The 142,794-nt window shown below is 34.3% G+C and overlaps 11 protein-coding genes, 1 long non-coding RNA gene, 2 other non-coding genes and 2 pseudogenes across 25 annotated transcripts; 12 read left to right on the top strand and 4 right to left on the bottom strand.

The window, feature by feature from the left end:
* The first annotated feature begins 15,470 nt into the window (after nucleotides 1–15,470).
* Nucleotides 15,471–17,961, top strand: LOC110660311 (thioredoxin-like protein Clot). Its single transcript, XM_058135709.1, has 2 exons — nucleotides 15,471–16,766; nucleotides 17,549–17,961. The coding sequence occupies exons 1-2, from the start codon at nucleotides 16,618–16,620 to the stop codon at nucleotides 17,823–17,825; spliced, it is 426 nt and encodes a 141-aa protein (XP_057991692.1). The 5' UTR covers nucleotides 15,471–16,617; the 3' UTR covers nucleotides 17,826–17,961.
* Nucleotides 17,962–18,155: 194 nt separating this feature from the next.
* On the bottom strand, nucleotides 18,156–24,039 carry LOC110660310 (sister chromatid cohesion 1 protein 3). Of its 2 annotated transcripts, none has more exons than XM_058135708.1 (13): nucleotides 23,812–24,039; nucleotides 22,640–22,901; nucleotides 22,429–22,525; nucleotides 22,245–22,312; nucleotides 21,574–22,103; nucleotides 21,373–21,484; nucleotides 21,156–21,292; nucleotides 20,424–21,046; nucleotides 20,015–20,051; nucleotides 19,872–19,917; nucleotides 19,640–19,775; nucleotides 19,256–19,402; nucleotides 18,156–18,567 (listed from the first exon to the last, which is right to left on the bottom strand). In XM_058135708.1, the coding sequence occupies exons 1-12, from the start codon at nucleotides 23,933–23,935 to the stop codon at nucleotides 19,304–19,306; spliced, it is 2,271 nt and encodes a 756-aa protein (XP_057991691.1). In that variant the 5' UTR covers nucleotides 23,936–24,039; the 3' UTR covers nucleotides 18,156–18,567; nucleotides 19,256–19,303. The 2 variants fall into 2 exon arrangements, with proteins under 2 accessions (XP_057991691.1, XP_057991690.1); XM_058135707.1 differs by having other exon boundaries at nucleotides 21,574–22,127; nucleotides 23,812–24,038.
* A 1,177-nt stretch (nucleotides 24,040–25,216) lies between these two features.
* LOC110660312 (30S ribosomal protein 2, chloroplastic) lies at nucleotides 25,217–27,947 on the bottom strand. The gene is made up of 4 exons (XM_021818574.2): nucleotides 27,494–27,947; nucleotides 26,421–26,522; nucleotides 25,995–26,294; nucleotides 25,217–25,538 (listed from the first exon to the last, which is right to left on the bottom strand). Exons 1-4 carry the CDS (start codon nucleotides 27,824–27,826, stop codon nucleotides 25,500–25,502), a joined length of 774 nt encoding a protein of 257 aa, XP_021674266.2. The 5' UTR covers nucleotides 27,827–27,947; the 3' UTR covers nucleotides 25,217–25,499.
* A 934-nt stretch (nucleotides 27,948–28,881) lies between these two features.
* Nucleotides 28,882–31,232, top strand: LOC110660298 (FT-interacting protein 3-like; annotated as a pseudogene).
* A 1,469-nt stretch (nucleotides 31,233–32,701) lies between these two features.
* On the top strand, nucleotides 32,702–34,655 carry LOC110660313 (60S ribosomal protein L6). Its single transcript, XM_021818575.2, has 4 exons — nucleotides 32,702–33,132; nucleotides 33,679–33,785; nucleotides 34,069–34,250; nucleotides 34,349–34,655. The coding sequence occupies exons 1-4, from the start codon at nucleotides 32,882–32,884 to the stop codon at nucleotides 34,502–34,504; spliced, it is 696 nt and encodes a 231-aa protein (XP_021674267.1). The 5' UTR covers nucleotides 32,702–32,881; the 3' UTR covers nucleotides 34,505–34,655.
* Nucleotides 34,656–35,017: 362 nt separating this feature from the next.
* Nucleotides 35,018–38,726, bottom strand: LOC110660314 (FT-interacting protein 1-like). Its single transcript, XM_058134831.1, has one exon. It carries the CDS (start codon nucleotides 38,364–38,366, stop codon nucleotides 35,250–35,252), a length of 3,117 nt encoding a protein of 1,038 aa, XP_057990814.1. The 5' UTR covers nucleotides 38,367–38,726; the 3' UTR covers nucleotides 35,018–35,249.
* Nucleotides 38,727–41,352: 2,626 nt separating this feature from the next.
* Nucleotides 41,353–48,893, top strand: LOC110660316 (chaperone protein dnaJ GFA2, mitochondrial). Of its 2 annotated transcripts, XM_021818579.2 has the most exons (18): nucleotides 41,353–41,633; nucleotides 41,726–41,819; nucleotides 42,082–42,156; nucleotides 42,292–42,374; nucleotides 42,594–42,677; nucleotides 42,770–42,808; nucleotides 43,443–43,541; nucleotides 44,114–44,161; nucleotides 44,250–44,337; nucleotides 44,485–44,549; nucleotides 44,641–44,715; nucleotides 45,577–45,649; nucleotides 46,322–46,413; nucleotides 47,012–47,083; nucleotides 47,381–47,437; nucleotides 47,522–47,570; nucleotides 48,133–48,199; nucleotides 48,405–48,893. In XM_021818579.2, the coding sequence occupies exons 1-18, from the start codon at nucleotides 41,547–41,549 to the stop codon at nucleotides 48,496–48,498; spliced, it is 1,341 nt and encodes a 446-aa protein (XP_021674271.2). In that variant the 5' UTR covers nucleotides 41,353–41,546; the 3' UTR covers nucleotides 48,499–48,893. The 2 variants fall into 2 exon arrangements, with proteins under 2 accessions (XP_021674271.2, XP_021674272.2); XM_021818580.2 differs by lacking the exon at nucleotides 48,133–48,199 and having other exon boundaries at nucleotides 41,361–41,633.
* A 2,557-nt stretch (nucleotides 48,894–51,450) lies between these two features.
* Nucleotides 51,451–57,521, top strand: LOC110660318 (uncharacterized). Its single transcript, XR_009143221.1, has 9 exons — nucleotides 51,451–52,684; nucleotides 52,803–52,889; nucleotides 52,980–53,042; nucleotides 53,142–53,214; nucleotides 53,296–55,349; nucleotides 55,523–55,936; nucleotides 56,020–56,749; nucleotides 56,850–56,921; nucleotides 57,007–57,521. It is a non-coding gene; the product is annotated as an uncharacterized LOC110660318 (long non-coding RNA).
* A 220-nt stretch (nucleotides 57,522–57,741) lies between these two features.
* Nucleotides 57,742–63,147, top strand: LOC110660317 (putative disease resistance protein RGA3). Of its 5 annotated transcripts, XM_058134095.1 has the most exons (6): nucleotides 57,742–57,843; nucleotides 57,986–58,113; nucleotides 58,301–58,404; nucleotides 59,800–62,433; nucleotides 62,640–62,706; nucleotides 62,812–63,147. In XM_058134095.1, the coding sequence occupies exons 4-5, from the start codon at nucleotides 59,817–59,819 to the stop codon at nucleotides 62,648–62,650; spliced, it is 2,628 nt and encodes an 875-aa protein (XP_057990078.1). In that variant the 5' UTR covers nucleotides 57,742–57,843; nucleotides 57,986–58,113; nucleotides 58,301–58,404; nucleotides 59,800–59,816; the 3' UTR covers nucleotides 62,651–62,706; nucleotides 62,812–63,147. The 5 variants fall into 5 exon arrangements, with proteins under 5 accessions (XP_057990078.1, XP_057990079.1, XP_057990075.1 ...); XM_058134096.1 differs by lacking the exon at nucleotides 57,742–57,843 and having other exon boundaries at nucleotides 57,953–58,113; XM_058134092.1 differs by lacking the exons at nucleotides 57,742–57,843; nucleotides 57,986–58,113; nucleotides 58,301–58,404 and adding an exon at nucleotides 58,890–59,041.
* A 931-nt stretch (nucleotides 63,148–64,078) lies between these two features.
* On the top strand, nucleotides 64,079–69,329 carry LOC110660319 (uncharacterized). 5 transcript variants are annotated; one of them, XR_009143427.1, is made up of 9 exons: nucleotides 64,079–64,529; nucleotides 65,825–65,998; nucleotides 66,083–66,175; nucleotides 66,261–66,329; nucleotides 67,280–67,486; nucleotides 67,781–67,906; nucleotides 68,303–68,447; nucleotides 68,777–68,840; nucleotides 68,914–69,329. XR_009143427.1 is itself a non-coding variant. In XM_058135130.1 (9 exons), the coding sequence occupies exons 1-8, from the start codon at nucleotides 64,248–64,250 to the stop codon at nucleotides 68,823–68,825; spliced, it is 1,137 nt and encodes a 378-aa protein (XP_057991113.1). In that variant the 5' UTR covers nucleotides 64,079–64,247; the 3' UTR covers nucleotides 68,826–68,840; nucleotides 68,914–69,329. The 5 variants fall into 5 exon arrangements, 4 of the variants coding, with proteins under 4 accessions (XP_057991113.1, XP_057991116.1, XP_057991112.1 ...); XM_058135130.1 differs by having other exon boundaries at nucleotides 68,785–68,840; XM_058135133.1 differs by lacking the exon at nucleotides 68,777–68,840.
* Nucleotides 69,330–72,505: 3,176 nt separating this feature from the next.
* On the bottom strand, nucleotides 72,506–72,612 carry LOC131173691 (small nucleolar RNA R71). The gene has a single exon (XR_009144005.1). It is a non-coding gene; the product is annotated as a small nucleolar RNA R71 (small nucleolar RNA).
* A 19,158-nt stretch (nucleotides 72,613–91,770) lies between these two features.
* Nucleotides 91,771–91,877, top strand: LOC131173654 (small nucleolar RNA R71). Its single transcript, XR_009143967.1, has one exon. It is a non-coding gene; the product is annotated as a small nucleolar RNA R71 (small nucleolar RNA).
* A 9,147-nt stretch (nucleotides 91,878–101,024) lies between these two features.
* LOC110639522 (uncharacterized) lies at nucleotides 101,025–103,833 on the top strand. Of its 2 annotated transcripts, XM_058134899.1 has the most exons (7): nucleotides 101,025–101,664; nucleotides 102,075–102,248; nucleotides 102,333–102,425; nucleotides 102,674–102,742; nucleotides 102,854–103,060; nucleotides 103,210–103,335; nucleotides 103,429–103,833. In XM_058134899.1, the coding sequence occupies exons 1-7, from the start codon at nucleotides 101,383–101,385 to the stop codon at nucleotides 103,582–103,584; spliced, it is 1,107 nt and encodes a 368-aa protein (XP_057990882.1). In that variant the 5' UTR covers nucleotides 101,025–101,382; the 3' UTR covers nucleotides 103,585–103,833. The 2 variants fall into 2 exon arrangements, with proteins under 2 accessions (XP_057990882.1, XP_057990881.1); XM_058134898.1 differs by having other exon boundaries at nucleotides 101,192–101,664; nucleotides 103,210–103,833.
* A 703-nt stretch (nucleotides 103,834–104,536) lies between these two features.
* LOC110639538 (protein LIM1) lies at nucleotides 104,537–105,321 on the top strand. Its single transcript, XM_021790537.2, has 2 exons — nucleotides 104,537–104,894; nucleotides 105,091–105,321. Exons 1-2 carry the CDS (start codon nucleotides 104,582–104,584, stop codon nucleotides 105,108–105,110), a joined length of 333 nt encoding a protein of 110 aa, XP_021646229.2. The 5' UTR covers nucleotides 104,537–104,581; the 3' UTR covers nucleotides 105,111–105,321.
* Nucleotides 105,322–107,291: 1,970 nt separating this feature from the next.
* LOC110639524 (cytochrome P450 705A22-like) lies at nucleotides 107,292–109,039 on the top strand. Its single transcript, XM_021790518.2, has 2 exons — nucleotides 107,292–108,241; nucleotides 108,416–109,039. Exons 1-2 carry the CDS (start codon nucleotides 107,321–107,323, stop codon nucleotides 109,037–109,039), a joined length of 1,545 nt encoding a protein of 514 aa, XP_021646210.2. The 5' UTR covers nucleotides 107,292–107,320.
* Nucleotides 109,040–116,174: 7,135 nt separating this feature from the next.
* On the top strand, nucleotides 116,175–117,078 carry LOC131172499 (cytochrome P450 705A5-like; annotated as a pseudogene).
* Nucleotides 117,079–142,794: the final 25,716 nt, after the last annotated feature.

A 142,794-nucleotide genomic window follows, 5' to 3' on the forward strand; every position in this document is an offset into this window, starting at 1 on the left:
AATTCATAAATTTTTCATTTAAGGATTTTTAGTTTTTTTATTATTTTTTTAATTATAAAAATTTAATAATTATACATCTTAAAATTAATAAAATAATTTAAAATTATACTATAAAAATTATCCTATGGAGTTAAATAATTTGTCATCTCTCTCTTTTTTATATATTTAATAAATTTTAATTTACTTTGATTTTATTTTGTTTTAACACATGTTTAATAAAAACATATTTTTAATAATGTATTGAATGTTATATATATATATATATATATATGCACCTACCTCGAAGTTTTATTTTTTATTAATTAATTATATAATTTTTTAAAATAATGGTTAAATTATTAATTTTTTAATTATGCATATATAAATTATAAATTATTTAATTATTACACTTTAATACTATAATAAATAGCTATTATTATTGTTGTTATTATTATTATTATTATTATAAATACCTAAAATATTCAATTTAATTAGAGAAAGAAAAAAATTAAGAATTAATTAAACTAATATATATATATATGTACACCTACTCCCACTTGAAGTTTTATTTTTTTATTAATTAATTATACAATTTTTTTAAATTATGGTTAAGTTATTAATTTCTTAATCATGCATATATAAGTTATAAATTATTTGATTATTACACTTTAATACTATAATAAATAGTTATTATTATTGTTGTTGTTATTATTATTATTATAAATATCTAAAAAGTTCAATTTAATTAGATAAAGGAAAATTTAAGAATTAATTGAACTAATTTATTAATTTTACCCAATAAAAATATATACTAATTTTATATGTGTTACATTTTTACTTTCTGATAAATAATTTATCTATATTTTTATAAAACAAATTTAAGAGGAGGTAAGATTTTAAATCTATTATATTTATACCAATAAATAATTTTTAATTAAATTTATTGATGACTATTTTACTATATTTCCTAAAAGTTGTAATATACAATTATTATATAATTTAATTTTCTAAATTCAATCATCTTTTATAAATATATATATATATATATATATAAAGTAGGAATGTATTTACAGATAAATGACAAGTAACACTTTCCTTTTAAATATATTTATTATTACTATTATTACCATAATTTTTATGGCTAACTAATTAAAAATAGCAGATATATTTCAAAATTTTATAAATTTATCATTTAAAGATTTTTAATTTTTTTATTATTTCATTTAATTATAAAAATTTAAGAATTATACATCTTAAAAATAATAAAATAATTTAGAATTATACTATAAAAATTATCACATGGAATTAAATATTTTATCCTCCTATCACACAGAGTTAAATAATTTACCATCTCTCTCCTTTTTATATATTTAATAAATTTTAATTTACCTTGATTTTATTTTACTTTAACACATATTTAATAAAAATATATTTTTAAATAATATTTAATGTTATAAATATAAAATAAATTAAAAAAATTGAAATAAAATTTTATTTTTATGGTAATGAAAAATAAGAAATTTATGTTAATATTCAATTTTCATTATTTTTTTATATTTTTTATAGTATAATTAATAAATAACTAATATTAGCATTAATCATATTATATTATTTTATTATTATTTAGAAAAATTATAAATATGCACACCCGCCCTTGCCCCCTTGAAGTTTTATTTTTTATTAATTAATTATATAATTTTTTTAAATTATGATTAAGTTATTATTTTTTTAATTATGTATATATAAGTTATAAATTATTTAATTATTACACTTTAATACTACAATAAATAGCTATTATTATTATTATTGTTGTTGTTATTATTATTATTATTATAAATACCTGAAATGTTAAGAATTAATTGAACTAATTTATTAATTTTACCTAATAAAAATATATACTAATTTTATATATATTGTATTTTCACTTTCTGATAAAGAAGTGATCTGTATTTTTAAAAAATAAATTCAAGAGGATGTAAGATTTTAAATCTATCATATTTATACCTATTGGTAATTTTTAATTAAATTTATTGATGACTATTTTTTAATATTTTTTAAAATTTGTAATATATAATTATTATATAATTTAATTTTCTAAATACAATCTTTATATATATATATATAGTAGAAATGTATTCACTGGAAAATGGCATGTAACACTTACCTTAAAAAATTTACCACGTGTCACTTTCTATAAATATTCTCTTTTATACTAATTACTATTTAATTTTTTATTTATCTTTTAATTATCATTATTATTTAAAATATTATATTAAAATTTATTATTTAAATTTTCATTTTTTTAATTTAATTTTTTAAAAATTAAGACATTTTACAATTAAATACAATATTTATAAATATTTATATTATTCTGTAAATACTAATTATTATTTAAATTTTAATTTTTCTTTTAATTATTATTATTTTTTATAATACTACTTTAACATTTATTAATTAAAATATTATTTTTTAAAAAATCTAATTTTTAAAAAATTAAGACTTTTTATGATTAAATATAATACTTAAAAATTATTTATATTATATTTTTATAAATTTATTTATATAAAATATTATTTATCATATGTTACGTTTAGTGGTAATAATAAGAATAATTTTAATAATAATAATAATAATAAAGTAATTGATGATCATTAATTTAAGGAACATTAACTATTAATTTATGATTTTATAATTAATCATAAATACTCTTATTTATATTAATTATTATTTAATTTTTTTATTTCTCTTTTAATTATCATTATTATTTATAATATTATCTTAGCTTTTGAATTATTCAAATTACTATCTTTTAAAAAATTAAAACATTTAGTAATGAAATGTGATATTTATAAATTATTTATATTATTTTATAAATATTAATTATTATTTTTTTATTTTTCTTATAATTATTATTGTTATTTATAATATTATTTTAATATTTATTATTTAAATTATTATTTTTTGTTTTGATTTTTAAAAATTAAGATATTTTATGATTAAATATAATATTTAAAAATTATATATATTATTTTTTTATAAATTCTTTTTTTGTAAAAACATTATTTACCAAATGTTACCCTCTATTATAATAATAATAATAATAATAATAATAATAATAATAATAATAATAATAATAATAATAATAAATCATTGATGGTCATTAATTTAAAAAAAATAATCATTAATTTGTTATCTAATAATCAACTATCATGTAATTTAATCTTAAATTATTTCATATCTTTAACAAATATTTTTATTGCACTGTTATATTTTTTATTATAAAATCTTTGCTAAAAAATTTGAGAGACAAAAGTGTATACATAAAAAGTTATAAAAATAAAATATAGATATTTAACTTATTTATAATTATAATATATTATTTTTTATGTAAGTAATTTAATATTTTTTTTATTTTATTTTCCTAAAATTAATTAATGCTTATTATTATTATTATTATTATTATTATTATTATTATTATTATTATGGCTAACTTATGGCCATTTAATTGAAATGGCCAAATAAATAAGAAATATTTTACTTTTAAAAAATTGAATTTAAATATTTTTGTTATCATTTTTCAATTCAATAATATTTAGTTATAAATTATTTTTTTCTTTAAATAATTTTCATTCGTTTGTCAATATATAGCATTATATGAGATTTTTAATACACATTAAGCATTATTCTTTCACCAAATATTTTTTATTTAACTTAAATGTGCTCAAATATTTTTTATATTTTATTATTTCTTTCAAAATTATTAGTTATCGTTCTCAAAATTTATTTATTTAAATATATCTAATTAATATTTATTTAATTATTAATTTTTAAAATTTTTTTATTGAATATTTCTTAAACTTTGAATATCTTATCTCATTATAATTATATATCGAATAAAATTATAATTAATATTTTGATTATTTATATTTTATTATAGTTAATTTTCATCAAAATTATTTTTAAATTTTAATTAAATATCTATATCTTAGTGCATAAATTATCTCTTAATTATATTTTTATATAGAATTAGAATTTTAAAGATAAATTATAAATATTAAAATTTTAGCTACAAATAAAAATGATTAAAAACAATTAAAGTTACAATATTATAATCATGAAATCTGTCTTTTGAAAAATAGTATATATTTATAGTATTTATTTTAATAATAGAAAATTATGACATTTTAAAATTATAACTTTTATGAAATGTATTTATTTTATATTACAAATTTATGTAAGGTGATAACTATTTTTATCAAATAATTATTTTATAAAAAAATTGAGATTAATAAAAAAATTTACATTTAGATGTAGTAATTTTAAAAATAATATAATAGAATGTTATTTTTAATTTATAATAATATTATATATTTTCATTATTACTGAAATTAAACAATTCAATTCATCATTGACAATTTGATAATTTTTTATTATATTAATAATAAAAAATATTATATTTATATATTTTTAAAATAATATTATTTTCTCATTAATTTAATGTATTTTCTATAATTTATAAAAAATAAATATCAATTTACATAAATTATGAGATAAAATATAAAAATTTTATGAAATTTAAATTATTTTTTAAATAAAGTACTTTAATTACATTTAAAACAAAATAATCATGAAAATTACTCTTAACAAATGTATAAAAAGAATTAAATAGGTATTTTAATTAATTATAATATAAATTAATTAAAATTTTATTATTATGATAGGTAAAAATTTATTCAAATTAAATTAAATAAGAGAGAAATTTTAATTTAAAATTAATTTAATAATAATAATTTATTTTATTTAAAATATAATTAAAAATTAAATTAAAAAATAAAAATTATAAATTACCCATACATAGCATGGGTATTATGCTAGTTTATTATTACATTTAATTGAATATTGGGTTTTGTATTGAGATTAGAATTGAATAGATTAACATTATAATTCAGAGTAATAGAGAGATATATAACCATTTTTAGGCCTTCTTCTATAAGTTTAAATTTTTAGATTATGTAGTTCTTTATTATGGTATCAAGTCTTCTCAGACTTAAAAATTCGGAGTTGAAATTTTAACTATCTCATTTATTAATTGAATATTTTAAATATTTTAACATAAGGTAAAAGTGAGTATGTACTTACTCCCCTTCAAGCCTAATGGATTTTAAAAACTTTTATATATATATTCTTATAACTCAACTCAATTCAACTCGACTAAGCCTTTATCTCAAAAATTTGGAGTCAACTATATGAATTCTCTTTTTACACTCTAAACAATTTTGAGTTAAGTTATAAAAAATGTGTAATTTATATATATATATACTCTTAAAAAAAAATGAAAAGCTTTTTTGAGATGTTACTAAAGCAGTTTAACTATTATAAAGAATTGGAACTATAACTTTTTATAAACTGATAAAAAGTTCCTTTTTTTTATATTGATCAATTTGATGTCAGTACAAAATGTTGAGCATAATCTATTTTTTTCGATTATCTCTGTTTTGATATTAAAGGAAAAAAAAAATTGAAGAGAATTTTACATAAAACTACATATCCAAGGTCCGTCAGGTGGAGATGCACAGTGAAGAGAATTCATACGCCTTATCTCACTGTCACTGGCAAAGAAGAAACTTCCGGAACTACTCTTTTTAGATTTGATTTTTCCACCATTTGCAAGCTTTGGATACAGGTCATAGATATCAACAATGGTCCTTGAAGAATTACGGTGCTTTAGAACCCTGTTGACTTTAAAATGGGATATGGGCACCTCAGGATCATCCAGCCCCTTCTCTGCTTCTTCAACTACACGAGCTAAGGGCACTTGGCACTTTTCCAGCTCTTCCAAATTAAGAGCATCGTGATGGTGAGAAGGTAATTGAATTCCTACCATTTCAAATTCAAACTGGGAAACTGTTGCTTGAAGATTAATGGTAGAGGGGTTGGGGTTCTTTTGGTTTTCGAGGGCAGTAGAGTTAATAGCTTCAAGAATGCTGCGCCTCACCAATATCTTGAGCTAAAGAAAGAGAGAAAATTTAAAGGGAGATGGTGTTTGAATGATGAGGTTGAAGGTGAGAATCTGCGTATATATAGAGAAGGAAGAGAGATTGAGACTTGGAAATTCACATGGGTACTTGATGTGCAAGGAAATAAATTCCAAGTTTCCAGGATTCTGCCAAGTCTGACCGAGAAAGTCCGCAACACGTTTCTTTTACCCATTCAATCGGTAGCAACGAAACATCAGGGAAATGAGAGAAAGCTGATTAGTCCCTTTCAAGAAGGAAATTAAATAATTTTTAAAACAAATAATATCTTTTTAATTAAAAGCTAATTTTTATGAGCAGTCCCTCAATTTTAGAGCTTATTATATTTTATCCCTCATCTTTATTTTGTTATCATAAAATCTTTTAACTTTAAGCGAAGAAAAATTGTTACATTGAATGAAGAACTATTTCTTGTATAGTTTAGGACTCATATCGTATTATATCTAATAGAGTGAGTTTTTTATTGCGATTAGAATTGATAAAAGGCTAAAAACTAAAATTTTATAAAAATTTAATTTAATTAATTTCTTTTTTTATTAATTTTTATATTAAAAATAAAATAGTTTAATTAATTTAATTTTTAAAAAAACAACAGAGTTTTTACAAGTAGTAAAAGATTTTGTATCTTTTAAATAAAATTAAGTGTTCAATTCTTGAAAATGAAAAAATCTATGCTGAAAGTGTTTTACCTCACAGTGAGCCTTCGGAATGCAAACAAAATTACACTTAACTTAGTGGGCTAGAAAATATACATATAATTTACTAAAAAATAAAATAAAATAAACATGATTGAGTAAAAATTTAAAATTATTTCTTATAAATAATTTACTTTTATTCTAAATAAAGTGTTTATTTTGTTTTTTTACATGAATTTTATGATTCTATAATAATAATAATAATAAAGTGAGTTAGCGTGATTTTAGTACATTTTTATATAAAAATATCTTAAGAAAATAGATCGAATTTAACTCATTCTAAAATTTAAGGAGGAGGGATGCTTAAGGTCATATAAAAGACATATTACTCTATTCTAAATTAATATTGAGTCTTAACATATCTCCTCATATCTAATACCAAATACTTAAAGCATGAGACTCAAATATTAATTTGAGAGACTCTGATATTATCTTAAAAAAATAAATCAAACTTAATTTATTTTTAAAAACTAACTTAAAAAAAAATATATATCTAAGATGATATAAGAGAAACGTTACCCTATCCCAATAAAAGTGGAAACTTAACAAAATAAAATTAATGGTGGGCGGATGATGGGTTTAATGGAGTAATTAGACCCTCGATGACTTACAATTACTCGAGTAAAATGAAATGTCTCCATTCAAGAAGAGTAAGCCCAGTGCTTTAAGTGCTTGGGCTTGTGAGCGTTGAGCCTTTGTGAGCTTTGACCCTGGAGTATTTATTTTCCTGAATTTGCCAGAAAAGATACTTCCTTCTCAGTTAAAAAGAAAAAAAATAGAGGCCAGTGAAGTCTGATGTGCAAAAGGCTCACAATTTTAAGGGATAAACTATTAAAAATAAGCAGTGATTGCGTGGGAATAAAATTTACAGTATCTTAACAAGTCTCATATAAATTCTTGTCATTTTCTATATTCTAGTCAAGCAGTCACAGTAGGTTGAACAAGGCCCCATGAAAAGATAAGGGAAAAAGATCAAGTTCATTGAACGCCACTTGCATTCTTTTTCCTTGTGATAGAGAAAACTTGTTCTAACTTTTTATACCCCACTCTGCTATCTCCAACCTTGAGGGATATATATTCTGTGCTTTCTAATGGACTTGGGTTTTTTATCTTTCTTTTAACAAGTGCAAGGTAAGTGTTAAATACTATTAATAATTTTTCTCAATCATAATCAAGAAAAGAAAAGGTGTTATTCAAATTCTGAAGTATCTTCTTATTTACTGAAGAAAATTAATCAAATAATCATGAATATTCTATCATAAACACAATGAAATCACAAATTGAGAATGGATTTTCATGAGAGAATTATTCTTCATGAATAATATTCGATTTTTCCTTTCCTTCTCCAATCTTCGTGAGGGAATTGTCATGGTAAGTACTCCAAATCTATACTATAACCTTGACATGTATGAGTTCATGGGGAAGTAAGAAACCACAATAGGAGCACTAGATGACTCTGGTTTGCTCTTGGGTTTCTCTACGTTAGGCGCTTTCATGCTGGAGACTTGTACTGAATCATCAGCAACTCGGGAAGACGAAGACGATGATGATGATGATGAAGGAACAAAGCAACTGAAAACAGCTGACAAGTGAACCATTTTCTTGGTTTTGAGGACCTGTGGAGTTAGCTTACAGAGGTAGTTTTTCTTGAGCTGAAGAAACAGAGGAATTTAATGGCAGATGGTTTCTGATTGATGAAGTTGAAGGTGAGAACCTGTGTATATATATACAGAAGGAAGATATATGAGAACTGGAAGTTTCACTTGAGCTAGTACTTGATGTGCAGGGAAAGAAATTCAAAGTTTCCAGGATTCTGCCAGGTCTGACCACATAGAGGTACTGACTGGTGATAGGGATATTCTATCTTTGCCCGGAAAGACACACAACACTTGACATTTACCTGTGCACTCTGCAGCAATGAAACAAGAAGGCAGGAAGAGAGAAGTGGGCCCTTTTCAAGAAGGAAATTAAACAATATTTAAAGCTTTTTATGATTTGCTTAAGTCAACAATTGGTTAAAATGGTAATACGAATGAATTTCACATGGAAGGGCATTTCGGACATTCCACGCGACCAGAGAGTTATCATTGAATGGAAGTTCTCTAGTCTCTTTCCTTCATCTTCTGCAGCAGAGATATTTTCCCTTCCACGAATGCAGCCTTTTGGGAAACTGAGAAAATGCCTCTCAAGTTGCTGGATGCCACCGTATCATCCTTCGACGGTGTGTTTCAGAAGTTCATATAGGAGGCACCGCAAAACAAAGCTAATTTAATCCTTTTTTTTAGCCGATAAATAGCCTATTTAACGTTGAGTTTTAGAATTTAAAATTATTTTTTTAAATAAAAAATTTATTTTAAATATTATTAAAAAAATAATTTAAAAAAATAATTTTATTATTTTAATATTTTTATAATTAAATTTAATTAAATTTAATTTTTAATTATTTTTTAATATTTTTTAATTAATATATTTAAAAAAATAATTTTCTCAAACAATAGTTTCAACAATAATACCAAACAAGTCCAAAGGCTCGTCAACCAATCTCAGTTGGTGGCGCGGCATGTTCTTCCCTTTTTTGAAACAAATTTATCTTTTTTAGTTCATGGTGGATAAAAACGATCGCCCATTATTGTAATTCATCAAAGTTATGTTCTTTAGAAATTTTGTTAAATGGGTTTTGGTTTTGTCCTGGGATTTATTTGTTATACTCCTGCTGAGCTGTGATGTTGTGCGAGTGTGTGTGTGTTTTTTTTTTTGTTATTTAACTCATGGATGGATAAATGGACGTGATAAGCAATCAAGTCCACTTGTGACACATTAATCTGCGATCCTTTTCTTATCCTCCAAGCTTGGATTAATCAGGTTTTGTTGTGGCTGTAGAGCAAGAATAAAAGAATTTACAATTTCAATTAAATTAAAAAAGAAAAGAGTTCCTTCTCAAAAAAAGAACAAAATTCAATTGATTTTGTTATTTTATCCCCTTGATTGCTTTTTATTATTATTTTTTACCTAAATGCTGAAATTTATTTATACATTTATTAAGAATTTAACACCCCTAATTTTTAAATTTATTATTTTGTAAGTAAATATTAATATTTTATTTTATTTAAATTTTAAAAAATTATTTGAAATTTTTCAAATTTTAGAAATCGGGTTCGATTTTTCAAAAATATAAAACTTTGATGATTTTTAAAAATTAATTTAAAGACCACGTGGCAAAACTAAAAATATATTTACACTCTACAAATTTTTCTGAGTTTTTAAAATTTTTTCGGAATTTTTGAGCCTCATTTTCGGTCCCAAGACAGAGTAAAAATATAAAAATTTTATATCTTGAATCAGACCGACCGAATCAAATCCGGTCGGATCGGACCGGTCGAATCGGACCGGCTTTCTTCTCCCTTTTCTTCTCCCCCGCGCGTTCCCGTCGCCCTTTCTCTCTCTCCCGTTTTCTCTCTCCTCCCTCCTCCCCAAGCCACGCCGCCACCACCCAGCCCTCCCCACTTGCCGATGCGCCGCCCCAGTGCCTCCCCACTGCCGACCGACGCTCCAGGAGGCCGGAAAACGAGCACTAAGTTCCCCTTGAGCGCGCCCACTGTTTCGGCTTCCAATCAAAATTCGACCGATCCAGTCACCATTTGGGCCAGGTCTTGTGTCTAAACTTATCTACACCTCGAGAGATTTTCATAGACACCAAGAACACCAAAATCCATTAAGCGGTTTGCCCAATTTTTGTTCGAAAAGTTTTAGCCCATTTTACTTTTGAGTTAAATTTCTCGCAAACCGTAAACCCCACGAGAAAACCGAGAGTACCAGAGCACTCCACTAGTCGAGAGCTTCGCGGCAATATAAATTTCAAAATTTTTTCTACACCGTTTTTTGGTGGGTCACACAAAATTTCGTAGTATTTTTCCGAGCACTAATGAGCTTAGAAAATTCTGTAAAAATTTTGTACTAACCCCCATATTATGAGCTTCGTATAGGTGCCTTCAATTTGTGAAAATTCGACGGTTGCCCAGGTCTGTAAATTTCCGGCCAGACAGATAGGCTACGGAAAAAGTCTTGAAATTGGGTCGAGATTTTGGCTACTCCACCGTTGTCAAATGTCCCGAGCGTGTCCCCTGAGTCGGAATTGGCATAGGTAAATCCGAACCTTACTTTTTCGTAATTTTCTAGTGCTTAAATTGGATTAAAAAATTTATAAAATATTTATGGTAGCTCAGAAAATTATAATTCCTTTTGCATTAGCTTAGTAATGATGCTAAGGATCACGAGGCAAAGTTTTAGAATTTTTAGAACTCATTTGAGTAGTTTTTGCAAAAGGGTTAAATTATGAGGACTAAACTGTAATTTTACATATTGTGATTGATGACTATTTGGATGGGCTCAGGAGGGGCTGTGTGATGTGATTAAGTTGTAGGTGTATGGTTTGTGGATATAGAAGTGCGTTTTAAGCCCTTTTGCAGGTTGAGTAGGTCCTAGGTATAAGCGAGACTCTGCCGGATTTTCGGCACGACTTAGGACATCTTTGATTTTTTTTCTTAGTTTGTATTGAGTCAAATTTATTAAATCATTGTAATAAAATTGTCAGGTGAGATGGGACAACCTTCCTCCTCCGCTCAGCCACCACAGTGACTTTGATTGAGTCTGTGAGTAAAATATTAATTTTAATTATAATTTCGATATTATTATATGTTTTAGCATGCCCATGCATCACTTATATGTATGTATCTATGTAGTTAAACACTAGGCACGTTTTACATTGCATTTATAAATGTTTAAGTGACATGGATGCTGTTTGTGGTGATTTGGAGCAGTGTGTGCGTTGGCGTCCGTGTGGTATAATGTTGGATGTGGACAGGATGGGTAGACACGGCTTGAGATCTTCGCTGGGACCCCGTATTGGTTTATTAAGCAAAAGTCCAGCTTGAGATCTTCGCTGGCAGAGGTTGGATTAAGAGGGCTGCATAGGGGATCAGCTCCCATATATGTATTGTTTGACAGTGTTGGATGTGTGAGTGCTTCAAATTGCCTTTTGAATGTGATTTGTATAAAATTTATGACGATGTTGCATTTCACTCCATAGAGTGCATTAGCTTTAGATAGCTATAGAGATTATGGTTAAAATTGATATTTTACTCTCTGAGTTGAACGCTCACTCATGTTCATTATTTTTCTAGGCTACAGGAGGATTATTGTTGTGGTTAACCTACTTTTCTTCTTCGCAGGTCGTCTATTAATGTCTGTAATATTTATATAATTCTGTTAACTCTTAAAATTTCCGCATGTGTTAGAAATATTTATTTGATTTGGGCTTGTAATATAATTTGCCATGTTGGACTTGTAAACTTGTTATATGCATGTATGTTGGACTGGATGAGGGAGCTGAGCTCCCATTTGAGTTTATGTTATTATGAGTATGTGGAGGGTGAGCTGAGCTCCCCAATTGATTATATATTGTGTTTACAGGTCGGGTGAGTCAAAAACTCCCCGTTAAAAGGTCCATTTTATGGCCGGACTCTGTCTGGTTGAATTCTTAAAATTGGACCCAAATGGGCCTAAGAGTTGGGTTGAGGAATAGTTAGACTTACTATGGGCCTCGGGGGCTTTAGGCTAACCCAGATTTTAGTGGCGGTCCAGCCTATAGGTTGGGTCGTGACAAAGAATATTCAATTTAACACATTTTTAACTTTTTATTCAAACTAACTAACAAATTTCAACTTAAATTCAATTTAATTTCAAAATTAAATTTTTTAGCTAATTTTTTTTAATTTAGACTAAAAATAAAAAATTTAATTTTTTGACAAAATTTCTTAATTTTTTGATTTAGACTAAAAATTAAAAGATTTAATTTTTTATTTTTTGTACTAAATTTTTTGATGGAGCTAAAAAATAAGAAACTCAATTTTTTTTATTAATTTTTGATTTAAATTAAATTTAAATTAAAACTTTTAAATTAATTTAACAGTTGAAATTGAGCATAAACCTTATTATTTTAGTAGTTAGCTTGTAATATTGCCACATAGAAAAGAACTACCATATATAAGTTCACAAGGAACGACCATATATAATCATTTTTAGGGCCCTCTTTTATAAGTTTAAATTTTTAATTTGAGTAATTTTTTTATTATAGTATCAGATTTTTTAGGCTTAAAAGTTTAGAATTCAAATTTTAATCATTTTATTTTTTAATTTAATATTTTAACATAAAATAAAATGGATCTGTACTTACTTCCCTTCAAGCCTAATAGGCTTTAAAAACTTTTATATATATACTCTTAAAGATAAAAATAAAAAATAAAAAGCTTTGAGATGTTACTAAAGCAGTTTAACAATTATAAAGAATTGGAACTATAACCTTTTATAAATTGATAAAAAGTTCTTTTTTTTTTTATATTGATAAATTTGACGTCAGTACAAAATGTTGAGCATAATCTATTTTTTTCGATTACCTCAGTTTTGATATTAAGGAAAAAAAAAATTGAAGAGACTTTTACATAAAACTACATATCCAAGGTCCGTCAGGCGGAGATGCACAGTGAAGAGAATTCATACGCCTTATCTCACTGTCACTGGCGAAGAAGAAACTTCCCGAACTACTCTTTTTAGATTTGATTTTTCCACCATTTGCAAGCTTTGGATACAGGTCATAGATATCAACAATGGTCCTTGAAGAATTACGGTGCTTTAGAACCCTGTTGACTTTAAAATGGGATATGGGCACCTCAGGATCATCCAGCCCCTTCTCTGCTTCTTCAACTGCACGAGCTACGGGCACTTGGCACTTTTCCAGCTCTTCCAAATTAAGAGCATCGTGATGGTGAGAAGGTAATTGAATTCCTACCATTTCAAATTCAAACTGGGAAACTGTTGCTTGAAGATTAATGGTAGAGGGGTTGGGGTTCTTTTGGTTTTCGAGGGCAGTAAAGTTAATAGCTTCAAGAATGCTGCGCCTCACCAATATCTTGAGCTAAAGAAAGAGAGAATTTAAAGGGAGATGGTGTTTGAATGATGAGGTTGAAGGTGAGAATCCGCGTATATATAGAGAAGGAAGAGAGAATAAGACTTGGAAATTCATATGGGTACTTGATGTGCAAGGAAATAAATTCCAGGATTCTGCCAAGTCTGACCAAGAAAGTCGGCAACACTTTCCTTTTACCCATGCAATCGGTAGCAACGAAACATCAGGGCAATGAGAGAAAGCTGATTAGTCCCTTTCAAGAAGGAAATTAAATAATTTTTAAAACAAATAATATCTTTTTAATTAAAGGCTAATTTTTATCATCAATCACTCAATTTTAGAGTTTTTTATATTTTATCTCTCATTTTCATTTTATTATCATAAAATCTTTCAACTTTAAATGAGAAAAAATTGTTAAATTGGATAGATAATTATTTCTTGTATAGTTTAGGACTCATATCGTATCATATCTAATAGAGTGAGTTTTCTATTGAGATTAGAATTGAAAAAAATTATTCCTTGTCTAAAAATTAAAATTTTATAAAAATTTAATTTAATTAATTTCTTTATTATTAATTTTTATATTAGGAATAAAATAGTTTAATTAATTTAATTTTTAAAAAATTATTTAAAAAACAACAGAATTTTTACGAGTAGTAAAAGATTTTATATCTTTTAAACAAAATTAAGTGTTCGATTCTTGAAAATAAAAAAATCTCTGCTGAAAGTGTTTTACCTCATAGTGAGCCTTCCGAATGCAAACAAAATTACACTTAACTTAGTGGGCTAGAAAATATACATATGCTTTACTAAAAAATAAAATAAAATAAACATGATTGAGTAAAAATTTAAAATTTTTTTCTAATAAATAATTTATTTTTATTCTAAATAAAGTGTTTATTTTGTTTTTTGCATGAATTTTATGATTCCATAATAATAATAATAATAATAATAATAATAATAAAGTGAGTTTAACGTAACTTTAGTACATTCTGATATGAAAATATTTTAAGAAAATAAGTCGAATCTAACTCATTCTAAAATGCAAGGAGAAAGAGTGCTTAAGGCCATATAAGGAACACGTTACTCTATTCTAAATTAACATTAGGTCTTAACATACATCCTCATGCCTAACATCGAACACTTAAAGTATGAGACTCAAATATTAATTTGAGAGACTTTGATATTATCTTAAAAAAATAAATCAAGCTTAATTTATCTTTAAAATTAACTAAAAAAAATATATCTAAGATCATATAAGATGTACGTTACCCTATTCCAATAAAAGTGAAAACTTAACAAAATAAAATTAATGGTGGGCGGATGATGGGTTTAATGGAGTAATTAGACCCTCGATGACTTACAATTACTCGAGTAAAATGAAATGTCTCCATTCAAGAAGAGTAAGCCCAGTGCTTTAAGTGCTTGGGCTTGTGAGCGTTGAGCCTCTGTGAGCTTTGACCCTGGAGTATTTATTTCCCTGAATTTGCCAGAAAAGATACTTCCTTCTCAGTTAAAAAGAAAAAAAAAAAAAAAAAAAAGCCAGTGAAGTCTGATGTGCAAAAGGCTCACAATTCTAAAGGATAAACTATTAAAAATAAGCAGTGATTGCGTGGGGATAAAATTTACAGTATCTTAACAAGTCTCATATAAATTCTTGTCATTTTCTATATTCTAGTCAAGCAGTCACCGTAGGCTGAACGAGGCCCGATGAAAAGATAAGGGAAAAAGATCAAGTTCATTGAACGCCACTTGTATTCTTTTTCCTTGTGACAGAGAAAACTTGTTTTAACTTTTTATACCCCACCCTGCTATCTCCAACCTTGAGGGATATATGTTCTGTGCTTTCTAATGGACTTGGGTTTTTTTATCTTTCTTTGAACAAGTGCAAGGTAAGCGTTAAATACTATCTAGAATTTTTCTCAATCATAATCAAGAATAGAAAAGGTGTTATTCAAATTCTGAAGTATCTTCTTATTTACTGAAGAAAATTAATCAAATAATCATGAATATTATATCACAAACACAATGAAATCACAAATTAAGAATGGATTTTCATGAGAGAATTATTCTTCATGAATAATATTCGATTTTTCCTTTCCTTCTCCAATCTTCATGAGGGAATTGTCATGGTAAGTACTCCAAATCTATACTATAACCTTGACATGTACGAGTTCATGGGGAAGTAAGAAACCACAATAGGAGCACTAGATGACTCTGATTTGCTCTTGGGTTTCTCTACGTTAGGCGCTTTCATGCTGGAGACTTGTACTGAATCATCAGCAACTCGGGAAGACGAAGACGATGATGATGATGATGATGATGAAGGAACAAAGCAACTGAAAACAGCTGACAAGTGAACCATTTTCTTGGTTTTGAGGACCTGTGGAGTTAGCTTACAGAGATAGTTTTTCTTGAGCTGAAGAAACAGAGGAATTTAATGGCAGATGGTTTCTGATTGATGAAGTTGAAGGTGAGAACCTGTGTATATATATACAGAAGGAAGATACATGAGAACTGGAAGTTTCACTTGAGCTAGTACTTGATGTGCAAGGAAAGAAATTCAAAGTTTCCAGGATTCTGCCAGGTCTGACCACGTAGAGGTACTGACTGGTGATAGTGATATTCCACCTTTGCCCCGGAAATACACGCAACACTTTCCTTTTACCTGTGCACTCAGTAGCAATGAAACAAGAAGGCAAGGAGAGAGAAGTGGGCCCTTTTCATGAAGGAAATTAAACAATATTTAAAGCTTTTTATGATTTGCTTAAGTCAACAATTAGTTAAAATAGTAATACGAATGAATTTCACATGGAAGGGCATTTCGGACATTCCACGTGACCAGAGAGTTATCATGTGAATGGAAGTTCTCTAGTCTCTTTCCTTCATCTACTGCAGCAGAGATATTTTCCCTCCCACGAATTTAGCCTTTTGAGAAATTGAGAAAATGCCTCTCAAGTTGCTGGATGCCACCGTATCATCCTTCGACGGTGTGTTTCAGAAGTTCATATCGGAGGCACCACTAAACAAAGCTAATTTAATCCTTTTATTGGCTGATAAAGACCCATCAACCAATCTCAGTTGGTGCCCCGGCATGTTCTTCCCTTTTTTCGAAGAAATTTATCTTTTTTAGTTCATGGTGGATAGAAACGATCGGATATTATTATAATTCATCAAAGTTATGTTCTTTAGAAATTTTGTTAAATGGGTTTTGGTTTTGTTCTGGGATTTATTTGTTATACTCCTACTGAGCTGTGATATTGTGTGAGTGTTGTGTTTATTGCGCTATGAAAGGGGGGAAAACCCATGGTAGAGTTCGTCTCTAAATTTTTGAGCTTGGATGATGCCTTTTACCCCTGTTTGGAAACTCAATTCAATTAATTTCATTATCGGTCAATAATTACAAAGAATGCAATTCTTTTAAATTTAAAAAAATATATATATATCATTTTAAAATAAATAAAAATCAAGTATGATTGTCTTTGAAATGATTTATTCCTTTGGCTTAGATGGATCTTTATCTCCAGATTTCAAAACTTCGGACAACACTAAAGTACCTCTGAGTTAAATTACACTTTGGACCCTTAGTGCCTTCCTGGATCTTAGTTTTGATTTGAGAGATGAACAATGGTTTACTTTATGTTTTAGTCATAATCCTGTTAGGTCATAAATTTAGCTCGCTCGTTTTAAAGTTTGTCATAAGTCTACCTTGCTCATGATAAGATCTTATCAATGAATTGCTTTGCATTTTCAAAGAACATCGAAGCAATATGAAATTTCTGAGCCTTGTTATATAAGGTGCTTGGTTTGGAGAACACGACAATATTGAACTCTCGTAAGATGTAAATTATATGTTGTTTTTTTGCATGTCCATCCAGACTGAGAGCTGAACCTGTAATTTACAAGAAGCTGGAAGCATCATCAGATGACATTACACTCCTGCGAGCTGATGTTGGAGATAGACCAACCTGGAGAAATCCTCAGCATCCATGGAGTTTGGACTCAAGGTTCAAGCTCACTGGAGTTCCTACACTGGTCAGCTGGGAGAATGATGCAATCAAAGGTCGCCTTGAGGACTATGAAGCCCACCTCGAGCACAAAATCAATGCACTCGTTTCTAGTAAAATAAGTCATAGATGGTTGGGAATCTTATAGATTGTTGTACTGTAAGCATTTGCTGGTTTCTCAAGCAACGCTTGTTAATAATGTTGAGTTTTAAGCTTTGAGTATCTATGAAACTGATATGTTGTAATGGATTATAGCTAATTGGACTATGAAGATGTTGGTAGTATGTCGATGATTTCAAAGTGAAAAATTAAGATGTTGCTAATTTGTGGCTAAAGCAGCAAAACTATAAATAAGTTCCCCCAGTTTAGGCCAAATTTACATTCTGATGCACCAAATACAATCTGCAATTCACACGAGGACCATCCGCATTATTCATCTCTCGATGATATAGAGAGCTAGGACAGAACCATCGAAACATAACAAAGCGAACAAACTGTTGGATTCTTCCATTTATAAACAGTATTCCTACCAAAAATTGCTCCTAATTCCAGCTTATCAACTCAGTATCAGAACCTACTTGCTAACTTTTTGAGATGCCTATAGCCTCCATTACCAGCAAAAAGATAAATAAAAATGACAAAATATTGGTTCGCTAATTACAATATTTTATGGCCATAACTGAGGAGCTAATTACAATAAATTAGAGCCACCTCATGGTTTATAATGATAGGCATTGTGAATATCTTCTTATAATAGACTAAATCTTATCTGACTATGAACTTGGATGTGGACTAGTAAATGTCACAAAACTTCCACATTCAAATTACTGCAGCTGCATGGTTCCCCTTCTCATATTATTTCCTAATCATCTTTTTGCTTGGCGACCCAACTGCAATGCATAACACAGTACATGTTATATAATGTCCCGTCTTGCATAACACATGCACAAATGTGAAGCACACAAGCAGCAAAACCAGGGTAGCACAAACACAACATGTTTGATGAGAAGTTGCAAATGAGTAGTTACACTATCTCTAGTCTCTTTAGTGTAAAGGTTTGAATAGTTTAAACCACTCTTCAAATAGCATCTTATATTTACCAATGAGTAGATTTAGGTAAGGAAACTACTGCAGCTGCTTTAGGAAGGAAATGACAGTACCATCAGCCTACAAAGGCTGTCCAATTAAAGGTGCTAATATTACTAGCAAACTATAGCACAAATTTACTTTTACAAGACATCAAAATTGATGGTTTTAGTTTTAATTCCTCGTCTAGGGTTTTGCAGGCAAGATTACAGTGAAGTTACATAATTACTGGAATTACAGCCAAGTTCAGCAACTGAATACATGCCAGTATTGCGAATCTTACTTACATATATACTACAGTAACCATACCTTTCATCACCCTCTATATAGAAAGTCATTAAAATAACAGTTGAATACTAAAACCTTTCACTAAATTTCTTTTCTATAAGAGCCCATCATCATAATCAGGCTGGCCATTGACACAGGTCAAACAGCAACAGCAATTATCAATGTATTTAAAAAAAAAAGGATAAAAGCTCTTAGAATCAGTACCTATGTACATAATGACTCCAAAATCCATCAACCAAGTTTATGTGAACCTCATATTTGGACCTTTGAGAATGTAGAAGTCAGCTTCAAACCAATATCACCGAATGGTTGATCCTGTCGTACATCAATAAGTCCATAACTCTTCAAAACCTGCAATGCACCATTAAGAATCACATAACCACAAGCATGACAAAAATAACAAAACATGTAGCATTAACACTTGCAATAATTCAGATAAAAATTGAAATGAAAATCCTAGACACGGTTGTAATGCCTATGCAGTATCATAATGACTTATTTTCCTTGACATGTAAACTTCCATGAAAACACTTAAGTTGATATTAACATGCAAACAGTTCGGACTGTGAAAATAATTTAGGAGCTTACAAGTGTTTCAAAGAACATCCGAGCACATAACTTTCTAGTTTTTCCTTGTAAAATCTTGTTGAGACTCAGATCTCCAGAGTAGTCTTCTGATACTGGAGTGGTTGGGGAAAATCCTTTTAAATATTGAGCCACAGCCCTGCATACCAAAAGTAAACAAATCAACAGGAAGGTTGGAAGGAAAAGAAGAAAAATACTAGGAAGCTTCCTCCAATGAAGAAAAAGAAAACAGTACCTTGTTCTGACAGACAGTGAATATTGGCCTTGAGTGCCTTGAGATCCTGTCATAGACATACATGCCATCCAAATATCATAAACAAACAATTTAACATTTAATATCACTTCAATTTCTTAAATGAATCCGGAAAATCAGTTTACCAGCTGGTGAATTATCAGCTTCAAGAAAATGAAGGTCCTGCATCAATATAATCCGCAATGTTTAGATGCAAGAAGCGCTCACTTGGTTAGCTTGAGCAGAAGATTAGAGTAAGGTGACACAAGGAAAAACCAGGACATGAATTTATGCCTCATGTAATCTAAAACAACTACAAATACGAGAATAAGAGCATATATGAATGTACTGAGAAGTGAACAAGTACATCATCATACACCAAGTTTTGAGGCACAACATCCAAATTTTAGAGCTAATGCACATCAGGACTTGTGTGAGGTATCAAATAGTTGAAAAGAAGAAAAATTACAAAGAATCAAGACAAGAATCCCCTAAAAATATAACCAAAAATCTACATATGCATTAAAAAATAAATAAATAAGAGCAAGATTTTACCTCTGTTTCGGCAGTGTTAAATGACTCAGGAATATCAGAAAGTCCGGTGTGCCCCATATCAAATTGCTCCTCCAAAAATGTCCTAGGTGTTTCCAGCTCAGTAGTGTAAGTGCCAGTGGATGCTGCAACATCTGGTGTAGGCGACGTTTTGGTTCCAGTACTCGTTCCAGCCCAAGGAAATTTTTCTGATTCTAAACTTCTTGCTGAGCTGGGAGTGAAGTCATCTCTTCTAAAAGGAGAAGAAACAAATCTTCCTGGAGAAGTCATATCTCTGGCTTGAGAAGGGAGTAGTTCTGGCAACATAGTATTGGCATCATGGCCTTCATGATGCCGAAGACATTCAATTTCTGGATCAGGTTCAGCTTCTGGTGCAGGAGATTGTGCAACTGTAGACCCTTGAATGTGTTCAGTTGCAGGGGCAGAAGTTGCATTCCAAGGCTCTGGGATCACTTCTGTAGCTGAAGCAGGAGAAGTTGCATCCCTAGATTCTGGAATCACTTCTGTTGGAGGAGCAGGAGAGGTTGCAATCCTAGGATCTGGACTGGCTTCCCTTTCAAGATTCAAGTGAGGTTTTGTAGAAATGAAGTCCTTATTTAAAAGATTGCATATATCAGCAGAAGACCCTGGAAACAAACAAACATCATTACCCTCATAAAATTATCAACCTTGTAGTTCAAGAGCAAGAAATCATCCATCAAAAGCAACTGAAGCAGTTGATGAAGAAAAGAATACCAGTTAATGAAGGCTCGTAAAAGACTTGTTCCTTTCTTAAAGTGTTGTTCAATTTCCAAATGGCCAAAGCAGTGGAAGGGATTTCCCTTCTCTTCCTTGATATATCACTAGAATTTTCTAGTGCCTTCTTCATAAACCTATCAAATTGCCATTCTTATGTCAATGACCAGAACCAAGTGAAACAAGATCCCTAAATGTATCTAATGAGAAACCATACTTATTAGTTAACACCGTGGCCTCATCAAAGAAATGCTTTCTCTTTCTCGGCCTTGGTCTTGGCTGCTGAACAGGTGGAGTTGAACGCAAGGCAAGTTCAGGTGATGTGTTCCCTGAAGCACAAAAAGAATAACCTCATTCAAAGTCTGAAAAAAAAGGCCATTAAATCCTGCTCATATAAAAAATATCGAGTTATGCTCACCAAATGGAATACGAGTATCAAAGACTTCGGGTGCCTCTTGTGAAGCAGCAGAATTGAAGGGCTCTGGACATTGCAGAAATGGTGAAGACCGCCCGCCAGATAGCAATGCATCTTCCTTAAATGGAGAAGGAATTTCCTTCTGATCCAAACCTTGACCTAAAGATTTTTTTGGTTCAGATGCATCATTTTGATAACCTGGAAACATTGCAGGAAGGTTTTCTGAGCTAAAACCAGGATCACGCATAACTTCAATTTCTGGAGGGGAATTGCCATCATTAAGCACTGAATTAAGAACCTCCGTCTGGTTGCTCAAACCACGATCTTGAGTATCCAGAGTGTCAGTCTGTAATTCTGTCTGGTTGCTCGGACCTGGAGCTTGAAAATCCAAAGTTTCAGTCTGTAATTCTGTCTGGTTGCTTAGACCTGGTTGTGGAATATCAACAGTGTCCATCGGCTCTTCTGTATGATTACTTGGACCTGGATCTTGAAGATCAACAGTTTCTGTAGGTACTTGCATCTGATTAATAGGGCTGGCATGTGGAGAACCCATATCACTATCAACCATTGAGGGGGGAAAGACATTGTTATTGTAAAAGAAAGGTTAGATTGATTGATCAACAGAATTATTATTTTTTTTATTGATAGCATTCCAAATGCAATTGGGGACATACTCCTTATCCATTGGCCTGACCCCTGAATCAATATCTTGTTCTGGTGGTAATGTATCCATCATGATATCCTGCACAGCAATGCTTCTGCCAGTGAATAATGGAATTCCCATTCATTTATTGAAAAGATCATACAGGCCAAAGGCATAAAAATTAAAATGTGACTTCTTAAAGAAAAATGGTTGACCTCATCAAAATTTACAACAACATAAGGATCCCTGCCAGTAGGAATTTGATCTTGAAGTGTTATTTCCTCCTGACTCCTAACATGATTATCCGGAGACCTAAGACCAAAATTATTGCGTGTCAAAAAGTTTTAATGAAAAAAGAAAAAAGAAAGTGCAGAAGTCAAGGAAAGAAAAGAAGAAGAAGAAGAAGCCAATTCATTTTAATTTTACCCATCAGGATATATGTCCAAGTCCACATCCAAGGCATCAAGGTCAAATGTTTGTGGCAAAGTAACAGATTCAAATTTTGCTGTTGTGGCATTCTCTGGCAAATTAACTTCTGTGGAAGTGAAGGCCTTACTTAAGCCAATAAGAATGACATTGCAATCATGGTAAAGATAATCAACTTTCTTTGAATATATCCGAACAACACCTAACAGCAGGTGGCCAGACATTCTCAGCGCGATGGGAACTTCTGGGAACATGATGCGATCTAAATATACATCCATGTCAATATAGAAAAATAATCATTAGTCAGTTTTCCACCCCTACTTTTTTCTACATGAGTACTCAAGAATAAACACACTATTTCAGAGGACTACAACGGTCAAACTACATAAAATAACAAGAAAGAAGAATGATGAATGAAAACATAAACACATAGAAAAAGCACCTCTTACTGGAAAGCTTTAGATATAATAATAGAATTGAAAAGTAATTACATACAGTTGGTACATTCCAAATCCACAAAATGTCAAAAACATCATTTTCCACACAATTAAGAAAACAGTACCTGGAAAAATGTAAATTCATCCCCATGCACATCAAAAATTAACTCAAACTTTGCAGAGGCAACGCAGTCTAATAGAAGTAATCTAATTCCAAGCAAAACATAATGTAAAAAAGCACACACCACCCAATTTTGAACATGCATCATTTGCTAAAGAAGCAAATAGACCCTCCAAAATAAAAATAGACATTGGATTTCAATTGAAAAAGTTGAATCATGAAGGTTCGATCTTTGTACAAAACAAAAATGGGAACCCACCAACAGATAATACAAATGAGTTAATTAACAAAAATAACAAAACCTAATATTAAGACATCACCCTCCCCCACACCCCCCACCGCCCCGCGCCCCCCACACCCCCCCCTCTCTCTCTCTCTCTCTCTCGAGATGTATATCAGATAAGAAAACCCCAGCAGACAAAAATGCACAATGCTATTAAATTATCTAAGAAAAGTTTGAATCCAAACACCAATTTCTAGAAAAAAAAATCTTCTTTTTATTATATAAAAAAAACAAATGGGGAAAAAATACCAAATTCAAAGAAAATCAGCGAAGTGCTTTACTTTTAATCATAACCTCATTTTTAGACAAAAAGAAAAGATGAAGAACAGACCAACGGTGGAGGAGATATCGGTGGAAGTATAGTGAGACTTCTTGAGGCGATGCTGTAGGTGAGCAGCACACCACACTGTCCCGAGTGGGCCCTTCTTGGCCAGAAACGTCTGCGAATAAAACATCTTCTACCTCCCTGACCTCCTTCTTCTTCTTCTTCTTCGATCAACATATTTAATTATAGGGATGGAATCAGGGACGGAAAAGGAAGGAAAGTGAATGAAAGGAGAGAGAGAGAGAGAGAGAGAGAGGGCGTTATAAGGGTTAATTAAGGGAAAATTGTAAGGAGTGTGAAATCGCTGGAATTGGCGCGCGAAACTAGAGAGGCGCCATTTTTCTTTTTTCTTTTTTTTGTCAAAGAGGCGCCAAGTTTGGATCATGGGAATTTGTGCTTTATGTTATTGAAAAAGGCCCCTGATTTTCACGTTATTTGCAATTCTGCCAACCCCACAGTATCAATTTCTCTCAATTTTTTTTTTGAAAGATGTTGGAAATTAAATTTAATATAAATTATACTGACCAAATTTGAAATATCCTTTAATTATATAAATCATCCTTTTATTTTAATAAAATATATAAACAAAATTAATATCATCCATTCCCCAAAATTATTTATTAATTCTAAGTAAAATAAATTGAAATGTAAAGTGCATTTTTAATATCATCATAAAAAAATTAAAAAAATATTTTATTAATTAAATGATAAATTATTTTGTAGATAAATTTAAAAAGGTAATTTCACTTTTCAAGTAATTTTTTTTATGTTAAAATTAGTGAGCATTTAACCATGAAAGTTAGTAGTGAGCATTCACTGCTACTACAACTTCCTTTAATAGGATATAATGAAATATAATAAAATCAAATATTATAGGATAAACAATATTTAGTAAAGTTTATAATTTAATTTATATATTTTTAAAATTTACTGTTGATTTTAATCAAAATGCCCTTAACTTTATATATTTTTTATTTTAAACAATTTTAATCCTAAAGTTTTGTATTATAAATAAAATAATTTAAATTAAGGGACTATTTTATTTATAACACAAAACCTCGTAAACTAAATCATTTAGTGAGAAAATATATAGAATTAAAAGCATTTTAGTCATTTTTGTTATAATTAATGGCCAAATAGATAAAAAATTAATTGGAGAGACTAAATTGCTTAATTTTAAAGATTCAGGAATTAAGTTATAAATTTTGTTAAATTTTGAGGACTAAATTATAATTTGTCCAATATCATATTATGCTGTACCAAAACGTAGTGTAGAGGATAGTTTGCGTTGAATCGGACCAGAAAACTGGACTCGATTATATATGAAAGTTAGCTTGTATATATATCAGGCATGTTCATGAAGCTCAATTCAACTAATCAAACCTCACATATCCACACTGACAGGCTCAGCTTAGCTAGACTTTGAATTGTGTAATCCCCATTTTGAAGCAACATCATAAACAGAAGAGCCAGTTCTCAAGCTCGAACTCTAATATCTAAAGCATAAATTTGCTTTCAAGCAGTGAACTCTGACCGAAGACAATTACGAAACTATGACACAAACAGAAAATATGATAACGTCCAGTAGAGAAATGTACATGACTAAAGCAATGATTAGCAAAAGACTGCCCTAAATTTCAATGTGATGGACACAAAGTACTCTAGTCTCCATATCCAGGGTGATATAAACTACACTAGGCCTTGTTTACGCGAATTTGTTGGCCTTCCAATAACTGCAATAAGAATTTAGCATCAGAGAAATGAAATAGCCGGACAATGATCAAAATAGATAACAAGTGAGTAAATATCTGCATGTGTGAATGGCCAGTAGTGGAAACTCTTACAATGCAACTTATTCAGATAAATGCTCCAAGGAAAATGCACATTATGGAAGAAAAACACAAGTGGCAATTTGATAGAAAGCAAAAGACAAAACATATGAGTCAGTGAGATGGATGGACGGGTGGACGGATAGACAGACCAGGGGGTGGTTGACGATATTAGCAAGGTGAAAGTGAGAAGCATGCATGAATCCAGATTCTAGAATACACAGACCAACACAGCAAAAACAAGAAAGCATGACTGTAAGTGTACTACAACAAACTGCATATGAGTGCATGTGTACAGATTTTTGCGCTTCAAGGAATTTAATCGTCCATTTAACATCTGCAGGGACAGCAAAAACTTACAGAATTGTTAAAAGATGAGATGGCAGCTTCTACGTCCTCATCCGAAGAGAATGTAACAAACCCATACCCACTGGATTTTGAGGTCCCAGGAACTCGAGAAACTTTTGCACTAAGAACCTGTCCCTTCTCAGAAAAGAAGTTCTTGAGCATTTCTGTAGTTACTGTTTTAGCAAGATTTCCAACATAAACTTTATGAGGACTGTCAATGAATTGAGATTCCTCAACCTGAAGAAGAGACAAATCGATAGATGGCAAAGGTTTCTCTGTAATGTTCACTTTAATCCCGCGTCCTCCAATTTCCTGCAATTGAAAGCCAAATGAAACTGGTCAGTGGTCAATCTATTGCTGTGCATCAATCTAAAGAAGCAAGTGAACAACAGCAATGACATCATATCTTCTTGAACTTCTAGTATACACAAAGCTTACTGTGCCATTCAGTTTCTCGATTGCAGCATTTGCATCTTCAACAGTTTTCATTGTAACGAATGCAAATCGACGGCTCCTACCGGAGTACTTATCATACATAACCTATAAAGAAAACAAGAGAAGATAATTAATTAATTACCTCAATTTTCATTACTGGCCGACATGGCAAGATTATATATTAAGAGTTGGGATAGACATCCATGTGCTGGCACATTTTCCTCTAACCTCAATCCAAATTGAAACACTGGCTATATTGCAGTTCAACATATCTTGTCATCTACAGATTCAACTAATCCAATATCTAGCTACATCCTCGACTCAACTAATCTATGCCTTGATAAACATCCTAATGTCTAAAAGTTCGTCATACCTTGAACCATACCAAAGAAGATAAAAATGATCATTAATCAATACCACTAAAGCAAGCAGAGAATGTAGTGCAATTGGTACAATTTACTTGACAGAAGAAAAAAGAAAAAGAATGATGACTACTTGACAATAAGATTTAAACTAGAAAGAATAGTATTGAACACCAGTCTCCGCTGAGAACTTGAGATATAATGTAATGGTTACAAGAAAGAGGAGATATAGGTGGAAGGTGAAAATTATTAGGCATTAGCTTATTTCAAGATCATAGTTAAACACTGCTAAAGAATGGCAATAGACACAACTAACAACAAAGGTTCATTACCCTGATAATGTAAGAATAAGCTTAGCTTGTTTAGGTAACTAAGACTGGATTAAACATAACACAACATCAATTTTTTTGATTAATCATAACATAAAATCCTAAATTTTTTTTCCACAGTATAACATATCTATAATATAACAAAAGCCCATCTGATAGCTCAAAATCACAGCTTTTCTTCAAATTCATATTTCAGCAAGTAGAATCAAGAAAGCATAAATAATTAGTAAAGCAATTCGATAGTTTCAGTCCACAATCTTAGCAACATCAAGGCAAAAAATCAAGCTCCAGGATCAAACTCCTAATTTCTTAAACAAAATCCATCAAATTAAGATAATATTACTCATAGAAAAAACAATTAGAATAGCACATTTTCATCAAATACCTCAGCTTTTTCAACAGCTCCATGTTCTTCAACAATCTTTTTAAGCACCTCGTTGTTCACAGTCCTTGGAATGTTACCAATGTACAGCCTCCGGGCGGCCTCTGAAGAAGGGTCAACTGGAGCAACCGATGCTGTTTCTTCTGCTACTGCGAAGAACCTTTTTGGGACTTTGTGTTTCAAAACTATATGCAAATGTGTGAGTTTGGGGAAATTATTTGAAGGGGTTATTGGCTTGAGGATTTGGAAAGTGGGTTTTGATGGGTTTGTTAAAAGAGTCAACTTTGACGTTGTGGGTATTGACGATGTTAGAGATGAAATTGTCGCCATTTTCATCTCTTGATTTTGTGCAGAGAATGGAAAGAAAAAAGAGGAGTTTTACAGGAGACAGAGAGACAGGGAACAAGGATGAGGTTTATCTCATTATCACAATATATTTATTGACAATTTTTTTTCCTGCTTGACATTTTCTTTTGGTGGATTACATAGTTATTTTGTTCAAAATAAAGTAAATTTATTTTATTTTAAAATTTTAAAATTATAAAATTTTTATTTTTATATTTATTAAAGTGATATTTACCACTTTACAAAAAAATAAAGTATATATAAAAAATATTAAAAAATATTATTTTAAATTAATAATAATAAGTAACATTTTTATATTTAATAATTAAATATAAATAATATTTATTTTATTTTATATATTGATTTTTCATAAAATGTTACTATTTTTACACTAATTCAATATTTTTGAATAATTAATTTTTAAAAAATAAAATATTAATATATATAAATTTTACAAAATAAAATTTATAAATTTAAATTTTTAGTAAAACAAAATAATATTATTTTACTTTAAACAAAATAACTGTGAAAGTGAAAATTTCCATTGTAAATTATTAAATATTATAATTAACAAAAACACATTTAATATATTACTATTTTTAATTTTCACCTTCATATTTCTAATTCTAAGCCTAAAATTATATTTGCCTTGAACCTAAAGAAAGCAAAGTATATTTTCGCCTTTTTCTTCTTGCTTACTGTTCTTGATTCTATTGCATCCTCTGTTCATCGAGCATTACTGTTCTTGTATTCTTGCATCAAAACGACACCGCATCAGGTAACAATTACATTTTTTTTTATTTGAGTTTGGTTTATAAAGCTTTATTTGTTTTTTTTTTTTTAAATATAAAGCTTAGGTTATTAAGTGTTTCTCTTGTAATATATAAAATATAGGATTTGAACTAATGCAACCCGCCTTAAAAAAAAAATTAATTTATAATATATTAAATAATTGCATGTTGTTGAGGTCTCTGGAATTTATATGTTAATGCATTTTTTTTATGTTAGATTTTTACTTCGTTTATTGCATTTGTTTTTCTGTTTATAATGCATTCTTGTTCAGCATGTGGCCAAGAATTTTCAGTTTTTATAACACTTGCAGTGTCAAGAACAATGCCATCAATAGAGGACAGTTCTGTGAAGGAGATAAAGCCAAATATTGATGGAGGAATAGCCACATCAAATAACGAGCTCACACTAGTAGAAGAACTAAATTTTTTGTATGAAAGAATTGTGGGATGCAGTAACTTGCCAGGTAACAAGTTGACTGGAACTTGTGATCCTTTTATAGAATTAAAGATTGGAAACTACAAGGGAACAACAAAATGTATTCAGAATACATCAAACCCAGTATGGAATCAAGTGTTTGCTTTCTCAAAAGATCGTCTTCAAGCTCATACATTAGAGATTTTTGTAAGGGATAAGGCATTTGTTAATGATGAGATTATTGGCCTTATTTCCTTTGCTATATCTGATGTTCCTACAAGGCTTCCATGGGATAGCCCCTTGGCACCACAATGGTATAGGTTGGAGGATCAAAATGGATTTATTGTTAGTGGAGACTTGATATTAGCTATTTGGATAGGGAATCAAGCAGATGATGCATTTTCTGTTGCTTGGCATTCTGATGCAGCAAATGTCAGAGTTGAATCTGCAGCAAATACTCGTCCAAAGATATATTACTCTCCTAGACTTTGGTATGTTAGAGTTAAGGTGATTGAAGCACAGGATTTAGTGCCTTCTGATAGGACCAGGAACCCAGAGGTTTATGTGAAGGTTGTGCTGGGGAATGTGGTTTTAAGAACTAAAATATCATCAAATAAAGGTGCAAATCCAAGTTGGAATGAAGAGTTGATGTTTGTTGCAGCTGAGCCATTTGAAGATATTTTGGTCTTGAGTGTGGAAGATAAGCTTGGAGATAATATGGAGGAATGCTTAGGCAAGTGTGTGATTCCTCTGCATAAATTGGATAGGAGACTCCTGCCTCCTCCGGTGGCCGATAAGTGGGTTAATCTTGAGAGAAATGTGGTGGTGGACGAGGAGAGAAAAGAAATGAAATTTGCATGTAAACTTCACTTGAATGCCTTTCTAGATGGTGTGTATAATGTTTTTGATGGACCAGCTCAATATAGCAGTGATCTCAAGGCAGCTTCTCCCAAGTTAAAGCCAGAGGAAATTGGATTACTTGAGTTGGGGATCTTGAAAGCTGAAGGGTTAGTGCCTATGAAGTCCAAGGATGGGTTTGAAACAACTGATGCGTATTGTGTGGCCAAATATGGGCCAAAATGGGCAAGAACAAGCACCATTGCTGATATTTTAGCTCCAAAATGGCATGAACAATACAAATGGGAAGTTTATGATCCATGTACAGTGATTACCATTGGAGTTTTTGATAACTGCAATTTACTAGGAGGTGGAGGTAAAAGAGATTCAATAATTGGGAAGGTAAGGATTCGATTACCTACACTTGAAACTGATCGAATTTATGCTCATTCTTATCCTCTACTAGCCTTGAGACCTGATGGGATGAAGAAAATGGGAGAACTTCAATTGGTTGTGAGATTTAGTTGCATCTCTATGGTCAATTTATTACATACTTACACACAACCTTTACTTCCAAAAACACAGTATGTTAGTCCATTGTCCGTGTATCAGCTGAATACTCTAAGGCGCCAAGCTGTTTACCTTATTTGTTCGAGACTTAGTCGAACCGATCCACCTTTAAGGAAAGAAGTCGTGGAGTATATTCTTGATGCAAGAGCACGAATGTGGAGCATAAGAAAAGGGAAAGCTAATTTGGAGAGAGTGATGAGATGTTTGAGTGTTTTCCCAGCAGTATGGATCTGGTTTGATGGGATACGACAGTGGAAGAATTCAGTGACAACAGTTTCTATTTGGTTCTTGTTCATTCTTCTAATCAATTTCCCTGAAGCAATACTGCCTAATTTTTTCTTCTATCTTGCTTTTGCTGGTGTCAGGAAGGCCTACACATCCTCCTAATATTGATACAAAACTATCCCATGTTGAAGATGCTAGTTCTGATGATTGGGATGAAGAGTTTGATGCGTTTCCATCTTCCAAGCCTGGTGAAATTATCAGGAAGAGGTATGATAGATTAAGAAGCATTGCAGGGAGGTTAACAGAAAAAATAGTTCACCTAGCAGCTCAATTGGAGGGGTTGTATTCTCTGTTAACTTGGAGACATCCAAGAGCTACACCTATGTTTGTGGTGTTCTGTCTTATCACTGGGTTGGTACTTTACCTTGTTCCATTCCGGTGGCTGCTTGCTGCTGCTGGAACTTATGCGATGAGGCCTCCCAGACTGCGTGTTACGCTTCCTCCAATACCACAGAATTTCCTCAGGAGGATGCCTGCAAAAGATGACAGCATGCTGTGAGAGTGCTGCTGCTGTGATTATCTCTCTTTGGGAATTAAGGACTTTTTCTTTCTAGTTTCTTTGACAACTCCTGAGGACAAATTTACAATTTGTTCTTTTGTTCTGATAAATGTTGTTCTTTTTGAGACGACTGTGTACCACTAAGCTAAAACCCATCGGTATAAATATGGCTTTTCTTGTTATGCATAAATCATCAACTGCAATGATCATTATTGGAAATAGGAAGAGCAATAAGCAAGACTTTATGCAACTGTAGATGAAATTCTTGAATTCTCACTCTGTTGTTGAAATCCAAGATCATGTCACTTCCACATTCTGCAGACACAAAACTCATAACACATATGAATTAAGACTGCACATGCATAAACAATACATTAGGGAGAGAAGCATAAAATTGCAGAGTTAGTTCAAAAACTTGGAACTTTTGCATCTCATAATAGAAATGCTATGCAATGAACTGAACACCATCCTGAAAATATGAAATTAAACAGCAACTGTTCCTGGAATGAGGAGAAGTTATAAGCTAATTAGAATGATAATGGTGTACTTTTAACGATTTTAACGGTAAGGGTTGAGATTGATGTTGAAATCATTATTTGCTATTTTAAAGTCTTTTATTAGCATAATTCAATTCCAACAGAAAATTTTGATTAAATATATTTAATTTGGTTTGATTTTTAAATCAGTTTGACATATATTAACCATGTCATAAAAACTTTATTAATTAAAAGTGTTAAATATTAATTTAAAGTTAATTTTGACATGTATTAATCATAAAAACTTCAATATAATTAAACATTTTTTCCAGTTGATTTTTCATTAACATATAATTATTATTTTTTAAAAATATATATTTTTTAATTTTCAATCTTAATCTCATTATATGAAAGTACTGTGTGTCAATTAATGATAATAAGGAGTATGATATGATACCTAAGAAAATCACTATATTAGAATAAAATATAATTAAAAATTTTAATACTCAAATATAATTAAAATTCATCTCAAATTACCATGTACCAAACTCAATTATTATTATTATTTTGAATGCTATTTCAATTATTTAATTTTATATATTTTAATTAATATTTTATATAAAATATTATATGTTAATAATTTATAATCACATAAAATATTTAAATTATATTAATTTAAATATAATATTCACAAAATTATAAATATAAGCATATAAATGTATTTTTATATTTAATCAATTATCTATATAGATAAATTATACATATAAAATATAAATTCAATTTCAATTTAATATGTATATTTAATTCATTACAAACATAAATATATCATTTGAACTCATTTTAATAAAATTTAATTAAATTAAATACTTAAAAATATTCATTTTTTTTCGTACATGAAAATCGTATATTACAAAAAAAGCACAAAATCCGCCATGAACTTAATAAAAAACACAGGCTCATTCCAAAATTAACAAGCTCAATCTACCCACCCGAGCCCACAACCCGGTTAATGATTTAGGGTTTTTAGGGTTCGTCATCATTTCACAACCACTTTCCAGCACAAAAACGCCGCATATATAAATCTACATCTTCCCGTTCAGTAAAGCTTCAGGCTTTGAGTCTCCCACTTTCAGAGAGCTAGAGAAAGAGAGGCAGAATCCTTAATCTTAAGCAATGGCTCCCAAGACTCCGAAGGTGAGCAGAAACCCAAATCTTGTTCGAGGAATTGGCAAGTATTCGAGGTCTCAGATGTACCACAAGAGGGGTTTGTGGGCTATCAAGGCCAAAAATGGTGGTGTTTTCCCCAAGCACGACCCTAAACCCAAGCCAGCTGCTCCCGTTGAGAAGCCCCCGAAATTCTATCCGGCAGATGATGTTAAGAAGCCTCTGCTTAACAAGCGCAAGCCCAAACCTACCAAGCTTAGGTCTTTACTATTAATTCGGATCTGTCTTTGATTTTACATGTGTTTGTTACTGTGGCTATCTCTTACCATTTGATTTCAGCATTCTATTGATTTTTTTTTTTGGTTTCTTCTTGTTTGATTTGAAGTGTATAAATCCGTGCATTTTGGGATAATTTTGGATTTATTTCTGAACTCCTTTCTGGTTGTATAGATTTATTTCTGATTTCCTTTCTGGTTGTATAGATTTGTTGCTTTGATATGAATATCCATTGGGCTTGGTGTCTAACAGAGCTGAATGACGAAAACGATCTATGTAGCCAACTTTGGGATTAAGGCTTAGTTGTTATTGTTGATGTTGTCGTTGAAATGAGTCTCTGGTTTCTGTTATTTGTGATCGAGCGTGTGTTTGGTTATATTAAGAGGATGCTGGTAAAGTTAGAGAAAATGGTTTTGGTTCAATGCCTTTTTTATTTGTTTCAGAGGGTATTGGTTCTCCTTCTCCTCATAAAGTGGATGTAAGCTAATTTAGCGACTGATGTCTAATTGTCTTTGTTGTTTTTCCTGCAGGGCTAGCATTACTCCAGGAACTGTTTTGATAATTCTTGCTGGAAGGTTCAAGGGTAAGAGGGTCGTGTTCCTGAAGCAGCTTTCCTCTGGATTGCTCTTGGTCACTGGTGAGCATGTGTTGCTTTGGTGCTATTGTATAATTTGGGTGATCTTTATAGCAAAACCAAATGATAATTCTATGTTGGAAGAATTTAACCTGCCTCGGGAAACTCAGTTTAGCTAATGACCCAAGCTTTTATGACTTGAAGGCTCGAAGCATTATAGATTTTGGTTTTATTTTACCTGCTTCTCATGGGAGGGCTTGAGCGCGGTATGCCCAAGCTCTACCTGAAAACAGGAAGATTGTTGACATATGCTTCATTAGTTGATATATGTTGCTGCCTGCTTCAGGACCATTTAAGATCAATGGTGTCCCTCTGAGGAGAGTGAACCAATCTTATGTCATTGCAACTTCCACCAAGGTTGATGTCTCTGGAATTAATGTTGATAAGTTTGATGACAAATACTTTGCCAAGCAAGCTGAGAAGAAGAAAAAGAAGGGAGAGGGCGAGTTCTTTGAGTCCGAGAAAGAGGTTGGCTTGCTTATTTATCTCACATTTCCTAAGTGTTTGTTTACCCTATGTGTTTCATTGCACTATCCTGACATTGGTTGTCGTCCTAATCTTTTCAGGAAAAGAATGTACTTCCACAGGAGAAGAAGGATGATCAGAAAACTGTGGATGCACCACTGATTAAATCAATTGAGGGGGTTCCAGACTTGAAGGCGTATTTAGGAGCTAGATTTTCTCTTAAGGCGGGAATGAAGCCTCATGAGCTTGTCTTCTAGAGGAAAAATCGATTTAGGATTGTTCCCCCATGACTTTTTTTTGGATTTTGTTTGAACCTTATTTTAGCTGTTTTATTGTTCCATTTTTGCCAATAGACAGCTATATGAACCTCAAGTATATGGTAATGCATTGTGCAATGGAATTTTTCTATTTTCTATTTCCCATTTCAGTTTGTGTGGTTTGTTAAACTATTCATTAGTCTGGTTTATTAATAGTTTAATATAATGTAAGAATTATTTCTTTCCACATGATCTCTTCCCTGATATGAATGCTTATGCCTGGAAATGTATGCTGTGTTTCAATGATTGTTTGCTGTTCTGATGTTTTGCAAACTATTGTCTTATTTTATGGGCTTTTTTTCTGTTCATTGAAATTGGTTAGTTTTAATTGATTGTTGTGCCTTGTATTCTGTCAATGAATGCTGAAATTACATCAAGCGGCTATAGTCATCGTAAAGGTTTTATAAAACTGGCCTTGGTGTCTCTGTACTGTATTAAATCATGAACAAGAAATCATATTAAATAGGACCCCTATAATCTATTAAGCAAGTGTGATTTCATAGAGATGTTCCAGCCATGAATGCAAGGTTTTTTTGCCTCTGATACAACCTTCTACATCCCTATTGCAAGTTATTGCAGTGATTAATGAGAAAATTTCAAACAGGTCATCTATTTAAAACTCACAAGTCACAATATATAGGTTAGAGAAACAGAAAGCATGGTAAGCAACAAACTAGAAAGTACTTTATAATAAGCTGTCTGTTCTAGCTGGCAATCTCTTGAAGAAATTGCTGGGCACAGAAGGCAGCTTGCTTCGAAACCTAGGATGTCGCAGATGATACAGACCAGCAACCAGAGCGACCGCTCGGAATGGTGTTACATAGAGAACAACAGCTGCACAAAGACAGAACATGATAAAAAGACTGGTTGCTCTGGGGTCCCTCCAGCTGAGAAGGGACCCCAACCTCTCCCCTTGTGTTGCAATGTCACCCACTACTGTTTGTATCCTGCCTGCAACACTTCTAAGCCTGTCATATCTCATTCGAACCATATCATGGGGTTTGGAAGTTGGAAACGTGTCGAATTCCTCATCAAGTTCATCAGGGTGCACTGCTTCTGCCCAAGACAGTTTTGTATCCATGTGAGGTGGATGCCTTGGCCGGAACCTATAGTTCCATAGTCCAATAAGGAACATGTAGAGAAAGAGAGTTGGCAGGATCAACTCTGGATACCATATCAGTATCAGAAACAGAATATGAACTAGAACTGATGTGATTGGATTCTTCCATTGGCAAATACCAGCAAGCCATCTGCTCATGGAGATCATACCAGAGAGAAGTGACATGATTCTGAAGAAGTTTGCTTTGCTTCTTCGCATGCTCCACATGTGGGAATCCACATCTAACATATACTCCACCACTTCTTTTCTCAGGGGCGGTTCAGCTCGACCAAGCCTTGTTGCCACAATACTCATGGCTTGGTATCTTAAATTGTCAACTTGATTCACTGTGAAGGGATGCAGGTAATGCATTTTGGGCAGCAAAGGATGCCCATACACATATATCATGTTAGCAAGAGACAAGGTAGTGAATCGAATTGCGAGCTGCAGTTCACCCATTTTCTTCACTCCATTTGGGTGCAGGACAAGAAGTGGATATGAATGTGTATAAATTCGAAAAGCTTCCAAGGTAGATAGTCGTATTCTCACCTTTCCGATTCGTGCGTCTCTTGCTGCACTAGGAGCATTTGGTTTCTCTCCTCCTCCCAAATGGCAGTTATCGAAAACTCCCAATGTTATAACTGTGCAGGGATCATAGACTTCCCAGGTGTATTGCTCATTCCATTTCGGATTGAAGGTGTCAAGAATGGTTCTAGTCCGAACCCACTTCTGGCCATACTTAGCTACACAATAAGCATCTGTGCTTCCCCTGCCAACCTTCATCTTCATCGGAAGAAGACCTTGTGCACTCAAGATGCCTACTTCCAATATGCCAACAGGTTGTTTCCATAGCTGCCTTGCTGTTGGCCTTTGATCACTGATGTACATTGTTGATTCATCGAGGACATGGTATCCGCCTTCAAGACAAACTCTTAGGTGAATCCTGCTTGCAAATTTAAGTTCTTTTCTCCTGTCAGCTTCCAAGACACCGAAGCCAAATTTCTCCAGATTGAACCATCGAGAATGAACTGGTCTGTGATCAAGCCTTTTCTCAAAAATGTTGAGCGGTAAGCTTATCTTCCCTAACACATCTTCTCTTGTAGGGTGTACTCGATCCTCAACAGTAAGCAGCAGCTGCTCCTCAAAAGGCTCAGCTGCCACAAACACCAAATCTTCATTCCAGAGTGGGTTAGTGGTTCGACTTGGGTTTATCTTGGTCTTCAGAATCTGATTTCCAACCTGAACTTTTACAAATACTTCTGGGATGCGGCTTCTATCATTTGACACAATGTCCTGAGCTTCAATCACATTCACCCTCAGGTACCACAGTTTTGGTGATACATAGACTTTTGATCGTATGCTGAGAACACCCTCTCCATAGACTGAGGAAGCATCGGCGTGCCATGCTTCTGGAAAGGCCTCGTCAGCTTGTGTTCCCATCCAAACTGCAAGCATGATCTCTCCCCTCACTTTCCCTTCTCCACGTCGATCCTCCAGTCTATACCACTGAGGAGCTAGTGGGCTGTCAGGTGGAACTCTAGTTGGAATCTCATTCAAGTCAAAAACCACCCTTCCAAGATAATCATCTCTTCCCACCATTTCTTTATCTTTAACAAAAACTTCTAGCACTGATGACTGAAGTCGGTCTTTTGAGAAAGCAAAGACCTGGTGCCACTCTGGATTCATCTTCTTCTCGAAATGCTTTGTTCTCCCCTTGTAGTTCCCCATCTTTACTTCCACATAAGGATCACAGCTTCCGGTAATTGAGCTAGGAGGAAGATCTCTGGCCTTGACTACTCGAACGTATAGATAGGACATCTGCTCGACAAGGTCATACGTACTTGCATATCTCTCAGCATTCATCCATCCTGTTCCCCCATATGCTCCGCCAGCTGGCCACCTTTCCCCCAGCCGGGGGTTGGTGTCCTTCAAGGTGAAGTCATCTTGTTCACTAGGATGGGCTGGTTGACTGGCTGCATGCATTGTGTGCGAGACACCTTGAGGCCTTTTCTCCCTTGACAGGCTGGGTTGCTGCAGAACTTGGTGCTTATAGATTCTGTCCTTGTTTGGCTCTTTCACAGAAGTAATGCCACCAGATTCAGGAACTGCAACAGAAGTAGAATTTTCTATCACAGCAAGAGTAGAAATTTCTTTTTCAGGTTGTGTTGCTGTAGCATCGGTAGTCTTAACTGAAGCAACTTCAGCTTTAGGAAGAGCAGCTAGTGTTTTGCAGTCAAGATTGGAATTTTCTGCACTATGAGTATTAGCAGAGGTTTTTGGTGGTCTAGAAGGTGGAGGAGGAGATTTTGTTTCGGATTCTGATGAGATATAAATTTTCAGGCCAATGTCACCCTTGACAGATGAGAAAAACCACTTCCTTTCCAATTGGAAAGTTTGGTAAACTTCCTCACCTTTCTTGACAATATTTGAGCAAGGAATTCTAACTCTACCAAGGAAGTTTCGGCCAGGAATCGGTCTCCTCTTGTTGTAAATAGAGACCTCAATGGATTGGTGATATTTGCTTTTGGTTTCGTCTAGATCAAAGACAAGTTTCTGGTTCCAAACAGGGTTGAGGGTTTTAGGAACGGTTTTAGTTTTGCTTAGTTGGTTTTGGAAATCAACTTCTACATATGTACTAGCTGAACCTTCACCATCTTTAGGCATAAGATCATGAGCATCTACCACTTCTACCACTAGCTTCATTCTCCTTTTCTTTTCTGCTGGGAGAAGCTACAAAGAAGCAGCCCCCTACAAGAAATCTGAAACTCAAAGTGGAAGCAAGGAAGTTTTAATCACCAAGGAGAGTATAAAGAGGAATATTTGTTAAGGTTCTCTCTAACTAACAATGTTTTCTTTGAATTTTTGGTTAAGAAAGGAATGATTTGATGGAGAAGCTGCCCCATGAGTTCTGTAGAAACCCAAGCAGAAAATGGAGGGAAAGCATAAACTTTATTTAAAGAGGGAAAGCAAAGCTAGACCATTCCTTTAGCTGGTTACATAATAATGAAAAAAAAAAAGAAATCATAAGCATAATTCTCTACAAATCTGTTTGGTTACCAAGAATTTGAAAGGAAAGTAAAAGGGAAATTTTCTATCATGAAACTGGCATCCAAATGCTTGCTACAGAGGTTTTCCTTATTCCCCGCCTTATTTAATTCAGAAAATTTTCAGCAGCAAACTGATAAACTGACAGACAACTTTTTTTTTCTTGAAAAAATTTTATAATATGATAACTGTAATCTTCTTTACTTTCCTTTGTTTTCATCCTTCAAAGCTTATCGTCTTTGCCAAGAAAGGAGATGTTCAATTTCTGTCATGACTCATGATACAATATATGGTTCAACATTTTCCATCCTAAACAATCTTCTTGGCCTTTTATTCTTCTTCTTCTTCTTCTTCTTCTTCTTCTTCTTCATGTAAATTCTTTATTTCCTTCATTTCACTACTGCCAATTTCTGCAGAAATTATTTCTCATGTTTCCAGTTGAAAAGTTGAAAAAATTTTACTGATAAGGTCTATACATTTTAAGGACAATCCTTTACTTGTGTGGGCAGCAATTCCTACCTGAAGAAAACAAAAGGGAGGAAAAGAAAAGTTAGTGAAAGTAATTGATAGAGCTAAAAGAAAACAAAAGTAAAACCCAAAGCTTGAGTGCTATTGTAAGTCTGTGATCTTGGCCAAAGAAGCTTTTCCCATACTTTATTCTCTTTCTTGCTTTAAACTTTGTCTACTATTTTTTTTCCCTGCCTATCTCTTCTTGTTAGTCCTATCTGAAGAGTGAAGATAATTAATTGTGGTTATGGATGCTTAAGCTCATTGCTAATGAACTTTATTTTCAATGAGGATGTCAAGAAGTAGAATACCCAAAAAATCATCCAACTCAATAATTAATTTTAATATCGGAATAAGTTCTGAACTCATTTCAAATTTTATTGCATACCACTCAAACTCATTCTATTAAGAGTTATATCAAATCGAATACATAAAAATACATGATCCGTTGCTATCCTATTTCTAAGACTATAAAGTTTTAAGTTTAAATTCCATTTGAAAATAAATGAAAAATAAAATCACAAGAAGTCATCAGATAATTTTCTTGCTTTAAGTTCATCAGATTAATATCATCATCAAGTAAAAAAAGGGCTAAATCATCATCAAATATAAGAGGAAAGGTTTCCAGTAAAAAAGGGTTAAATCATCATAAAAAATAATAGCTCATTAAAAGGTTCTGAAAGTTCTAAAAACCTTGTGAGAAACCATAATTATAAAAATAAACTGGAGAAGCCACTAGAGAGCTCCAACTTTTTACCTTGTTGAGCTCTGGAATAAACAAATCTTGCAAGAGCTCTCTTTTGGTCTAAAGATCAAAGGTTCAAAATGATAGCCAATCCTGAATTGCTGGATCATTAACTCCCTTTGTGTTGAAGTGAGGAAAAGAAGAAATAAAGTGTAGCATTTCATGTTTAAAGCAGTGCTTTCTATGCATCCACCAAATTGTTTTCTGCTCCATTTACATGATCATTGGATTTTTAAAAAAAAAAAAAATCAACCAGAAAGCTTTTGTTGCATTATAATATTAGGCACTGTGAGCATAGTGCTTTGGAAAGTTCACATCTTCTATATAAATACTGGGAATGGAAATTATAAAAATCAAGTTCATGAAATGAGATTTTCTTTCAATGGAAAAGAAAAGGATTCATCAACAATTGTCCATAAATATTTTTATTTTCAGAGTTCTTCAAATTGGGAAATAGATTTTTGACACTGGTATTGAAGCTGTTGGTTAGAGAATTTTAAAAATTAAATTTACTATATTTTGATATTCAAAATAATAAAACAAAAATTACATTTTTTCCAACATTAAAAAGATTCTTTTCACAAAAACATATTTTTAATCTAACAACCATAATTTCAAAAAAAAAAAAAAGAGAATATTTGTCTTTAACTTATAAATAGGTCAAATCAACTTATAAACTATAAAAATATATTGACTTATTTATTTATAACAGATTTTATACTCATGAATTGACTTTATAAGTTAAAAAAAATAATAATAATAAGTTGACGACTCAATTTTTTATTTTGATGCTTATAACACTGTGTTTATAAATTAGTTTGATAAAATATTATATTATATTATATTTATTTAATTTTTAAAATTTATCATAAATTTTATTTAATATATTTTTTAGTAATTTTTAATAATAAATAAATTTATAAGTTATTTTTTATGAAATATATTAACTTTTTATAAATTATTTATAAACACTTTAATTAAATATATAATTATTTAAAATTTAAATATTTATAAATTTTAATAGTATTTATAAATTACGCTAAATACTCTCTTGCTCTTGGTTATATTAATTGTTTGTTGATTTTGAATTTGATTTATATAAGCTGATTGTGCATTTGGAATGTTAAGAGGATTTTTAATTTCAGAGAGAATTTCAGCCATTACTTTGCTTTCCTCTTGGCTTGTTTTTCCAGTAGAGGTCAACAGAATCATATACCAATGCAAAGGCATCCCATAGGAATATTCCAGTGAAACCTGTTAGTGTTAGCTTCTTAATTATAACTATAAATTCTTAAAATAAAATAAATTTGAATGAATAATTATTTTATTAACCAATTAAAATTTAAATATTTAACCTAAAAAAATTGATTCTATCTCCATAAATGAAAAAAATAAAACCAAAAATTGCTCCAATAAGGTTGGGCTATTGTCTCTCATCATAACTAGAACCTTCCAATCTCTAACAGAAGTTTGGGGCTTTCTAATTCGAGGGTGCAAACCCCCAAAATTCCTAACTCTCAAGCTCATAATCTACCATATCATTCACTGGGAGTAAAATTCGAAGAAACCCATAAAAAGCCCCCCAAATGGTTCGCTCTTATGGCGTCAAGCTTGTTGCTTGGCTCGCTCGCCGCTCTCCCTCATCCAACCTTTTCGAAGATTCTGCTAATTCTGTACGATTCAAACACTCGATTTCGATTTTTTTTTTCCTGAATTGTGATGTATATGCAGCTTCTTAATTATTGTGTAATTTGGCTAATTGCAGGTATATAAGAGTCTGTTAAATGGGAATTGTAGGGGATTGAGTACTGGGGTTTGCAACCCTGGTTGGGTTATTGGCAAGTACACTCCTAAAAATGGTACTTTTGTTCTCTCTCTTTCTCTAACTATCGTGTTTGGCTATTGAGAAAGCTGAGGAATGCAATAGAACGACAGTTTGGAAATTTTTGCTTGTTTCGGTGAAGTGCTTTGAGGAAACAAATTAAAATTATCCGTTAATTATTAAGCTAGAAAAGACTTGATTGTGCTCACGTTTTTCTAGTTTATTTATTTCATTTTCTTAGCGTCCAAAAGTAGCATTGTGGTTGGTTTCTACTGAGTTTCATGTTTGGAAATGTGCAGTTAACCACAAAAACTGGTTGTTATTGGGATCTTTGAATGCCAATATTTGCACAACGAGGTCAATTCATGGCTCTGGTATTTCACATGTTGCTTCTGTTATTTTTTAGTTTTATTTTGATTTCAAACCCCCACTTTATGTGTTTTATGAGAAATGTCTGATGGAACTATACTGTAAGTAGCAACACATTTTTATGTTGTTTTCTGGTTCAGCTTATATGTCAGGAGATTATTATGATGTACTTGGAGTTAGCAAGAATGCAACTTCATCTGAAATAAAGAAAGCTTATTATGCGGTAGGTTTCTCAATTATTTTTCCTTTTCCTAATTTGTGTATTTTCACTTTTTCAGTTCTATTTGTGCATCTCTATGCTCTTCCTCTATCTCTGATTTGGGATTGTGTGTGCATTACTGTTATTGGCGTTTGAATTTGTAGGATTTCAGCTTCTACTTCCTGAGGTAGACTGTACTTTTTATTTCATGTATTCTGATTTTAATTCCATGCTATTCTGCAGCTGGCAAAGAAACTCCATCCTGATACAAATAAAGATGATCCTGAAGCTGAAAAGAAGTTTCAAGAAGTTTCGAAGGCTTATGAGGTAGTTTTTACTGATTGGATATCTTGTCTCTTTACCTATCCATCTTGCAGATTGTACTAAATGAGGCAACTCTGTTTGTCCTGTTCTTGTAGGTTTTGAAAGATGACGAAAAGCGTGCACAATATGATGAGGTTTCAAATTTAATTATTTTATGTTTTTACACTATTTGTTAAAGGTCAAACAGATGCTTTTGCTGAATTATTTGTCTTTAAATTGATTTTTGGGAGTGAGTCATTGTCAACCATATTCTTTCCAAGGAAGTCCCTTATTTATATCTCTGGGAAGAATGGCTTATTATTATTATTATTATTATTATTATTATTATTATTATTATTATTATTCATTGTCAACCATATTCTTTCCAAGGAAGTCCCTTATTTATATCTCTGGGAAGAATGGCCTATTATTATTATTATTATTATTATTATTATTATTATTATTATTATTATTATTATTATTATTATTATTATTTCATGGTGAATTAGTGCATCAAGATATATGATGAGGCCAATTATCACATGCATGCATCTTCCATATACATTTTGTATGTTTCATGTGGTTGTTCATGTATAGATCTCTGTCTCCTCCCCTTTTCTTTTTCAAAGTTTCCAACTTTCTATGCATTGGATGCCAACGATGGGGAAGGTTATTTTAATATTTTATGTGCATGTATTTGACAATTTGTAGCATTTTTGTTTTGATATAGTGATGCTCTCTTTGGTTAGTGTCTGTCTACTGATGTTTGCTGTATATTCAATCTTGTAGGTTGGCCATGATGCATATGAACGTAATCTCAATGGAGATTTTCATCCTGGTGGACCAGGATTCGATAATCCATTTGATAGCTTCTTCAGAATGGATGACGTAATAACTTTTTCATTAATCTTCTCTCTCTTCATTTTGATTCTTGGAACTTATACGTTCTCTTGTATGATTAGTTATAGGTTCATGCATATTGCAATCTGAAACTTACAACTTAATGAGGCCTGCCTATTCTCTCTCTCTCTCTCTCTCTCTCTCTCTCTCTCTCTCTCTCTGGGTTTGGCTGGGTTAGTGCGTGTGTGGAAGATCACATTTTAGGGAGCTGCAAACTCTTGGGTTAGAATTCTTGAGGGTTTGAATTGTCAATTTTTATGAGAAATTATGTTATTAATACAGTTAAAACTGGCTCTAGTATGTAATTTGGACATATGATGAAATATACAGGAATCTCTGGAGAAATGTATTGTAGAACAATGAAAATTGAAATGTGGTTAAAGTCACCTAGTGGTTGCAGGAAGAAAAGGAGATGTCTTACTTATATATGTAATGCTAGAATATGCCTTCTTTTCCATTGGGTTTTATGTTGTTTCTCTCAATTTTTTTTTTCACCTTTGACAAATTTCAACATGCTGTTCTTTTGTGAACAATAATGCACTTTCTATGATGGAGATCAGATATTCGGCAACATATTTAAGCAGAAGCTTGGCGGCCAAGATGTCAAGGTTTTTATCACTTATTATCTATATCATTGATCTCTTTGTGATTTGGAATTAATTTTTGTATAATTTCCCTGTTTCTCTTCTTGCATAGGTTGCTGTTGAGCTATCCTTCATGGAAGCTGTTCAGGGATGCACCAAAACTATCACATTTCAAGCTGATACAGTTTGTGAAGCTTGTTGTATGTTTATTCTCTGCACTTGCTATTATTTGCTAACTTGCTAATTGGAAATTTGCCACTTCTGCAGAATTTGTTAGTTCTCTTGTTGCTAGAATTAAGATGCAATTTTAAGAAGGTATAAACTTTTGCTTACCCTTAATTTTGCAGATGGAGAAGGTATTCCTCCTGGGGTAAAACCTGAAATGTGTAAGCGCTGTAAAGGCACTGGCATGGTTAGTTTTTGCAGAAGGCAGATATGATGGACAGTACTTGTGCAGCAAAAGATGGCTTTCCTTAGCTGACATATTTTTACTACACATGCAGGTGTTTACCCAAAAAGGATTCTTTAGTATTCAACATACTTGTAATCAGTGTGGTGGAACTGGGCAAACTGTATCGGTATGCTACAAATTAACATTTATTTTCATTTTTTGTCCTTTAAATTGAACTTTAAAAAGGAAATTCCCATCATTCACACATTGATTTAAAAGGCTATAGTTTGTATTGTCATTGGCATGGAATTTAATTTTAGTTTTAATCTATGTAATGTAAAAATAGTGGCTTTTGGATTTCACCATTTAGGCAAATTCTGTTTATAATCATCCTGTCAGCAGTATATTACTCATTTGGTTTAATGTCTTGGTCCAATAATGGCATGAGATATTTAAATGAAATGTTAAGAGAGAGAGAGAGAGAGAGAGAGAGAGAGAGAGAGAGAGTTCTTCACCTTTCCTAACCACACCTTTAGGAATCACTGCTTATTCTTTTGAGATTGTTCTGTTAAAAGTTGATGAGAATTTAGGATCATAAAATCAATGATTCCTTTTTATTCTTTTTCATTTTCCTTTTATTTCCCAAGGAAGGGGGTGGTTGTAAATATTGTCAATTTTTTCTGTAATTTTTTTTTTCTATATGTTTTACTTCATTTAAGATTTTTTAATGTCTTTTCATATTGTCATCCAAGTCTCATAAACATCACAATTACAATTGTGTATTTCTAAGTGGTTTCACTAGGTATTAGACATCTTTTTATGACTTGTCTAAGTTTACAATGTGAGATCGCTACCTGATAGATAAATTTTGGAATCAATCTTATTGGAAATTAGAGATATTTTAGAAGTGGAGTTTATCTTTAGTTGAACGATTTATATTTATTAAATCCCACTGCCTCCTGTAAAATAGTTGTTAACAATTGTAGTCCTTTAACACTTACATTTTTAATATTACTGCAGCATTTTCTAATAGTACTATTGGTTGCAGAGTTTTTGCAAGACATGCAATGGACGTAGAGTAGTGAGAGGAACAAAGTCTGTCAATTTGGATATTATGCCAGGTCTGTTTTCTTGATCTTGAAGCATCTTGTTGAATTTTTCTGGTCTTATATAATATCTTAGCCTTTCTTTCCTGGTTTGGCTCTTACAAATACTTATGCACTGTGCTTATCATTTACCTAGCACATGTCACATTTGAATTCTCTTCATGGTAGGTACCTTCAGCTAATTAATAATATACTAAATGATTGCCTACTTTTTCGTGCAAAATGTGTGCAACTAACAACTAATGTTTTTGGTAGGTGGATGCCCCTTCTCCTCTAAACTCAGTTTAACAAGTTATGACTTATATGATACACTTTAGTGAGTGCATCCATGTGTATTAAAGGATGTTATGGCACGAGAAAATTCTTTAAATGAAACTTGCTATTGTTAAAAAATGAATTTGATTACTTGCTTGAGTGGCTTATAATTATTGTTGAAAATGTCGATTGAGTGGCTTATGAGTACTTGCATTAAAGCTAGCTATTTATCCGCTATTTATCCACACCCTTTGTCACAATAAGTAAGTTTTTAGCATTGTGTTAAGTTCTATATTGAATATTTATCTCTAATCAGGTGACCCTTGGGGATGCTTTTTTATTATCTGTTGTTCTGCATGATCCTTCTTTTGATAGATTTTTTGTTCTTTTTTTTCGGTTTGTGCTTGATGTTTGATTCTATGCTGTCTGTAGGAGTGGATGACAATGAAACCATAAAGGTGCCAAGAAGTGGTGGAGCAGACCCAGATAGAAATCAACCTGGTGATCTATTCGTAACCATCAGGGTAACTCAACATCCTTGATACTGAATCTTGTGAGGCAGCTATATTTGTATTATTTGTTCATTATTCTATACTTGGTTGTGAGAAGTGAGGATGTGCTGTGGACAAACTGTGTTGGAGCTTGGCTAGGAATCAGGAAGGTGATAAATTATCTTGTAGATTCTAGGAAATAATGAAGGCCATTTCGTAGCAGGATTATTTGGCAGGTTATATCTATTAATTAATTTTCCTTTCATTTGGCATGCATGGATGGTTTCTTTAGAATTCATTCATTTAGCTGAGAATTTGGTGGACAGGAGGATTGTTCTTTTTTGCTGTCATTTGTCTTATGATGGAACTATAGATCATTTATTCACATAGTTTTATTGTTGGGGAAGTGTGGCCGCTGTTTGTCTTGATGAGCCATGCACTAATCAACGATTGCCTATCAAACTGGAGGCTGTCAAGGAGATGGAATAACTATATGGAGGATTAGTCCACCGTATCTGATGGATTTTTTTTGTTCTATTTTGTATTGGAATTTATTGCTGATCATAAACTATTAAGTATATTTATATTTTTTATGGCATTTATCATTGTGGTAATTTTCTTTTCATCCCAGGTTCGGGAAGATCCTGTTTTCCGTAGAGAAGGCTCTAACATTCATGTGGATGCTGTTTTGAGTGTTACTCAGGTAAAACTTTGCCGTTAAGTTTTTCATTGCTCAAGAACAGCATTTAATTTCTAATGCATGAAAGTTTTTCTTGGTGTGGTTGATGGTTTTTAAATTTCATGCAAACTTTCATTTTTCAAATCTGTCAGCTTAAGTCATGGGTTTTGGTAATAAATAAAGTCAGGTGCTCCTTTCAAAGTTTCTGCTTCAAGAAACTTATAAACCATGCCACACTCCCGTCTTTGCTATATCCATTGTAACCCACAAATTCCTTTTGATATATCTGAATTTGAAGTTCACTGAATTGTTCTTTTGCAGGCAATTTTGGGGGGAACCATCCAGGTCCCTACTCTCACAGGAGATGTTGTACTTAAGGTATGCTTAATCTTTGTTCAGGGTTAATCAGTGGTAAAAAACTAAGCCACTCATCATTCAGTCTAACTTGTTCTCTATTTTCAGGTCCGGGCTGGCACCCAGCCTGGCCAGAAGGTGGTCCTCAAGAAAAAAGGTGAGAATACACTAATATATATATATATATATATATATATATATATATATATATATATAATCTAGGTTGTGTCTTCAGTTATGGGCTGTTCAAGTTTCGTGGTTTTTTTCCTGTAGATACTTTAGAGTTATAAGTTTGTGTTTGTGGCATTTGTTTGCTTTATAAGTTTTAAGCCATTTGATATTTGTAGGTGATAATCATAAAAATTTGAGGAATGACTAGGAATTGAATATGTTTTGGATTCAGTGGGTCTGTGGGAGGAATTCTTTCCTAACTTCTTACTTGAACTGATGTGGCTGAGTGTTCTTTCTATTATTGTTCTTCTTCTCCCTGCATCATGTATATTCTGGACTAAGTTTAGAATGTTTTTCATTACTAGCTGATGTGGGATTCTTTTGTAATTTTATATCAAATCTTGAATTGGTGCTGCTGAATTTTGTTAATTTCTCGGCATTTTGAATTGCCTTGCTTCATAATGTGTTAGGGACGTATTCATTCTATTAATGGCCTGTCTTAATTTTTACTCAAGTAAATAATAAGTTGTCTTGATACTTATCAACAGGGGTTAAAGCTCGTGGCTCTTACTCTTTCGGTGACCAATTTGTGCACTTCACTGTCAACATTCCAACGTAGGGTTTTCTCTTGTCAGTTAAATAATTTCACATTTTAATGCATATTTGTGGCCTGGTGTGTAGTTACAACATATGAGTAAATTAAAAGCAAAGTTGTTTTAAAACGCCACTTTTCATAATGGTATAGATTGGATAGGTAATTTGCTAATGCCATTTCTGCAAGAGAACACAATGCCTGAGTCAATTTTTTTTTTCCCTACAGGAACTTGACTCCAAGACAACGGGAATTGATTGAAGAGTTTGCCAAAGAAGAACAGGGTGAATATGATAAGTGTGCTGCTGGAGCCTCTGGGTAAAGAGACCTGAGCAAACTCGTCAGCCTTCATCAGCCATCTCAGGGTTAGCAAGACAATATAAAAGAAAGGGATCAAGAATAGGAGGAAAGGTCATATTATTTTAACCGACCTTTATCAGAAGTTTTGTAGGATGAAATTTGTTGAGATGCATGCGACCTTTTGTTTATTTTAGAAGGAATGTAATTTTTTTTTTCCCTCGTGGATCACAATCACAATTATACAATATTATTCGAGGCCAAAAGTTGAGCTTCTTTCAATCAAATACAATGGTCTTTGTACAGAATTTATATTGTATTTTTATTACAATTTTTGATTGCGTGCAGAACGCAATCTATCGGAATGATCTTTGCTTTCCCAGCTCAACAATAAATAGGGATGATTTATGTTTTCTGAAAGCCTTGTTGATCATCCCTTCTTCACAGTTCATAGTCTTGAATGGTTGCTTTAATGTTGATAAGCTTCCTGATGCAGTTTAAAACATAGCTGTTCTCAATATACTTGCTCTGGTATTTCAAAATCAATTCTCTTCAGCTAAGGTGCGCCTCAGCAGCTCTGAAGTCTGCTATGTTATATCGTTAAATCCAGCTCAGAAGACTAATTGAATATGATAGCTTCTTTAATAGCTGCTTTAAACATAACTTTTCTCTTCCTATTATATATATATATATTTAATCTATGTAAATTCTAAAAATTTCCGGGTAATATAACATAACTATAGTAACAAACCAATAATCAGAATCAAATATTAAGCCTATAATAAGTATCAAAAATCAAAATAAGGGTATTTGCTCAACAAATACAATTGTATTATTATTAATCCACAATATTATTTGAGGTGAAAATTCAAACGTCAATTGTGCATTCAATTACAACTCATAAAATATCAATGACAAAAAAATTAAACGGAAACATTGAAAATAAAGAAAACAAAGTTTACTTTTTTTTATCACACCTAAAGACTGCGTAAATATCTATGGAGAACTCTTAAAATTTTATAGAAATTTCAACAAAATTTTCCTTGAAATTAGACCTTTTCTCTCTATTAAAGATGAGCAAAATCATACAATAATACCACAATCCTCAATGGGCCCACATCAAACCAGTTCACTAATTTAATATGCCTCAGTGGCTCACAAGTGACATTGCCACGTTTATATTTCCTCAGCACCTTAGTGCCACACATTTAGTAAATGCATATCTTAACACTCTTACTAGTTCTTGAACTCAATCATTACCGAACTCATCTATATATTTATATAAATATTATAAAGCTGAATTTTAAAAAAGGTTTGCACAATATTAACAGGTGTTTATTTTATTTTATTTTTTTGCCAAGTGTCATCTTATGGAGAGCCATTAGAAAATTGTGCAGAACCAGTAGGCCTGGGAAGAAAGGGCTATTCCGTGATCTGCATTGAATGAAGATTGGAATAGATGGAGAAAGACGGGGGAATTTACCAAGAAACAGAAAGAAAGATTGATCAATAAAAGTTAAAGACAAAGACAAGTACCAAGAAACAGAAAGAAGAGATCGATCAGTAAACGTTGACGACAAAGACAAGTCTGCATTATTATTAAATGAATGAAGGACACATTTACACAACTAAGGTTATGCATTCTTTACATAACATTGGCGATAATATATATGCATATTCATCACTCTCCAGGAAGAAGAGGCCTTAAAATATTTGCAACTTGGCTTCTCCAACAACTCTATATGCATATTGACTGATTAATTAAGGACGGCATCATCTCTTGCAAATCCACTAGTTTTCCTAAACTTTCTACACTTTCATCTAAGCCAGTTTTCAGTCATTATCCTTCTATAGATGGCTGAACAAATCCCATTCAGCATTGCACAAAACTTATTAACAAATGTGGCATCATTTACCTTCCAAGAAATAGGATTAGTATATGGTGTCAAAAATGATCTTTGTAGGCTTGAAAATACTCTCTCCAGTGTTAAAGCTATACTTCTAGATGCTGAGTGGAAGCAAGAAAACAGTCATGCAGTGAAGAACTGGATAAAGAGACTTAAAGATGTTGTCTATGATGCAGATGACTTGCTGGATCAAAAGGCAACTGAAGATTTGCGAAGAAAGGTTGAAGGTCAGGGAAGAATGGTAAGGAAGGCATGCGACTTCTTTTCTTTCTCAAATCAAATTGCATTTCGTCTTAATATAGGCCATAGAATCAAAGATATCAAGAAGAGGTTAGATGAAGTTGCTGAAGATATGTCTACCTTTGGCTTTATAACTAGCAACCAAGTTGTAGTAGACATGCAAGTTAAGAATAATTGGAAAGAGACAGATTCCTTTGTATTGAAATCAGATATAATCGGAAGAGAAGAAGAAAAGAAAAAAAATCGCAGAATCATTGTTGCGTCCAGACAATCAAAGCAATGTTTGTTTAGTTGCAATTATTGGTTTTGGTGGCTTAGTAAAGACTACCCTTGCCCAATTAGTGTTTAATGATGAGGAAGTGGTGAGCCATTTTGATCTGAAAATATGGGTATGTGTTTCTGAGGAGTCAATGGTTGAAATGCTAGTTAAAATCATCCTTAGAAACGCAACGAGTAATGAAGTGCCCAACTTTTCTTTGGAGCAATTGCAAGTCCTCCTTAGACAACACTTGGAAAAAAAAATACTTGTTGGTGTTGGATGATGTGTGGAATGTAAACAGTAGAATTTGGGATCAATTGAGGAAATATTTAATGGTTGGTGCAGTAGGAAGTAAGATTTTAGTAACTACTCGTAGCAAGAGAGTTGCTTTAGCTATGGGTGTAGATTGTCCATATGCTTTAGAGGGTCTAACAGAAGATCAGTCATGGGATTTACTTGAGAAGCTAGTATTTAGAGAAGGAACAGGCCGAGTGAATCCAAATTTGATAAAAATTGGAAAAGAACTTGCAAAGAAGTGCAAAGAGTTCCACTAGCAATCAGATCTTTAGGAGGCATAATGCAACTTAAAAGTAGTGAAAGTGAATGGTTGTCTGTCCTAGAAAATGATGTATGGAAGTTATTTGATAGTGATAATGATATTGGTCCTGTGTTGAAGTTGAGTTATGATCACTTACCAAATTATTTAAGGCACTGTTTTGTACATTGTGCAATGTTCCCTAAAGATTATGAGTTTGATAAGGAGAAGTTAATTCAATTATGGATGGCACAAGGTTATGTTCAATGCTGGAGTCAAAGTGGAAATGAAAATTTAGAGGATGTTGCTGATGGATACTTCAATGAATTATTATTTAGGTCATTTTTTCAAAAGGATGAGTATCATTTGGATAGGGATTATTATAAAAAGCATGACCTTATCCATGACCTTGCAAAGTCAATAGCAGGGGATAATTGGCTTTCTTCTATGACAACTCTTGTCAAATTTGATATAAATTGGTGTTGAAAATGCAAGCATCTGCCACCTTTGGACCATCTCCATTGTTTGAAATATCTCAGTCTTGTTGAGTTTGATTCTCTGGAGTATATCTCAGATAAAGATGATTCTTCCTCTTTTTCATCTGCATCAACAACATTCTTCCCGTCCCTAAAGATTCTTGAACTCTGGAGCTGTCCTAATCTGAAGGGATGGTGGAGAATGTGGATGGATGCTGAGCTAGTGCCTCAGTTTCCTTGTCTTTCTCAGTTAGTCATTGATAATTGCCCTTACCTGACTTTGATGCCAACATTTCCATCTCTGGACAAGAAGCTATGGCCTTCCAATGCCAACATAAGACCATTGCATCAGACATTGAAGGTGAAGATGATGACGCGAACAGCTTCCACATTGCCATAAATGTCTTATTCTCCTTCTTCAGTTACTGCTCCACTTTCCAAATTAAAGTCATTAACCTTAGAATCCATGGAGAATCTAGCATCTCTACCTAGAGATTGGATGCGGAACCTCACCTCCCTTCAGAAACTAAGTATCGACTTTCTTGCCAATTAGCAAAGTCACCAGATCTACAACTGCCCCAATTTGGCATCCCTGCCAAAAGGAATATGTCAAATCACTACTTTACAAGAGTTGAGGATTAATGGTTGCCTTCATTTGTCTGAAAGGTGCAGACAAGATGTGGCTACAGATTGGCCCCACGTTTCTCACATCTCAAATATCAGGACTAATGGGCATTATATTAAATATCAGGGCTGCTACTTATTGGAAGAGGAACGATCCTCTGCTTCTGTGGGTTAGTACTTTGTCCCCTTCACACCAATTTATTTCAGTTTTACTTTAGACTACTGATTCATTTTACCTCAAATGTCTATTTTTTACAAATTATTTAAATTCTGACCTTCTATCTGCAGGAATAGAAGCAAGTGATGTTTGTCCTGTGATAGCTATCTACAAGTTGTAATTGACTTAATAGGATCTATTCATTCACTATCTTTCAGGTTCTTATCTCTTTCAGTTTCACTTATTTTTGAGAAATATATTTGCAATGCATTAGTTTCACTTAATTTTCATTTTTTAACTTTGTACAGGAATGAAGCAATTTTGAATTGAAGCTTGTCTTCAACATATTTCTATTACCAACTATTACCAAGGTATGGAATTTTAACTATTTTATAGCTACTTTAAATTTTAAATCTCTTTCAATTTCAAATTTTGGTTTATTCGCTAAGTTCATTTCAACATGTATATAGTAACAAAGCTAAGGTTAAATTCACATGAAAAAGATCATCAGCTGCATCTACAAGATATATTTCTCTCCATCTGGTAAGTTGATCAACTGCCTTTTTTGTTCTGTCTTCGCTTTATCTTTCAGGATCAACAAGTTTGGTTCTGTACTATATGCAGGGCTGGAAGGATGTTGACAACTGGAATTAACTCTTAGGGTAGACATGTAGAATCAATTTTGCATTTTGAAGCAATGGGAATCTGCATTTTGAATCAACTCTTGGAATAGGCATTGTCACATCTCTTTCCCTTCAAGAAGCTAGTGACATCAGATTGCATTGGTTATCAATGGGTGATGATGGTGCACAACTGACCATGATGTCACGTTCCCTTAGCCATCATCTTTCCAATATTCCGAAGGTATCAAATTTTAAGTCTTGCAAGGACTTTATCATGCATCATAATTCTACTGCCACAGATATCTGATAAGGAAAATTTAATGTGCTTCAAATTACTGTATATTTTGCATTAGCCAGAATACTTTATATATTTTCTGGTCAGAGTTGCATATTGAGAGCAAGAAGATGGCTTGGTATCAATATCATCTCATCAAAGTAGGACGGATTTATTTTACCTAATTATGTGATAATGAATTGATAACTGTGTTGATCATATTGTTCAGTGGGCCTTCAAATATAAAATATTATGTCACATTCTTTAAGGAGAAAGAAGCTAGGCAAGAACATCAGCGATAGAGCAAGCAGAAAGGGGAAAATTTTATAGGGAGATGGCAAAAATGAACGCCGAGCTGAAAAGATGGATGAGTAGGGTGTTATATTTCTTCCTTTTTCAGATTATACTCAGTGCAGATAAGGGGTTCAGAATTGCTATTGGTTGTGGAGACAACAGAATATTTTAACAACATGAATAGCTTTGGCAACCCATTCCCCTAGTTTCTTGTCATCTTTACTTTTAAATTGACAAAATTTGGCATATCACGCTTCTATATTAATTTTTGATAATATTCATTTCCAATTATAGAACATTTCAGGGTCCATGTGTTGATGCAAACTATGGAAAAAAGTGCATCTAGCAATCTCTATTAGCATCCACTTTTGTGTAGGCACAGAGCAAGTGTGCAATTTACATCAAATGTAAGTACCATATGTTTTTAATTATCTTGCCAACTTATTTTTGTCAAAATTCTTGGGTTTGGAATTGTTTCATCATGTAATAATATTCATCATGTTATAAAGGGAGCTTAACCTTAACAGAGCGCATCTTCTTATGTGTCCTGTGCTATTCCACTTCTAACAAATTACTGATGAGAAGGCAGTGAGTTGATTATAAAAGTCTGATGGGTACCTTCCACTTCATCTTCTTATATGTCTAAGATTATGCTTGTGTAGGCTGTATGGGCTTTCACAAGCTATTAGAAAACCTTATAGCAGATAGTCTCTAATTTTATTTTACCTGTGCATCTAAGTGTAGAACAAATTTTCATTCTCTCGGTGCAGCAATTTGGTGAAATTCCCACATCGTTGCTTAAAAGAGAAGCAGTGAAATGCATCTCTGAGTCATTGAACAACGAATACACACAGCTAATGTGAGAGAAGATCTGTCACTTGTCAAAGGTAGTTTGAAGTCCAACAACTAGCGACTGACAATAGTCAAAGTAAATAAAAATCACGAGTCTGATATATGTTTTCTTTGTTTCTTCCTTCCAAATTTCCATTGTTCTGGTCCTCTTTTACAAGTACTGAGAGGTTCATTTTTGCTGTTGTGGATGGATATGGAGGCAACTGAACATTGTTCATGGAATGGAGAATTTTGGTAATACATTCTCTTTTTTCTTAGGATCTGAAACCTTATAATATTTAAAGGCCAAAACAAATCAAGAAAATTTGTCCACCATTGTTCACCTTTTTTTTAAAAAAAAAAAAAGAAAAAAAATAAATATAATGTCAGAGCCAAAGTAAAATCCACTGCCTACCTTGTCCTGTCTTCACTTTCATCTTTAAAAGTTAACAACTTTTATTCTGATAATATATTCAGATGTCGCAGGATAATTTCACTAATCTTTGACTATCCATTGGATAATGGAAAATATTGCTAGCTTAACTCTGAAATCATCCAGTGCCTTCAGTTGATATCACCAGGATGCATTTATTTTATGTAATAAACTGGTGCCGTTGTGCAGAAGGAAACTTTTGCTACTTTCGGATTTTAGGAAGGTAATAACATTTTCTACCTTTTCTTCACCTCCACATGTCTGGTACCCTACTGTTGATTATATAAAGCATATGAGATTTGACATATGACAGTTGATGTCCTCAAAGTTGCTCAGAAACGTTTTTGCAATTTGAATGAAATTTGCAGCAATTCATTTTCTTTTTATTTTTTACAGGAATGAAGCAATTTGAACTTGAAGCTTCCTAATAAGGGCGACAAATCTTCAAAATATTTCGCTTTTCCAGTATTACAAAGGTTTGAAATCTGGTGTTGGTTTCTAAACTGGTGGTTTAATCTCTTTGATTCGTGATAAATCCCTGGCAAAGTCCTTGGTTAATCTCTTTTATGCCATAATGTGGTGCACAAAAGAGAAGGATCTGGAGTCTCTAAAAATGGAGCTTCAATACTTTACCAAATTGCAGTGTCTCCAGATAGGAAATTGTTGTAATTTGACTGTTTTGCCAGCCTGGATGGGCAACCTCAAAGGAATGCGTCAAATCACCACTTTGGCAGAACATTTCTCACATCCCAAATATATGGATTGATGAGTGGACAATTCAAAAGGGCTGCCGCTACTTCTCTTTATATAGTATAGTTGATCCACAGCTTACTCTATTCTGTCTTCACTTTATCTTTCAAAGTTAACAACTTTTGTTCTCATTCTATATACAGACGTGCAACTGTAGAGGAATGATTCTACTAAGCTCTGACAATCCACTGGATGATAGAACAAATTACTAGCTCCATTCTTGGAATTATATGTTGCTAGTGCACACAACAAACCTTTTTCTACTTTTGGATTTTGGAAAGGTATAGCAAAACTTCCTTTTTTTCACCTTAATGTTCATAGGCAGATATCAAAACTTCAAAATGAAATATTATGCTCAGTTTAAGAACTTTAATCTCTTACCAGTTTCAGCCTCCCGCTGCATTTGAACATCTAGAGAATATTGTACATATATATATATATATATATAGTTAAAGATGGTTGGTACTTTTAAACTGCAATTCTAGTGAAGGATCTTTTTGAAGTTTTCCAATTCGTTTCATGTATAATTCTACTTTGTGTGGAGTTATTTCAATTGTTTCACACTAATTAAGTAATTTAGAATGGCTCATATCAGTTTGATTAATGATACAACTCCAAATGTTATGATTCTTCAAGTTCTGACCGTCTGCGGGGAATAGAAGCACATGAAGCTTGTCCAGTGCCAGTTGATATATAGAAGTTGTAATTGCCTTCAATAGGCCTACTCATCCGCTACATATTTGCAATGGATTAGCCGTCACGGGCAATTTATGATCTGATATTTTGGTTTTTCTTTTTAACTTTGTACAGGATTCAAGTGATTTTGTCTTGAAGCTTATCTTCAACATATCTCCTTTTTCAAGTATTGCAAGGGTATGAACTTGTAACTATTGCTAGAACTACTTGAAATTTTAACTTTCTTTCAATTTCAAAGGTTGGCTTATTTGCTTAGTTCATTTCAACATGTACGTAGTATCAAAGCTAAGGTTAATTCCGGTGTAAAGGATCATCAGCAACTTCTGCAAGATGTAGTTCTCTCCATCTGGTAAGCTGATCAAAAACTGCCTTCTTTGTTCTGTCTTCACTTTATCTTCCAGCGTCAACAAGTTTGGTTCTGTACTTATGTGCAGGTTGGAATGGAATAGACATTTAAAACCAATTTTGCATTTTCAGAGGCAATCAAAATCTGCATTTTGAATTAACTCTTGGAAATAGGTAATCCGTGTCTAAATTTTGTCAATGGCTCTTCAACTTACATTGCCACATCTCTACCCTTTTGAGAAGCTAGCTAGTGACTTAAAAGTGCATTGGTTCTCAATTAATGATGATGGTGCACAACTGACCATGATGTCATCTTCCCCTGGCAATCATGCTGCAATTCAGCCACTTAGGATCATGTAATGTATTGTCACCTCCAGCACTTCTGTAGTTGCATCATTCAGATATATTTATTTTCTTTGGGCAGTTTGCTCTGAATTATATATTAATCTATCCAGACTGATTTTTCTGAAATTAATGCAATGTATCCATGTGCTAATCCTTGTAGGCATTACAATATCCAAATCAATTGAAGTTCTTATAGAACATTTTAGTTGGTAGAGAATTAAATAATTGGAAGATATAGGAACATGTTGACTTGTTTTTAAGATTATACTCCTCAAGTGCAGACATGGAGAGATATGGAGAAATTCATATTTGCTCTTGGATGTGGAAGCAACAGGATACTTTAACAACATGAAAAGCTTTGGTAACCCATTCCCATAGTTTCTTATCATCTGTACTTTTATATTGCCAAAATTTGGGATATCATGCCTTTATATTTTAATTTTTTAATAATATTCATTTCCAATGATTGAACTTTTCAGAGTCAATGTGTTTTACAAACTATGGAAAAAAGTGCATCAAGCAATCTCTATTAGCATCCACTTTTGTATAGGCACAGAGCAAGTGTGCAGTTTACATCAAATGTAAGTAACATATGTTCTTAATTATTTTGTGAATTTATTTGTCAAAATACTTGGTTTTGTAATTATTTCATCATCTTACCCATATTCAATCTCTGATATCACTCTCCAGTTCCAATATTAATGAGTCGTCATGGTCTGACAGCTTTACATTGAAAAATGGGTGGTTTTAATGTCTTCAATTTCTGATACTTACAAATGCACCATTCTCCTGAAAGAAGCTACTTTACAATTGGTTGGCCTAGAAGGAAGAATTCTGAACTGTTTCTAAAGGTATATGCATTCCTGGATCTAGCTTTCCTTTTATGCAATTGCTCTAATATGTCTAAGCTTATGTACCTTACACTTGATCTTCTTATATGTCGAAGCTTATGCTTGTGTAGGCTGTATGTGGTTTCACAACCTAATAGAACAGCTTATAGCGAATAGTCTCTAATTGTATTTTACCTTGTACATCTAGGTGGAGAGCAAATGTTCATTCTCTTGGTGCTGCAACTTGGTGAAACTCCCACAACGTTGCTCAAAAGAGAAACAGTGAAAATGCAACTCCAACTCATTGAACAAGTAATACACACAGCTACTATGAGAGGATTTCTTAAAATAAGTTGCTGTAGGCTCTGTTGCTTGATTGTTCTGTTCCTTTGCACATTTTTGATGAATTACATTACATTTATTGATTTTCTTTGAGTTGTTCTGCAAATCACAGATTGCAGAAGTTTTTGATGGCACTATATGTTTTAACATTTATCATGAGATCTTTTATAGAAAATGTGCTATGAAATTTTTTGGTCTAATTAAACTCTTTTACTTGCAAAACTCAATAATCATCTTGCTGAAAATTAGTTTGTGGAACCCAAAAATAAATAAATATTATTAAATTTAATAAATATTAAAACTTAGATATAAAATAGATAAATAAATAAAATAGCCCAAATATATAAAATTAAAAATTAAATCAAATAAATAAAATATGATCACACTCATGACCTTAATGGCTGAATTTTATGAATAAAAAGATTTAATTGGACTAAAAAATTTTAAAGGCTCAATTAAATTTTGACCTATAATATTTAGAGGCTTATCAACAAATTTTCCCATCTTTTTATCATCACAAACCAAAATTTCCTTTCGAATCTAATTCAGCTAATGTCTTGTCCTGGGCATGAGGATTTCATAGCCTTTTTCGCAGTGCTATGCAATGGTAAGAGGGTGTTGCTATACAAAACTTCCATTGCTATGATTTTATGTTCTTAGTTCACATTGATTAGTATGATTTGTAATATTAATTGCAAAACTTAATGGATATAGATTAGAATACCGCTTATGTTTATTATGGAATAAAGCTCCCTTAGTATTCTTATCCTTCACCCCACTCAACTAGCAAAGAAAAGAAAAGAAAATGCGTTCCTTCAACCAAGTATCCAACCCACCAAAAGGAAAAACACAAGGAAAAGAAAAGAAACAAAGAATGTATATAACATATCTTAAATGTTGAATTTTCATAGACGGCTAACTGAATCATGCTTGACATGTCTCTCTAGGAAGTTGCTTCAATAAGAGGCAAAGGGAGAGGGGATATCCTTGCATATTTTCTTTGCTCGAAAACATAAGGAAAAGAAAAGAAACAAAAAATGTGTATAGCATATCTTAAATGTTGAATTTTCATAGATGTCTAACTGAATCATGCTTGACATGTCTCTCTGGTAAGTTGCTTCACTAAGAGGCAAAGGGAGAGGGGATATCTTTGCAAATTTTCTTTGCTTTTTTATTTATTGTATTCTTTGCTTCTTCCTTTTGTTTTGTATTAAAAGGGGAAGAAAAATACTTTGCTTCTTCCCGTTATAAGAGAAAGTAATTCTGTCTTCCAAACCTTATATATATTGGCATGATTAATTATGGACTGCATCATCTCTCACAAATCCCTTTAACTTTCTTCATTTTCATCTTGCCCATATTCAGTCATTATCCTCCTACAGATGGCTGAACAAATCCCATTCAGCATTGCAGAAAGCTTACTAACAAAGTTGGCCTCATTTGTTTCTCAAGAAATTAGTTTGGTGTATGGATTCACAAAAGATCTTAGGAGGCTTGAAAGTACTCTCTCCTCTATCAATGCTATACTTCTAGACGCTGAGAAGAAGCAGGAGGAGAGCCATGCAGTGAAGGTCTGGATAAAGAGACTTAGAGAGGTTGTGTATGATGCAGATGACCTGCTGGATGACGTAGCAACTGAAGGTTTGCGAAGAAAGGTTGAAATTCAGGGAAGAATGGTAAGGAAGGTATGCGACTTCTTTTCTTCATCAAATCAAATTGCATTTCGTTTTAAGATGGGTCATAGAATTAAAGACATTAGAGAGAGGATAGATGAAGTTGCCAAAGAAATGTCTAGCCTTGGGTTTATAAGTAGGAAGGAACTTGAAGTAGATATGCCAGTTAAGAATAGCTGGAGGGAGACAGACTCCTTTGTAGAGGGATCTGAAATGATAGGAAGAGATGGAGATAAGGAAAAAATCATAGAGTCATTGTTGTGTCTTGAAAATGAAGAGAGTGTTTCTGTAGTTGCAATTGTTGGTTTTGGTGGCTTGGGAAAGACTGCCCTTGCCCAATTGGTGTTCAATGATAACAATGTCATAAAGCATTTTGATCCAAAGATGTGGGTATGTGTTTCTGAAGAGTTTGATGTGAAAATTCTAGTTAAAAATATTCTTAAAAGTGTAGGCAAAAAAGATCTGGATGATTTAGGTTTGGACCAGTTGCAAAGTAACCTAAGGGAAAAGATAGAAGGGAAGAGATACTTACTAGTGTTAGATGATGTGTGGAATGAAAATATAGACAAGTGGAATAATTTGAAAAAATATTTGTCAATTGGTGCTAGAGGAAGTAAGATTCTAGTAACTACTCGTAGCAAGAGAGTTGCTTTAGCTATGGGTGCTGATTTCTCTCATGATCTAGCGGTTCTAACAGAAGGCCAATCTTTGTTTTTGTTTAAGAAGTTAGCATTTAAAGAGGGGCAGGAAATATCAAACTCAAAACTCAAAATTGGAGAAGAAATTGTAAGAAAGTGTAAAGGAGTTCCACTAGCAATAAAGACTTTAGGGAGCATGATGCGATCAATAAGCAGTGAAAGTGAATGGCTATCTGTCCTAAAAAATGATGTATGGAAGTTGCTTGAGGGTAAAAGTGATATTGGTCCAGTGTTGAAATTGAGTTATGATCACTTACCAAATTATTTAAGGCAATGTTTTGCATATTGTGCTATGTTCCCTAAAGATTATAATTTTGGTAAGGAGATGCTAATTGAGTTATGGATGGCACAAGGCTATGTTCATTCCTGGAGTCAAAGTGGAAATAAAAGTTTAGAGGAGATTGGTGATGAATACTTTAAAGAATTATTATTTAGGTCATTTTTTCAAAAGGAAGGGTATAATTATAAAATGCATGATCTGATCCATGACCTTGCACAGTCAATTGCAGGGAATAGATGCATTGTAGCAAATGATAATTCTAAAGACGTTGCTGATGAAATTCAACATATGTATTTTGAGGCATTACCTTCTGAGGAATACTTGAGAAAACTTGAAGGGAAGGGTTTGAGGTCACTGAATTTTTCTGATGGGTTAGGCATAAGTTCAGATGGTATTATTTCAAATTTTAAGAGCTTACGTGCATTTTGTATAAGAAGGTGGGATATCATTGAATTGACAGATTCAATTGGGAAGTTGAAGCACTTGAGGTATCTTCAAATGTCAGCAGTTTATAAAATTAAATCACTTCCAAACTCTATTTGTAGTTTGTATAATTTGCAAACTCTAATTCTCATGGATTGTTGGGCACTGAAAGAATTACCGAGAGACTTGAGAAAGTTGGTTTGTCTTAGACACCTCGATATTGCATACTGTGACAGTCTAGAATGCATTGTTCCCATTCCAAAATATTCTTCCTCTTTTTCATCTGCATCAACAACAACATTCTTCCCATCCCTAAAGTTTCTTGACCTCTTGAACTGCCCTAATCTGAAGGGATGGTGGAGAACGTGGAAGGACGCTGAGCCATTGCCTCAATTTGCTTGTCTTTCTCAATTAATCATTGTGGATTGCCCTAACCTGACTTTGATGCCAACATTTCCATCTCTGGAAAAGGAGCTGTGGCTATGCAATGCCAACATAAGACCATTGGATCAGACATTGAACGTGAAGATGATGGGGGCAACGGCTTCCGCATTACCATCAACGTCTTCTTCTCCTTCTTCTTCAGTTGCTGCTCCACTTTCCAAATTAAAGTCTTTGGTTTTAGAGGGGATTGAGAATGTAGCATCTCTACCTGGAGAGTGGATGAGGAACCTCACATCAATTGAATATCTACAGATCTCTAGATGCCCCAATTTGACATCCCTACCAAAAGAAATGTGTCACATCACCACTTTACAAGAGTTAAATATTGATCATTGCCCCCATTTATCTGAAAGATGCGGACACCATGAGGCTGCAGATTGGTCCAACATTGCTCACATCCCAAATATCGTGATTGATGGGCGTGATATTCAAAAGGAGGGCTGCTATTTATTGGAAGAGGAAGGATCCTCTTCTTCCACAGGTTAGTAATTTGTTCCCTTCAACTTAATTTATTTTAGTTTTATTTTAAATTACTGATTCACTGTCCCTCAAATGCCTATTTTTTGCAAAGAGTTTTTGAGCTTCCAAAAATCACTTCCCAAAATTGTTTGAATGGTTGACAATATAATATGACTATATAATCCATCATTGATGGGATTCTTACTGTGTTGATAATTGTAATGGCAGAGCAAGAATAAAAAACAAAGGATCATTCAGCTGTCTATCATGTTCGGTATATACCTCTCTCCACATTGTAAGTTGATCAGCTGTCTATCCTGCTCTCTCTTCACTTTTAACTTTTAAAGTTACAACTTTATTTTTTGTTAGATATACCCAGTTAAGTTTAATTTTGGTGCAGGTATTTCAATTGTTTCATGATTCTTCAAACTCTGACTTCTGTATGGTGGCTTATTGTGTGTTATGGAAAGCTAAATGGACAAGTTTACTTGTGTCAGCTTATATTTATATAGGTTCTTGTCTCTAAAGGCCATTCTTCACTATCTTTTGGGGCTCTTCTTATCTGGGGAATTCTTATTTGTATGCTTCTGTAAATGCTTCGGGTTGATATGGCAGCTCCTGTGATTCCACAGGTTAATTGTATACTTCCCTCCCCTTTTTTTTCTTTTTTCAATTAGCAACCTCTATTAGCATCCACTTCTCTGTGGGCACAAAGCAAGTGTGCAGTTTACATCAAGTGTGCAAGCCAATCTTATGTTGATATTGTGCTTTAATATAACCCACTTGTGATCTTATTAAATGAACTAAAATTTTTAAAATCTATCAATTAAACTTAATTTATAATAAAGAAATGCTAATTTAATCTCAAGTTCAATCACTCGTGATCGACAGTAACAATCATATATTCCCACATTATAATCTTAGATATGACAGAAAATATATAATTCTATCTGCAGCTCAAGCTAGCCAACCATGGATTCTCGTTGCATTTACGAGCATGATTATTGAGAAGAAAAAAATATACAAATTGTGTTTCTTTTGGCAACTGTGGTTACTCATCAACAGCAGTAGCTGCTGATCACTCAATTTCTGATCAGAATCTGCCACTGTCATGCAAAATTTCAGGCGTTACTGCCAACCCCAACAAATCTCTGCGTCAAAATTTTGAGCTGCTGCTTTTGGTTTTGTTTTAAGATTCTTGGTACTCAATGATGCTGAGCCCTTGCCCAATCCAACAGGAGCCGGGTCTTCTTGTGCTGGCATGTGGTCCTTTTTGGTATCTACGGGTCCATCAAAGGTTCTATCATTATCTGGATTAAAAAGGGTGTTTAATGAAAAGTTAATTTAATATTTATTTTTATTGTAAATTTTTATTCTAACTACTATATAAACAACTCATCATTAATAGTTAAAATTTAAATAATTATTAAAATAATTAATATTTATTAAAATAATTAATATTTATTAAAATAATTAATATTATCAAATAAATTTTTTTATAATTTTTTCTCTAAATTTAATGACATTTAAAATAAAAAATACATATATTTTATAAATGCTAAATTAAATAAAAATTACTCTTAATATAAATAATTAATTGGTGAAGCAACAAGCAATCCCTTCTTCACTCCACATGTCCGTATATTAGCATCTCAAGTAAAAGTAAAATACTTCCGTGTGATATATATACACGCAAGACAATCCCCACACGAATCTCTTGCTATTACTAACGTGCGCGGCTGTACATTTTTATAATAATAGAACCAGCTTCCCCATCTCCCGCCACTACCCCAATACTCTCTTTTTCCTACTCTCTTCCTTTTAGAAGAAAAAGGAATGGATATTCCAGTGATAGATCTAACGCGATACTTAGAGATCGCCGATAAGCTGAGCACAGACCCAGTGAAATTGTCCCGTCAACTCGGAGAACTTGGGCCCTGGCTTGGTGAATTGTGTAAGGAGGTGAGCAGGATCCTTAGAGAAACAGGAGCTTTGGTAGTTAAGGACCCGAGATGTTCGGCGGATGATAACGATCGGTTTATAGATATGATGGAGAAGTACTTCGAGAGACCACCGGAGTTCAAGAGGTTGCAGGAGAGACCCCAATTGCATTACCAGGTAGAAGATTTTTGTTTCTTAATTTAATTTGTCATTTATTGTTTTCTGGGATTCTGTTTGGTAGGTGAGAAATTAAGAGGGTAAAGGGAAAAGTTCACTTTGTTTTTTGGATTTTGGTTTGGTGGACTGAGGATTCAAAGATGCCAATGTGGGAAAAAGGAAAGGAGAGTTGTGTTGAATGATAATGCTTGGCCGTTATTTCTTTTAAGTTGCCTACAAAGTGGGTGAAATGAAGTAGTTTTTTTTTTTTTTGAAAAAAAAATTGAAATTGAGGAAGTGCTTCCTGAATTTGACTTTAGTCTAGGAGTTTGGCTACTGAGAGCATTTGGGAGAGAAATTTGTTTGGGTGCTAAGATCAATGGAGATATATGAAGGGAGATTGTATTATGAAACTTTAGAAAGTTGAGCTTTTTTTATTATTACCTGTCTTGCGCATTGCATTTGATGGTTTACTGTCTGAGAGTAGGCAGTCGGGACTTAGGACCTTCAACTTTGAAAGTTGATTAATCGCTAGAAGAATGTTTGGTTGCAGATTTTCAACATCTCACTTGTGTTTTCACTCTGGTAATTAAGTTTGTTTGGATTACTAAGAAATAAGAAAGTCTGAGAAACAGAACGGAAGAATATTTGAAACTTTCCTTAGTTACTTAACATCTTCCTTTGGTATTTGGAAACGTGACAAGGAATGGCAATTTTTTTTTTATTTCTTTATGGTTTATTGATCAGTAGAACTTGAACATTGCAAAATTATATTTTCTAATGGTTAAGATTCAAAGAACATGATGAGGACCATCATCCCTTGTAGTTCAAGTTAATCAAACTGTCTTGATCATTGGATTATTGATTCACTCTTCCTTTCTTTCTTTGCTTGCTGAAAGCATGTTGATTAAGTTTCTGGAAGCCATTTATAAAGTCTAGAATTGGAGATGTGGAAGCATTGTGGCAGCACTGTTTTATAGGGGTTTTAAAACATTGCTTTAAAGTTTAAAACAGTGCAGTCTTTTTCTTAAATCATTTCCGGTAGTTTATGAATCTGTAAGTACTTGGCAAGGACAAGAAAATGAAAAGGTAATGGTCAAATCTACTGTGTTTAAGAATCTATGCTTTTGGCTGTCATTAAGTTTTGGAAACCAAGCAAATGCGCAAACTATTTCAGTTATCAAAATAAATAAATAAATAAAAAGGGAAGGGGATGAAGGATGATTGTATTATGGATATAGGATTATATTTTGTATTTGTTAATTTGGAGAAAAGAGAAGAAATTAAAAAATTTCTGCTGCCATTTGAGATATCAGGTTGGGGTGACCCCTGAAGGAGTAGAAGTTCCAAGGAGCCTGGTTGATGAAGAGATGCAAGAGGAATTAAAAGCAATGCCCAAAGAGTTCCAACCATCCACTCCGAAAGGACCGGATCGCAAGTGGCGATACATGTGGAGAGTAGGTCCTCGGCCGTTGAACACCCACTTTAAGGTATCAAATCTTTCCAGCTGCTTTGAATGTTATAATCCTCTAGTTGCTATTAGCTTAGTTATTTTTTTTTCCCTACTTTTGTAGGAACTTAATTCAGAACCTGTAATACCTGAAGGTTTCCCAGAATGGAAAGAAACTATGGACTCATGGGGGCACAAAATGATCTCAGCAATAGAGGCAAGCCATTTACATGGGTTGATTTGGTCATTCTGGCTATTTAGCATGTAACTTGACCTTTCATATATGTCACCTCCTTTTTCAGGCTGTTGCTGAAATGGCCGCAATTGGTTTTGGTTTGCCCAAGGATGCATTTACTTCTATTATGAAGCAGGTAAAATTGATTTCTGATTGAACTTAGTATTTTGTCTTAGAATATTTCACATTAAAGGTTAGGAGTGTAAGTGAATAGAAAAATATTGTTTGTGGCTGGTTTAATCACTATGTCCTTTCAAGGTTCTCTTTTTTTTTTTTTTTTTTTTTTTTGATGGGGGGGCAGGTGCTGGAACATACTTATTCTACTTTTTTAATGAGAACTGATGGATGACATTGGGGCCCTTGCAATGACAAGCACTTGATCAGTTTTCCACTATACTGCATCAAAAGGATAGTAGTGACACAAACTTTTCATCTGATCCATAAAGCCAGAACCTTTCTTTTTCTCCTCTTTGCCTTTGGATTGGTGAATTTACAATGTCAATGTCACACATGAAACAGGGTTTTCTAAATTGTTAATTCCCAACGGACCTGAATGGAAAATACTCAATTTGCATTGTAAGATTACAGAAGCTACTTCAATGCAAATGCCTTGTAATCTGTATCAGTATGCGTTGACCAATACTGAAAGTTTCTGACAATGTACTAACTTTTTTTCCTTTGGGGCTGTGGGATATATTTTTAACTCTATGCTATGGTTGTTTGTTTGTTTACTTATTTGCTTTTCATTGGGCTTGTTTAGGAGTAAACCTAGACCCAGCCCTTCACTATTTGACTTGAGGCCCAAATTCTGGATATGTGGCCACTTAATTCCCAAGGGCTTGATAATGTCATAACTTGATTTAATAGTCTGGTAGTTTGTTGAGACATAATGTGAGTGGGATGCATGGTATTCTAATAACCTTTTCAATACGTACTCTTTATTGCTCCCTCTTTAAATCATTTGTGTCTATTCTTTTTTATTAAGCATAATATGTATTATATTCTTATAATTTCAATTGGTGAAATTGTAGTTATTAAAACTTTTTGTTTATTTCATGATAATTCTTTCTTCCTCTTAATATCCAGGGACCCCATCTTCTTGCACCAACAGGGAGTGACCTTGGCTGCTATGGCCAAGAAGGCACTGTGTTTGCTGGATATCATTATGACCTTAACTTTCTAACAATTCATGGTAGAAGCAGATTTCCTGGTCTTAACATTTGGCTAAGGAATGGACAGAAAGTTGGAGTGAAGGTTCCTCTAGGATGTCTACTCATTCAGACAGGGAAGCAGGCAAGAGCATAATAATAGCTATTTCCTAATTGCTTATCAATGAGGATGTTTTTATCTCTTTTTTCCAGTTAACAATCTAATCTGCTGGCTTCCATTGCGGAAGCAATGAAAAGGTACTTGTGGTAGCTTGTTTATGGAACATGTATATGATGGTTTGCACTACTAGTTAATAGATTTTGTAATCCATACTTATACTATGTGTCAGTTGGTTATTTGATCAATATCTTGAACAATAGTTTGTCTTCCATGTTATACAGATTTTAATGTTGACGTTGTTTTACTCCTTGTTTGCAGATAGAGTGGTTGACTGCAGGAGACTGCATAGCTGGCATGCATGAAGTTGTTGTCACAAAGAGAACAATTGATGCAGTCAAATTAGCATCAGAACAAAACTGTAGCCTATGGAGAGTTTCCTCAACAGTAAGTGAAGCCAACACTATTATGACCAGAATTATAATGCTCCTGGGTCTTATTTGCTTTCTTGTCTTTGGCCACATTTTGTTCACTTTGGTAATGGACAATTCTATTTCCATTGTAATTTCTGGAATAAGATTTTGTTTTATTTCATGTACCAGAAATAAAATATTTTATGTTTCAACTCTTGAATTTTGGTGGGATTAAAATCATTATAAGTATAGTTTCTACAATTTTCATCAAATTATTTCTCAAAATTAAAATTGGAATTAAATTACTGGAATAGATTGATTCCCATTCCATTTCCGAGTCAAATCAAATGTGTGTGCCCAAAATATTAACTGTGTAACTTTCATCAAGGCATCTTATGCTTACATGTTTTGTCACTCTTGTTTTTTGTAGCTTTTTGCACACATAGCATCAGATGCTGTGTTAAAGCCTTTAGGTCACTTCGCAGAATCCCCGCTAGCCAGCAAATACCCTCCCATCCGTGCTGGAGAGTTTGTCGAACAAGAACTTTCTGTAATCAATCTGAAAGGAAATAAAGGTGAATCATGATTACTTTCTAAGTAGTGACCACCATTATGCATCTTGTTGTTCCACTGATGCAAACAGTGTCTTATTATGGTTGTTGGGATTTTTCATTTGCATTATAAAGAAGGGGGCTTCAGTGGGGCTAGAATATTTTATTGAGCAATATCTTGCTCTTATCATGTACTAACAAATTCATGATATTTCTGCATGTTCTTCCATGTTTATTGTGAATGGTGCACACATGCTTATCCTTGAACCCTGTCAGGTTTTGTGAAATTAGTTATTATTGACATCTTTTTTACTTATCTGCCGTATCAAATGAATCATGACATTATCTTTTAGTTTATTAGGGGTTCCTTGTTGCTGGGAGGGAGATCAAGTTCAAAGATGAAACCAGCAATGGGAGGTGTCAAGGCCATCCCATTACTGGTTTTTGTAGTTTTGTCATGACAGGCTTGGTCTTAACTGATACTTTGCAGGGCTGCATTAGTTTCTTTCAAGAAATCATCTGGGTGAGGCCCATTTGCTAGGAAAGAAAATTCTAGGCCGGCCATTGCTTGTATGTGCTTGGCAACAAGTATGCATACAAGGGCAGTCCACTCATTGGAGTCCTGATCCAGCCCCAAAAATGCAAGGACGGGGCCTCAATTTTAGACCCATAAACCCTGGTTCATGTATAGGCTATAGATAGAAACAACAAAAATACACACAGATGCAATGCAATAGAAACAACAAAACCAAGAGGACCACAGGATACTTGTACTCTGCCTATATACTTTAAAAAAAAAAAAAAATCTAGATAGTCTTCTTGTGGCTCTCAATTAAATATGTTTATAGAGGAAAGTCTTTATTCTCAGGATGCAGGTAGCTTATACAGGAAAACGGTATTTATGCCTCCTCTTTTTTACCACCTCATACCATATTGGCTACTGCGTTCGGCAAATTTTTCACATAAATAAATCAGAAACAAGATGATAATATTATATAGTACACATGATAACTTGATAATAAAAGAAATTAATAATCACCTGAGGTGGTCCACTCAATTATTTGATTTATGTTCAATCCTTCCTTATTCAGAACCAGCCCAATGGAGGGGTTTGGAGGGTTCTGGCTAGAGCCAGCCCAATGGCTAGGTCTGCTTCTAGTTCTAACATTACTTGTTGATCGATGCATCTTATAGAGTAGTTTAAATCAAGGACAGTAATGCTTATCAGCAATTTACAGGCTAAACGGGTAGTAATTAACACATTTAGTTTTTTTTTTCTTTTAATTTAGAAAAAGGAAAAAAAATGATAGATTTACAATAGGACTAGATTGATGTATCTATTAGATTTGAATTGGATCAGATTAAATTAAAATCAGAATCTTAAAAGGTTTTTGGAGTGATCGAATAGGAATCAGCCTGATGGCCATGTCTATTTCTATTGTTACTTGGTGATCGATAGGTCTTATTATGGAGTGATTTAAATTGAGGACGATAGGCTAAACGGGTAGTAATTAATACATTTCTTTTTGCAATTAAAAAAAAAATGATAGGTTTATTCGACACCACACTATATGACAAGTCAAAAACACTAATAATGAAAATCGTGAAAATTGAGCTAAGATGATATTTTATACTTTAGTTATTATCTACCACTTATAATTTCTGCAACAATTCCACTTGAATTATTGAGCTCCAGAAAGTGACACACAATATAATCCCAGGGATGGCATCTCCATAAAAGTAATGCACAATAATTCAAATATGGATTGTCTTTGCCTGTTTTTGGTAGTTTGTTTTTTAATTATTTCTTTTCAACTACAAATTTCTTGGAGTCAACCAACAGGTGCAAAATTACTTGGTGTCACCTCCTCAGTGGTCACCATCTATAGCCACCCAACTAACCACTGACAACCTCCATTGTGGAGGGTTAATGCCTCTAGTATCATAAATTTTTCGTTTGGTGCCAATGGGTTTATTGCACTAATTCAAGATTAAGGTGTTGTATTCTGTTTGTTTGGAATTTAAAATTTTATAAGAATTTAATTTAATTGATTTGTTTTTGTTAATTTTTATATTAATTTATTTTTTTTAATTTAAAAAAAATTATTTTTTTAAAAAATATAAGTAAGTATGATTGTTTGAGAATTCTTTAAAATTTTTTTTGGTAAATAATTTATTTTAAATAAAGTCGGTTTTCGACAAATTCTTTACCCTTTTTTTTATTATTTTTATATAACTTTCTTGGCAATTTCAAAAGAAGAGAAGACAAGTGAACGATAGAGAATGCACAAGAATGGCTTCATATGATGAAAGCAACAATTATGGAGGGATGGCTGGTGGAAGCAACAATTATGAAAGCAACAATAAAGTTGCATCAATTCAATTTGAAAGAGATAGGTCCCCCGTTAAGAAAATAATGTTACTTTTCACTAAGAACTTGTGCTAATGGGCAATCTTGAATCAATTTATTAAGCCACGTGATATCACCTTACAATGACATATATTTTAAAGTGTCATATCACAATAATTCCTTGTTTTTATATTACAAACCATTTATTCCGTTGTTGAGCTATATACATATACAATGTGTATCTCCTATACATTACTTTTAGGGGTGGCATGATTGATTTTACTTAAATAATTAGGGGGTATTGGGATTGGATTAGAATATTTTTTGAATTAAATTTAATGGTGGAATTTTTTTTTTTAATTTTTTAAAAAGAGTAAATTTTAGTCTTGAATCAAACTTATCGATTTCAATATTATTTATGAAAGATTCACATATATATGTAACATCCCGTGCAGCAAGAGAAAATAATTTAAGGCTGGAGGCGGGGCCTCGCTTGATATCTTAATCAAATGAGGGGCAAAAATGAACCGAATCATACATTGAAATGAAAAAAACTAATTACTAGAGGCACCTTGCATATATCAAGCACATGAGTCAAAAATCATCTAATCAAGTTCATCAGATGATTGTAAAGTTATGGGTGACCTTCTAGGAAGTTCTCCATTTCACCTATGGCACAAAATCGTGAGGCTCTAGACGGAGTGGGCCAAAGCAGACAATTCCTCTAGTAGTCGAAGCAGAGGCGTTGTAGATGGTATTAGAGCTGAACCCCCTCTAATAGATGTATAGTTCGGGGGCGAACTAGACAAAAGTTGGTGGGCTTGTAACATCTCGTGCGGTAAGGGAAAATAATCTACGGCTGGAGGCGATGCCTCACTTGAAACCTTGACCAAATGGGGGGCAGGAATGAACCAAATCATACATTGAAATAGGGAAAACTAATCACTAGAGGCGTCTTTTGGTGGAATGACCCTGAGAGTTGGAAGAACACACGATCAAGTTCTTGGCGCCGTTGCCGGGGAATTGTTTGTTTTTAAGTTGGATTTTAATTGTTTTAAGCTGATTAGAATTCTTATTTTCTTTTATTTTCACTATTATTCCTTGTGTTTTTCAGGTACTTTTCTTGTTTATGAGACGATCGAAAAGCACAAGTGATACTGAATTGTTGTTCAACCCAGAAATTGAAAAATTCTGTCGAGCCAAGAAAAAGGAATACAAGAGAAGAAAAGAAGCAGAAAAAGAAGAACAACAAAGATTTGAGCAAGAGGAGACAATTGAAAATATGGAGAATCAAAATAGAGCTATTGGTGGAAACAATGGAGGAAATGAGCAAAATAGACAGAATGAAGTTGTTAATCAAAATGATCCTCAGAGAAGATCCATGTTAGACTATGCTTTTCCTAGATGTGCAGATGTGAGAGATAACAGACCTATTATTGGAGCTAATCAATTTGAGTTAAAGACCGGTCTCATTCAAATGGTTCAAAATTCACAATTTGGAGGTAGTCCACTTGAAAATCCTCATTCTCATTTGAAGCAATTTTTGATGATATGTGGTACACAAAGGCAGCCTGGAGTTTCAGATGAAGTGATTCGGCTCACCTTATTTCCATTCTCTCTTCGGGATTCAGCATTGGAGTGGTATGACTCACTTCCACAAGCTACTATAGCCACTTGGGAGCAGCTATCTCAAGCTTTTCTATCTCAATTTTTCCCACCTGGGAAGACCACTCATTTGAGGAATTTGATAGTAGCTTTTAAGCCAAGGGATGATGAAACTTTGTATGAATCTTGGATGAGATTTGAGGAGCTTGAAAGGCAATGTCCTCATCATGAAATACCTAAATGGATGATTGTTCAGAATTTCTACACCAGAGTTACTCCAGCCATAAGAAACACAATTGATTCACAAGCAGGGGGAGATTTCATGAGAATGACAAGTGAAGAATGCTATGATTTATTAGAGAAGATTGCTCATAATACCCATTTGTGGGGAAATCCTAGAGCACTTGAGCCAAAGAAGGCTGGAATTTATGAACTTGACTCAGTTAGCTACATGAATGCAAGATTTGATCAGTTGACTCAACTTCTTAGTGATTTTTGCACAAAGGCAACAACCTCAACTTCTACAACTATCCAACAAGTTGCCTTCACAGATGGAACCCAAAGTTGTGGAGTTGATTACTCTTCTTATGGTGATGATTATTTGCAAGAACAAGCTGCTTATGCAGGAGGTTATCAACAGAAACCTATGGGGAATTCTTACTCTAATGTGAACAACTCAACATGGAGACCATAAGCAACTTTTGCTCAACAAAGTCAAAGCTCAAATTATGCTCATAACCAGCAGTATATGCAGCAGAATAGGCCTCAATTTTAGCCTCAATTTCAGCCCACAAGGCAGCCATAACCTGGATATCAAGCAAGAGCACAACAATCCCTTCCACCTCATGAACCGAAGCCAACCTTGGAAAGCATGATGGAGAAATTTTTTGCTGAACAAAGCAAGATGAATAGCAAATTGGAGGAAGAAATGCAATACATGAGACAAACCATGGATCAATTACAAGTTCACAACCGCATGTTGGAGACTCAATTGGCTCAACAAGCAAGCTCATCGGGAAGCAAATCCTATGGGAAACTACCTAGCCAACCACAAAAGCCTCATGAACAATGTAAGGTTGTGACCTTGAGAAGTGGTAAGAAAGTTGGTCTAGAGAGTGAAAACAAGAGAGAAGAAAAAGAGAGCACAAAAGAAGAAAATTCAGTTGAGAGCAAGAAAAATGAAAAAGAAGAAGAAAGCAAAAGTGAGCAAGATGAAGGAGAGAAACCATACATCCCACCTGAACCTTACAAGCCCACCCTTCCCTACCCTCAAAGATTCATCAAGCATAAGCTAGACAAACAATTTGGCAAATTCCTTGAAGTGCTAAAGAAGTTGTATATCAATGTGCCATTCACTGAGGCACTATCCCAAATGCCAAGTTATGCCAAGTTTTTGAAGGAGATTCTTTCCAACAAGAGAAGGCTAGAAGATTATGATACCATCAACTTGGGAGAGCAATGCAGTGCTATAATTCAGAAGAAGTTACCTCCCAAACTCAAAGATCTGAGTGTGTTTTTCATTCCTTGTCATATAGGTGATAATTGTGTGGCAAATGCCTTATGTGACCTTGGAGCTAGTGTCAGCCTAATGCCACTTTCAATATATGAGAAGTTGAATATGGGAGAGTTGAAGCCCACAAACATGTATCTTTCATTGGCTGACCGTTCAATTAAGTATCCAGAAGGCATTCTGGAAAATGTGCCTATCAAGGTTGGGAAATTCTACATTCTGATGGACTTTGTCATTTTAGATATGGAAGAAAACACAAAAATTCCTATCTTATTGGGAAGACCCTTTTTGGCAACAGCTGGTGCATTAATTGATGTAAAGGGTGAGAAATTGACACTTAGAGTGGGAGATGATCAAATGATATTCAACATCAATCCTGCCATGAAAAGGAAACATGAATAAGTTGAGTCTTGTTTGCGGGTAGATATTATTGATGAGATTGTTCAAGAGCATTTCAGAAAAAGCTATCCACAAGATCCTCTTGAAAATTGCTTAGTCCATGGTGGGAGCATTGATGATGACAATCACAACATAGTTGCTTTTGCACAACACTTGGAGAGCTCTCCACCACATCCTGAAGCCACAATTTTTCAACTTGAAGAAGTGCAAAATTTGGAAATCAAACAACCATCATTAAAGGTAGAGGATGCCCCAAAGGTAGATCTTAAACCTCTTCCTTCCAACCTCAGGTATGCTTTTCTTGGACCAAATGGAACATATCCTGTTATAATTAATGCATCTTTGACTGATATTGAGAATGAAAAATTGTTGAGAGTTTTGAGAGAATATAGAAGAGTTTTGGGTTATGTAATTGATGATATAAAGGGAATTAGTCCAACAGTTTGTATGCATAGGATTTTCCTAGAGCCAAATAGTAAACCTTCCATTGAACACCAAAGAAGATTAAATCCTACAATGAAGGATGTTGTGAAAAAGGAAATCCTAAAATTACTAGCTGCTGGAATTATTTACCCCATTTCTGACAGTGAGTGGGTTAGTCCTGTGCATGTTGTACCAAAAAAAGGTGGGGTGACAGTTGTTAAAAATGAGAATAATGAATTGATACCCACTAGAACTGTTACAGGTTGGAGAATATGCATAGACTATAGGAAGTTGAATAATGCTACAAGAAAATACCATTTTCCCTTTCCTTTTATGCATCAAATGTTAGAGAGATTAGCCAAGCATTCATTCTTTTGTTACTTAGATGGATATTCTGGTTTCTTTCAAATTCCAATCCATCCTGATGACCAAGAAAAAACTACCTTTACCTGTCCCTATGACACATTTGCCTATCGAAGGATGCCATTCGGATTGTGTAATGCGCCTGGCACATTTCAAAGGTGCATGATGGCCATTTTTTCTGATTTTATTGAAGAAATTATGGAGGTCTTCATGGATGACTTTTCAGTATATGGCACTAATTTTAATTCATGCTTGACTAATTTGTCTAAAATCTTGCAGAGGTGTGCTGATAATGATCTGGTATTGAATTGGGAGAAATGTCACTTTATGGTCCCAGAGGGGATCGTTTTAGGGCATTTCATCTCAAACAGGGGAATTGAAGTAGATAGAGCCAAAATAGAAATTATTGAAAAAATGCCCCCTCCAACCACTGTCAAAGGAGTGCGGAGTTTTCTTGGACATGCCAGGTTTTACCGGCGATTTATTCAGGATTTTTTCTAAACTTGCTAAACCCCTAACAAATCTCTTGAATCATGATGTTAAATTTGATTTTAATCAGGATTGTATGGTTGCTTTTTGTAGGTTAAAGACGGCATTAACAACAGCTCCTATCATGCAACCCACGGATTGGACTTTGCCATTCGAAATCATGTGTGATGCAAGTGAGTTTGCTGTTGGAGCTGTCCTTGGCCAGCGAAAAGATAGAAAACCTTATGCCATTTACTATGCAAGCCGAGCCCTTGATGAAGCTCAAGTTAATTATGCTACAACTGAAAAGGAGTTCCTTGCGGTAGTATTTGCACTCAATAAATTCCGTTCTTATTTGGTCAACTCAAAGGTAATAGTTTTCACTGATCATGCAGCAATAAGGTATTTAATGAGCAAGAAAGAAGCTAAATCTAGGTTGATTAGATGGATTTTGTTACTTCAAGAATTTGATTTGGAAATAAGAGATAAAAAGGGTATTGAGAATGTGGTGGCTGATCACCTTTCTAGGATAAAAATTGAAAATAAAGATGATGATATTGTGCCAATTGATGAATTTTTTATGAATGAGCAGTTGTATGTGTTGAAATCTGCACTTGCATGGTTTGCTGATATTGTGAATTTCTTGTCTTGTGGTGTCTTGCCACCTGACTTATCTTGGCAGCAAAAGAAAAGATTCTTGCATGATGTTAAATTTTATTCTTGGGAAGAACCTCTTTTGTTTAGGAGATGTAATGATGGAATAATTAGGAGATGTATACCAGAGGAAGAAATAAATGATGTTATTTACCATTGTCATTCCTCTGAATATGGTGGTCATTTTAGTGTCTCAAAAACTGTTGAAAAAGTCTTGACATCAGGTTTCTATTGGCCTAATATGTTTAAACATGAGTGAGACTTTGTAAGCAAGTGTGATAAGTGTCAAAGGGTAGGCAATATTTCCAAGAGAGATGAGATGCCCCAACAATCCATATTAGAAGTTGAATTGTTTGATGTGTGGGGAATTGATTTCATGGGGCCATTTCCATCTTCTTATGGGAATAAATATATCTTGGTAGGGGTGGACTATGTATCTAAATGGGTAGAAGCTATTGCTACACCTACCAATGATGCAAAAGTTATGGTGAAATTTCTGAAAAAATTTGTTTTGACCAGATTTGGTGGCCCACGTGCCATAATCAGTGATGGTGGTAGCCATTTTTGCAACCACTAATTTGAAAAATTGATGAGAAAGTATGGGGTAAAGCATAGGATTGCCACACCATATCACCCTCAAACAAATGGCCAAGTAGAAATCACAAATAGAGAAATCAAGCAAATCTTAGAGAAAACTATTAACAAGTCCAGAAAAGATTGGTCCCTTAAATAAGATGACACTCTTTGGGCATATAGAATAGCCTTCAAAACCCCCATATGAACTACATCTTATAGGTTAGTTTTTGGCAAATCATGCCATTTGCCCGTAGAGTTAGAACATAAAGCTTATTGGGCCATTAGAGCAATCAATTTTGATTTACAAGCTACTGGACACAAAAGACCTTTGCAACTTGATGAGTTAGAAGAATTGAGACTTGATGCTTATGAAAATGCTAGGATCTATAAAGAAAGAACTAAAAAATGGCATGATAAGCATATCAAGAAAAAGGACTTTAAAGAAGGAGATTTGGTTCTCTTATTCAATTCAAGGTTAAAATTTTTTCCAGGAAAATTAAAATCAAGGTGGTCCGGTCCATTAAAAATTGTGAAAGTTTTCCCTCATGGTGCTGTGGAAATTTTTGGTGAAAAATCTGGTAATTTCAAGGTAAATGGGCAAAGGTTGAGGCATTATTCATTTGGTGAGCCAATTGAGAAGATAGCAACCTGCTATCTCTCTCATTCTCCATAAAATCTTGAGTGAGTATGGTCAAGCTAAAGACCTAAACTTAGCATTTTTGGGCATAACTCATAATTTTTCATTGATTCTTTATTTCTTTCATATATGTATTTGTTTTAAGTTTTTCCATACTCCTTATTCAGAGTTTAACATTGTTCTAATTTCCTTGTGCAGATGGGATGCAATGCATTACAAGCAAATGAGCATAAAAAATTTTTATTTTAGTTTTAGCTTTAAATTTTAGCTTTAAATTTTAGTTTTAAATTTATTCACTTACAATTTTCATCTTTCTAGTGTTGAGTATTTGCTGGTGCATATTGCTGGATTCATTGCCCTTTTTGTTAATTTTAAGAGAAAATTTTTCCAAACCTTGTCATCTTGGTTTAACAAAAAAATTATTTGAATGTGGATGTGTGAATTTGTGCTTTGAAAAAATTATTTTTTTATGAAGTATTTGATAAACATAACAAGTTGAACAATTAGAATTCATGTTATGAAAGTTTAATCATTTGAAATCTAATTTTTTTCAATTTTTTAGGTGCTATGAAATTTGGTCAAATTTGGGCAGCAGATTGTTACACAACCTGCGACATAACCGGTTTTGCTTGTGTCGTCGCTTGTGTTCGCTGGGCACATTTTGGGCAGATTGTTACACAACCTGCGACATAACCGGTTTTGCTTGTGTCGTCGCTTGTGTTCGCTGGGCACATTTTGGGCAGATTGTTTCACAACTTCCGACACAACCCCCCTATCCTTATGTTCTAACTTGTGTCGCCTGTTTGTTTTGCAGGATAAGAACTCACTTCACCAGAATGGGCCAGCAGCTACCCCAAGCCCAAGCCCAAAAGCCCACTAACCCATTTTGATATAAAAAACAAAAAACTAACTAAACCAAACCCAAAGCCCAAAACCTATCACCCATAGCCCAACCCAAACCCAAAGCCCATAACCCGATGAACCAATTCCCTCCTTCTTCCTCTCGGCTTAGCCCCGACACCCCCCTCTTCACCGTCACCTTCGTCTTCATAGTCATCTCCACCACCCACCATTCCTCTTCTACTTCTTCACATTATTCTTCTTTTTAAGTCCCTTCCCTCCATTTCGCCATGCCCGACTCCCCACTCTCTTTCGAAAACTCCCCTCCCCATTCCTCACAGCCGCCGCAGCGCCAAACCACTTCGCCCATGAATGCCGACTCACCGGCGGCCCATTCTGGTGACGCCCCCATCGCTACATACAAGAAGAAAAAGGCGAAAAGCATTAAGCCGCACAAATCAACAAGCGGCGTCAAGAGGAAGCGACCAGGCAAGCAACACAACCCCTCGATCCGCCCCAATTCTTGCACTTTCTTTGTCAGTGGAATCCCAAAATCAGCGGTCAAGCGCCCAGGAACATCAAAAGGTAACTTCGCAATTCCTTCCTCTTTGCCTGCTGCTAGACATTGGGTATTACCTACTGCCGAAATGAAAAGAAATAAGGCAAGAGTCGAAGCTCGAAAAATGGTTCAAACTCGGGATTTGGATGTGTTTACACTTAAATCCTTGAAGATATATGATGAAATACAGACTCTGTTAGATGCTTTAGGTTGGGTGCAATTTGCACATAAGCAGGAACTGGTTTACCCCATTATAGTGCAGGAATTTATGGCCTCCCTGTCCACTAATAAGCATAAGAATGACTTGGATAATGACTTGACAATCAATTTTAGATGCCTTGGTCAAGATAGAGTGCTGTCTATGGATAATTTTCACCATATATTCGGCTTTCCACCTGATGGTTTGCTCAAAATACCTACTAGCCAAAGGGACCATAATGGGTATGAATTTTGGCAGCAAATTGCACCTTCAGCAGGTATTTTCAAACCAGGGCACAGTAAGGCCTCTAAGATTGAGAGTCATGCCTTGAAATTGCTTCAGAGATTAATTGCAAATACAATTTTAGGAAGAGGAACTAGTGTTGGCACAATGTCTCAGTATGATTTATTCTTTTTATGGTGTGCAAAAACTGGTAAAAGAGCTTCACCTAGTTATTATTTTTGCCGTCATGTGATCCGCCAAACTACTAGGGGTACTGGTAACATTGTGTTTGGAGGTTTGGTCACACCCATTGCACATTATTTTGGTTTTAATCCTCAGGTTCACAAGTGTGCTGCTGTTTTAACTGGTTTGCTATTTTTGGATGGACCTCATTTGGCCAACCAAAAATTTTGTATAAAAAATGAGGCTACCCAGCTGTATGAAATTCCTGCACCAACCGCACCACCACCTGGCTCTCCCACTGCAATTAGCTCTTCCTCAGCATTTGAGAAACCATCCGAGTAGCCTTTTACACAACCTCCACGCCAGGCTCCACCAGCTGCCCAACCTGCTTCATCAACAGCTTCTGGACCATCCATGGCAACTCTTCTAACATTCATGGAGAATCTCAGTGATGAGATCTATTCTTTTCGGCAAATGACGGATGTCTCTTTTCAAACATTAAGGGATTTAGCTGATATATATTTGGATAGAAGTGCTGAAATGCAAGACGAGTTGAAAGTCATGCGAGCTAAGCTGGAGCAGATCGAAACAAACCAGGCACTGATTTTGAGCATCATCTCTCCACAGCACCCACCAAAAGCACCACCACCTCCACAAGATGGCAAGGGCAAAGAAATTCTCATACCAGACTGACCAGCTTTTATTCTCAATTTACATTTCATGTCTTTATTTTCATTGCTTAATTAATTAGTGTTTTTAACTTGTTTAGTTACTATTTTGCTTGTGTTATTTTTCTTTTACTTGAACCATTTACTTATTCAGTATTTTTTTTAGTTCCTCATAGAGTACATTTTTCTTTTGAATCTTTAGTACTTTGCTCGCTTGCTTTGATTTGCTACTTCGGATTTACACTTGATGATTATATTTTTGAGCTTAACTTCCCTATTCCAAATTTTTGAGTTTAATTGATTTAATGGATTCCATTGCACTGTTTCTTTTGCAATGAGTGCAGCAGCTGTCCAAATTTTACTTAATTAAATTGGCTGCACTTCAAGGAGGTAACAATTCTCATCTCAGCTTGTGTCACTTTCAACACAAGTTGTGCTATAGCTTATGCAACAGGGTAATAATTCTTTATGCACATATAGCCAAATTATCCCATTCCTTGCACTCTTTTAACATTGAGGACAATGTTCATTCTGAGTATGGGAGAGAGGGTAAATTTTTTGCAAAAATTATTTTTCCTTTTTCACTTGCATATAGTGACATACTCATTAATTCATACTTGTACATATTCACATACATACACTTGCATATAGCTTCATACATTTAGTTATGCATACTTAGTTACATATAGGTTGACTATACATTTATACACTCATGCATTTCATTTATTCATTTAAAATTTTTGAATTTTTTAAACTAGTCTTTGGATTCCATACTTGATGTTGTATCCGCAAGTGCACGGGTCACAGTAGTACAGTTTTAAAAAATGATATCGATCCCACAGGGAATTGTGCTTAAATTGGAAATAAAAGGATAAGCTAATTAGAATGACAAAATTTAAAGATATTAAAAAAAAATTTGAAATTAAAATTTGTATTTGAGGATTTTAAACTAAATCAAATAATTAACTAAAATTAATTAAACTAGATTACCAAAATTTAAATTGAAATTTGCTATTTATGAAATTTGGAGGAATTAAATCTAAATTCAATAAAAATTAAAGTGATTCTAGAGATTGGATTTTCAATATTATTTGCATGTGTTTTATCCCTAATTTAGCCAAACACATGAGAATTGCAATTTTGAGGAAAATCAATTCTTAAATTTTTGAAACCCTTTTCAAGCATCTCAAAGTTGGTTTTCATTAAATCAAACCATGTTTTCACGGTATTTCAAACCTAACAAAAACCCAATTAAAGCTCTAATTGATTTTGGAAAGTCCCCTTAATCCTTTTAGCTTATCTCTAACACCAAGAAAACTAAGTTTATTGCAAGATTATCTATCCCTAATATTCACTTTTCAGTCCATCTATTAAGGATTAAAGCTTAACTTAATGAGGGCCCATTCATCAAGCAAGGCAACAAGCTCACAAGCAATAAATCAAAATGTAACAAACCTCATTAAATGACTAAATCAGTTCAAAACCACAATACAAAATAATATTTACAAACCCATCTCTAGAATCTCAAATAACTACTCACAAATCATAGTTTCAAGTCAAACCCAAGTGTATAAATGAAGAAATAATGGAAATCTAAGTTAAGGAATAGAAAAACCCAGAAGAATGCTGCAGAAACTGCTGCTGGAAAGTGCAGAAAGAGCTCCCTGCTGCTGCTGCAGAAATGGCTTCACGTGCTCCCTCTTTCTCTCTTTCTTTTCTTGCCAAAAATGCCTCTCTTCCTCCTCATGGAAAGGAAATGATAAAGGAGACTTTATATGGGTTAGGGATCTGCCCTAGAATGGGTAAAAAAGGTGGAAGATTCCAGAGAAAGTGAGGTATAAGATCAGAGTAACAGAAATGCCACGTCAGCCATTTCCAGTAAAAATGACATAAGCTGAATCGGTTGTGTCGCAGGTTGTGTCGCAGGTTGTGTAACTCTCGGCCTGAATATCTGACGATCGACACAACTTGTGACATAAGCTAAATCGGTTGTGTCGCAGGTTGCGTAATTCTCGGCCATTTTTTACTCAACTTCAAAAATTTTTGCAATTCAACTCTAATCTCCTCCAAATGGCTACTCTGATCAAAATACACCAAATTTCTCCAAATTTAACCTACAAAACAAATAAATTCCAAAAATTAAACTAAGAAGTGTGAAAATTATAAAATTGACTAAATATATGCTAATATCTATAATAATAGCTATGAACAAGGATAAATTATGTGCAAAAATTACACCTAAATGATGATCTAAAATGCATGCATCAAATTCCCCCATACTCAAACTCTTGCTTGTCCCTAAGCAAAATTTCATTAAAACTCATTTGGAAGGGAATAGAATCAGTATTTGAAAACACAAAAATCACTAATCCAAACTACCAACTTACCTCTAGCCACCAACATTCAAAATTCCCACCAGCGAAGCACAAAGAATGAAGCAATCACTCTCAACAATTACAAAATAGCTAAGAATTAACCAATCAACCCAAGCAACAAATACCAACCAGCTACAAGAGTCAATTATGCCAAAACAAACCTAAATGAAATAGATAGCCAATGTGCCTCAAATAGATGGTGAGTAATGTACGGAAGATTATATTGTCAAACCCATATGCAAGCATAAAAGATCTAACTCTACTAATGTAACAAGCTTTTTTCAAAGAATCATTAGGTCTTTTTAAGGGTTGTAATGGGGTCAAATAGGGTAAAATTGTGGTTAACAAAGAAAGGGAATAAGGTAAACAAAATATGAGAATAATATTAATCATGAAACTCAAAGTGCATCTTTTTTTTTTTCTCAAGAGGAAAGAAATTCACAATAAATCTCAAGTGCTATCACAATAAAGGGACTACTTTTATAATATATTTTTTTATTTTGTATGCGTTCCTATTTCATGTCACACCCAAAATTACCTTTGGGATATTTTGGTGACTATTTTTTTTTATCAACTTTTCACAATTACTCTAGCACTTTTCAAGATGTTTCAATCCTCCAAGTTTTTTTTTTTTATCAAATTTTTTTTATGCACTTAATTGCTAAAATATTATTCTCATAAATAAGTGGTAGTGTTTAGGTTTAATGGCTAGGTAAATGATTTGGGTTCCAAAGAAATTAGGGAATTAAGGTTCAAGGGGGTTTGCAAGGGTTAAAATGAAATTAAGGTAGGTTAAGGCTAAATGTGAGGTTTAAAATATGAAGGAATGCCTAAATCATATTCTTATCAAATGCAAGTTAAAAATTTCGCTTTGAAAGATCTAAGATGCTTGTTCTAGGAATGGTGAGACGACAATGACCATTTTCTTCCTTAAAGGCTTATTCAGACACTCAAAACTCAAAATAACTAATCAGAATCTGCATACCTAGATAAATATATTAATTTTCAGCTATTAAGTAAGAGAAAGAATAATGCTTAAGACTTTGTACCCAGCTGGAACTTTCATTCCACTAACCATCTAAAGGCAAGTTGGATTGCTTGAATAAGTGGCGTGTGGAATTCAAAGACTGGTTTAAAAAAAAAAAAAAAAAAAAATTTAAGTGAATAAATGAAATGCATGAGTGTATAAATGTATAGTCAACCTATATGTAACTAAGTATGCATAACTAAATGTATGAAGCTATATGCAAGTGTATGTATGTGAATATGTACAAGTATGAATTAATGAGTATGTCACTATATGCAAGTGAAAAAGGAAAAATAATTTTTACAAAAAATTTACCCTCTCCCCCTTACTCAGAATGAACATTGTCCTCAATGTTAAAAGAGTGCAAGGAATGGGATAATTTGGCTATAAGTGCATAAAGAATTATTACCCTGTTGCATAAGCTATAGCACAACTTGTGTTGAAAGTGACACAAGCTGAGATGAGAATTGTTGCCTCCTTGAAGTGTAGCCAATTTAATTAAGTAAAATTTAGACAGCTGCTGCACTCATTGCAAAAGAAACAGTGCAATGGAATCCACTAAATCAATTAAACTCAAAAATTTGGAATAGGGAAGTTAAGCTCAAAAATATAATCATCAAGTGTAAATTCGAAGTAGCAAATCAAAGCAAGCTAGCAAAGTACTAAAGATTCAAAAGAAAAATGTACTTTATGAGGAACTAAAAAAAATACAGAATAAGTAAATGGTTCAAGTAAAAGAATAATAACACAAGCAAAATAGTAACTAAACAAGTTAAAAACACTAATTAATTAAGCAATGAAAATAAAGACATGAAATGTAAATTGAGAATAAAAGCTGGTCAGTCTGGTATGAGAATTTCTTTGCCCTTGCCATCTTGTGGAGGTGGTGGTGCTTTTGGTGGTTGCTGTGGAGAGATGATGCTCAAAATCAGTGCCTGGTTTGTTTCGATCTGCTCCAGCTTAGCTCGCATGACTTTCAACTCGTCTTGCATTTCAGCACTTCTATCCAAATATATATCAGCTAAATCCCTTAATGTTTGAAAAGAGACATCCGTCATTTGCCGAAAAGAATAGATCTCATCACTGAGATTCTCCATGAATGTCAGAAGAGTTGCCATGGATGGTCCAGAAGCTGTTGATGAAGCAGGTTGGGCAGCTAGTGGAGCCTGGCGTGGAGGTTGTGTAAAAGGCTACTCGGATGGTTTCTCAGATGCTGAGGAAGAGTTAATTGCAGTGGGAGAGCCAGGTGGTGGTGCGGTTGGTGCAGTAATTTCATACAGCTGGGTAGCCTCATTTTTGATACAAAATTTTTGGTTGGCCAAATGAGGTCCATCCAAAAATAGCAAACCAGTTGGAACAGCAGCACACTTGTGAACTTGAGGATTAAAGCCAAAATAATGTGCAATGGGTGTGACCGAACCTCCAAACACAATGTTACCAGTACCCCTAGTAGTTTGGCGGATCACATGACGGCAAAAATAATAACCAGGTGAAACTCTTTTACCAGTTTTTGCACACCACAAAAAGAATAAATCATACTGAGACATTGTGCCAACACTAGTTCCTCTTCCTAAAATTGTATTTGCAATTAATCTCTGAAGCAATCTCAAGGCATGACTCTCAATCTTAGAGGCCTTACTGTGCCCTGGTTTGAAAATACCTGCTGAAGGTGCAATTTACTGCCAAAATTCATACCCATTATAGTCCCTTTGGCTAGTAGGTATTTTGAGCAAACCATCAGGTGGAAAGCCGAATATATGGTGAAAATTATCCATAGACAGCACTCTATCTTGACCAAGGCATCTAAAATTGATTGTCAAGTCATTATCCAAGTCATTCTTATGCTTATTAGTGGATAGGGAGGCCATAAATTCCTGCACTAGAATGGGGTAAACCAGTTCCTGCTTATGTGCAAATCGCACCCAACCTAAAGCATCTAACAGAGTCTGCATTTCATCATATATCTTCAAGGATTTAAGTGTAAACACATCCAAATACCGAGTTTGAACCATTTTTCGAGCTTCGACTCTTACCTTATTTCTTTTCATTTTGGCAGTAGGTAATACCCAATGTCTAGCAGCAGGCAAAGAGGAAGGAATTGCGAAGTTACCTTTTGATGTTCCTGGGCGCTTGACCGCTGATTTTGGGATTCCATGGCAGACAGTAGGTGCAGCAGGAATTGGGGGCGGGACTGGGAGGGGTTGTGTTGCCGGTTTGGGTCGCTTCCTCTTGACGCTGCTTGTTGATTTGTGCGGCTTAATGCTTTTTGCCTTTTTCTTCTTGTATGTAGCGATGGGGGCACCACCAGAATGGGCCGCCGGTGAGTCGGCATTCATGGGCGGAGTGGTTTGGGGTTGCGGCGGCTGTGAGGAATGGGGAGGGGAGTTTTCGAAAGAGAGTGGGGAGTCAGGCATGGCGAAATGGAGGGAAGGGACTGAAAAAGAAGAATAATGTGAAGAAGTAGAAGAGGAATGGTGGGTGGTGGAGGTGACTGTGAAGACGAAGGTGACAGTGAAGAGGGGGGTGTCGAGGCTAAGCCGAGAGGAAGAAGGAGGGAATTGGTTCATCGGGTTATGGGCTTTGGGTTATGGGCTTTGGGTTTGGTTTAGTTAGTTTTTTTTTTTATATATCAAAATGGGTTAGTGGGCTTTCGGGCTTGGGCTTGTGGTAGCTGCTGGCCCATTCTGGTGAAGTGAGTTCTTATCCTGCAAAACAAACAAGCGACACAAGTTAGAACATAAGGATAGGGGTTGTGTCGGAAGTTGTGAAACAATCTGCCCAAAATGTGCCCAGCGAACACAAGCGACGACACAAGCAAAACCGGTTATGTCGCGGGTTGTGTAACAGTTTACCCAAAATGTGCCCAGCGAACACAAGCGACGACACAAGCAAAACCGGTTATGTCGCAGGTTGTGTAATCTGCTGCCCAAATTTGAACAAATTTCATAGCACCTAAAAAATTGAAACAAATTAGATTTCAAATGATTAAACTTTCATAACATGAATTCTAATTGTTCAACTTGTTATGTTCATCAAATACTTCATAAAAAAAATAATTTTTTCAAAGCACAAATTCACACATCCACATTCAAATAATTTTTTTGTTAAACCAAGATGACAAGGTTTGGAAAATTTTTCTCTTAAAATTAATAAAAAGGGCAATGAATCCAGCAATATGCACCAGCAAATACTCAACACTAGAAAGATGAAAATGGTAAGTGAACAAATTTAAAACTAAAATTTAAAGCTAAAATTTAAAGCTAAAACTAAAATAAAAAATTTTTATGCTCATTTGCTTGTAATGCATTGCATCCCATCTGCACAAGGAAATTAGAACAATGTTAAACTCTGAATAAGGAGTATGGAAAAACTTAAAACAAATACATATATGAAAGAAATAAAGAATCAATGAAAAATTATGAGTTATGCCCAAAAATGCTAAGTTTAGGTCTTTAGCTTGACCATACTCACTCAAGATTTTATGGAGAATGAGAGAGATAGCAGGTTGCTATCTTCTCAATTGGCTCACCAACTGAATAATGCCTCAACCTTTGCCCATTTACCTTGAAATTACCAGATATTTCACCAAAAATTTCCACAGCACCATGAGGGAAAACTTTCACAATTTTGAATGGACCGGACCACCTTGATTTTAATTTTCCTGGAAAAAATTTTAACCTTGAATTGAATAAGAGAACCAAATCTCCTTCTTTAAAGTCCTTTTTCTTGATATGCTTATCATGCCATTTTTTAGTTCTTTCTTTATAGATCCTAGCATTTTCATAAGCATCAAGTCTCAATTCTTCTAACTCATCAAGTTGCAAAAGTCTTTTGTGTCCAGCAGCTTGTAAATCAAAATTGATTGCTCTAATGGCCCAATAAGCTTTATGTTCTAACTCTACGGGCAAATGGCATGATTTCCCAAAAACTAACCTATAAGGTGTAGTTCCTATGGGGGTTTTGAAGGCTGTTCTATATGCCCAAAGAGTGTCATCTAATTTAAGGGACCAATCTTTTCTGGACTTGTTAACAGTTTTCTCTAAGATTTGCTTGATTTCTCTATTTGTGATTTCTATTTGGCCATTTATTTGAGGGTGATATGGTGTGGCAATCCTATGCTTTACCCCATACTTTCTCATCAATTTTTCAAATTGGTGGTTGCAAAAATGGCTACCACCATCACTGATTATGGCACGTGGGGCACCAAATCTGGTCAAAACAAATTTTTTCAGAAATTTCACCACAACTTTTGCATCATTGGTAGGTGTAGCAATAGCTTCTACCCATTTAGATACATAGTCCATTCCTACCAAGATATATTTATTCCCATAAGAAGATGGAAATGGCCCCATGAAATCAATTCCCACACATCAAACAATTCAACTTCTAATATGGATTGTTGGGGCATCTCATCTCTCTTAGAAATATTGCCTACCCTTTGACACCTATCACACTTGCTTACAAAGTCTCTCACATGTTTAAACATATTAGGCCAATAGAAACCTGATGTCAAGACTTTTTCAACAGTTTTTGAGACACTAAAATGACCACCATATTCAGAGGAATGACAATAGTAAATAACATCATTTATTTCTTCCTCTGGTATACATCTCCTAATTATTCCATCATTACATCTCCTAAACAAAAAAGGTTCTTCCTAAGAATAAAATTTAACATCATGCAAGAATCTTTTCTTTTGCTGCCAAGATAAATCAGGTGGCAAGGCACCACAAGACAAGAAATTCACAATATCAGCAAACCATGGAAGTGCAGATTTCAACACATACAACTGCTCATTCATAAAAAATTCATCAATTGGCACAATATCATCATCTTTATTTTCAGTTTTTATCCTAGAAAGGTGATCAGCCACCACATTCTCAACACTCTTTTTATCTCTTATTTCCAAATCAAATTCTTGAAGTAACAAAATCCATCTAATCAACCTAGATTTAGCTTCTTTCTTGCTCATTAAATACCTTATTGCTGCATGATCAGTGAAAACTATTACCTTTGAGTTGACCAAATAAGTATGGAATTTATTGAGTGCAAATACTACCGCAAGGAACTCCTCTTCAGTTGTAGCATAATTAACTTGAGCTTCATCAAGGGTTCGGCTTGCATAGTAAATGGCATAAGGTTTTCTATCTTTTCGCTGGCCAAGGATAGCTCCAACAGCAAACTCGCTTGCATCACACATGATTTCGAATGGCAAAGTCCAATTCGGGGGTTGCATGATAGGAGCCATTGTTAAAATCAACCATACAATCTTGATTAAAATCAAATTTAACATCATGATTCAAAAGATTTGTTAGGGGTTTAGCAACTTTAGAAAAATCCTGAATAAATCGCCGGTAAAACCCGGTATGTCTAAGAAAACTCCGCACTCCTTTGACAGTGGTTGGAGGGGGTATTTTTTTCAATAATTTCTATTTTGGCTCTATCTACTTCAATTCCCCTGTTTGAGATTAAATGCCCTAAAACGATCCCCTCTTGGACCATAAAGTGGCATTTCTCCCAATTCAACACCAGATCATTTTCAGCGCATCTCTGTAAGATTTTAGATAAATTAGTCAACCATGAATCAAAATTAGTGCCATATACTAAAAAGTCATCTATGAAGACCTCCATAATTTCTTCAATAAAATCAGAAAAGATGGCCATCATGCACCTTTGAAATGTTCCAGGCGCATTATACAATCCGAATGGCATCCTTCGATAGGCAAAGGTGCCATAGGGACAGGTAAAGGTAGTTTTTTCTTGGTCATCAGGATGGATTGGAATTTGAAAGAAACCAGAATATCCATCTAAGTAACAAAAGAATAAATGCTTGGCTAATCTCTCTAACATTTGATCCATAAAATGAAGGGGAAAATGGTATTTTCTTGTAGCATTATTCAACTTCCTATAGTCTATGCATATTCTCCAACCTGTAATAGTTCTAGTGGGTATCAATTCATTATTCTCATTTTTAACAACTGTCACCCCACCTTTTTTTGGTGCAACATGCACAGGACTAACCCACTCACTGTCAGAAATGGGGTAAATAATTCCAGCAGCTGGTAATTTTAGGATTTCCTTTTTCACAACATCCTTCATTGTAGGATTCAATCTTCTTTGGTGTTCAATGGAAGGTTTACTATAAGGCTCTAGGAAAATCCTATGCATACAAACTGTTGGACTAATTCCCTTTATATCATCAATTGCATAACCCAAAACTCTTCTATATTCTCTCAAAACTCTCAACAATTTTTCATTCTCAATATCAGTCAAAGATGCATTAATTGTAACAGGATATGTTCCATTTGGTCCAAGAAAAGCATACCTGAGGTTGGAAGGAAGAGGTTTAAAATCTACCTTTGGGGCATCCTCTATCTTTAATGATGGTTGTTTGATTTCCAAATTTTGCACTTCTTCAAGTTGAAAGTTGTGGCTTCAGGATGTGGTGGAGAGCTCTCCAAGTGTTGTGCAAAAGCAGTTATGTTGTGATTGTCATCATCAATGCTCCCACCATGGACTAAGCAATTTTCAAGATGGTCTTGTGGATAGCTTTTTCTGAAATGCTCTTGAACAATCTCATCAATAATATCTACCCGCAAACAAGACTCAACTTCTTCATGTTTCCTTTTCATGGCAGGATTGATGTTGAATATCATTTGATCATCTCCCACTCTAAGTGTCAATTTCTCACCCTTTACATCAATTAATGCACCAGCTGTTGCCAAAAAGGGTTTTCCCAATAAGATAGGAACTTTTGTGTCTTCTTCCATATCTAAAATGACAAAGTCCACCGGAATGTAGAATTTCCCAACCTTGATAGGCACATTTTCTAGAATGCCTTCTGGATACTTAATTGAACGGTCAGCCAATGAAAGATACATGTTTGTGGGCTTCAACTCTCCCATATTTAACTTCTCATATATTGAAAGTGGCATTAGGCTGACACTAGCTCCAAGGTCACATAAGGCATTTGCCACACAATTATCACCAATATGACAAGGGATGGAAAACACACCTGGATCTTTGAGTTTGGGAGGTAACTTCTTCTGAATTATAGCACTGCATTGCTCTCCCAAGTTGATGGTATCATAATCTTCTAGCCTTCTCTTGTTGGAAAGAATCTCCTTCAAAAACTTGGCATAACTTGGCATTTGGGATAGTGCCTCAGTGAATGACACATTGATATACAACTTCTTTAGCACTTCAAGGAATTTGCCAAATTGTTTGTCTAGCTTATGCTTGATGAATATTTGAGGGTAGGGAAGGTTGGGCTTGTAAGGTTCAGGTGGGATGTATGGTTTCTCTCCTTCATCTTGCTCACTTTTGCTTTCTTCTTCTTTTTCATTTTTCTTGCTCTCAACTGAATTTTCTTCTTTTGTGCTCTCTTTTTCTTTTCTCTTGTTTTCACTCTCTAGACCAACTTTCTTACCACTTCTCAAGGTCACAACCTTACATTGTTCATGAGGGTTTTGTGGTTGGCTAGGTAGTTTCCCATAGGATTTGCTTCCTGATGAGCTTGCTTGTTGAGCCAATTGAGTCTCCAACATGCGGCTGTGGGCTTGTAATTAATCCATCGTTTGTCTCATGTGTTGCATTTCTTCCTCCAATTTGCTATTCATCTTGCTTTGTTCAGCCAAAAATTTCTCCATCATGCTTTCCAAGGTTGGCTTCGGTTCATGAGGTGGAAGGGATTGTTGTGCTCTTGCTTGATATCCAGGTTGTGGCTGCCTTGTGGGCTGAAATTGAGGCTGAAATTGAGGCCTATTATGCTGCATATACTGCTGGTTATGAGCATAATTTGAGCTTTGACTTTGTTGAGCAAAAGTTGCTTGTGGTCTCCATGTTGAGTTGTTCACATTAGAATAAGAATTTCCCATAGGTTTCTGTTGATAACCTCCTGCATAAGTAGCTTGTTCTTGCAAACAATCATCACCATAAGAAGAATAATCAACTCCACAACTTTGGGTTCCATCTGTGAAGGTAACTTGTTGCATAGTTGTAGGAGTTGAGGTTGTTGCCTTTGTGCAAAAATCACTAAGAAGCTGAGTTAACTGATCAAATCTTGCATTCATGTAGCTAACTGAGTCAAGTTCATAAATCCTAGCCTTCTTTGGCTCAAGTGCTCTAGGATTTCCCCACAAATGGGTATTATGAGCAATCTTCTCTAATAAATCATAGCATTCTTCACTTGTCATTCTCATGAAATCTCCTCCTGCTTGTGAATCAATTGTGTTTCTTATGGCTGGAGTAACTCTGGTGTAAAAATTCTGAACAATCATCCATTTGGGTATTTCATGATGAGGACATTGCCTTTCAAGCTCCTTAAATCTCATCCAAGATTCATACAAAGTTTCATCATCCCTTGGCTTAAAAGCTACCATCAAATTCCTCAAATGAGTAGTCTACCCAGGTGGGAAAAACTGAGATAGAAAAGCTTGAGATAGCTGCTCCCAAATAGCTATAGTAGCTTGTGGATGTGAGTCATACCACTCCAATGCTGAATCCCGAAGAGAGAATGGAAATAAGGTGAGCCGAATCACTTCATCTGAAACTCCAGGCTGCCTTTGTGTGCCACATATCATCAAAAATTTCTTCAAATGAGAATGAGGATTTTCAAGTGGACTACCTCCAAATTGTGAATTTTGAACCATTTGAATGAGACCAGTCTTTAACTCAAATTGATTAGCTCCAATAATAGGTCTGTTATCTCTCACATCTGCACATCTAGGAAAAGCATAATCTAACATGGATCTTCTTTGAGGATCATTTTGATTAACCACTTCATTTTGCCTATTTTGCTCATTTCCTCCATTGTTTCCACCAATAGCTCTATTTTGATTCTCCATATTTTCAATTGTCACCTCTTGCTCAAATCTTTGTTGTTCTTCTTTTTCTGCTTCCTTTCTTCTCTTGTATTCCTTTTTGTTGGCTCGACAGAATTTTTCAATTTTAGGGTTGAACAACAATTCAGTGTCACTTGTGCTTTTCGATCGTCTCATAAACAAGAAAAATACCTGAAAAACACAAGGAACAGTAGTGAAAATAAAAGAAAATAAAAATTCTAATTAGCTTAAAACAATTAAAATCCAACTTAAAAACAAACAATTCCCCGGCAACGACGCCAAAAACTTGATGTTGTATCCGCAAGTGCACGGGTCACATTAGTATAGTTTTAAAAAATGATATCGATCCCACAGGGAATTGTACTTAAATTGGAAATAAAAGGATAAGCTAATTAGAATGACAAAATTTAAAGATATTAAAAATAAAATTTGAAATTAAAATTTGTATTTGAGGATTTTAAACTAAATCAAACAATTAACTAAAATTAATTAAACTAGATTACCAAAATTAAAATTGAAATTTGCTATTTATGAAATTTGGAGGAATTAAATCTAAATTCAATAAAAATTAAAGTGATTCTAGAGATTGGATTTTCAATATTATTTGCATGAGGTTTATCCCTAATTTAGCCAAACACATGAGAATTGTAATTTTGAGGGAAATCAATACTTAAATTTTTGAAACCCTTTTCAAGCATCTCAAAGTTGGTTTTCATTAAATCAAACCCTGTTTTCACGGTATTTCAAACCTAACAAAAACCCAATTAAAGCTCTAATTGATTTTGGAAAGTCTCCTTAATCCTCTTAGCTTATCTCTAACACCAAGAAAACTAAGTTTATTACAAAATTATCTATCCCTAATATTCACTTTTCAGTCCATCTATTAAGGATTAAAGCTTAACTTAATGAGGGCCCATTCATCAAGCAAGGCAACAAGCTCACAAGCAATAAATCAAAATGTAACAAACCTCATTAAATGACTAAATCAGTTCAAAACCACAATACAAAATAATATTTACAAACCCATCTCTAGAATCTCAAATAACTACTCACAAATCATAGTTTCAAGTCAAACCCAAGTGTATAAATGAAGAAATAATGGAAATCTAAGTTAAGGAATAGAAAAACCCAGAAGAATGCTGCAGAAACTGCTGCTGGAAAGTGCAGAAAGAGCTCCCTCCTGCTGCTGCAGAAATGGCTTCACGTGCTCCCTCTTTCTCTCTTTCTTTTCTTGCCAAAAATGCCTCTCTTCCTCCTTATGGAAAGGAAATGATAAAGGAGACTTTATATGGGTTAGGGGTCTGCCCTAGAATGGGTAAAAAAGGTGGAAGTGAGGTATAAGATCAAAGTAACAGAAATGCCACGTCAGCCATTTCCAGTAAAAATGACATAGGCTGAATCGGTTGTGTCGCGGGTTGTGTCGCAGGTTGTGTAACTCTCGGCCTGAATATTTGACGATCGACACAACTTGCGACATAAGCTAAATCGGTTGTGTCGCAGGTTGTGTAACTCTCGGCCATTTTTTACTCAACTTAAAAAATTTTTGCAATTCAACTCTAATCTCCTCCAAATGGCTACTCTGATCAAAATACACTAAATTTCTCTAAATTTAACCTACAAAACAAATAAATTCCAAAAATTAAACTAAGAATAATAGCTATGAACAAGGGTAAATTATGTGCAAAAATTACACCTAAATGATGATCTAAAATGCATGCATCAACGAGGTTAAGCATTCTCACTTGAGAGAAATCCTAAGATGGGTGACTTACTGGGAAGTTCTCCATTCTACGGCACAAAAACGTGAGGCTCAAGACGAAGTAGGCCAAAGCGAACAATTTCTCTAGTAGTTGGAGCATGGGCATTACAATATATATATATATATAAATGTTAAAAAATACATTAAAATTTAAAGTTTTGAATGGATTCAATAATTTCTCCAAAAAAAAGTAAATAAATCAATGAAAAAATTAACCAAGTTCTTTCCATATAATAAAGTGTGAATTTTTGAATTTGATTGGATGCTCCAACATTCTCTTTGGAATCACAACACATGGTAGTGTTCAATCCTTATTTGTGGGATCATATTGCTTTTGCTTCTGTAACGTGGCACCATTCCATGCCTTGGGCTTATATCCCAGATTGCCCTACGGACCCTACCAGTGATATGGGACGCAACATCCCTCATCATATTATTGTGTACTGTTGTCTATTGGGTGTCTTAATCCCACACTGCCCGATTCCAGACCTTGAGACCTCCATGCTTTGAGGGAAGTTAGTTTTTGCCACTTGTGGAGCCGTATTCGTTGAAACATCGCACTTGGAAAGAACCACTTGGTTGTGAAGATTTCTCCATAGAAACAAAGTCCCCAGAGCTAAACTCCAATTCAAGCTCGGCAGTGCCATCATCATTCTATTGTCTTTGTAACAATAGAAGGTGAAACAATTCCCAAAATAGATGGATTTTCTTGCAACCATTTACTAGTTTTCCAAGAAGTGCTCTTGCAGTAAATTTTTGTTTTTCATATGATAGATTCCAATTGCATTGAAGTTTCAATACCTATCGATCGTGAATCTAAAAATAGATTGATGCATCATATAGTGTGAAAAAAAATTTACACATAATTAAATTCTTAGAAGAACAAGAGATTTCATCTAAATTGGAGTGGTGGCAGGTCTAAATAGTGGTAAAATTGCCATACTTTTGTTTCTTAAATCCATTATTGCCCTTCTATGTTGCTTTATTCAGAATGATCACATGATGTGTCAATTTATTCATTGGTGGAAGGACAATAATAAGCCAAACATGCATCAATTGCACTAATTGAGACCCCATATGAGTAAAAAAAAAAAATGACCCATACAAACTATCTTGTGGCTTAAATCCCACATTGTTGCCGACAATTTCAGCTCCAGTCAAAATCATCACATGGTGTCCTTTAGTTTCTACCATGCAGGTGGCAGGGCAACAATAATGCTTTCTTTAGTGCTTCTACTTTTCTGTTCGTTGTAATTTGTCACCCAATCCAATTTCATATAAATTGAACCTAAGGGTACTCGGATTTGAGTCTTCTATCAAATTTATAGGTATATTGCTTTGTTGCCAGTGAAGAGCACTTCTTTTCTTTCTTTCTTTTTTTTCATATATATATATATATATATATATATATATATATATATATATATATATATATATATAATTTTGATTCAGATTCAAATATATAAATAATTTTGACTCAAATTCAAATTGAAAATCTTATAATTTTAAATATGACTTTAATATCACTAAATTAAAATTTACTACTGTTGTTCTCCATACTTCATGCCTTTCAACATGGGGATAAATTATACAGACGATACTTTAACTTAAGGGTATGTAATAGTAAGATACTTAAATTTTAATTTATAAGTTTTAGTAGTTATTTTTTAGGATATTTATGTTGATGTGATATTTATTAAATTGAAAATTATATTTTTATGGACTGATAATTTTAATTAAATAAGTTTTGAATTACTTAAATGTCAATATATGCAATTTTAATTATCGTAGTTGTAGATAGATAGAGAATATAATTAAATTTTTTCTCGATAAGTATCAAATTTATAAAGAGAAAATATAATTTTAATATGACAAGTGTCTCATTAGCAAAAATAACCTAAAAATTTACTATTAAATGTCATAGAAGTTTAATATTACTTAAATTAAAAATTAAAAATTTTATATTATAAATTTATATTTAAATATTTTACTGATACATACCCTAAAATTGAGTTATCATTTATGTAATTCACCCTTCGAACATAGCTATGAGCTTGCTTCTTTGTGAAGGGCTAAGCTTTAGGCAATTAAAGAAAGAATATTCAATTAATCATAGGCTTTTTAAAGAAGGAATATACATATTGGATGAGGCTATATTTTCTCAATTTACATAGCTAATGTCAATATCTAATAAATGTTAGCAACCATAATTAGACTAAGGGTTTATTGAGTTTAGCTATGGCGATTAGATGTTGATAATAAGTTATTCATTGACAACCAATGATTAAAGGGTCAAAAATTTATAAATAAAAATGATAACTTAATTTTAGTGTTATAATTATAAATTTAAACTATTTTAATTAACAATATTTATTTATATATATATATTGATCATTAACTCCTCAAACACTACTATATACATCAAGTGAATTAAATCTAAAGTTGATAAACTAAAAATGAATTCTCAACCACTCCATCAAATTCTTTGTTTTCTACTATGCAACTCTTAAACTCTTTCTACTCTATAAGTCTTAAACTCCATCAATTATTCTATTTGACAAATTATTGTTTTTTCTTGAAAATATTATTGTAATTCCTATATAGAAAATTTTTATTGTGCAATGTTAAAATATACACCAATATCTTCATGTCACATTATATGGCACAAAAAAGTTATAGCATGTGGAACACAATTATGATGTGACATTAATGTGAGAGCCATATATATGGTAACTATGGATATTATTTAACTTTAATCATTGCTTTGTGACACATGGACAATTGGCCACCATACAAATGGAATTTGATGGTATGATCAAAAGGCATTAAAATTGTATCTCAAATAATGCATATTTTTTTTTCCTTCATGCACTATTTAAAATATGCTCCAATACTTGAGTTGGATTGAGACTTGAAAGGAATACATAGAAACCTATATGGTTTGCCGACAACTAATTAATTTTGAAAATAATTAAAAATTTTAAGAAGTATTTTATTATTTAACAAATAAATATTATAAATAATTTTATAAATTTAGTTTATTTAATAAAATTATTTTTTCAAATAAAACGTAATTATCATTATCAAAATACATTAGTAGATTACTATAGATGATTATCTCAAAAATATTACTCTAAATATAACTTTTTTGTGATTTTAAAATGGTAATATTAATCTAATATTATTTATTTATTAAATAAATTTTGATATAATTTATTTTAATTAAGATTTGAATTTAAAATTTAATAGTACTGAATATAATTCTAATATTATTAAGTTAAAGATTTTTTTAAAAAATTGACTCTCTTTTTAAAAAAGAAATACTGTTTATCAACTTAATTTGATAATTTTATTAAAAATGTGAAAATATTAATGCATGTATGATATAAACACGCCTAAGATTGATGCATTTGTTAGATTTGAATCAAACCAAATTAAATCAAAATCGAAATCTTAGAGGGATTCTGGGCTGGTTTGAATAGGAACCAGCCTGATGGCCAGGTCTACTTCTAACATTACTTCATGATCAATGTGTCTTTTAGAGTGGTTTAAACCGAGAACGATAGGCTAAACTGGTAGTAATTAACACATGGCTAATTATTAGATACACCGGGAGTACTAAAAAATAGTGTTCACTCTCTCACAGAAAAGTGGATCTTTCCTACAATGTAGAGAGTGGGTTCAACATAATTATGAGAGATGATACGTGTGCACCAGATGAACCTAATAATTTCTCTTAACACATTTGTTTTTTTTTTTCTTATTATTATATTTTTTAGCCATTAAACAAAAAAAAGAAAATTATAAGTTTATGTGACACCAGACGATATGACAAGTGAAAAACACTGATAATAGAAAAAGTGAAAATTGAGCCAAGATGATATTTTATTCTTTAGTTATTATCTACCACTTAAATAATTTCTGCAACAATTCCATGTCTAATTAGCACTTTGAATTATTGAGCTCCAGAAAGTGACACACAATAATCCCAAGGATGGGATCTCCATAAAAGTGATGCACAATAATTCAAATATGGATTGTCTTTGCCTGTTTTTGGTAGTTTTTTTAATTATTTCTTTTCAATTACAAATTTTTTGGAGCCAAACAACGGAAAATTATATTATACAACGATAATTTTATGTAGGATAGCCTTCATAAAATGATAGCTAATCATAGAGTAATAATTAAATTATAATAGGTCCCTTAAAATTTAATTTTATTCATATATTAAAAATAATTTTTTATAAATAATAACTATCATTTTATATTTAATTGTTATTCTATAATCAGTTTGTCATTGCATGTCAAATGCTGACATAAAATCACGGTTATATTATGTAATATCTCCCAAACAACAAGTGCAAAAATATTTGGTGTGACCTCTCAATGGCCATCATCTATAACCACCCAACCAACCACCAACAACCTCCATTGTGGAGGAGTAATGCCACTAATATCATAGATTTATATATATAATTTTCTTAGCAATTTCAAAATAAGAGAAGACATATGCATGATAGACTACACAAAAATGGCTTCATACGATGAAAGCAACAATTGTAGAGGGATGGCTGGTGAAATAATAAAGTTAGCATCAATAAAATTTGAAAGAGATAGGTCCACATTAAGAAAATAATGTTACTTTCACTAAGAACTTGTGCTAATGGTCAGTCTTGAATCAATTTATTAATCCATGTGATATCACCTTGTGATGATGATAATATTTTAAAATGTAATATCACAATAATTCCTTGTTTTTATATTACAAATCATATATTCTGTTGTTGAGCAAAATATTTATGTATATATATATAAAATGCCATTGGAGTTTTATGTGATCAAAAGATTCTCAATAAGTTGAAAGAAAAATTTTATCGTACAGTCATACGACCAACCATGTTATATGATAGTTAGTGTTAAACACTGAAGAAGTTGTATGTGTCTAAGATAAGAGTTGCAGAGATAAGAATGTTAAGGTGGATGAGTGGTCATACTAGACTGAATAAAGTCCGTAATGAGAGTATTAGAGAAAAGGTAGGACTCATACTAATTAAGGATAAGTTGAGAGAAGGGAGATTGAGATGGTTTGGTCATGTGAAGCGTAGACATACGGAGACTCCAGTTAGACAAGTAGAGCACATTAGGTTAGAGAATAGAAAGAAAAGAAGGGATAGACCTAAACTGACTTGGAGGAGAGTAGTACAACATGACCTAGAAGCATTACACATTTCCGAGGATTTAACCTAAAATCGTTTAAAGTGGAAAAAGAGAATCCACATAGCCGACCCCAAATTTTAGGAATAAAGGCTTAGTTAAGTTGTATCTCCCTTTTGCATGATTGATCTTAGTTAAATAATTAGGGGTGTTGAGATTGGATTGGAAAATGCTTTTGAATTAAATTTAATGGTTAAAATTTATTTTTTAAAAAAATAGATTTTAATCTTGAATCGAATTGAATTTAAGACGAAATAAATTACCATAAATTAATAAGTGTTGTATCATGTGCTTGAGTTAACAATCATCAAATCAAGTTCATCAGATGGTTGTCAACTTGTATGAACAAGTGCATGCTTTAGTGTTCCTTTACTTACGTATATACACAATCTATTCTTCTATTATTTGTGAAAGATTCACATACATATAAATGTAAAAAAAAAAATACTAAAATTTAATGTTTTGAATGGATTCAATAATTTCTCCAAAAAAAGAAAATAATTCAAAGAAAAAATTGGCCAAGATTTTCCATCTAATAGTGTGAATTTTTGAATTTGATTGGATGCTCTAACGTTCTCTTTGGAATCACAACACATGGTAGTGAGCAATTCCACACGAATGATGGACAATTATGTACTATCGTGTCTCCTTATTTGTGGGATCATATTGCTTTTGCGTGTGCAATGTGGCACCATTCCACACCTTGGGCTTATATCCCAGATTGCCCAACGGACCCTACCGGTGATATGGGACACGATATCCCTCATCATATTATTGTGTACCGTTGTCTGTTGGGCGTCTTAATCCCACATTGCCCTATAACAGACGTTGAGACCTCCATGCTTTAGGGGAAGTTACTTTTTGCCACTTACAGAGCCCTATTTGTTGAACCATCGCATTTGGAAAGAACCACTTGGTTGTGAAGATTTCTCCATAGCAACAAAGTCCCCAAAGCTAAACTTCAATTCAAGCTTGGCAGTGCCATCATCAGGATTCTATTGTCTTGGTAACCATTGAAGGTGAAACAATTCCCAAAATTGATGGATTTTTCTTGCAACCATTGACCTAGTTTTCCAAGAAGTGCTCTTGCATTAAATTTTTCTTCTGTTTTCCATATGATAGATTACAATTGTGTTGGGGTTTTAATACCTATCTATCATAAATCTAAAAATAAATTAATGTATTATACAACTTAGTTCAACTAAATTTTTATCTCAAAAATTTAAAGTCACCTATATACATTCTTTTTCTCCATTTTAAACGATTTTGGATTAAATCCTCAGAAATGTGTAATGCTTCTAGCTCATATTGTACTATTCTTTAGGCCCATCTCTTATTTTCTTTCTATCCTCTAATTTAATGTGTTTTACTTATCTAATTGAAGCCTCCGTATGTCTATACTTCACATGACTAAACCGCCTCAATCTCGTTTCTCTCAACTTCGTCTAAGTAGTTTAAGCTTAGTAAATTCTAAATCTGGATAAAAGAGAAAAATTACGAAAAATAGCAACCAATCAACATAAAAATTTTATTACATCTTATTATATGAATTCAAATTAATGCATCAGTATAATATTAAAAAGGATCAACACGTAATTAAATTCTTGGAACAACAAGAGATTTAATTTAAATTGGAGGGGTTGCCCTGCTATGTTGCTTTGTTCATGCATCAATTGCACTAATTCAGACCCCATATAGGAAAAATAATAATAAACAAAACCCATACAAAACTATCATGTGGCTTAAATCCCACATTGGTTCTGACAATTTCAACTTCCAGTCAAAATCATCACATGGTGTCCTTTAATTTCTACCGTGCAGGTGGCAGGGCAACAATAATGCTTTCTTCAGTGCTTATACTATTCTGTTCATGGTAATTTGTCACCCAATACATTGTGATGCTCCATTTTCATATAAATAGATCACAAGGGTACTCGCTGCGTATCAGAACAGTAGCGAGTCCATGCAAAAGTGCGCCGTAGCACCAATATAAAACCTCCATCAATCCGCGTCTCTCCCGCCACGTCATAACGTATCATTTCCCTCTGCTCTTAAACCGAGACTCTGAGAAACCAAACGTCCGAAATGGAGCTACCGGTGATTGATCTATCCCGATATTTAGAGATCTCCGGAAAACTGAGCAACGACCGGGAGAAATTATCCGGTCAGCTCCAAGAATTCGGGCCATGGCTAGGTGAATCATGCAAGGAGGTGAGTCGGATCCTCCGAGAAACCGGAGCTTTGATAGTGAAAGATCCGAGATGCTCCGCGGAAGATAATGACCGGTTCATAGACATCATGGAGAAGTACTTCGAGAGGCCTCAAGACTACAAAAAACTCCACGAGAGACCTCAATCATATTACCAGGTAAATATTTTTCTAAAAAATTATATATATATATTAAAATAAATATTATTTATTTATTATTTACATAAATTATCGAAATTTAAAATTTTTTTTATTATAATATAATTATTTCATTATTAAATTATTAATAAATTTTTTAATTTAGTTTGTGAAAAAAAAAAAGAAAAAGAAATATATTTTTTTTGATAATAAGTAAAATTTTCTAGTAGATACTCGGAGAAATTAACTTATAGTAGGAAATATATAAATAGAGATCATTAAGAGGCATCAATATAAAGAGGCAATATTTTCAAATGACATGAAAATTCTTGAATTAAGAAGAAGAGGAACAGAATTATTACAATTTGATTAGTTTAAGAGAAAATTAAATGAAAGAATTTCTGAAGCAAATGGAAATATATATGTAACAGATTGGATCAAGCCCAGATGGATTAGAAGTTGCAAAATGTGTGGTTGATGAGAAGATAAAAGAGAAGGTAAAAGCCATGCCTATGGATGTTCAACCATCCCTGCCCCATGGACCTGATCTCAAGGAGAGGTATATGTGGAGAGTAGGTTCTCCACCAGCAAACACTCGTTTCAGGGTATCTGAAATCTTTCTACCTATTCATTTTTACTTCAGTTGGTGTTTTTGGGCCAATCTCAATCTTTATCTTTTTGGTTTTCAGGAATTTAACTTGGAGCCTCCCATACCTGAAGGATTCCTTGAGTGGAAAGAAGTCATGGACTCATGGGGATCCAAAATGGTGAATGCAGTTGAGGCAAGTTATCAAGATAATTTATTTATGAATCAATGATAAACACATGGGACTCGCCTGTCTAATAGACTGGATCAATGATTGCAGTTCTTTTGAATTTCAATCAGAGACTTGTAGTGAAATACAATGGAAGAAGTTGAAGAATAAAATTAAAAAATTTGTGATGTTGGTTTATTCCATATATGAGAGTATAGACTTGATGCCAAAAAGAATTTTCTGCTATCTGATTCTCACGTTTCATAAATCTGCAGGCTGTAGCTGAAATGGCAGCAATTGGGTTTGGCTTGCCCAAGGATGCTTTTACTTCTCTTCTGAAGCAGGTGAATTGCTGAAATCATTTGGTCTTTTTCTGTAATTAATAGGGTATAACATCATGTATGTATATAAATGTACTACATGGCAATTAATGGCTTGTTCCCTTTCAACTCCAGGGACCGCAGCTTCTTGGCCCAACAGGGAGTAACCTCAGCCATTATAATCAGGAAGGAACTGTGTTTGCTGGATATCATTATGATACTAACTTTTTAACCATTCATGGGAGAAGTAGATTCCCTGGTCTAAACATTTGGCTGAGGAATGGACAGAAAGTGGAAGTCAAGGTTCCACCCGGATGTCTCTTCATTCAGACAGGAAAGCAGGTAAATTTTTCAAGTTTTTTTAACCAATTTCTGGGGTTTAACTTTGTTATTATTGAGGTTCTTAGCTACATGCTTTAGCTTTCAGGTCTGAGTGAACTCATGTCTAGTTTTCAATTTTAGCTTTGTTTTACTGTGGCTTTGTTTTGCAGATAGAGTGGCTGACTGCTGGAGAATGCATGGCTGGAATGCATGAAGTTGTTGTCACAGACAAAACACTTGATGCAGTGAAAAAGGCTGCAGAGCAAAATAGAAGCCTCTGGAGAGTTTCCTCAACAGTAAGGGATAATATAAGTATCCAGTTCTGTATCAAATATTGTCTCAATTCCAGGGAAAAAAATGTTAAATTTCTTCATTTTGTTCATTTGCAGCTCTTCTCAAACATTGCGTCAGATGCCATGTTGAAGCCTTTAGGCCACTTTGCCAAACGCCCACAAGCCAACCAATATCCACCCATGTATGCAGGAGAGTTTATGCAAAACGAGCTGTCAGCAATCAATCTAAATGGGAATAAAATAGAAGCCTGATGTGATATATTGTAATATAATTATCAGTAACCTCTATGTTTCTGCAATAAAGAGAGAGGTCTACCGTGGGACTGGAGCATATAACAATAAGCCATTAGGAAGAGTGGTATTTCGTGATGTTCAGCCTGTTCTTGCAAGTTCTTTCTGAATATGTGACAAGTGTATGCTCATGTATTCTTCAAACTTGTCAGATTTGGTAATGTAATGTGTTTTTTTCATCTCTTAATCTGAATATTGTATTTTAGCAAAGTTTCCTCTCATACATTTTTCACATTGATAAAGACAAAACTAATAGTCAATTCAATTATGCACTTTTTTTAATCAAAATAGTCAATCAATCTTAACTTTTCCCCTAAAATTGGTAACTGGATTTAATCTTTGAATATCATTGTTACTGATTTTCTGGGACAGATTAGAATGCACCAGATTATTACGCCAAATTAATGAACGAGCTCCACGTACTCTTGAGTGTTTTATGCTTAATTAATAAATGATCAGTAAATTACCCTAAACATTCATTCATTATTTTGATGTAATATGCTGCATGTCGTCAAGAATTTTCCATTTTCTTCATTACCATGTAAGAGAAATGGTAGTAAAATAGGAGTGACCCATTGCACGAAACATCTCATGCTTGTGAACTTTGAGCTCTGAGCTCTGAGGATAGTTAATGTATGCAGCCTTGCCCCGACTTTGCAAAGAGCTCGAGGAATGGTGGTAGAACTTGGCAAAAAAAAAAAAAAAAAATACAAGGAGTCATGGAATGCGTTTAGTAACTATTTCTTCACCACACCAAAAGTACTTCAGAACTTTATATGGATAAGATCAAAAGCAGAGCTGACACAAAAATGGCATGATTAGTGTAGTCTTGGGTTAGGAATGTTATGCACAGAAGCATGACTCAAGAGCCCCATTTGCTGTATATATGCAAGTATAAATTCAAGCTCTCTAAGTCCATTCTTTTCAAATAATAGTAGGAAAAAAAAAAAGTAGAAAGATGAAGGTTTCTGGTGCTAACAATAAGATCCTGCCACTTCTGGTTTTTGTGCTGGTAGTGACAGGTTTAGTGGAGCAAGGGAAAGGGCATGCTTGTCCAAATACTTTCTTCTCAGCACTTGTTCAAATGATACCTTGCAGGGCAGCAGTTGCTCCCTATAGCCCAATTCCACCAAGTGACGCTTGTTGCAATGCTGTAAAATCTCTTGGCCAACCTTGCCTTTGTGTGCTTGTAAATGGCCCTCCAATTTCTGGTGTTGATAGGAACATGGCCTTGCAGCTGCCTGACAAGTGCACTGCCAACTTTGAACCATGTATCCTTTCTCCTCTTGAAAAGGGCATTTTCTCTTAGTTTTACTCTTTCTTGATTCTTAAATATATTCAAACTCAAGATCTCATAGACAGACGCAGAAACAATTTCACTACCATTAAATTAAAACTTATTAATCTTATTTTCTTTATTTTTCTGCCATTTAATCAGTTTTTTTTTTGTCAATTTTTTAAATGCAGGTCAAATTACTAAGAAGTAGGTGCACAGAGCTGCCTGAGTTAATTTCTATGGAGAGTAGTAATGATGCTAGTAATAAGAGGATCAAAGTTAAAATTATATATGTACTGAAACCACTGGTTTTAGCCTTAGATTTGTTTTTTTTCCCTCCTTTTATTTGTTATTTCCTTTTCCTTCTATGTAGTAGAATCTTGGCCTATAACATATGAATAATGAATGCTTTCTTTCTTCTAGTCACAATGTGCTTGCGCACCTAATGATCTTATTGAAAAAAACTTCAAAATTGAGTGACTTTCCTTATAAGAATTGAAGTTAATTTAATGATTGTATTAAGAATTTTTTTTTAAATATATTTGATTTTGATTGAAATTGAAATTGAAATTTTATAATTTTAATATTATTTAGCTAAAAATAATAAATTAAATGATAGTAATTTTGCAAGAGAAATTAACCCAAAATTTTCCCCATCAAATGTAAAACTAAAAAAATAAAAAAAATAAAAAAATCACTGTTATGTGATTTTGATGGATCAGTCCATAACAGAGCAAGAACAAGAAACTTGGGCTTATAAATCAATTAGCAGTAGAACTTAAGGCCAACACTGATTGTGCTATGAAGTGTGAACCCAAGTGAGTGTTTGTCATCTCTGTCTTCTACCATATAATCTTAAGGACTTGGAATTTCGTCTGAGATTAGCATGTCACAAAAATATTTTTGAAAAATAATATTAAAAAAATCTAAAAAACTGTTTAATTGTTTTAAAATTTTTATTACTAAAATATATTAAATTAATTTTTATATTCTTAGACTAATATATTTAAGAAAGTTTTTTTAATTTTTAATTTTTCTTAAACAGCATTTTGATATACCAATAGTGATTTTCATTAGTATGCCAAACTCTTGAGGCAAACTTTTTTTTAAAAAAAAGAAGTATTTAAAAAAAGAAGTATTTTTTATTTTTTTTTTTATTAGCGTCTAGAACACCTCTTATACGTTGACTTTTTTTTTATTAATATCATGATTTCTTTAACATGATGATGCTATTTTATTAATGTGATAAATATTTCTAAAATGAAGAATTTTTTTTATTGTAATTCTAATATCTGTATAGACAGAGTTAGTATATCTTGGAGTAAATTTTTCCACATGAAGAGTAAATCTTATTTTATGTGATTTTAAAATCATATTTATTTACATTAAATTAAATTTAATGTATTTAAAATTTTTAAATAATTGTGAAATATTTTGAAGTAAAATAGAATATTCTGAATATGACAATTGAATCCGAGGAAATTTCTTGAGATTATTACATGTCAGAATTAATTTCTTCAAGATTTTCTCATGAAGGGGAAAGGATTAAGAAACCCATAATCTCCTCATGAAAAATAGAAGATAGTAATTAATTAATTAATTAGTTATACCCCTATGTGATAAAACCAGTTCATTCTAAGCAAATAAGACAAAATACATATAAGAATATGATCGGATCTGCAGGGAATCTACTCTACTGATCTGATTATTAAATTTGAGCTTATATAGCCACTTGCAGGGAATCTTCGATTACGTATAAAAAATAAAGAAAGATCCTTTACATATTTACATTTTACATATTAAAACTAACCACTATCAATATAATAGAATGGTTAATTAATTGTCAACTTAATTACGTTTTAATTCTGTATTATAATATGCTAATCAACGTTTACTATGTTTTTATAAAAACATTAACATATGGGAAATTAATTTGAGTTTTTCCAGCTTAAATTTATTATTTCATTATGCTATACAAGTGTTTTATTTTTTATTCGATTTTAGATTAAATTTTTAATTAATGACGTTACAATTTTAAAGATGATTTATAAATTATGTATGAATTAAATTTATTGGTTTATGTATTTTAATTTTTTATAAATAAAGTGCAGCTATTAGATTCGTTCTTATGAAGAAATAAATTAAAAAATTGTTAGATTAAAATATTTATTATAAGATTCATTCATGATTAAAACATTCATTATTTCGATTATGTAAACTTGCACCAATCTTATATTCGATTATGTAATTTTTTTTTTTCAGATTTGAATGTCTTGCAAGAACTTTTCTTGGGGAATGCCTCGAAAGAAATTGAAGCAGTGGTTATAGAATTTTTGAAATTTTATTATGCTTATGATGAATGCATACTGCTTCCCTATAAATGTAAGCCTAAGAGAGAATGATACACCAAACCTTCCTGCAATGGCGGATACCATTGGCGATACCCAATATTACTTGATCCTCTTCTTTCTCTGGGCGTTCTTAAGCCTTCTTCTTCATTACCTCTTAAAGAAACCCATCAAGCCAAGCCTCCACCTTCCTCCAAGCCCACCAGCTCTTCCACTTATTGGTCACCTTCACCTTCTGCGTCCAATGGCATTCAAATGCTTACATAATATCTCATCTAAACATGGCCCTTTCCTCTGCCTTCGCCTTGGTTCTCGTCCTGTTCTTGTTGTCTCATCAGCAACGTTTGCTGCTGAGATCTTCAAAACACATGACATCAACTTCTCAGCAAAACCGAAAACTCCTTTAGGTGATAAATTACTATTTGGGAACTTTGGCTTTTTTAATGCTCCATATGGAGACTACTGGAAATTCATGAAGAAACTGTGCATGACAGAACTGCTAGGAGCACGACAGGTCGAAAGAGACTGTGCCGCTAGGAGGGAAGAACTCAGGCGTTTCTTGAGTAAACTGGTGGAGAGAGCTTGTAAGAATGAGAACGTTGACTTAGGTAATGAGCTAATGAGGCTAACGAATAATACTATATGCAGAATGGTTATGAGCACAAGGTGTTCAGGAGAAGATGATGAGGCTCGGAAGTGTAGGGAACTGGTGGAAGAGTCGGTGGATCTTGCTGGAAAGTTGGGTGTGGCTAGTATGCTGGGGCCTTTGAAGAAATTAGGTTTTTGGGTATTTAGAAAACAGCTAAAGGATATACTAAGAGATTTCGATGAGTTGCTAGAGAAGATTTTGAAGGAGCATGAAGAGAAAGCTAAGAGAGATGGTGATGATCATGAAGGCGAGGATAAAGATTTGATGGATATTCTATTGAAAGTATATCAAGATGAAAATGCAGAGTTCAAGATAAGCAGGAATCACATGAAGGCCTTCTTTCTGGTAAGTACATAATTTCTTCTCCTCCATTTTCTCTCTTTCTTCCTTTATTGATAAATGATGATAGAAAATTCCACTATGGAATGAAAATGGAACAAGGAAATATTCTTCGTTCTTTGCATGGATCTGCCCCGGAAATTTCTCAATCAATCATAACTAAGTGTTCGCTTGTATCAGGATCTCTTCTTTGCAGGGACAGATACGTCTGCAAATACCATGCAATGGATTATGGCAGAGCTCATCAATCATCCAAAAGTATTCTCGAAACTAAGAGAAGAGATAGAGTCAGTTGTTGGAACAAATAGACTAGTGGAAGAGTCTGATATCCCAAATCTCCATTATTTGCAAGCAGTTGTGAAGGAAACAATGAGACTACATCCACTAGTACCTGCAATCCCCAGAGAATGCCGAGAAGACTGTAAAATTGAAGGATATGATATACCCAAAGAAACTGTAGTATGGATCAATGTGTATTCAATAATGAGGGATCCAAAGTTATGGAATAATCCCAATGAGTTCTGTCCAGAAAGGTTCTTGCAAGAACATGAAAATCAAAAGGAAATTAAGAGGCAAAACTTCAGTTTTCTTCCATTTGGTGGGGGAAGAAGAATGTGCCCTGGTTCACACTTAGCTTTCAGCTTAATTAACATTACTATTGCATCTATGATTCAGTGCTTTGATTGGAAGGCTGTTGGAGATGGAGGAAAGGTTAATATGGAAGCTAAATCAGGCTTTAGTCTTTGCTTGGCTCATCCACTTTTGTGTTTTCCAGTGATTCACTACCACCCATTTGCTGCTTAGATAATTAATTGCAGCATTAATTAATAAACCTCGGCACTTGTGAGCATGTTTTTACGTTAATTAATTTCTTGTTATATGTGTATTTGTGATTAATTTATTTTAATTAAACATGAAATTCTTAGAAAAATAATTAAAAGAAAAATAAGTGTTGGAAGCGTTTAAGATTCGATGTCACTCAGTCAACAATGAAGGAATAACATATGAAATAAGTAAGGAATCACAAGTAGAGGAAGGATACAGAAAGATTCTCAAAAACAATAATATTATAGACAGTGGCTGAGTTAGGCCTTTAACTTTAGAGTGGCCAAATTGAAATTTGCTTATATTTAAAAATAATTGTAAATTTAAAAAATAAAATAGAATGAATTCATTAATTTTTAGCTTATGAATAACTTAACTTAATTGAAATGAAAAATTCTTTTAATTTTCTAATAATCATTATTAGTATGTAAATTAAAATTTCATTGTTATTGATAAAACAAAATATTTCAATGTTTATTAATCATAAAATTAAAAATAATCTAAAATCAATATCTTATAATTTATTAAATATTTATTAGACAATCAATATTTTTAATTTATTAAAATATCTATTATAGGATATTATCAATGTAATTTATTTTTATAAAATTTAAAATATTAAAATAAAAATATAAGAAATTAATATCAAATATAAAAATTAATTAAGGAAAAAGATAGAGTAAAAAAATCATACATTTCCCATTTATATAAGTTAAAATACTAAACATGGGATAAAATTAGTAGTATTTTACTATTTCAGCTCACTTTCCCAATTAATTTTTTTTTTTATAAATTGTTATTACTATTAAATTTTACAAAAGCATTAAAGGGAAATTTCAATTATACACATGAGTTACTTATTCTTTTATTTTTTTTACATTTTAATAATTTTAATTTATGATAAATTTAAAATTAAATTTAAAAAATATTAAAAATAATAGTTAATTAAGGTTTTACTTGAGGGTGTGAATTTATAATTTCAGACTTATTATTATTATTAACAAAGCTCATAATTTAAATAGATTTATATATAACACTAACCATAAATGTATCAACACTCTTAATTAAATATCCATACATATTTCTAGGCACCACACGCTTATCTAAGCACACTTATTTCATGCTACCTATTCATATCTCAACAATTATATATTTTCATTGATTCATTGATACGACACTTCTCTTATGTTAAACGGTGTCGTTTAATCAACATGTCGATATTCAAGCGCACTGATGTCAGCGGATAGGTATTTGCCAAAATCACCCATTTAACCTATTAATATTATCAAAACTGAAACCCGTCTCAAATCCGATTAAAATTTATTCTCAATTATCTGAATTCATTTCAAATTCCAAACCCGATTACTATTATAAAAAAAAATTTAAACCCATTTAATTTTATATATTTTAATTAATATTTTACATAAAAATTAATTTTGATTAACGATTTATATTTTAAAATTTTAATAATTTCATAAAATATTTAAATTTCATTTTATATAAAATAAAATAGATAAAAATTTAGAAATATTATTATAAAGTATATATATTTTTTATATTTAATCGAGTACTTATATAAATCAGTTCGGGTAACGAAAACCCAACATATAAGATCTAAACTCGACTCGAACCCTTCACAGGTATTATATTTCAAACTCGAATTCATCTTAAACCCAATTATATAATATCTAAACCCATCCTATTAGAATTCGATTTAATTGGATAGTTACAAAAATTTGACCTGTTGCCATCCCTATTCAAGTGAGGTGCTAATGACCATACATCCTCAAAAACAGAAAGGAGACGACATGTCGTTTTATCAAATATCGAGAAGTTGTGGAGCTGAAGATCTAAATCACGGGTGAAATGAAAAAATAATAAGGGAAGCCGAAGGAATTTGTATTTTTCCTTATTAATCAAAATTAAAATCTTGTGGGGATATCACAGAAGATTATTTATTTTCGGGAACATTTATTTCTATGATCTAATTTATTGGGGTCACAAACAATTTAATAAATAATTTATAAAAATCTAAAAAATATCCTTAAATAATTTTTTTATAAATAAAAAAATATTTAAATTCAATTTAAAATGGCTAGCTCTCTATTCAAGTTACCTATATTATCTCTTGTTTTTATCTTTAAATGAAAGAATAAAATTAAAAAATCAATAAAATATTATTATATTATTATGATTATAAAAAATATAAAAAAATACATAATAAATTACGTTATAAAAATAAAGTAATAAATAATTTGTGCATAATTTAACTAATAAAATTAGAAAATTAGAGTTTATATAGCCACTTGCAAAGAATCTTAAATGCCACATATTTATATTTTTGATATTAAAATTTAATTAAAGTTAAATCACTATCAATTATCAACATCATAATTAATTAATTGTCAACTTATGTTCTATCATTTTTAATTATACGCTAAGTCAAGGTTTGACCAATAACTTGATTTGATTTAGTGGCTGAAAGCATTTTACTTATATACCCAAAAAAAATTGAGATTTTCCAATTGAAATTTACTATATCATTAATCTATACATGTGTTTCATTTTTCATTCGACTCTAGATTAAAGTTTGAATTTATGATATTATAATTCTAAAAATGATATGTAAATTATGTATGAATTGATTTATGTATTTTAGTTTTTTTTATAAATAGAGTGCAGATATATATTCGTTCTTATGTAAAAATAAATTCAATAATTATTAGATTAAATATTTATTATAAGATGAATAATGATTAATTATGTACAAATTTATAATAAATATTTGATACAAAGATAGACTTAATTTAAGTTGAAATGTGTACTTATTATCAGGCTAAACAAACAAGTGTAATTTTTTTTTTCTTTTTAAGACTAGAAAGTCTTGCAAGAATTTTTTTGGGGAAAGCCTTCAAAGAAATTGAAGCAGTGGTTATAGAATTTTTGAAATTTTATTATCCTTATGATGATTTATGAAAACTGTTTCCCCATAAATATATGCCAAAGAGAAAATGATACACCAAGCCTTCCTACAATGGCAGATGCCATTGGAGATACCCAATCTTACTTAATCCTCTTCTTTCTCTGGGCGTTCTCAAGCCGCCTTCTTCATTACCTCTCAAAGAAACCCATAAATCCAACCCTCCACCTTCCTCCAAGCCCACCAGCTCTTCCACTCATTGGTCACCTCCATCTTCTGAGTCCGGTGGCATCCAAATGCTTCCATAATATCTCATCTAAACATGGCCCTTTCCTCTACCTTCGCCTTGGTTCTCGTCCTGTATTTGTTGTCTCATCAGCATCTTCAAAACACATGACATCAACTTCTCAACAAAACCGAAAACTCCTTTCGGGGATAGCTTACTATTTGGGAACTTTGACTTTTTTAATGCTCCATATGGAGACTACTGAAAATTTATAACACCCTAGGCAAATCCCACATCGACAAAACACGGGAGAGATGCTGGGTTTATAAGTTGATGGTTCGTAACCCCTAGTGACGCGTTTTAAAACCGTGAGGGCTTCTGCCCAGAGCGGACAATATCACTAGTGGGCCGGGCCGTTATATTTGTGGTATCAGAGCCACTCCGCGTGCAACCTTGAACGATGCTGGGGCAAACCTCAGCGAGGACGCTGAGTCCCATAAGAGGGTGGATTGTAACACCTTAGGCAAATCCCACATCGACAAAACACGAGAGAGATGCTAGGTTTATAAGTTGATGGTTCGTAACCCCTAGTGACGCGTTTTAAAAACGTGAGGGTTTCTGCCCAGAGCGGACAATATCACTAGTGGGCCGGGCCGTTATATTTGTGGTATCAGAGCCACTCCGCGTGCAACCTTGAACGATGCTGGGGCAAACCTCAGCGAGGACGCTGAGTCCCATAAGAGGGGTGGATTGTAACACCTTAGGCAAATCCCACATCGACAAAACACGGGAAAGATGCTGGGTTTATAAGTTGATGGTTCGTAACCCCTAGTGACGCGTTTTAAAACCGTGAGGGCTTCTGCCCAGAGCGAACAATATCACTAGTAATTTATTTTTATAAAATTTAAAATATTAAAATAAAAATATAAGAAATTAATATCAAATATATAAATTGTTTAAGAAAAAAGATAGAGTAAAAAAAATCATACATTTCCCATTTATATAAGTTAAAATACTAAACATGGGATAAAATTAGTAGTATTTTACTATTTCAGCTCACTTTCCCAATTAATTTTTTTTTTATAAATTGTTATTACTATTAAATTTTACAAAAGCATTAAAGGAAAATTTCAATTATACACATGAGTTACTTATTCTTTTATTTTTTTTTTACATTTTAATTAAAAAAATTTATAGAAAATTTTAATTTATGTTAAATTTAAAATTAAATTTAAAAAATATTAAAAATAATAGTTAATTAAGATTTTACTTGTGGGTGTGAATTTATAATTTCAGACTTTTTATTATTATTAACAAAGCTCATAATTTAAATAGATTTATATATAACACTAACCATAAATGTATCAACACTCTTAATTAAATATCCATACATATTTCCAGGCACCACACGCTTATCTAAGCACACTTATTTCATGCTACCTATTCATATATCAACAATTATATATTTTCATTGATTCATTGATACGACACTTCTCTTATGTTAAACGGTGTCGTTTAATCAACATGTCGATACTGATGCCAACGAATAGGGTACCTGCAAAAATCACCCATTTAACCTATTAATATTTTCAAAACTAAAAACCGTCTTAAATCCGATTAAGATTTATTCTCAACTACCTGAACCTATCCCAAACTCTATTATTATTATAAAAAAAAAATTTAAATCTATTTAATTTTATATATTTTAATTAATATTTTACATAAAAATTAATTTTGATTAATAATTTATATTTTAAAATTTTAATAATTTTATAAAATATTTAAATTTCATTTTATATAGAATAAAATAGATAAAAATTTAGAAATATTATTATAAAGTACATATATATTTTATATTTAATCGAGTACTTATATAAATCAGTTTGAGTAATAAAAACCCAATATGTAAGATTTAAACCCGACTCGAACCTTTTATAAGTATTATATTTCAAACTCGAACTCATTTTAAACCTAATTATATAATACCCAAACCCGTCCTATTAGAACTTGATTTAATTAGATATCTATAAAAATTTGACATGTTGCTATCCCTATTCAAGTGAGATGCTAATGACCATTCATCCTCAAAAACAAAAATAAGGAGACGACATGTCGTTTTATCAAAATATCTAGAAGTTCAACAGAGCTGAAAATCTAAATCACGGGTGAAATGAAAAAATAATAAGGGAAGCCGAAGGAATTTGTATTTTTCCTTATTAATCAAAATTAAAATCTTGTGGGCATATCACAGAAGATTATTTATTTTCGGGAACATTTATTTCTACGATCTAATTTATTAGGGTCACAGACAATTTAATAAATAATTTATAAAAATCTAAAATATCCTTAAATAATTTTTTTATAAATAAAAAAAAATATTTAAATTCAATTTAAAATAGCTAGCTCTCTATTCAAGTTACCTATATTATCTTTTGTTTTTATCTTTAAATGAAAGAATAAAATTAAAAAAAAAAATCCTTTATTTATGTGATTTTAGTATATATATTGATTTCTTAATTTTGGCATAGATGATTTGCCTTTGGGCAAATTGAACCAGTAAATTTAGTATGGTAAAAAAAAAAAAAATACTCATGTTGTTGCCATTTTCCATCTACTTGACGTAAGAAAAAAAAGAATTCTTTACATATTTATATTTTAAATATTAAGATAATTAGATTAAAGCTAAATCGCTATCAATATCATAATTAATTAATTAATTGTCAACTTATGTTCTGTAATTTTTAATTCTTTATTATTATATGGTAGTCAATGTTTACCAACTTGTTATAAAAACATGAAGATATGGTTTATGTATTTCTTTTCTATTTTATTTATTTTTTTATTGATATATGTTAAATAATTTAAAGAATGTTAAAAAATAATTAATTAACATATTTATTTATTAAATTTAAAATAAAATTATAATTAATTAAAAATATAATAAAATTATATTATTAAAATAAAATAATAATTGCTCAGACAAATTAATATATATATATATAAGTATAATAAAGAATAATAACTTATTTATTCATTAGCACTCAAAAAAAAATTATAATTAATTAAAAATTTTAACATCAATAAAATATTATTATATTATTATGATTATAAAAAATATAAAAAAATACATAATAAATTATGTTATAAAAATAAAATAATAAATAATTTATGCATAATATAACTAATAAAATTAGAAAATTAGAGTTTATATAGCTACTTGCAAAGAATTTTAAATATTACATATTTATATTTTCGATATTAAAATTAAATTAAAGTTAAACCACTGTCAATTATCAATATCATAATTAATTAAGTCATTTTTAATTATATGCTAAGTCAAGGTTTGACCAATTTTTATAAAAACATGAATATATAAAAAATCAATTTGAAAATTTTAATTAACCTGATTTGATTTAGTGGTCGAAAGCATTTCACCTATATCCCCTAAAAAATTTTAGATTTTCCAATTGAAATTTACTATATCATTAATCTATACATGTGTTTTATTTTTCATTCGACTCTAGATTAAAGTTCGAATTTATTATATTATAATTCTAAAATTGATATGTAAATTATGTATGAATTTATTTATATATTTTAGCTTTTTTTTATAACTAGAGTGCAGATATATATTCATTCTTATGTAAAAATAAATTCAGTAATTATTAGATTAAATATTTATTATAAGATGGATAATGATTAATTATGTACAAATTTATAATAAATATTTGATACAAAGATAGACTTAATTTAAGTTGAAATGTGTACTTATTATCAGGCTAAACAAAGAAGTGTTTTTTTTTTCAGACTAGAAAGTCTTGCAAGAATTTTTTTGGGGAAAGCCTTCAAAGAAATTGAAGCAGTGGTTATAGAATTTTTGAAATTTTATTATCCTTATGATGATTTGTGAATACTGTTTCCCCATAAATATATGCCCAAGAGAAGATGATACACCAAGCCTTCCTACAATGGCAGATGCCATTGGAGATACCCAATCTTACTTAATCCTCTTCTCAAGCCGCCTTCTTCATTACCTCTTAAAGAAACCCCATCAATCCAACCCTCCACCTTCCTCCAAGCCCACCTTCTCTTCCACTCATGGGTCACCTCCATCTTCTGAGTCCGGTGGCATCCAAATGCTTCCATAATATCTCATCTAAACATGGCCCTTTCCTCTACCTTCGCCTTGGTTCTCGTCCTGTTCTTGTTGTCTCATCAGCATCTTCAAAACACATGACATCAACTTCTCAACAAAACCGAAAACTCCTTTCGGGGATAGCTTACTATTTGGGAACTTTGACTTTTTAATGCTCCATATGGAGACTACTGGAAATTCATGAAGAAACTTTGCATGACAGAATTGCTCGGAGCACGACAGGTCAAAAGATATCGTGGTGCTCGGAGCGAAGAACTCAGGCGTTTCTTGAGTACACCGGTGGAAAATGCTTGTAAAAATGAGAATGTTGATTTGGGTAATGAGCTAATGAAGCTAACGAATAATACTATATGCAGACTGGTTATGAGCACAAGGTGTTCAGAGGAAGATGGTGAGGCTCAGAAGTGTAGGGAGCTGGTGGAAGGGTCGGTGAATCTTGGTGGGAAGTTGGCGTTGGTTAATTAGTACGCTGGGGCCTTTGAAGAAATTAGGTTTTTGGGTGTTCAGAAGACAGCTAAAGGATATACCAAGAGAACGATGAATTGCTGGAAAAGATTTTGAAGGAGCATGAAGAGAAAGCTAAGAGAGATGGTGGTGATCAGGAGAGTGAGGATAAAGATTTGATGGATATTCTCTTGAAAGTACATCAAGATGAAAATGCGGAGTTTAAGATTAGCAGGAATCACATGAAGGCCTTCTTTCTGGTGAGTATCTAATTTTGTCTCCATTTTCTCTCTTTCTTCCTGATATTACATGTCTGTATTTGTATTTTAGTCTAATGATAGATTAAATTTGGATAAATTTTTCTAACACAATTCTCACTATGACATGACGATGAGAGATTTCTTGTTTTTCAAAAGAATTCGTATTAAACTAGAATTTATTTAATACAATTATAATAATTACAATAGATAAATTATTGTCATTAATTATGATGAAATTCATATAAAAACTATCATAATGTATTATCAAAATCAACCTATATTATACATACTAATTGTGCTCTAAAATTTTCTTAAATAGAGAGGAAATTCCTTATATTTTTCCCTCACGAGACAGAGGCCGAATGCACTTATATATAAAGTCTTAGTAATAATTATACTTTATAAAAATGATAAAAATTGTTAATTTTATTATTTAAATTAATTATTTTAATATTTAATTATCCAACTTTAAAATAAAAAATTGACTTGACTAATAGGTTAAAAAAAATTGATATTGAAATGCTCATTTTTTTTATAAATTTGTGTTTTAATTTTTTTAATTAAAAACCCAACTCAAATTAGAATATTAAAATACTAAAATACTTTTTAAAAAAAATAAAAATTGAATAGAGATGAAATCATCTAAGATGAAAATTGAGATATGAATTTTTTTTACGTACGGCAAATTATTTTATGAATCCGGCGTATCATCTCATGCACGGTGTACTAAATTAATAGAATAATTAAAAATTAAATTAATAAATAATAATGAAATTAAAATTAAAATTTTTTAAGAAAAATACTAAAAAATTAAATAAATCAAAAAATAAAATTAAAAAACTGAATTAAAACAATTCAATTTAATTTTTCAAATATAACTGATTTTCACTCCATATATATATATATATATATATATATATATCCCATCAGGAGGAGTCGAGAGCTAAAGCTTAATTAACGTCATGAACTTAAATGTCAAAATGCATGGATAATAGCTCTAGGTAAGAATATAATACAGTTTGATTTAAATTCATTTGTCAATAAAGGAAAAAGAGAAATAAAAAATTAATATAAATGTTAAAACAAGAGGAAATAAAACTGCAGGCTTTAGTAAACAATTATGCAATTTTGTAATTTAGTAAACAATTAGGCATTTTTATAAGATAGACAACGACTTGTCAGCCAAAGTATTGCTGGAAGCGTTTCACTTAATTAGGAAGAGGGGAATAACACATGAGATAAATAAGGAATCACAAGTAGAGGAGAATATACTCAAAAACAATAATATTATAGTTGAAGAATCTGCAATAGTTTTCTGGCAGTTGGATGATGTATATATAGGGTTTTTCTTTTTTTTTTTTTATATATATGAAAGTATTACAAAAATTATACTTTAATTAGATAATATTAAAATAATATTTAAATACTATATAAAAATATAAAGTTTATATTTTAAAAATTCAAGTTACTTCATATAATTAATTTATAATCTTTTACCAATTGCTTCTAATACATATCTTAATTCCACATAATTAATACATACAACTATAATATGTATAATGTGCCACATTTTTCATTAATTACTCCTTATGAAATTATTAATACTTAAATTAATTTTAAAAAATATTATACTTAAATATGCTATGTATAGTTCTATATTTTAACTCCATATAATTAGTATATAGTATTATAACATGTGCTAAACCTTTTATTAGTTGTTTCTTATGATTCAATTAGATATTAAAGTGCAAAATGTCTGGTTTTTTAGCAATTTACTGTTTTTTAATTAAAAAAGAAAATAAAATCGTTCAAAATGAATGGTCTTTTATGAGTAATTTTTTTAAATTAAAAAGAAATATAAAAAAAGGATCAGAATGGCTCTGTTTATTGGGAAAATTTTAATATTTAAATATCACCCTACCAGTCAAACACCTGCATATGTCTGAGGTGACAACCCTTCGTCTTGAAAAAGTACATTTCTTTCTCTGGAAATCATCTACTTGGTCGACTTATAAATCGGTGAAGACAGAAGATCACGGGTTTAAAATTCAATTGCAGTTCAATTGTTCAATTAAATAAATATTATATATTATTTTAAATATATGTTTTAAGTAATTTTAACAAAAAATTATAAATTTATATTAAAATATATAGATTTTATTAAATATTATAAGTAAATTACTAAATAATAATAAAAATTTTGACTATAATATATTTATTGTCATATAAATTAATTAAATACTTTATTTAAAATTTAAAATTATAATATCGTATAATATAAAATATTATTATTTATCATAAAAATAAAATTATAGATTTTATGTATCATAATTTAATTGGTAAAATAATTTTATGTAACTATATTTATTATTATTAATAAAAACAAAATTTAATGTTGCTAGAAATCCATTAATCCATATTTAATGTGAATTAATTTAAACTAACAACCAGTTTTATTATGGATATTATATATACTCTATCACTCTCATAAAAATAAATTTTCTTCTTTTTATTTTCCCTAAATTATAGGTTATTTTCTTTTTTAAAATAATAATTTAGTTATTAATTTATTAGTATGCCATTTAATATACATTGAAAAAGTAAAATCTATTAATTTTGAGAATAATTTTGTCATGACTCAAATTATGAGCTAGACCGGCACTAGGACTTGGGTCAGCATAAGGCCCCAAAGCCCGTAATAAGCTTAACTGTTCTAGTCCAACTATGAAGTCCATACTCTAAGTCCCAATTCAAAAAACTAACCGGACAGAGTCCAACCATAACCCGAACTATCCAACGGGGAGTCTTGACTCACCCAACCTCCAATCACAAAATATATCTATTTGGAGAGCTTAACTCACCCTCATAATACTCAATACAACAATTTAATTAAATAGGAGCTTAGCTTCTTCATCTAAGACAAATACTCATTTCATATATCTATACACGCATAAATATTAGATTTCCAATTTCAAAAATAAATAAACTATTATAGTCCCAAACTAATTAAAATACTTCTAACACATGCGAAGTTTTAGATTTGTAATTAATAATATATAATGTTGATATTTGCTACTAATAGATCTGCGAGGAAGGAAGCAGATTAATCACAAAATGAATTCTCCTGTATCCTGAAAAAAAAAGGGGGGTGAACAGGAATGGGCGTTCGACTCATAAAGTAAGATATTGATTTTAAATACAATTTCTATAACTATCTAAGGCTAATGCATCCCTAAGGATGAAATGCAGCATATATAAACACATTCAACTAAATTTAAATAATATTCACACAAATAATAATTTAGAGTACTCACACACCCGTATGCCACATCCATCAAATATATATATATGGAATCTGATCCCCTGCACAGCTCTTTTAATTTCAACCTCTGCCAGCGAGATCAACTCTAGCTGTACTTTCTCTTAATAATTCAAATGCGAGGGTCAGCAAGATCAACTCAAAACCGTACTTACCCTGACTTATTACAAAAAGGACGGGGCCCCAAGTCAGACTAGCTCAAGCCAATCTGTTCGTCCTATTCATATCCAGTGTAACACCCCCAATTTTTAAAATACTTATTTTATATGTAAATATTAATATTTTATTGTATAAAAATTTTGGGAATTTATTTAAAAATTTTCAAATTTTAGAAATCGGGTTTGATTTTTCAAAATCAATAAACTTTGTTAATTTTTAAAAATTAATTTAAAGACCACGTGATAAAATTAAAAATATATTTAGACTTCATAAATTTTTCTGAGTTTTTTGAAATTTTTCGAAATTTTTGGGCCTCGTTTTGGTCCTAGAGTAGAGTAAAAATTCAATTTTGGGTATCCTGAATCGAATCGGCCGAATTGAATCTGACCAGTCGAATTGGACCAACCCCCATTTCCTTTTTCTTTCCTTTTTCCTTCAGTACCCCGTCGAACAGCCTTTCCCTCTTCGTTTCTCTCTCCTCCCACCTCCCCTCACCGGCCTACCACCACCACTCCCTTCCCTGACGACCGGCGCCCCTTCCCCAACTCTTCCCCTAGCCGGTTGCCACCCCAGGACACCAGAAAATGCCTCCACCCTTTCGTGCGCAACTCAATCTTTCTGGCCAAAATTCGATAGAACCGACCATCAATTAAATCGGGTCTTGTCCCAAACATCTTCTACTCATTGAGAGCTTTCCACGGACACTAAGATCACTCATTTTTATTGAATAGATTGTCCAATTTTTGCTCGAGAAGTTTTAGCCCATTTTGACTTTTGGGTTAAATTTCTCTCAAATCGGAAACCCCACGGGAAATCCGAGAGCACCAGTGTGCTCTACATGACGAGAGCTCCGCGAGAATATAAATTTGAAAATTTTTCGACACTAAAATTTCAATGGGTCCCACGAGATTCATTGTGATTTTTTGAGCTTTAAAAGAGCTTAATTAATTCCATAAATATTTTTTTCTAACTCCTAGTATTGTGGGTTTCATGTAGGTACTTTCTTTTCTCAAAAATTCAATAATTGGTTGGGTCTACAATTTCTTGCTAGATAGACAGGCTGTCGGAAATACTTCAGAACCGGGTCGAGGTTATAGGCTACCCCAATATTTTCAGATGCCCCCGATGTGTTGCAAGCATTAGAATTAGCATAGATAAACCCGAACCCTAAGTTTTCTTGATTACCTAGTGCCTGAATTAGATTAAAAATCCATAAAATATTTATTGTAGTTTAGAAAATTATAATTTCTTTTGTTTGAGCTTAGTCATATTGCTAAGAACCATGGGGCAAAATTTTAAAATTTTTAAAGCTCGTTTGGATAGTTTTTGACAAAAAGTTAGTTTTGGGGACTAAAATATAATTTTTCCAATTTATGATTATTGAATGATTTGGAGGGCCCAGGAGGTGCCATATGTTATTGATGATTTGTGGTTGTGGGAAATTGAGATTTAAAAGTGTTATTTGAACCTTTTTGCAGGTTGGGTAGGTTCTAGGTGCAGGGGGAACTCTACCGGATTTTCGGCATAAAAAATAGGACGTCTTTATTTCTTAAAGGTCTAGTTTAAAATCTACGTACTGATGAATTTGTTGTAAACATTAATTTAGGTGAGCCGGGTTAACCTTTTTCCTCCAAACAGCCACCGCAGTGACTTCCTACAAGTTTGTGAGTATATATTGATTTTATTTACAATTTCAATATTATTATATTTCTGACAGGCTCATGCATCACTTAATATATATATATATATATATATATATATATATATATATATATATATATATAAAGAGAGAGAGAGAGAGAGAGAGAGAGAGAGTTAAATATTAGGCATGCCTTGTTTTGCATTTATACTTGATGATATTGTTTTGGTTGCTGTGTTTTGATAATCTGGAGCTATGTGTGTGAGTTGGTGTGTATGTGGTTGTCGACACCATATTTTGGCCGATCCCCAAAATCAATAAAACTTTGAAACCGATCCCTGGTACTAAGTCTCCTTCGGACAGCTAATCACATTTCCGATCCCTCTTTGATAGGCTGTCACAATTCCGATCTCTCCCCGCAAAGAATTAAATCAAATTGTTAAGTTCTCGCATCAGTCAAAGCTTTACCAGTCTATCGCTCAACGATCTCTCAAACCCATTGTCGAAACTCAGGACCCGTCAAGTATATTCCTAATAAACGAAATGAACTGGCACTAGATCTTTTCTTATCAGTTTTATTGCCGATCTCCTTTTCGAAAGATTAAGAGCTAAGGTTTTGGTTCGGTTTAATAAGGATTCCGATCTTAAGTGTTCAAGTTAAATTTTCAATTTTAATCAAGTCCCATTCAGCATTTCTTCCCCACCGATCTCATGCTTATTGTGCTTTCCGATCTCTTATACTTAGATTAATAATTGCATTTAGTTCTTGTTTCGCTATGCTCATACAATCAAATACTTAGGCAATTCAGAGATTTTCCAATCACATCCATTCATTGAACAAAAGAGACATTCCATTTCATTTCATTTTCTGTACAAGCTATTCAGCTGGAGGGTCACCCCCAGCTTGATTTACATTTTGCTCACTCTCTCTCTCACCCTCGGCTTCCTCCTCACTGTCCTCATCGTCGCCCTCAGGTGCCAGGTCGGCCATCCAAGAGAAGTCTTCTTCTGGGTAACGCTTCTGGAGTTCGGCCAAGAGATCCTTGTGAGCATTCACATAGGCTCCGGCTATTCCCGTCACCATCTCTTCATCTTTCTCCTTAAGCTCCTCGTCTTTCTCCTTGAGTTCCTCGATGAGTTGAGCGACCTGAGCAGCTTCGTTGGCCTGAAGCGCCTGGACTTCTCCGAGAGCCCGATCCCTTTCAGCCAGAACATGAGACTGTTCGGCCAGCTTGTCTTCATAGTACTTCGCCCGTCCCTCAACTTGAGATATATAATCCCGAGCGGATGAGAGTTGGGATCGGAGGGAAGCCACTTCCTGATTTTTCTTCCCGATCTCCTTACCCAGACGCTGAACCTTTTCCCAAACCATGGTCCGATTCACTGTGCACTCCACGCTCGTGCTCATGGATTGAGTCAATATATCATCAAGGTCATTCGAGGATAGCTTTGTCCGATCCTCCCGAAGGAAGATGGAAGACCCCAAGACTTGGGCAAAACCGGGGTTCTCCCAAATAGTCCGGTTATTCTTCAGGGACTCGATTAGCTTTTGAGCGCCACGAGAAGAGGTCCTCCCAGAAGATTGAGAAGGACCCCTTTCCGTGCTTGGAACAACTGGAAGAGCCGGAGGCTGCTCTTCCAATCTAGGAGGAGATCGGACAGCTTCAGCGGTCGGCAGATTCGAAGGTTGAGGCGGGTCCCCTTGTACTTCCCCAGATTCATGACCAGGTGTTCGAAGCATTTCCGAACATTTCATCTCCTTTATTTTCCGGAAGATCTCTTTGTCCTTCTTCCGCTTCCTAGAACCCTCACCACCCGCCATGCCTACACAAAGAAAAGGTCAGTGAGATCGCTAAGGTCCTGAGAGCTGAGATATAGAAAATACCAATGCCGAGGTCAGAGAGCGGAAGTTCGCGGTCTTGGCCGGTGAGCAGTTGAATAGTCCAATGGTGCAGCTCGCGATCCACGCATCCAAATAAGAATACTTTTGAGTGGCGGCGACTCTTGGATCCATCACTATTAAGCTTTCCTCCTGGTTCAGGGTAATATGCTTCGGAAGCAAAGGCCCCTGGTACCACCAGCTACGGGGGAAGTCCTCAAAGCAGCTTGGATCTTTGCTCCTCAGAATGAAGAAACGGTTCCTCCAATTCTTAAGGGATGAGGGCAGATCGGAAAAGAGTCCGCAATGAGGCTTCGCCTGAAAGAACCAGTGTTCGTCATCCTTTCGGCGAGTTAGTCTGCGGCATTTCGGCGAACACCTTAGCCGTAGGTCTGATTCCCTTAGCTCGGCATAGACCTCGGAAGGCTACCAAGATCCGCCACGAGTTAGGGTGAATTTGAGCAATGCACGCTCGGTGAAGTTTTAGGACCTCCTTATAGAAGTCATCTAGAGGGAACCGAAGACCGGCCTTTAACTGTTCCTCGTACACCATAACCATGTCATTCTCTTCAAAGGAGTGATCGACACGAAGATCGCCGTGGCACTTGATTAGCTCGTACGAATCAGGCCGAATGTTGTATTCTTGGCTAAACGATTGCAGATCGGATTCTCGAAGAACCGACGGTAGCTCGTCTATAGGGAGAGTCTCCCTCCCTGAAACAGGTGCACGCCTTGATGGTATGATCCGCCTCTGAGCTGGAACAGAGACCCTAAAGGGTTCAGGTTGCGTGCTGGCCCGACTACCTCTTCTTCATCGAACGACCATGAGAACTGAATGGAAGGAGGGCTCGCCGCTCTCTGACCTTCGACACCGCTCATTTTCAAAGGAAATAAAGAACTTAAACTAAAAAGAAGATCAAAGCCCTTACCGGAGTCTGATCGGCGTCGGAAGAACTTGGGAAAAATGAGAGAACTTCGAAGTTGTGAGCAAGAGACTGAAAATGGAATGAGAGAGCAAATGGCTAACCCCCCCATCCTATTTATACTAGTCCGAGCATTTAATGCTCACGAGGTTCCATGCAGTGCATCGGTTAACGGGATTCGCCGGTTTCGACACGCCTCGAACATTTCGAGATCGGTTAACTGGAGATCGACATAATAAGTTGAATATTTTGAATGAAGGATCAGTTAAGAGTCGTTTTGTTAGGAACCAGATCGGACAAATATATCAGAGATCGGAAAATAATCAATAAGACAATAATTGGAGAAACAAGATTTTTATTTCCAAAAGTTCGGATTACATCATTTGGGCGATCTCTAGGGATCGGATTACAATAAAGTTCTAACTACATCATTTGGGCGATCTCTAAGGATCGGAATACATTGGAGATCTGATTATATCAAAGGTCGATCTAAGGATCGATTTATAATCGATCCCAAGGATATTGCCGACCGGATGCTTCATCCGCTGTCTTAACACCCAATGTGGGAGAAACCGCATTTTCGAACACTCAATGTGATGAGAAGCGAATGAACTCGGTTGAGCAACTCGAGATCGGTACAACCGAGGTCCGCAATACAGATCGGTCAAATCCAGCTTCTCTCACCATCGCCGATTAGGGTTATGCGATCACCGGATCATAAATTTTCATCGGTGGTTAAAGAAGCTCATCGGAAAGGGATCAAAACCACAATCATGGCGGAACTTCCACCGAGCAAATGAACAGGAAAGTAAGAAAGGAAGAGAGGAAAATCGGATGAAGGAAATGTCTCACAACAGGGTATATATAGGGGAAAATGAGCATTTATTGTTGAAGCGAAACGGCTTAACGCCGGGAATCGAGGGCAATTAATGCTTTGACGACGGACCTAAGGAAGGGAAAGATCGGAATAATAGATCGGAAGATGGGAGACCAGCATGAAAGATCGGAAAGAACATGTGAAAGAGATCGAAAGAGGAGGGATCGGAAGGCAAAAGAATAAGACAAATCCCAAATAACCGCCGCCGAGAATCGAGCCGAGGTAGTTAAAGCGTTGCGACGAGATCTCCACCGCACGCCTAAGAATCGCCGCAATGCCGACAGTGCGTGGTATGTCATGACGATCTGTACATCCCAAACTCCACCGTTGATCCCACTAGTAAGGAAAAACACGGAATGCTTGGATCAAGAGAGAAGACGACAATACCAGCGTCTTTCGCTCTTAGCCCTTAGATCGATCCGCACAAGAAGATCCGGGACCGTCGATTGAAAGAAGAAAAGGACAAATGTTCAAGAGGGATCTCACCATTCATTTTGATTCTCTTTAATTCCTGGACATCCGATCATGTCCTTCAAATCTTGACCCTCCATCTCCTCAAAATAAATCCCGACCCTTTCACGGAGCGCGATTCCTATAAATACCGCATGAAAAAACTGCTCAAGGGACGGACTTGACAAAAAGAGAGGTCATATTATAGCGAAAGAACTCAAAACTTCATTCAGCTTTGTTATTCCGCTACTTTGAAGTGTTGATTGGAAAAACTTTTGAAACTAGTTTTCCAAGTGTTTCTTGAAAAGGATTCTGAATCGGAACTCTACATTTCCAGCTTGTTCATTATCCGGTCACACCTCACTTTCACCCTTTATCATCTCTGCTTTTCATTCCCACTGCCTAAGCTAAACTTCATTCCACTCGGCTTTTATCTTAATCGATTATATTTTAGCTAAGCTTCCTTCACTTCCCGACGAACATCGCCTCTCGTGCTAATCACCCACTGCCTTATCTCTATTTGCCACCTCGTAGCTATTTCAAAGAGATTTGGCTCCTCACATGTAAGAGCTCATATTGTCGTTTTACTAAGTGTTTACATTTATTTTTCGCACTTTCTTTGTTCTTCTTACGTATGTGATTTTCTCCAAGTTCATTTTGTGCAAAAGGACCCAAAAGAATGTTACTCTCGAGTTATCTCTTTAGTGATTAGTCCGTGATTTTATTAATCTTCGTCATTTCTGAATGCAAGTTCTCTAGCTCCTAGTAGCGTGTAAATGGTCCGGTAAGACGTAGGTAACTGCAACTTAAGGATCTCTTTTAAAAGAGAGAACCTGAATAACGCGTTAGGAAGATAGCCAAACTATTAGGCTGATGTAAACAGCAATTCGACAAAGATGTCGTAAAGTGGAATAAAACCAAAATAAACAAAACAGAATAGATCGGCCATTAATAGATATTGGTAAAATGAATACATGGAAGGTCGGTAAATTAAGTCTAGTTTTCCCCATCTAGCCAAAAGGTATCGAGAAGCCTTATCCCCAAAGATCTTTGAATGCCGTAATCCTTAGCTTTAGGCTCTTATGTCATGTAGTCAAATTAAAATCCGGAGATCTAAAAGTCCCTTTCGTGCCCTGTTAATCTAAAAGAGATCGGAGGAGAGTTCTTATCCTGTCTCAACTCAAAATTTTAATAACTATTAAATAGAGATCGGAGGAGGTTCTTATCCGGTCTCCACTCAAAGTTTTAATAAATAACCATTAAATAGAGATCTGAGGAGAGTTCTTATCCTGGTCTCAACTCAAAATTTTAATAACTATTTAATCGAGATCTGAGGAGTGTTCTTATCCGGTCTCTACTCAAGGTTTTAATAAATAACCATTAAATAGAGATCGGAGGAGGGTTTTATCCGATTCTCACACCAAATCTTAACCCGCACGCAAAATAATCTCAAAACTAAAAATTCAGAACGTTAATTCACTAAGGTTGTCTCATTTACTTGTGTATCTGGGTGATCCAAATTCAGTGAGAAATCAAATGTTCCTTTAGCCAAAAGGATTAACATTCCCATTCAAGCCCTCCTAACTAATTTATAAAGAACGCAAAATTAAATCTACTTACCCTTATTAAGGGACGAGGTGGGGTGCCTAACACTTTCCCCACCCGCTTTTGACTCGAACCTAGAATCTCTGCTTTTGAAGTGGTTTCATTTTTAATTTATCTTCCCAAATGGTTTTCTTTAGTTTCCTCAAAACTAAGGTGGCGACTCCTCACTTTTCCCACTTCTGAGTGATCGTCCAGTGCGATCGCAAAATCCCTTTGCTATGACTTGGCGACTCCATCGGGATTTAATTTTAACCCTGCCTAGTGGTCCAAAAGTAGATTTAATTTTGTTAGATCAAATTATAGTTAGATGGGCTCATTCGGCGATGTTTTATACATTAATTATTATTGCTGCTAACTATTTTGTTTGTTTTGCCTGTTCTATTTCCTACAGTACTCTTCATTTCAAAAAAAAGGGAAAAAGGGAAAAATGGAAAAATAAAATCCCCCTGAATTGGGAAGAGGTAAAGGTGTCCCTTCACACACTGAACACTCACACAATATCCTCACACACTATGGTCCTAACCCGGGCTTTCTTACCCTTTTAGGAAAGTAGGAGGGGGTCATGTAGCGGTACCCGTGGGTTTTACCCCGTTAGTATCCGTGAAGGCTTCGCCAAATTGAAACTGCTCTATTTACCGTGATACCCGTGGAATTTTCCGACAATATCATGGGGGTAGAATGGGGCTCACTGCTTATGAGGGGCTATTTGGGAACCTGTGGCTTTTAGAAAATTAGATCCTGAGCTAAACTATCACAATAGCTGAAAGCCGTAGTAAACTACCTTATAAGATAGAACTATCCAGATAGGTAGTGCTCACCCGGTATTAGGAGTCTCCCTACTATAGGACAAAAGGGGCATACTTACTCTTACCCTATTCTGCTTTAATTTCCTTTTGTTCATTTTTTTGAGTGTAATCTTGAATTTACTAGAACACCTACACATTTTCCTACTTTGATAAATGTGTACGTGTCACCACAATAGTATGATTCAAAATTACCCTAATTTGTCTTACTAACGAATTTTCTCAGCGTTACCAAACCAAGAGTCCAGAAAAGGATAGGCATCATTTTTATCATGGCATCCTCGAGTCACGCAGTAAGAGGCTCAAAGATGCTAAACTTTGGTCCAAACCAGCTCATAGGTCTGCACTTCGCAAAATGATGTTTCCGAGGCACACGCTAGCTCAATACCTTCACTAGATCCGGATAAGATAGAGGTCGAATGAACAACCTCGAGGGTCCGTCTAATAGATGGAGGTCGCCCCGATCGTGTCAAGGTACGATTTGAAGAGAAGTACGGAAGGATTGCAACCTTAATGCGAGTCAAGGTCCAAATCCCGGCATTAAAAGCCATGTTGTCGGTTTGGAATCCTAAGTACGGGGTATTCTCTTTCAATGACATTGATACGATTCCCACTATGGAAGAATATCAGGCATTACTAGGGATTCCGTACTCATTGCAGAACCGGATCTACCTACACCTTGAGCATAGGCGCACTGAAACGATTAACACATTTGTTGGGCATCCTTCTGAGGAGGCAAAGTCAAAAGAAATACCAAAGGGAACACGCATGGATGGTATTGACGTACTCGAGAAGCGTTAGATCATTACCTCCAAGAGAAACAAAGGGGATCAAGCTCGTGAGCACTCGCCTTTGGGAATCTATGGTCCGCCTGCTCTCGGGCCATTGGGAATCATCACTTGCAGCGGTGGAGGTATTTTGACAAGAGAAAGCGTGGATCAATCCGATGCCGCAATTCTTGCAGAGACCCTGTTGACCCTTACACACTGCAGAAGACAAGGCAAAGGGTCCATTAAGTGTTGTTCTCAATTGTTATACCTCTGGATTATCAGTCACGTGTGTCCCGTGGAGACAAAGGGATTGACTTGGTACCTTGACCAGCCTCCCATCGAGAGAATGACCCGGTTAGTAATCAGTCTGAAGAATGAACAGCAGTGGTGGGAACGGATTTTGAGTTTCAATGGCCATAATTACTGTTGGAGGAAGTCGTGGACGCCGTGCCAACCCGCTCGACGGCATGGGGTAATCAGCGGTGTCCCTAATTGGAATAACCGCATACAAGTTACACTCCGCATTGGTAATGAGGCAGTTTGGCTCAACACAGTCCGTGATCAACATCAAAGAATACCACCAAGGTCGCTTCTACCATGAGCTCAAGGAAGAAGAAGGGTTGAAAATGGCTCGCAAGTCTTGGGAAAACATCACTCTGATGGAGAGATCACCCAAAGGCCCAAGTGCCTCGGGCGATTATCTTAAATGGAGAGTTGACAGGGACCGAGAACACTCTACTGTAGAATTCAAGGACAGCAACCCTCGCCAAAACGCCCTATTAGAGGAAGCTGATAATCGCCTGGTTGACTCGCTACAAAAGGTAAATACCGAGAACTCACAGCTGCAAGAACGAATGAAACAATTGGAGGACCAACAGCAGAAACTTAAGAGAAGGGTGAGAAGACTCAAGGAAGAGGCAAGAGCCGAAAGGATGGAGTTCGAAAAGCAAGAGGTGCAGTGGGAAAAGGAAAAAGACTCTCTTCAAGCTGAGGCCAAAGAAATAAAAGTGCAGAATGGTTAGCTTCAGGAAAAGATGAAATACCAAGAAATACTCATTGAAGAGTATAAGCAAGAAAACAAAAAGAAGAAGCTTGAATTAAAAGAACAAGCACTACTCATCAACGATATCTTGAAAGAGTGTGCTAAAGAAAGGAAAGAGAAAGAAAACAAGTCGCTTCTATCAAGGACCGAAAGAGAACGTTGACCACTGGAAAAAGCGATAGCATAGGAAAACAAGAACTATTACCCGAATCCGAGTACGCTCGAAAGCATTCGATCCTCGCCAAGTAAGAAGAAAGGTTATATGAGTATCTCGTAAAATGTCATCTCATTATAAAGAACCTCCTGCAGCCTAGGCCGATGTAAAGAATATGGTGTACAAATTATTGCTTAATGAAATGATTTTTGGACCATTGTTTAGTAAATTTGTGGATGAATAATATGACTCTGAGGAACTCCTCGCTAGGGTTATGTGAAAATTGAATGCGCTATATGGACAGTATCATAAATGCGCATTCAATCCCGGCCATTCACAAATGACTATTGGACGATGCCATGATAAAGTTGATGCGATTGTCCTTTACAGATTTCAACTCGCTCTCAAATGCCATCAGATCCTTCGGCCCGCATCAGACTTTTAGTTTCTTTGCAAAATTCAAAGTTCATTTAAAATTTTCTTTTTTTTACCCCTCACAGGAAATCAATATTGCTTCAAAAAACGCAAGTCTGACCAAGCACACGGTTCAACCTAAGCGAGTGTACTTAACAAGATCTCGAACAAGGAAGATAATGGAAAATCAGGAACAAGTACAGAACCTACAGGGGCAGGTCTCCGAATTGAAAGATCAGCTTTTTGAAATTATGAGACTAATGAAGGAAATGTCTCAGAATAAACCTACTTCAGAGCCTAGCCCACCATTACCTCCTCCGCCTCCTACGACAAATGATCCTCATCAAGCTTCAACTTCTATTACCTTTCAGTCTCTCATCCGGACCGACAATCATCACAATCCTAAGTACCACAAATAATGACCTACCTTACTCTCATTACCCAACCATTCCAAGCACCGACCCTTACCCTTCAAATTCAATCCCTCCAATTCACTTCACCCCTCATCTCCCAACTGGGGGAATATCCTAGGCAGTGGGAGGGGAAAATAAGTCAAAAGAAAGCGAAACTGCTTTCTAGAGGAAAGATTGAGAGCAATTGAAGGGTCAATATGTATGGCTCGTGGATGTGGCATCACTTAGATTGGTTCCGATGTGGTGGTACCTCCTAAATTCAAGGTCCCCGATTTTGACAAGTATACTGGGAATTCGGACCCTTGAATTCATTTGGCCACCTATATTGCCAAGATGTCCTCTATGACAGATGATGACAGATTGTTAATCCACTTCTTCCACGAGAGCCTCTCCGAGCAAACGAGGTGGTGCGTTCAGCTAGATAGGAGCGCATCACGCCCCGGAAGGATTTAGCCGAGGCCTTTTGAAGCAGTACAAATTTAATCGTGATGTGGCCCCATAAGGAGGGATCTTCAGACCGTGCGTAAAGACCGGAAAGCTTCAAGGAGTATGCCCAAAGATGGAGAGAAAAGGCGCGAAGTCCACCCTCCTGGATCGACAATGAGTCAGGTTTCTATGTATCGAGACTTTTAAGGCTCCCTACTTCAACTTTATGATTGGGAACACTTCTAACAGCCTTCTCTCGACATCATACAGCCGATGAAAGAATAGAGGCCAATCTTAGAATGGGACTGTTGCAGGGGTTGGCTGAGAACCCTGCCAAGAAGTCTGCCAGCTTTGGAAAGTAAAAGGAGGGTGAGGTACATTCTATCACCCGTCAAAACAATTATTCCCCAGTCCCCCAAAACAACTAACGGCCGTATCCTTCCTCTCCTGGCCACACCATCGCAAACATTCCACCTCCGCTTTCCTAATTATCCGCAACCACGCCCACAATATCCCCACCTACAAATTTCCAACCAAGACCACCTCCTCCTCCCGCTCAACCAAGACCACCACAAAGCAACCCAAGACCTCCAAGGAACCCCGATCCACCTCTTCCCTCCTCTCGTGAAATATACCGATACCTTGCTCAGTATAAACCAAATCGCATCAGCCCCTTGGACCCAATCCAGCCGCCATATCCCAGGTGGTATGATGCCACTGCCCGTTGTGAGTACCATGGAGGGGCACAAGGGCATTCAACTGATAACTGCGGGGCACTCAGAGGGAGAGTGCACGCTTTAATCCGAAATGGGTGGTTGAAGATCGAGGGAAATGGATCCCTCCCCAATGTTACCTCAAACCCACTGCCTAACCACACTGTGGGCAGTGGTGTAAATATGATTGAGTCTGAGGAAGAAAGATCAACACCTAAGTGGACAAGCCGGGTTCCCTACTTTAAGGAGATTTTTGTCAGAGCAATGAGGGAAGGCTACCTTTGCCTCGTGTAGCGGGATTCGAAGAGAGTACGGGGTGTCCTTACCATGGAGGGGCAGCTGACCATGAGCTGCGAGACTGTGAGGGATTCAGGCAAGAGGTCCGGAACTTATTGTCTCTCAAGGTTCTGAGATGCCAGACGAAGTCAAAGACAGAAGAGGGAGTGAACACCACTAGGTTCAGCCAAACTGCTTCTACCTCCAAACCTAATCACCTTCTCACCCCTAGCCTCACCGCCAGTAACGGTTATCCGAACTCCGCCTCAGCTCCCCGTCACCAATACTCACGCTGTCCCATGGAATTATAATTTCCAAGTTTTCACTCAGGGAGTGTCAAGCAGTACATCGGCTCCTAGTCTTGTCTCACCTCTGGCACCACCAAAACCATGTTTTGCTCCTCATGAGCACTTCAGGATGACTTATGCCGACTCGCAAATGACATTACTCCCTGCATCAGCTCACCCGTTATCACAACAAAGCCCTCTCCACTGAGCAAGAAGTCGAGTTTATAACTCAAGTGGGAGGTGTTACTGAACGAAGAAAGAGAGAGGAGGAAAGGGAAAGTAAAAATGGGAGAGTCATCAAGAAATACAGAAGAGGAGGTTGAGAAAGCAGGGGAAGTAGAGCCTGTTGAGCACAAGGAAGAGGAAGAACTGCTACTCCAAATAATGAAACAGAGCGAGTATGATGTGGTGGAGCAGTTGAGAAAAACACCCGCCGATTTCATCATATCACCGATCCCGAGCTCTAAGTCCACCGACAAGCCTTACAAAGAATCCTGGATCAAGCCTTTGTAAACCCCGACATTACTCCGGGCGCTTTGAGAAGATAGTAGAACAAATCCAGCATCCAGCCTTTGTAGACTTTTCTCAGAGGAGGTAGACTCGCAGCTTAGGGCACAATAAAGCTCTACATGTAATCGTGAAGTGTAAGGGTTGTATAGTGGCCAAGGTCCTCATCGATAACGGATCAGCCCTCAATGTACTGCCTAGCGCTACCTTAGCCAGGCTACCGGTCGACCAATCATATATACGTCAGAGTGCTATGGTGGTAAGAGCCTTTGACGGTACCAGGAGAGAGGTGCTGGGATACATTGACTTGCCAATCCAAGTCGGTGCATGTACTTTCAACATCACGTTCCAGGTGATGAACATTGAGCCGGCTTACACTATGCTATTGGGAAGGCCGTGGATCCATTCTGCGAATGCTGTTCCTTCGACTTTGCACCAGAAGATCAAATACATTAAGGACGGCAAAATCATCACTGTAAGGGGCGAAGAAGCCATACTGGTCACCAAGCCGCAATCACTTCCTTATGTGGAAGCGGCCGAGGAATCGTTGGAGAGTTCTTTCCAGGCCCTTGAACTGCAAGATACCGGGAAGGAGGGGGCTATGGCTATGGTGGCCAAAGTGATGTCGAGGAACGGGTATCAAGAGGGGAAAGGCTTGGGCACCGCACTGCAAGGAATCGTGGAGCCCATACCGGCTATTCAGAAGATAGGCCGTTGTGGTTTGGGATATGAGGAGGATGCCCTCGTGGATGGGCGGTTCTGGATGAGGAAAATACTTCGGATCGAGGTTTGACCAGAGATGGGAAAGATGAAAATAGTCCAGAATTACGGAGATCTTCACTAAACCTGGCCATTCAACATCCACAAATACGTAAGAATCACCCGATGATCCATCCATAGATGTCATCCAACTGGACTCCTTGTATGAGGCCCTAGTATCGCCAATGGCTGAGGGGCAGGAGTTGGACAACTGGACAACAGAGGATATCCCTGTACTCAATCTCGAGACCATTCATCAATTAACACCTAATAATCCAATAGACTCAGAAATCCCTCTGGTTAATTTTGAAATCCCCATAACTGCCATTACTTCAAGTGATTCTGAGGAAGACCTTACACAAGAAGACAGTGAAAAGGATGAGCCCTCCCTCGTGCCTTGTGGAGACGAGACGCACACAATAAACTTGGGCACGGAAGAAGTAAAAAGGGAACTTAAGGTAGTGGAGAGTGAAGAATTGGGAGATATGATCAGTCTGCTTAAAGAATTCCTCGATGTATTTTCCTGGAGCTATGATGATATGGTGGGTTTGGACCCACAGATAGTAACGCACAAAATTCCCATAATTCCGTGAACGATTAGGTGAAGGTAAACTAAGGAGAATGAATCCCACACACCGCTCAAGGTTCGGGATGAAGTCAAGAAACAAGATGACGCCTGTTTCTTGGAAGTAGTCAAATATCCCCAATGGGTGGCTAACGTCGTCCCGGTAATGAAGAAGGACGGGAGAGTCAGGGTGTGCGTTGACTACAGGGATCTTAATAAAGCTAGCTTGAAAGACGATTTCCCTCTCCCCCACATTGATGTGTTAGTTGACAATGCTGCGGGATTGGGCAGGTGTTCGTGTATTGATGGGGCATCAGGGTACAATCAGATCCCAATGGACGAAGAAGACAAGGATAAAACTGCTTTCATCACTCAATGGGGAGTATTTTGCTATCGGGTCATGCCCTTCGGGTTGAAGAATGCCGGGGCTACTTACCAGCACGCAATGGTCACATTATTCCACGATATGATGCATAAAGAAGTGGAGGTATACGTGGATGATATGATCATCAAATCCAGGAGAAGAGAGCCACGCTCGTGTGATGAGGAGGGTCTTCGAAAGGCTCAGGAAATACCACTTGAAGCTGAACCCTGCTAAATGCATATTCGGAGCTAGATCAGGGAAGTTGTTGGGATTCATAGTAAGCGAGAAAGGGATAGAAGTAGATCCAAAAAAAGTCCGAGCTATTCAAGAAATGCGTCCCCAAAAATGTAAAAGGAGGTGCTAGCTCGGGAAAGTCAACTACATTTCGAGGTTTATTTCTAATCTCACCGCCAAAGCCGAGCCTATTTTCGATTACTCTGGAAGAACAACTCTACTCAATGGGATTCATTTGTCAAGAGGCTTTTGAGAAAATCAAAAGATTCACAAATCCACCAAGATTGGTTCCACTCGGGCGCGTGCCTTTGATCCTCAGATATGGTAGTTCAGCAGAACTCGATGGGATGTGTTTTGGGACAACATGATGATACCGGCCGAAAAGAGAGGGCCATTTATTACCTGAGCAAGAAGTTCAATGATTGTGAGTCAAGGTACTCTTTCTTAGAAAAGACTTGTCAAGTTAGCTCGACAAAGAAATCGCCTCAAGCACTACATGTTGAATCACAAGACATGGCTCATCTCCGTGATGGATCCTATCGATATGTATTCGAAAGCCCATTCGTGCTGTGAAGGATAGCCAAGTGGCAGGTTATACTCTCCCAATACGACATAGTCTACGTGACCGAAAGCGGTGAAAGGTAGCGTGATCGCCGACTCTTAGCGGAAAATCCTATCCAGTGATTATGAAGCTCGATTTTGAATTCTCGATGAGCATATTAATGAAGTAGATGTGAAGAAGAGGGCCCAACCGATGTATGGGAAATGTATTTCAACGAGTCATCAATTTGTCCAGAATGGAATCGAGTCGCATCGGTATCCTGACGAAAACACTTCCCGATAGCCGTCAAGTTGAGATTTGACCGTACCAACAATGTCGCAGAGTATGAAGCTTGTGTAATGGGTCTACAAGTCGCTATCGAAATGAAAATCAGAAAGTTGGAGGTGTACGGAGACTCGCTCGATAATTTATCAAGTCAAGGGAGAATGGCAAACTAAGGATCCCAAGTTGATCCCATATCAGAAGTACTTACTGGAGCTGATTAAGGAATTCGAAGAAATCTCTTTCACTCATCTTAGCAGAGACAATAATCAATTTGCAGATGCTTTATCTACTCTAGCCGTTATGGCTCAAATGGAAGAAGGGCGGATAACTCAAGCATTGAGGGTTAAAGTAAGGGATGAACCACCATCGCTTCATGATTGAAGAAGAGCCCGATGGAAAGCCTTGGTATCATGACATCCTCGGCTCATCAGAGAACTGCAGAATTCTCGTGGGCAATCAAAAATGAAAAGAAGATGATTCTGAGATTAGCATTGGGATAATTCCACAGTGGATAAAACCTATACAAGAGGAGCTCCAAAGGTGAATTATTGAAATGTTTAGATGCAAAAGAGGCAAAGAGAATCCTTTTGAGACTCATGAGGGAAATTGTGCAACCCATGCCAATGGGCACATGATGGCCAAGCAAATCATGCGACGTGGGTATTTTTGGACCACAATGGAGAAGGATAGCATCGAGTATTTCCTAAGTGCCATAAGTGTCGATCTATGCCGATCCGATAAACGCCCCACCTCATAAGTCGCTTAACCTCGCCTCACCATGGCCTTTCGCAATGTGGGGCATCGATGTGATTGGTCCCATCAATCCCAAGGCATCCAATGGACATAGATTTATCCTAGTGGCCATCGACTATTTCTCCAAATGGGTCAAGCAACGCCGTATGCTCACATCACGCAAAACACGCTTCTTAAATTCTTCAAAAGCAACATCATCCGCCGCATGGCCTCCGAATGAAATTGTCACCGATAATGCCAAGAACTTGAATGGTCCAAGGTTCAAACCGTGTGATCAATACGTAATCCGACATCTCAACTCCTCCCCATACCGCCCCCAGATGAATGGAGCGGTGGAAGCCGCAAACAAAACCTCAAGAGGATAATTTGGAAAATGACGGTCACATATAGAGATTGGCATGATATGCGCCCCGACGCTCTTCACGCATACCGGACTTCCGTGAGGACCTCAACCGGGGCAACTCCATACACACTGGTCTACAGGATGGAAGCAGTATTACTTAGTGAGGTCGAAATTCCTTCCTTAAGGATTCTGAAGGAATCAGAATTGATGAATCGAATGGATCCACCAAGGTTGGATCGCTTAAACTCGCTGGACGAGAAAAGATTAACAGCAGCATGTCATGGGCAATTATACCGAGGAGAATGGCTAGGGCATTTGATAAAGGTGTTCGCCACGCGAATTCCAACCCGGGACCTAGTATCAAGAAAGTGTCCGAACCAAAACGATCCTCGGCAAATGGTCACCAACCTATGAGGGACCCTATGTGGTTAAAAGGCATTTTCCGGAGGAGCCTTGATCTTGACCCACATGGACGGTGAAGAATTCCCGAGACTCGTGAATGCCGACATCACAAGAGGTACTATGCATAAAATGAGTGAAGGATAAAACCCAAAGGGCGTCCCAAAAAAAAAAAAAAACTTGGGGTGAAAACCCAAAAGGGCGCCCAAGAACCAAAATGGAGAAATAAGGAAGGGGATATGAAACTGAGGATGGAGAGGAAACTGTCGTGGCATGAGGCTTCAGAGAACTTGAAATAATGGCAGTTAAAAGACTTCAAAACCAACTATAAGGAATATGTGAGATCTATCCTTGTACCCTTCCTTTTCCTTTGAAAGTCTATCCCTATTTTTCCTAAAGCCATAATAAAATTATACTTTATTCCTTCTGCTTTTGTTTTCCTGTTTACTCACTTTTTAATACTATCCTTTCTCTTTGTTTAATGCGCTATTGATTAGTTAAAATTTTTGCCATAAGATTTGAATTCGAAAATTGATAACCTCACGTACTTTACTATGAGATTTGCAGGGAATGGCCTTCAAAAAAAAAAAAAAAAAAAAAAAAACTAGGAGTGAAAACCCGAAAGGGCGCTTCTGGTCGAATGGACGAAAAGAAAGTAAAAACCCGCAAGGGCGCTTTCCGTAAAATAAGGAGAAAGTCGGGAACAGAAAAGGGGCATCCGAAGGAATGGGATCATGGGTCAAGTCTTGCAACTCCTCCTCCATTAATCATCGGCCTTCGGTATCTTGTTAAGTACACTTCGTCAGGGAAAGAACTTCATGTGTCAGGGTTAGACTTGCTTTGTAAGTTGATTTTAATTTCACGCAATTTAAATTTCCTGCCATCAACCTCTGGTTCCTTGATCTAAGTTGATTTTAATTTCCTGCATTTACATTTCCTGCTATCAACCTCTGGTTCCTTGATCTAAGTTGATTTTAATTTCATGCAATTTAAATTTCCTGCTATCAACCTCTGGTTCCTTGATCTAAGTTGATTTTAATTTCACGCAATTTAAATTTCCTGTCATCAACCTCTGGTTCCTTGATCTAAGTTGATTTTAATTTCCTGCATTTACATTTTCAGTTATCAACCTCTGGTTCCTTGATCTAAGTTGATTTTAATTTCACGCAATTTAAATTTCCTGTCATCAACCTCTGGTTCCTTGATCTAAGTTGATTTTAATTTCATGCAATTTAAATTTCCTGCTATCAACCTCTGGTTCCTTGATCTAAGTTGATTTTAATTTCCTGCATTTACATTTTCTGTTATCAACCTCTGGTTCCTTGATCTAAGTTGATTTTAATTTCCTGCAATTTAATTTTCCTGCTATCAACCTCTGGTTCCTTGATCTAAGTTGATTTTAATTTTATGCAATTTAAATTTCCTATCATCAACCTCTGGTTCCTTGATCTAAGTTGATTTTAATTCCATGCAATTTAAATTTCCTGCTATCAACCTCTGGTTCCTTGATCTAAGTTGATTTTAATTTCATGCAATTTAAATTTCCTGTCATCAACCTCTGGTTCCTTGATCTAAGTTGATTTTAATTTCATGCAATTTAAATTTCCTGCTATCAACCTCTGGTTCCTTGATCTAAGTTGATTTTAATTCCATGCAATTTAAATTTCCTGCTATCAACCTCTGGTTCCTTGATCTAAGTTGATTTAAATTCCATGCAATTTAAATTTCCTGCTATCAACCTCTGGTTCCTTGATCTAAGTTGATTTTAATTTCACGCAATTTAAATTTCCTGTCATCAACCTCTGGTTCCTTGATCTAAGTTGATTTTAATTTCATGCAATTTAAATTTCCTATCATCAACCTCTGGTTCCTTGATCTAAGTTGATTTTAATTCCATGCAATTTAAATTTCCTGCTATCAACCTCTGGTTCCTCGATCTAAGTTGATTTTAATTCCATGCAATTTAAATTTCCTTCTATCAACCTCTGGTTCCTTGATCTAAGTTGATTTTAATTTCATGCAATTTAAATTTCCTGTCATCAACCTCTGGTTCCTTGATCTAAGTTGATTTTAATTTCATGCAATTTAAATTTCCTGTCATCAACCTCTGGTTCCTTGATCTAAGTTGATTTTAATTCCATGCAATTTAAATTTCCTGCTATCAACCTCTGGTTCCTTGATCTAAGTTGATTTTAATTCCATGCAATTTAAATTTCCTGCCATCAACCTCTGGTTCCTTGATCTAAGTTGATTTTAATTCCATGCAATTTAAATTTCCTGCTATCAACCTCTGGTTCCTTGATCTAAGTTGATTTTAATTCCATGCAATTTAAATTTCCTGCTATCAACCTCTGGTTCCTTGATCTAAGTTGATTTTAATTTCATGCAATTTAAATTTCCTGTCATCAACCTCTGGCTCCTTGAACCAAGTTGATTTTAATTTTCTGGTATTTTAACTTTTGTTGCCAATTTCTAGGTCATTAACTTAGGTGTGCTATAGTTCCCTAACTTCGAACGCCTAATCGTCCAAAACATGAGTCTAAATCTTTACATAATTCCTACACGGAAATTTTCCTTTGATAGAAATTATGTAAAGAGGGGCAGCTGTCGACACCATATTTTGGCCGATCCCCAAAATCAATAAAACTTTGAAACCGATCCCAGGTACAAAGTCTCCTTCTGACACCTAATCACATTTCCGATCCTCTTTGATAGGTCACACAATTCCGATCTCTCCCGCAAAGAATTAAATCAAATTGTTAAGTTCTCGTGATCACCAAAGCTTTACTCCTATCGCCACCGATCTCTCAAACCCCTTGACGAAACTCAGGACCCGTCAAGTATATTCCTAATAAACGAAATGAACTGGCACTAGATCTTTTCTTACCAGTTTTATTGCCGATCTCCTTTTCGAAAGATTAAGAGCTAAGGTTTTGGTTCGGTTTAATGAGGATTCCGATCTTAAGTGTTCAAGTTAAATTTTCAATTTTAATCAAGTCCCATTCAGCATTTCTTCCCCACCGATCTCATGCTTATTGTGCTTTCCGATCTCTTATACTTAGATTAATAATTGCATTTAGTTCTTATTTCGCTATGCTCATACAATCAAATACTTAGGCAATTCAGAGATTTTCCAATCACATCCATTCATTGAACAAAAGAGACATTCCATTTCATTTCATTTTTTGTACAAGCTATTCAGCTGGAGGATCACCCGAAGCCTGATTTACATTTTGCTCACTCTCTCTCTCACCCTCGGCTTCCTCCTCACTGTCCTCATCGTCGCCTCAGGAGCCAGTCGGCCATCCAAGAGAAGTCTTCTCGGGTAATGCTCGAGTTCGGCCAAGAGATCCTAGTGAGAATTCACATAGGCTCCGCAAATACCCGTCACAATCTCTTCAACTATCACCTTAAGCTCATCGTCTTAAACCTAGAGATCCTCGATGAGTTGAGCGACCTGAGCAGCTTCGTTGGCCTGAAGCGCCTGGACTTCTCCGAGAGCCCGATCCCTTTCAGCCAGAACATGAGACTGTTCGGCCAACTTGTCTTCATAGTACTTCGCCCGACCCTCAACTTGAGATATATAATCCCGAGCGGATGAGAGTTGGGATCGGAGGGAAGCCACTTCGATTTTTCTTCCCGATCTCCTTACCTGCACGCCGAACCTTTTCCCAAACCATGGTCCGATTCACTGTGCACTCCACATTCGTGCTCATGGATTGAGTCAAGATATCATCAAGGTCGTTCGAGGATAGCTCGCCCGATCCTCCCGAAGGAAGATAGAAGACCCCAAGACTTGGGCAAAACCGGGTTCTCCGAATAGTCCTGGTTATTCTTCGTGGACTCGATTAGCTTTTGAGCGCCACGAGAAGAGGTCCTCCTAAGATTGAGAAGGACCCCTTCCGTGCTTGGAACAACCGGAAGAGCTGAGGTCGCTCTTCTAATCTAGGAGGAGATCGACAGCCTTCATGCGGCAGATTCGAAGGTTGAGGCGGTCCCCTTGTACTTCCCTGCATTCATGACCGTGTGTTCAAGCATTTCCGAACGTTTCATCTCCTTTATTTTCCGGAAGATCTCTTTGTCCTTCTTCCACTTCCTAGAACCCTCACCACCCGCCATACCGCACAAAGAAAAGGTCGGTGAGATCGCTAAGGTCCCGAGCCGAGATATAGAAAATACCAATGCCGAGGTCGAGAGCGGAAGTTCGCGGTCTTGGCCAGGAGCGCTTGAATAGTCCAATGGTGCAAATTTCGGCCACCGCATCCAAACAAGAATACTTTTGAGTGGCGGCGACTCTTCAGATCCATCACTATTAAGCTTTCCTCCCGTTCAGTGGTAATATGCTTTAAGCAAAGGCCCTGGTACCACCAACTACGGGAAGTCCTCAAAGCGGCTGGATCTTTGCTCCTCGTAATGAAGAAACGGTTCCTCCAATTCTTAAGGGATGAGGGCAGATCGAAAAGAGCTCGCAATGAGGCTTCACTGAAAGAACCAAAGGTTCGTCATCCTTTCGCAAGTTAGTCTGCAGCTCGGCGAACACCTTAGCCGTAGGTCCGATTCCCTTAGCTCAAGATAGACCTCGGAAGGCTACCAAGATCCGCCACGAGTTAGGGTGAATTTGAGCAATGCACGCTCGGTGAAGTTTTAGGTCCTCCTTATAGAAGTCATCTAGAGGGAACCAAAGACACGCTTTAACTGCTCCTCGTACACCATAACCATGTCATTCTCTTCAAAGGAGTGATCGACACGAAGATCGCCGTGGCACTTGATTAGCTCGCATAAATCAGCCGAATGTTGTATTCTTGGCTAAACGATTGCAGATCGGATTC

Source organism: Hevea brasiliensis, chromosome 14, assembly GCF_030052815.1.
Source record: "Hevea brasiliensis isolate MT/VB/25A 57/8 chromosome 14, ASM3005281v1, whole genome shotgun sequence".
NCBI lineage: Eukaryota > Viridiplantae > Streptophyta > Magnoliopsida > Malpighiales > Euphorbiaceae > Hevea > Hevea brasiliensis.

Bases quoted from the DNA above. Each gene is read 5' to 3' on its own strand.
- LOC110660311 (XM_058135709.1), top strand. From the start codon at position 16,618: ATGCCTCTCAAGTTGCTGGATGCCACCGTATCATCCTTCGACGGTGTG. The intron at 16,767-17,548 runs GTTCTTCCCTTT...ATGTCCATCCAG, and splicing joins CTCAGTTGGTGCCCCGGCAT to ACTGAGAGCTGAACCTGTAA.
- LOC110660310 (XM_058135707.1), bottom strand. From the start codon at position 23,935: ATGTTTTATTCGCAGACGTTTCTGGCCAAGAAGGGCCCACTCGGGACA. The intron at 22,526-22,639 runs GTAAAATTAAAA...TTTTGGTCTTAG, and splicing joins TTGGACATATATCCTGATGG to GTCTCCGGATAATCATGTTA. The intron at 21,485-21,573 runs GTGAGCATAACT...TTTGTGCTTCAG, and splicing joins TGATACTCGTATTCCATTTG to GGAACACATCACCTGAACTT.
- LOC110660312 (XM_021818574.2), bottom strand. From the start codon at position 27,826: ATGAAAATGGCGACAATTTCATCTCTAACATCGTCAATACCCACAACG. The intron at 26,295-26,420 runs GTAAGCTTTGTG...TTTCAATTGCAG, and splicing joins TCGAGAAACTGAATGGCACA to GAAATTGGAGGACGCGGGAT. The intron at 25,539-25,994 runs GTAAGTTTTTGC...TTCTTATTGCAG, and splicing joins TCTCATCTTTTAACAATTCT to TTATTGGAAGGCCAACAAAT.
- LOC110660313 (XM_021818575.2), top strand. From the start codon at position 32,882: ATGGCTCCCAAGACTCCGAAGGTGAGCAGAAACCCAAATCTTGTTCGA. The intron at 33,133-33,678 runs GTCTTTACTATT...TTTTTCCTGCAG, and splicing joins CCCAAACCTACCAAGCTTAG to GGCTAGCATTACTCCAGGAA. The intron at 33,786-34,068 runs GTGAGCATGTGT...TGCCTGCTTCAG, and splicing joins TGGATTGCTCTTGGTCACTG to GACCATTTAAGATCAATGGT.
- LOC110660314 (XM_058134831.1), bottom strand. From the start codon at position 38,366: ATGAAGCTAGTGGTAGAAGTGGTAGATGCTCATGATCTTATGCCTAAA.
- LOC110660316 (XM_021818579.2), top strand. From the start codon at position 41,547: ATGGTTCGCTCTTATGGCGTCAAGCTTGTTGCTTGGCTCGCTCGCCGC. The intron at 41,820-42,081 runs GTACTTTTGTTC...GGAAATGTGCAG, and splicing joins CAAGTACACTCCTAAAAATG to TTAACCACAAAAACTGGTTG. The intron at 44,338-44,484 runs GTATGTTTATTC...TTAATTTTGCAG, and splicing joins TACAGTTTGTGAAGCTTGTT to ATGGAGAAGGTATTCCTCCT.
- LOC110660317 (XM_058134092.1), top strand. From the start codon at position 58,987: ATGTCTTGTCCTGGGCATGAGGATTTCATAGCCTTTTTCGCAGTGCTA. The intron at 59,042-59,799 runs GTAAGAGGGTGT...GCCCATATTCAG, and splicing joins TTTCGCAGTGCTATGCAATG to TCATTATCCTCCTACAGATG.
- LOC110660319 (XM_058135129.1), top strand. From the start codon at position 64,248: ATGGATATTCCAGTGATAGATCTAACGCGATACTTAGAGATCGCCGAT. The intron at 65,999-66,082 runs GTATCAAATCTT...CTACTTTTGTAG, and splicing joins CGTTGAACACCCACTTTAAG to GAACTTAATTCAGAACCTGT. The intron at 67,907-68,302 runs GTAAGTGAAGCC...TGTTTTTTGTAG, and splicing joins TATGGAGAGTTTCCTCAACA to CTTTTTGCACACATAGCATC.
- LOC110639522 (XM_058134898.1), top strand. From the start codon at position 101,383: ATGGAGCTACCGGTGATTGATCTATCCCGATATTTAGAGATCTCCGGA. The intron at 102,426-102,673 runs GCAAGTTATCAA...ATAAATCTGCAG, and splicing joins AAATGGTGAATGCAGTTGAG to GCTGTAGCTGAAATGGCAGC. The intron at 102,743-102,853 runs GTGAATTGCTGA...TTTCAACTCCAG, and splicing joins TTACTTCTCTTCTGAAGCAG to GGACCGCAGCTTCTTGGCCC.
- LOC110639538 (XM_021790537.2), top strand. From the start codon at position 104,582: ATGAAGGTTTCTGGTGCTAACAATAAGATCCTGCCACTTCTGGTTTTT. The intron at 104,895-105,090 runs GTATCCTTTCTC...TTTTAAATGCAG, and splicing joins CACTGCCAACTTTGAACCAT to GTCAAATTACTAAGAAGTAG.
- LOC110639524 (XM_021790518.2), top strand. From the start codon at position 107,321: ATGGCGGATACCATTGGCGATACCCAATATTACTTGATCCTCTTCTTT. The intron at 108,242-108,415 runs GTAAGTACATAA...CGCTTGTATCAG, and splicing joins ACATGAAGGCCTTCTTTCTG to GATCTCTTCTTTGCAGGGAC.